This window comes from Labrus mixtus, chromosome 5 (genome assembly GCF_963584025.1).
Source record: "Labrus mixtus chromosome 5, fLabMix1.1, whole genome shotgun sequence".
Lineage (NCBI taxonomy): Eukaryota > Metazoa > Chordata > Actinopteri > Labriformes > Labridae > Labrus > Labrus mixtus.
Genome location: NC_083616.1, coordinates 10,210,084 through 10,353,777, shown reverse-complemented (window position 1 = coordinate 10,353,777; position 143,694 = coordinate 10,210,084). Strand labels below are relative to the sequence as shown.

Here is a 143,694-nt window from a genome sequence, read left to right as displayed (position 1 = left end):
ATAACAAAGGATATCTCGGTACACTTTGCCAAAAGAGCAGGTGTAGAGAATACTATTTGTTATTTAAGAGGGACCAAATATAAATCCACCACAAGTAAACATGGGCAACATTTGGTTACAGCGGCCTAGCCCGGAAGAAACCTGGTGCAGAACCAGACTCATGGTAAACAGCCTCTTGCTTCAACTGTGTAGGCCAGATAAAACATATCCATAGCTCAGTGGTAATAAATAGTAGCACTATGAGCAATATTTAGAGATTTAGGTGGTTATAAAAACTAATTGAAAATAAGACAGATTTCTCAAATGACCTCCATAAGAAAAAACAAAAAAAACAAGGATACGTTTGACTGCTGCAGATGAGGATGAGAATGAACTGTGTGGAGTTAAACAGCCTTTGTGTACATTTTCAACAGCAAAGATTCAGTGAGTTATACATTTGACTGCTCTAAGGAAGTAGGGTGACATTTCTGTGTGTGTGTATACACACTTTTCTATCATGTAAATTACGGAATCAGGAAATCGAAGAGGCTTTTAGCAATATCCCATGAGAGGGAGTGTTGTACTGCATATAAGAAGCGCTGTGATACGTTCATAGGCAGAGAGCTGAAGAAAATGCCATGCCATGTTTATCAAGTAGGAGCCACTCAGAAGGAAGGGCCATCCTAGAAGACTATTTATGCAGAGTTCCCGCCAACAGGGAGGAGGTACACTTACACAAGGAGGGCCAAATCAAACTGATATCTGAGGTCATTTGTTCTACCTGCTGATGGGGTCTTAAACAAACTGTAGGCATTCTTGCCATTACAAATATACCATGGATATTTTGGACTTAAAATGTCATACCTCACTGTATGTCTATCATGATTACATGCATGGGAATTATCTAAATGTTTTTTATAACACATGTATATATTCATGTCTTTCTGTTTTGTAATGATGTGTAATGCTTGTGTGGACTTGTGTGCAAACCAAATGACCCTTTAGGGACAACAGAGATTTAAACATGTACATATAGGCTACATTTCACTGCTCTATTGCTACTTTGTGTACAACAGTTTCATAGAGCAGCTACTTTATGTTATGCTAATGTATCCGTATGACTTAATAAGTCTCTCTTTGTTGGCCTGTGTGATATTGAGGTACACGATTGATCGGTCAAAGAGCCTCTGCTGTAATGTTTATTACAGGTAACAGAAGTCAGAACATCACATGGAGTGATACACAAAGTGAAAAGTCCCAGTAACGTTGTACTGTATATCAGAAACTCATGGAATGCCTCTTGTCCAATCAGATTACTCTGTCAGGACTAACTGTTGTATAAATGAACTTTGGACACTCGTAAGACCATAAAAGTCTCCACGAATAAATCCTTCAAACTCAACCATATGAAGACTAACAGTAATGCTCATTCTGTCTGTGCGTGATGAACAAGGTGAGGCCCTCACATACATCACACTGTACCGTCCTGTGATCTTTTTCCAGCTCCGGCGTTGTCAAATCTGCTCCATTTTGCCAGGGTGGGCAATAAGTAACACATGATCTCTCGCACACAAAGACAAGATGAATCATGTGGCTTCACATTCTTACCGTTCCCCATATGTTTCACTTTAAAATATGATGCAAAGCAAACTTGAGCATGTGCGATTTCCCTTCCCTCACCTCATCCACAGATTCTCTTATTACTGATTTTCCGGGCCAGCTCCTCTGCTCAGAGCATCTGCACTTAGACCCAGTACCCCCCCCCCCCCTCTCTCTCTTTTGGCCCCGCCCTGCACCTCAACCACCGCTCTAACTGCGATCTCTTGTCAGAAGGGACAACTATTGACTTGTTCGCTGGCCCAACTTCTGCCAGGATTAGAGACCCACCACTTCCCCCCGCCGCTGCCACCGCCACCATCTCTAAACGGCCATTATGTCCAACAGAGCTCATTACTGTCAAATCAAAGGATCCCTCAGAAGAGTCACTCAATGGTAATGACCCTATTATTCAGTGAACATCAGGGCATGGGTTGGTTTTACCTCCTGTGGATAGATGGTTCTGAATAAATGCTTACAGTCTTCTTATGATGGTAAATAACATTGTTTCCCATCGTCGTGTGTAAGTCAAGGTGCCTTCTTCTTCAATCAGTTATTTTCTATGTTTCTAAGTTATTTCAAGGTTAGACCATTCTCTTTTCCTACTATTTACACAGACCCCAACACTTCTCTAAATGAGGAAGTACTTGGCAACATTTGACCAGTGAAACCTTAAGCAGAACCAGATTTATACGTGGACAGCCATCTGCCGCAAATAGCTAGGTCAATTAAAATATACACACTGTATTTTGTAACCCACAGGACCGTTTCTTCACATATTTAAAGAACCACACCTGATGGAAATCACAACCAGGTATTGAATACACACTTTCAGGATGACGGTTGACTTTGCATAATCTGGTTACAGTCTGGATACTGACTGTGAATCAATAGAGATTAGAGATCTATTAGTCTGAAGGTGTAAACCAAATGCAACACATTCATAACAAAGCTTCAACCCCCAGGAGATACTTAACACTGAGATAACAGGACGGTGTAATGAAACTGATGTGAAACTGCCGGTTTAATGGAAAGATCTAGAGTTCAAAAGATCCTTTTATGTTAGTCTTTTCTCTCCTTTTCCCTTTAAAAAGACTTTTTCAAAGCCATTAGCCAAACTTTCACACACACTCTCAATGACGCTAAGAGATCCGGTTCATAGATCACATCTTTAATACAGTAGTTAGTTACAGTGATGTCAAAAAATAAAACATATATGCATCAAATCAGAACATTTATTTACAGTTTCTTTGTCCCCTTTAGTGCAGTGACTTCACTGCGAAACCCGCCCCGACCCTCCACCCCACCCCACCCCACCCGCCCTGTTCCTGCTCCCCAACAACATTTGTCAACTGCCATCTGCCTGTCTGCCCCCCGTCTCCTCTCCACCAACTATATAATTAAGCTGCAACACCTTTTCTCCCCTTACATCCCCCCCTCCCTCCTGCAGCCCAGACTTCTACCTTCACAAACAACAAGCTTTTAAAAAGGACACTGCATCTGATCTGTCGGATTTCCCTGCTCACATATTTTTTTTTTATTCAACAAGTGCTTCTAAAACAAAACAGCAATAAATCTGAACAAGAAAAAAAATGCTATGGTATGAAAATACTGTACAGCTTTATGTTTCTTCCAGTGTAAACAGATTTGCATGTAAATTGTGTCACAATTCCCGACATCAGTGTGTGCTATTGTGGTAGAAATGAGAAGGTTTGCAGAGCAGGACGAACAAAAATAAACTTTTTTTTCTCTGAGAATTTGAGGAATGAAGTATAGCTAAAGAGCTCAGCCGGCTGGCTCCAGCTTCAAGTCCAGAAAACACAACAGAGCGTCCATCTCTTCATGGATTTCATGACTGTGAGCAGTGACAAGTTCATCATCTCTTCTTACCAGCTTTTAAAGACGGACACTTTAAGTCTTTTTTTTTATTTTTTTACAAGTGTTCCAGTGGTTGGGGCTAAGACTGGCCTGCAGTACTGCTCCACCTTTCCCTTTGACTCTCTACACCTTTGTGGCCAGAGACTGAATCTCCGACTTCTGAGTCTGGGCGCTGAGCGTGGATGACATGGAACTCATCTGGCCGTGCATTGCCTTTTTCAGGTTGAGCAGGCACAGGCACTGGGAACGGAAGCGCAGGTCAAAGAAGGCGTACAGGAACGGGTTGAGGCAGCTGTTGACGTAGGCAAGGCAGGTGGCATAGGGGTGAGCCAGCAGCAGGAAACGCAGGAAACCGCAGGAGCTCGGGGCCAGGTTCAGGTAGGAGAGGGCGTCCATGCTCTTTAGCACGTGGAAGGGAGTCCAGCAGATTGCAAACACCACCACCAGTGTTGTGATGATCTTCAATAGGCGCTTCTTCTTCTGGTCCTCTTTGCGCAGGTTGTTGAAGTGGCGCGTGACTGTGCAGCCGATGAAGCAGTAGAAGATGGTCATGGCCAAGAAAGGCAGGAGGAAGCCCAAGGCAGAGGAGGAGAGGCTGAGCCCGGCAATCCAGAGGTACTCGTGCCTCTGGTTCATAGTGACCAGGCTGAAGTCCATGGCGCAGGTAGTGCGGTTGCTGTTTAGGTCATTCACGGTGGTGCGAAAGAGCAGCGTGGGCACCGCCAAGACGCCGGAGAGGAACCATATAGCGCCCAAGGAGGCCAGCATGGTGCCGCGTGAGCGCAGACGGGTGCTGGACAGAGAGTGCACGATTGCCAGGTACCGGTCAAAGCTGAGGCAGGTGAGGCAAAAGACGCTGGCATACATGTTGACCAGAACGACATAGCTGCTGATCTTACACAGAGCCACTCCAAAGGGCCAGTGGTAGCCCAGTGCCGTGTACACTGCCCACAGAGGTAAGGTCACGACGAAGGTGAGGTCAGCCAGGGCCAGGTTGCCTATGTAGACATCAGCAGCCCGGCGTTTCGATTTGGATCTCCAGACAGTGAAGATGACCACGCCGTTACCCGACAGGCCCAGGATGAAGATGAGCATGTAGAGGACCGGGATGAGGGAGTAAGAAGGCTCCCACTCTGAAAAGTCACAGGCAGTCTCATTGTCGTCATAGTAGTCGTAGTTATCAACATATTCCCCAGTAGTGGTCTCCATGGTGCAAAAGATCTTGAACAAATCCTTTAGATAAAGTCCTGTACAGATCCAAAGCTCCTGAGGTGGAAGTTGGAGGATCGTTGCTCTGCTTGGTTCACAGCTGTTGGGAATGTGACGAGAGGTCTGACTGTGTGAGAGAGTGACTGATTGTTGGAGCAGTCCGCCTTTTTAAACTCGCCCCTCTACAACCCCCCCCCCCCCCCCCCCTGCTTCCCTCCCAGGACGACCCCCCTCTCAGCCTCCTCCCTCTTCTCCTCTCTCTCACCTCTTCAAGAGAGCCCATCCCTCTGCCCGGAGGAAGAGGAGCCCCCTTAGACAGGTCAAAGTCTTATAACAAATCTAAAAGTTTGAACACATAAACTTTCAAAAAATTTCAGGAAAATTCATTAAAGAAGAAAAACATTAAACTGTGGAAAAGTCTTACTTAAAAATCTTACTTAGAACTTGAATCCCTTAAAAAAACAATGTAACTAATAGACTTGCATTTAAATTATATTTTGATATCCTTTAATCCATCATAATATTTTTGCCAGCATCTGTTTTTTTTTTTTTTTTTAATCTCTGGGTGTTGATGTCAGCTTGCATGAATTAAAACTCAATTTATTTAGATAGTTTTTCTTTGTTGTTGTACTGTTGCTTTATGGAAAACGTTTGTAAATTTTATCAATAGAGCAGTGCGATGCAAATCAATATTCTAGTTAATATAATTAATCTGTGAATCAATCATTTCATCAGTGAATCCGTTTTTTCAAGTTTATTGTTCTAGCTCTAATACCATTGTACAACCACTACCACGACTATGCCAACAATTCTACTTCTAGGCTACTTGTAAAACTACCAATAAAAGTTACAACACTGTATTTGAGCAGTGTATTGATTACTATGAGTCCATTAATGACGTGAATAAACGTCCTCATGTAATCAGATACAGACCCGTCTGAGCCTCACTCTCCTTTTCTCCTCTCAAATCTTCTTCTATAATCGGCATAAAAACTTCTTTTTTTAATGTCGAGTAAAACAAGTGTATTTGTGCTCGTGCTTCTGTTGAACAGGTCCGGACACATTTCACCTTCATCCATTTAAATAACAATCACATTTAAACGGCTGTTAAACCTGCAAACTGGTGAAGCTCATTTCGTCCCTTTTTTTGCGCTTTATTGTTAACAAAAATAAATGTAATGTCGCAAAGTTAACACGTCAGAAATATTAGTCTGCGTAATTAGATCGACAGTGAATTGCAAACTGTTTGAAGATTAGATTAAAAGTCAGCGTGCAGCTCGCTGCATGTGTGAACTCAATTCTCAAGTCTGCGGATTTATTTCCATCAGAAAAGGAGAAGCAAACACACCGGTTTGCTACAAAAACAAAAGGAAACCTCACATTGTTGCCAACAGTTACAGTTTCTAAATCCTTTTCATTGAACCCAAAGGTTAATAAATGTCTATTTATCTGCTGATCGTATTTAAAGGAGTTAATGCGCAGTTTACAGGGAAATACGTTTAGAAAAGTTATTATCCTTCTTAAAACTGGATAAAGTAAGTTTTTTTCTAGTAGTGTATGGCTCCTTTTTTTGTTTATTTTAATTGCAGAAAATGAAAAAAAAAAACACTTCAAGTTTCATACTAAAACTGTCCATCAGTTTAATGATCTGAAATAAAACACCTTAGAAACGGACTTTCATGGATTGTTGACACCAAATCTAATGATCATTCATTTCACTGCCACCTGCAGAATAACAGCATGGAAATATTTCATTGGGGTAATCGATTTTATTTTTAATTTTATATTTTAAACCTGAGATGAGACTTGAGCTGAACATTATTTACAGACCATTACATTAAAAAAAAGTATGTCCAATTCAACACCTCCTAGTGGTAGCAACAGGGAGTAACTGTGTGAATCAGATCAAATGCTCTGAGAAAGGAAAGGTCTGTAGTTTATGATGCTGCACTGCACATATTGTACAGCCGGTCTAAGAGGAGACTGGAATATGTTGGTGCCCATAAGTTCATCCTTTAGGAAACACAACTTCTTTACTGCCCATCAGGTGGACAGAAACAGAGCTCTGTTGACGATATTTCGTCAAACTATATCAATGTAAAAGAATGAGAGTGGTTATTGTAAAACAAAATGCACAGAGCTGATTCAGTAAAAAAGCTTAAAAAAAAAAAGCATACACAAAGACACACCAGGTGGGTCCCACCTCTACCTCATTCCCCAGGGAGAGGATTGGCCGCCTGCTGCTTCCAGACCTGGTATCCCTTATACAAATAAATTAGTAAATTTAAAAAATAAAGGCGAGCAGATAAGAAACAGATGGTCAGATTAGACCATCGTCTTGGATATCTTCAGAGGACCTCCTCACTTGTTAATCGGAGCCTTTATAGGTGCCAAGATAAAGTCCTGCTGCTGATCCCGAGGTGGGTTTATGGGGGCTGGGAGGATGATTATCATCTGCAAGTGAGGCTGTTACTTTTCTATTTATTTCTGCATTTGATGCATTTCTTTGCTTGTAATGTTATTCAATGTTAATCCAAATGGTATTGCATACTCTTGTTTTGCTACTAAAGCAACATTTCTGCATTAACTCAGAGAGTTTGAATCATGCCTGGACCACACGTGTCTCTCCAGCAGCTGCGACTGCTTTTGATCTGCTGCTGTAATGACCCCTCTGCTGTGACGTAGCCTAACTGCTTCTGTCCCACTCTGACCATGAGCTTAATTTTCACTTAAGAAAAATACTAAATCATTTGCGACAGCTGTATCTTCTTGCACAGACAGAAAGATGTGTGATTTTCATCCTCACAGATTTCACCGGTCTCTGACAGGAGACTCTTGGGGATGTGTGTGTAAGGAACGTGTATCAGCTCTAGTCTGCCTCGGAGCAGCAGATAAGTGATTGAAGGTGTAATCTGTGACCTAAGGTTTGTTTGAAGTGTAAAAATTGATGGCAGCACACAGATGCCCCCTCCTCTTTCTTTGATTTGAGGCCAATACAGCAGACCCCAGGGCCCCACAAATCATGCCTGCTGAGGCACCGCTGGGACCAGGGCACCAGGGGGGTTTAAGGTCACATTGTGGTGTCATTTCAGAGACAAGATAGATTCTTAAGTGTACACTGCCCCTATACTAAAAACACTTTATGAGGACAAAAAGATCACAATGTCATACTGCACTCTGATTTGTGTTGACACCTGGTCAAATCTTAGAGCTACCTGTGAGCCGCGGATCTTTCACGTCGGCCTGCTAAGTGCTGACTCTGCTGTGTCAGACGACGTCGCACTCCTGTGCCGTGGAGTCAGTGCCACACCCTCAGATGTGCATGGCCCTGCTCCTGCTGAGGAGTTTGTTAATTGACACAGCACCTTGTCAAAGTGAAGGTTATCTGAGGATCACTGTCTACATGTTCAGCGCAAAAGAAAAAAGTCACAACACAAAAATGAAGCACAATGTCTTAAAAAAACTGTAAGTAGCTTTCAGAGATCATTGTGTGTTACTCTTTGTGTCAAGTTAAACCATAAAGCTTGAGGTCAGCTGCACCACAAACAGCTATCTTCTCCCCTCATCTGCCTTCTCTTGACCGAAGCGCTGAACCCAACAGTGACTCCACCCGATCAAAAGAAAAGTCTGTGCTGATAAGACTGTGCTATTGTTTCATTTTGTCGCTCTCAGCACTTTCCTCTTAATGAGCAACGCACCTGTTGTCCAGAAACTTTGAAAAAAAGTTCTTCATGTATCCAAGATCGAGTTGAAGCAATGGATGAAAATACCTTTCTTTCTCTCCCTAAGATTTTGAAGAAAATGTATTCTTTTTGATGTTTGTGATTGTTTGTGTCTGTACTATCTGCAGAGTTTAAAAAAATCAAGTGCAGAAACAAACTACAATTTAAAAAAATAAGGAACAGTTACTTTGCTAGAATAAGAGTTATCATTGGTCATTGGTTGTTCCCTGATTTAGCCTAATGTTTTAGAACACAACATCCGTTTTCCCGATTTGTAAAAGACTATTGCAAAGAATCAAATAAAGAAAGTATAACAGAAATTAAACATCCAGGACAATAAAAAAACTTTAGACTCCTGCAGCTCTCCTGAAAAGGACTACACTCCCTTCAGTAAAAAAGTAAATCATCCTCCCTGTTTTCTGCAGCTCTGCCTCTACTTTCTGTCCCTAACTATTCATGTAAGAACCAACTGAAGCTAAACACCAACACTTTTCAAATAACCTGTCGGCAGCAGCCGTCTCGCCACTATATTTACATTTCTTCGCCATTATCAGCTTTCTCCATAAAGCCTGTTAGCGTAGCTTCCAAGCAATATAGCAGACGTTAAGTTTCAATTCTGGGAGTGAGTTCCCACCCACTGATCTGTGATCGGTCTGTAGCTTCAGTGGTCGAAAATATGAGGAACTAGCGTTGTAGTTTCACCCCGCTAACCGCAACAGCTTCCAGTGACGCAAAAATCGTAATTTTGCGTTACTGGAAGCTCCTTTTCAGACTTAAAAATACAAAGATTTCACATCTCAGGGGAAAATGAGAGCGGGATGCACGACCATTCAAAAATACTACCAGGTTTCTAATGATACAAAGCTTAATGCAAATGGGTGAAGTATCCCTTTAAGTCAGTATCCGTGGGGCCTGAAGAGTACGAATTTGAAAAATGAAAATATTCTGCATATTTTGAGATTCAGAGGAGCTGAGCTTACCACACCTACAGAGCCAGCTCATCATACTGTATGTGTCCACTCTCAGGCTTCATTAACAGCTTTAAGCATCCATCCATTGTCTACACCTAACATCCTGATCAGGGTCACGGGGAAGGACGGGGTCGGTTGGGGGTACCGCCTGGACAGTTCGCCAGTCAATCACAGGGCTGTCACATAAACACATATTCACAATGAGGGACAGTCCAGTCTCCAACTTACCTAACAAGCATGTTTTTGGACTGTGGGAGGAAGAACCTGCTCATGCATGGGGAGAACGTGCAAACCCCGAACAGAAATGCACCTCAGAGGTCCGACCAGGGATTTGAGTCTTCTTGCTGTGAGGCTATATCGCTAATCACACACCACCATACAACCCTGCAATAAGCATGATACATCAAAATTCTCAGCACATTGTCAGCAGTCCAGTTGTGTTGTGGGTAATGTAAGCTCAAGAGTTTAACAAAGAATATTAATGTGTGGGTAAATATATCTTGAGTTTAGAAGCGTTGATTTTAATTCTTAAAGTTTAAAGTCCCCTGCGAGTGCAACAACACCACTGGAATGCTATGCTGAATTTGTGGAGGACTTCAATGCACTTAAGAGTTTGTTGCATCAAATTGTTTCCTTTGTGATGCTGCAGTATGTTAATGTCAATCCACTGACATGTACTGCAGAATGAGTCATTTCAACATCTATTATGTGTCGTTAAATGCACGTGCATGCCTTTAAGCAAAGTTTTCCTTGGATGTGTTTAACGGAGCAGAGAGTTTGTCCCGTCTGCTGCCTGCGCACGGAGACAGTCATGTTTGTCATCCGTATCAAAACCCAAACATGGCCGAGCCCGAGCCAGACTTCAGCACCATGTGTGCAAGTCGGGTACTGTTGTTGCCACTAGAAACAAATCCTCACTGTTTATTTATGACTTATCTACCTTCCTTTTTGCACGCCTGCCAAGAGATAACACAAACACCCACACACACAAACACACACACAGTAACCCACCAACCCACACACACACACACACACACACACACACACACACACACACACACACACACACACACACAGTAACCCACTCACCAACCCACACACATACACACACACAGTTGGATAAGCCTCTACTTTGCACGTTTCTTTTTATTTATTTGAAACATTTGTCTTCATGCTTTGGGATGTGGTTACCATATTACAGACATCAGTAGGTAATCATGATGTTAAATCCAAGCTAACTCGCTAACAGCACTCATTGACCCAAATGCAGGCAGCTGTCCAGCGGTGCTCTTCTACCGTTCATCCTCGTCATCTCTACTTCTCCAGTAGCTTGGTCAGGAACCTCTGGGTCACAAGGTGTTTCCCCTCTTCCTTCTCAGGGCCCTGGACCACCCCCGCACCCATCCTCTGTGTGTGTGTGTGTGTGTCAATGGACAAAACAGTGAGCACCACAGGATGTACTATAACAGGATGGTTTGTCCTCTCCAGCTGAGATGCCTCTGTCAGACTTTTGTTTTATAGCTGCTTGGGGGTCCGATATTTATTTAAGAGATGACCTGATTGCATGATAAGATAAATATTATTTTTATCACTGTTGTTTTTATGTAAAAAAATATATATAGGTCAGATTGTTGATTGTAAGAAGGAATATGACATGATAACTCCTTGTATCTTGTCCAGTTATTTTTAAAAATAAAGTGGGCAGGTGAAAACATTTTCCTGCAGATTTATGTTCTTACTTGCGCTCCAAGGGAAGACCAGGAAGGAAGCGGAGCAGAAAAAGTGGAAAACAATAACATGAGAGAAAATAAAGAAGCGGGAGATGAGTCTAATGAGAGAGAGGAAGAAATAAGGGGACAAAGGACAGTGTTGATGAGAGGGTAGAGGCTGGCTGTGTGTGTAGTGGAGTTAATGACAGGGATTAGGGAGTCGGGGGGACTGCTGGGATCTCCTGGCTCTGCTAGACTCCAGGCCGGCCCTCTCTACATCCCCAGGAGATCTGCGGGAATCTGACTCCATTTGGCCTGAAATCTCCTGACAAAACAAAAACCCTGCAGCTCAATCAGAAAGAAATGAGTCTCTTCTTCTCCATTCACATTTTCAATAATGCTTTTTCACCTTATTTTACATCTCTAACCCAAGAGCTATGGACTCAATACACTGGAGTTTATACTTTTTAAAGACTTTGTTAGACATTGAAATAAAATATGTTTGTAAGGATGTTGTAAGTTATGTCTCTTATTAATTAACTAAGCCTATCTTTAACTTGGAACTTTTAGTGATTGGGTGCTGAAAAGTGAAGAGTGAAGTTATGAGTTACAAAAACCTTTCTACATACCTTGAACGTAAACTTTTTTATGACTTATTTTGAGGATATTTGTGCTTTAATGAAAGGTGGACTGCCTGAATAAGGACTGCTTGATTATGACAAACATCAGAATCACAATTATTTTGACTGATAGTGAGATCATGATTATTAAACATGATTACTCATTGATTTAACAATATCTGCATCATATGAATATATCAAACGTACACACTTTAATATCCTGAACACTTTGAAAAACAAGCAATAAATGAAGATACAAGAAAAAATAAATAAAATATAAATAAATGAATAAGAATAAATCATTTATATGAGGTAGTGATGTTCTCTTGTGGTCAAAATGTAACAACCAACGAGCGCTACACAGCGTGCGGGACAATAACTGTTTAATCTTGATTATCTTGTTTTCATGATCGTGGGAGGACAAAGTTGTATTTGAAATTGAAGATCCTTGAATTGCCCAGCAAGTCCAAGCATCCTTTCAGCTAAGGATTGAATATGATATTGTAAATCATGATTTGGGCTGTGTTTAAAATCACCTGGCTCATTATTTAATCTTGGATGTTGTTCCGTACATTTTGAGACAGGAAAAGTCTAGAAAATAACCTGTGACAGTATTATTCTCAGCTGTTTTGCTTTTAACAGGAGACGCAGAAGCTTGAAGCCCCCTCACTGTAATGAGAAGGCAGAGTGAAAAAAAACCCAAACAGCAGCTCCATGAGAGAACCAGGTGCTTTGCAGACTTTTCATCCATAGTTTCACAACATCTGAGCGTAATACTCTCATTTCCTTCTGGACATGAATGAAAGAGTTTTGACAGACCTGAAAAAGACCAGGAGGGGAAAAATGCTGAGTGAGCAAAACAAATCTGGGATCATAAGGAGGCAGTAATTGTTAAATTTTACCCCTAAAATTCTCTTTACAGGACTCGGAGGACTTTCAATCGGCTTGATGTTTATGGAAGCTAGACGGCAGTTGCTGAAAGTTTGACCCAAAACTGGATGCTTGCCAGGGAAAGTCAAAAGGAACTTTTGAAACGAGCCAAAATTAAGAGCCAGTTTGTGCCCCACAATATGAGCATGTCAGAATCATGGCGATTATTTATATCTCTGAAGATTTACAGCCTAAATGAAGTCTGCTAATGCGGCTTAATCCCAGACAAGCACTGTGTTACATTTCTGTTCAAATTTCAAGCCCATGTATGATAATGTTTTTCTGAGAGTTTAAAAAGGTCTTGTCAGATTTGAGCAGCTGTGTTTATTTACCATGTAGTTCGGCCTTATTGCCAACTGCTGCTACAAGCCTGTTCAGGCCCGTCAAAGTATATTTAAGAGGTTCAATGATCATCACAGGTACAAAACAGTAACGTATATGCTCTACTGTTACACTTTTATGGTAGCTGTTAACCCTCACATCAAACTTAAGGAGCAGCCCGGTGCATTCCTGCCACCGCTGAAACTCTGAAGCATCTCACAGAGGCGACAGAGTGGCGGAGGCTGCACTGTTTTCTCCATCTGTCAGCTGTTTGAAAGACAGCAACAAACTGTAAATCAGTCACCTCTGAGGCGGGGGCGGACCCTCTGCTTATTCAACAAACCATAGGGAGTGTGTGTGTGTGTGTATGTGTGTGTGGGTATTGACCCTGGCAGTACATCGTTGACTTCCCTTTAATTTTTGGGGCCTTTACAATAAGACAATGTAATAAAAAAAAATAAAGCGAATATCTTCCTTGTACATTACATTTGAATCCATATATGTGATATATGCATTCTTGGTAGATTTAACACTCTATAAGCCAGTGTCTATCTGCATACCATCAAACTGATATTACTCTTATTGACTAAAGAAACTTCACAGTGTGTTTGCACTGAGCTGGTTTCAGTGCAATTTAAAGACTCAAAAACAAGTTTGGGGGTGATATGGAGATTGTAATGTTTGAATGATTAATAAAAAACACCAACAAAAATGTTGCTTCTCTGTCACATTTTCTGAAAAAGCTTGTTGTGTTCAAAGGCTTCCTGATACACTCTTTCAGTTCTGCAAATGTTTCATTGCACCGGCAGAAGAGTAAGTGAAACCATCCTTCTTAATTCAGTACAATTCCTCGTATTTGCTTCATTTTTGTGGATAGAGTCAGAAATCGGGGAGAGAGAGAGAGTGGGGAATACATGCTGGAAAGGAGCCACAGGTCGGATTTGAACCCAGCTGCCCGCTTGGAGGACTATAACCTCTGTACATGGGGCATGCATACTAACCACTAGACTACAAGCTCACCTAGTATTTGCCTTTTGATGAAAAGAAGACTAAACTGATCATTTAGCTGACATCCTTGAATCCTGACATTTAGATTACAATCTTATAATAAGATCATCTTGGGATATTTTGGCAAATGTTTAAGGCCAATGATTGATGATTCCCGTGTTCACTTTTCAGCAAAAATTTAAAGTAAATCTGAAAGTTGTTTTTGGGACATGTAGTTAATAAATATCTCTAAAAATGAGGAAAGGGACTAACCATCATACCATACATTTTAAACTGTGTGCTCAGTAAATCTGACAATCTGACATTGTGCCTTTGCAGCGCTGTTGTGAAGCTGTCTCCACTCTCGGCTTGTCTGCAGCCAGAAGCTTTGGCTCCTTTAAAAACTGACAACTGCTTTAAGGAGTCAAACAATAAAATCTACTTTTACACTCTGTCGACAACTTTGATGTGCAATCACAAGGCGAGAGGAGGCAAGGAGAGGTGGGGGGGGGGGGGGGGGGGGGGGTAAGAGTTGGAGGAAAAACATCCTCTGACTTGCCCTAATTGTTTCAGCATCTGTTTTGTCGTTGCTATCACCCAGACAAGTCGAAAACACAACTGAAAACACAACATTCAAAGTTTCCACTTGGTCCATTTCCTTTAATCAAGCTGCCCTCTCTGTGACTGATTGCCAGAGCAGACCTAGGCCTTGTCTCGCCCTTCTCTAAATCTGTGCTTACTGTGCAGCTCATGTTTAACTCTGCAAGGTTTTCCCCCTTAATAATACCATGCTTTTCCTTTCTGGAGACAGCTGATAATTACATTAACCCATTACAACTGATGATTATAATCATAAAATGTGGCTGGAGGAAGAGAGCAGGCGTGTGTTCAGAGAAGGATTAAGGTCTGAATACGAGTCTGCAGCCAGAGAATGCTAATGAAATGACACTAACTGGTTGTGGAACGTGGCCTTCCCATTACACACGTACTTCAGGTTTCTAAAAGAGGAAGCGGGACACTGTTAAAACACAAAAGGTCCAGATGTGAGGCCCCTTGAAACACATCTCACTGTCTACCACGGGTTGAATGCTGACAAATTGGTCTTTAACGATCCCAAAACAGGCCTAAAGTCAATGTCAAAGCCATGTGTCGCTCTTCTGAGCTGCGCGTAGGAAGGCTAAGTGCCTCCAAAAAGAAGCTGGGACTCTAAGAAAATATTTGGACAGCGCCCGGCACTATTTCAGCCTCCAAAATGGGTTGATCCGCATACTCTGCACTCAGCACGTGTTGCTGCACTTCATCTCACTCAAGGATTGAAGGCTTGGAAACACAGCTGAGGGATTTAATAAGAGCTGGTGCATTGTTAATGAACAGCAGAGGCATTTCTAACCGTGTTGAGAGCACCTTTTCTGACTTTGCAGCAAAGCAAAACACATCTGAGTCAGGAAAAGATGCTGTAACTCTTTTAAAAAGTTCATCATTCATTTCAATGCGTCACTAAATGATTTGGTCTAATCCTTTGAGCTACAAGGTTCGTAACACGGTTCTTCAAAGAGGGATCCTGTCAGGGTGGCCATGTCGTCAGCATATGTGTTAGCTGACAGCACAGTCTATTATCAAGCCAAATGTTTGCTCCCCACACTCCTCAAGCTATGATTTGGCTGAGACAGACAGCTGCAGACCACATCCCCCACTCCCCAACACCCTCCACACTTTAATCTGCTGGTAACCACCATAAAAACACTCAGCATTTAGTTAACCTCAGCATTCTACATGAATCAGTTGTGCACAGACAGAGTAAGAACCAGGGCTAATATCTGTGTCTAAAGCTGACCTGGATATGAAATATGTTTTGATCTCATGCCTCCTCACAAATCTCTTCTGCTATGCTGTTCTACACACGGCAGCCATAAGGTCATAATACTGTCAAACCATCTGGAAGAACAACCTTGATATACAATCGTTTCTGACAAACTGTGACATTCAGGAACAGTCACAAAATAGTAAAACCAATGCTGTAAAGTATTGATCTCTGTCTGCAGTAGAACATTTTATTGTGTCTCAATGTGATGTTTAACAGCTAAGGCTAGGGGACACAATCAGGTTAGCAACTTTGTGAGTCTGTACTTACTCAACTCAAGGGTGCACTTGAAATGACACCTAACTTTTGGGGACTGACATGAATTTCCATTTAATGAAGAAACTAAACAGGTGTATGGAGGTTAGTCCTTTGTACAGGTCTAATACTATTTAATTTGTGAAAGTTTTTATTTTATTTTTTCATTTTTACAAGGGGCAACAATTACCCAATTTTGTCCCGATACGTAGCACCTTTTACATTGGCATGTCAATAAGTTACTGTTAGGCTTTGTAATGCCGTACCATCAATGTAAATGTAACAGAGGTGTAATTGTGGGGCAAAGTTGTTCTGGCACTGCCTCTGCATGGTAGTTACTGGAGGTATAAAAATAAACCAATCTGATAAGATCTGGATGAATCATTCTGTGGAGGCCTGGATCAGTCAAAACATACTCCAAACCCTTCAATGGCCTGATTTCAAAGTTATGAACGTTCACTGAGGGTTTTCTTTCCTATCCTGCAAACTCTGTTTATCCACTTTAATCGTGCAAGACTTTCAGTTTGAGCTTTTACCTCTCACATGAGTTGAATGAGATGGCTTTCAGTTTGCCTAAGTTATGTCTCAAGAAGATAACAATGTCAAAAATCCCCAAAGCAATTTACAGTTCTCCACCTCAGAAATCAAGTTATGTGGACTTAAAATGAAGGAAGAGAAACTTTACAGAATCTGCCCTTTGTACACTTTGCAGAAAATAAGCTTGACCACATTCACATCCTCAGTTTAGTTGGTTAGCATGCCAATGTCTGCTAATTAGCACTAAACAACATTTTTAAAGTGTGCACGCACTTTGCAAGGTCATAAAACAGAATGTTGGACAAAAAGTTTGACCTCCTCATGGCAACAGATAAAAGCCAGGGACAGTTTTTAGGATTAATCTAAAATCTGTGAGTAATTGTTCACAAATTCATGCACTAGCAGAGCTGTCAACATCAAGGTAGGGCTAGTTGAAAAGTCACCAAAAGACCAGAAAGATTCCTCCTCAGGGATTCATGATTGTCTTCACAGAATTTTACAGCAATCATTCCAAGTAACATTGTTATTATTAGATCCTTGTCGCCAGCAGGACTACCATCCTTGACTCTCTCTCATGTTCTTAACCAATGTCTTCCTTCTTTTGCAAGCAAGAACAAAGGGAATAGCCTCCACCTAAAAGGCATCCTCCCACTGGTGAGTGTTAACACCTTCACATGTTGATGTCTAAACATCCACATAAGAGCCATGATTTGAGTGTTTACATTGTGCTGCAGACCCCAAGTGAGGTCTTTTCTCTCAGAGGGCGAATCCTCTGAGACAGAAGACTTAAACAGGAAAAACAGTCTGTGCTACCCATCATATGCACTGACACTGTATGCACACCATCCACGCTGTTGTTGGGTTCAACGACTCAGCCCTTCCTGCCTTTGTTGGTCTTTGTTTAGAGTGGTACGACTTCATCCACCATGGTTGTTCTTGTGGATGACCCTTACTCCACAGGTTCTTCAAGAAAGATGACAATTTATGTTACATTTCAGGAAAGTTTGAGGCCTTTCATTTGTAAATTGAGAAGAATCTGGAAGAAATGTTTACGAGTATCATGAAAACTGAGTGTTTTTTAACAGGTGGTTAAGGTAGGTACAACCCTAAGGGCCTTTAGGATAAGGGCTGAATGGGCAAGCCTTAACCTGCTCTCGTACCTTCTATTCACAATGCTTTAGGGACTACTAAATGTACAACACATGATGCAAATTGGCTTGAACAAAATATACAAAAATACAGATGATATCGGATTGAACAAACACCAAAATGATGACTCAACAAAGTGGAAATCTTTTGATGGTGGTCACACTGAGCCTGACATAATTGAAGGGCTGGCGATCCCCCCCACACACACACATATCAGTGTGTGTGTGACTGCACGGGTCCATGGAGAGGGCAGGACGCTGCTTGACGGCAAGATCAAGGTCAGAGAGTTTGAGAGCAGGGAAGAGAGCAGGGGACACCCAGGGTCTTTTCAGGGATAATCTCTGCTTCCACAATAAGGAGTGACAAGCTCTCACGGGCCCAAAAGGCAAACAGCGCTCAGCATTCCAACATAGCACACTGATCGGTCTATTCATACGCAGAGCGAATGGCGACTCATCACCCTGCTCATCCCAACATGCAGAGGGGGATTTTGGGGGGATTTGTCTGGCAGTAGAGTAGCCTCACCTGTCAGAGGTAGAAAAGCCCTTTGGCAAGGACACAAAGTGAATAACAAAAACTGACAGATGCTTCCTATAGACACACAAAGAGGAGGGGGTTTAGAGAGAAAATACACTTCACCATTACTTCAACAAACATGCTACATATTTACCCTTTGCTCAGGTTCTACATGTACGAGATAACACGCCAACTTGGTCTGAATAAAGGTGGGAAACTTCAAAGAACTAAGAATCATGCTCTGCTTTGCGTGTGTATGCTTTGTGGAGAAACTTCCTTAAACATGCTAAAGCCTCGATGATCCTTATCCTAGCATTTACATCCTACCTGCATATTGCATTAGAACCTGTTAGCCTGCTTCTTTTGCATCAATAATGGACCTTTCTTTGGTTAAATACTTGGATTACATTATCAGATCGAAGTTAACAGATATTGGTATTTTGGGAAATACCGGTCTTTGCTTAATTGCAGAGTTAGATGTCAAAATGGAAAGCATTTTTATGTCTGTTATGTAATTCACATTACAAACATTTAGCTAGCATAGCATAAAAAATGGTGACCAAAAATAAAAGGAAAGTCTACTAGGCTAAGCTAACTGACCACAGGTTCTAGCTTTTATTCCACACACATAAAAAGGCATTTAAATTCTAAGATCATTCTGGGAAAGACTGCAAATAAGATTAAATAAGAGTTCTCTAACGTATTTTAGATTTTGTAATAACTTTAATCTGCTCATTTTACTTCCGCCCTTGGTTTTGCTGCATCTTGATAACAAGCCTCCCCACACGATGCTCATCTGTTGTGATAATGGAGTTGCAATGAAACGTATTCAAATGGGAGTTCTGTTGTGTTGCACGGAGCCTCTGAAGCTGTTTGCAAATCCGTACCCAATGTTTGCAAATCTCGTGCACCAAACTGAGTTAATGTTTTCTTAAACTGTGCGCACAGATTTGCATTTGGAAATCGTGTGCACAGTTTACAAATCTGTGCGCTCAGTGAGGTCTGGGAGTTGGCAATTTCCATGCGGCGTATCATCTCTTTCTCTCTTCAATTCTCGAGGACGCAGCGATTTTATGAATAAATAAAAACAGGTGGGAAATATACTTGGGCAGCCATATACCTGAGCGGCCCGCCAATTTTTTTCTATGTATGGGTAAAACTGAGAATATTTCTGAAAGATGTTGAACTTTATGAATTGTTGGGAGTGCTAAATGCAGTGAGGAGAAATAAACAAGTCATGTTTTCCCAAAATAAGTCCTTATCAGTTATTTCAAAGTTAATCAAGCGCTGTGCTGCTGTATTGTTCAGTGATGCCAGTTGGCAGCGGGTCTGTAAATCATATTCTTCAGTCTGCTGACTGTCTCTGCAGAAAATGAGGGAGAATCCGATTGTTTTTTGTCCTCCCCCCCTCCTCTCCCTCTGTGGCTATCAGCAGGTCTCTGGAGAAGGGGCTGGTTTCCGTAAACGTGATGGGGAGATGTTTCCTGTGGCAGGTCTGTCTGCTGCTGATTAGAGCTCATCCATCAGCCGGACCTCCTCGGAGCTGAAAGGAGGGCACTCTGAGAATCTGTCTCCAAATCCAGACCAGCCTTTAATATAGAAGAAATAAGTCTACAACGGGTCAACGCCCTGTCTTTGAAACATGGATAAAACAGCCCGAAACCCCCTCATTTAGTGCTCATTGGATCATATTTAGAAGCTAATTTAAGTTCACACAATTAACAATGAAGGAACCTCAGCCAAGGTTTATTTTTAAAGTGTCATTTGATTAATCTCCAAGTGACTTATCTCTATTTCTTTCATATGGATCTCCATTTTCATCACTTAAACACTGAAACTCTTACTTGTGAGTTCCACTAACTTTGTCGAGGCCCACAGAGGTCAGGGGGGCTATTGTTTCTCCTTAGCAGACGACATCCTTCATCAGCCTAAGTGTGTAGGCGCTGATTGCTCTGTGCAGCAGTGTGTTTGGTTTCTTCCTCTGTGGACCTCATGCCACTCTTGGGTAAGGCACCCACAATAGCAGGATGACTTGGGGTCTAAAAACAGGCTGTTGTGTGTGCCCCCTGCTGTGTGGAGGCATTTTCTCCCAGTCCCTATCACTTTCTTTGGCCTCCCGTGTAAAAAGTAAACAGGAGGTAGTGAAGTATCCTCCCAGAGCAGGCAGAGGAAACCACACAAGGTCTGGAGGTTGAACTCTCCTGTGGTCAGCTGGTCAAGTGGAAGACAGAACTGTGAACTATTGAGTCTGAAAAATTATGTTAAGGCTGCGGTCTATTGTGTTGCATGTTGTTTGTGGATAGATGTCAAAAGCAGCGTGACCTAGCATGAGAATGAAACGTTTTACTCCTGTGTTGGCATATTTGAAGTGCCTTTGATAAAAAACAAGGGAGAAACCCAATGCAGATCAGTTGGAGCATCAAAACTCAATCAGGAAACATTTAATAAAGAAAGTGAGCATAAAAGCCCTGTCTCAGCTGGTCAGGCTATCATCAGTGCTGATGAAACACCCTCCAAAAAAGAAAACCCAGAAGTGATCAAATGTGCTTGAAAGCAAAAGAAAAGGCAATTCTTCTCTTACATGTTTATTCTTTCAACACTTTCAACATCAGCAGACAGTACAGGTTACAGACAAAGATTAGCTTCATCAGTGAAGTTCTCAAAGACTGTGTAGTTAAACTTGTTTTAACACAAATTCCTATGTAGAACAGCTACAAAAAACATAATGGACCACGTCAGAAGAAGGAATTTAGTCAAATTTATGCCACACTTTGACTTAAGAGTCTGCTGCTTTTAGGGGCCCTTCCAGGCATGCATGAGTACGGATGTAACATTCCTCGGAGAGCAGTAAGTGACAGAGCACCACTGACCGTAGTCACCTCAACCTGTCAGGCCATTGAACCTGAGGCTGACGCAGACAATGCCCAGGTCAACAGGTCTGTACTGCAATCACTACAGGCAATAGATTCCATTACTCAGGTTTGACCTCTGACCTTTGAGGGAGTGTCAACATAAGATCAATAAAAAAAATTTAAAAAAGAGGAAACGGTGTCAAAACATCAATCAAAGGAAACAATTGCAAGTGGAAGATGTTCATTAAAGACAACAACATGAACCTCTCCCAAAAGGCCCCTTTTTTTAATTCATAGTTCCGCTCAGATCGACTCAACTTGACTCTTTGGCTCCCATTTGCTGAAGTTGTGGAAAAAAACCTGGTACTACTGATTGGTTGGAGAAGATAATCAGTTTTTCACATCCTGTAAAAACCCCTTGTTTCGAAATACCAAGTTGACATCAATGTTTAGAGTTATAGGTCGAAGTAAAGCGATGATTTACAGCACCTCTTTTGGCCAATGTCACTTTAGTGGCTTCATGTTAGATTGAACATGATGTCAAAGAGGTGTATGATGATAAGCTAAGAGTCGTGTATACATAGTGGGAGTACTCACTGCATTCATACCATGCATGATTTATAGAAGTGGATAAGAGATGGAGCGTTACATACAGAGGCACAGTCCTGCAGCTCTGAGCTCCGTTGTATTACAATTCTAAAAAAAAATGTATTGAGATATTTAACCTGGATCAATAGAATTCCAGAGCCTTTAGGCTAGCATGATGTTAAAATTACGACAGGTAATCTTGTCAGGCGCAAATCTCAGGCCAATTGCCATCTGAATGCTTATCAGTGCTAGAACAAGCCTCTTGATTGGAGATTACCTTCAGGGCAGGAAATAAACTCAATATGGGTCAAAGAATGACCCAGAAAGTTGGAGTAGCTTGGCTTCTTGGACTTAAAATAATTAAGCAGCAGAGGAGCGACTTAGGCCACCACCGGCATCAGCAAACATTTTGCTGCTCTGGCAGAAGAAAAAGGGAAAGAGGAACTTCCAGCTGCATTGCTAAAGGGGAAATGAGAGTCAAGCTTGGAAAGATTGATAGGGTTCATGATACATTTCGCAGGAAGGATTAAAGCATGACATTGTAAGTGTGGATATAGTAGAGGACGAGCAGGCAGCACTTGGCCCAGGCGGGAACAATTCTGTTAATAGCCAGGCCACCGCTGCTGTTATTGTTCGCGAGACGCTACGCCAGGCAGTCTCCTCTTTAGATCAGATACAGAGAGTCTCTGAGGCAGACACTGCAGATTTCCTCTCTGCCATCCAGCTGCTGCCTGTCATGACTGAGAGCCTCTGAAGTTACAGCCAGCTGCCCCTGCAGATCAACTCAATTTAATCTCACAGCAGTCCTTTGTACAGCTGGATGTGATGCATCGAATTTCACACAGAGGAAAAGTGCAAATGTGTTAATGGTTTTTTGGTTTGGGTAGAGCCTGCAGAATCAAAACGGACTACACATTTGACATCTTCAGGAAAAAAAGAACTGAGCATCAATCCTTAAATATGTTGTAAACATTTTGCACAGTAATTCCTCTCCTTCTCCAAACATCTCGATTTCTTCCCATGTATAACTCGGAGTAGAGTTTCCATTTATCTCTCTGCTGGTCACTTCGGCGTCTATCTGACCTGGATTGTTCCCCCGACAGACCCACCAAAATTCCACAGCTAACAAGACCCATGGGGCAGAAAAGGAGGGAGGAATTTTTCACAGAGGAACATCTTATCAGACAAAATACCACCAGCGTGCAATTAGCTTCCAAGCTAGGTCATTTAAAACTAATTTTATGTGATGAAACAACAGATGAACATTCCATGCTCCGTGGGACGTTTGCAGAAACTCCCTTTGCTTAATGCAGACTATTAAAGGTTAAATATCTCTGAATAACAAAACAAATTCTAGTGTTAAAAAAAATGATTCAGATTCTAATCCAAGTCCAACAGCACTGTACTGGCAGAGAACGCCCTCAGCTTCAACCTCCCTCTACTTTTGTTCGAGGCTTGGGTTGTCAGATCGCATGTACGCTTGCTCTCGTACTCTCTGTTAGAGGAAGGCAGGCTCAGTAAGAGTTTCAGAAGCCAGCGGTGTGACCTGACGCTGGCCCCTGACCTCCACCCAATGGGAGTGGAGCTCAGCGGCAGGGCGCCACGGCTGACATGACAGCTCCTGCTGGGAGGGGAACGGGGCGAGGCGAGGCATGGCTCACCTCTAATCCCCATCAGGTCTGGCTTGACCAGGCTGGTGCTGTGTCTGAAATGCTGTACTCCCATTCCTGCACATCCTAACAGTGCAGAAGCCCCTGTTAGACCAGAGGAAGACCACCTGCTGTGCCTGATAGAGAGAGAATGAGAGTAAAGTTTGGTGAATGATGTCTTACAAGAGAAACAGGCCCATGTTTGAATGCTGATAGTTTCTCATATTTTGCATGTGCGTCTGTAATGTGGTTGGTGTGTTAGGGCCCACATGCAGCAACCTGTTTTATAAAGCATGTCACATAGTAAAGGCTTAACACTTTGCCTCTGGGGCCTTTGGGGCACAATGCCCAAAGCAAACACTGCAGATCTCTGAAGACTTGAAGAAACAAGGGTAAGGCATTCAGGGGCTCCCTGAAAGCAATTATCCTGGCATGCATACACACACACATACAAAGACTTCGGTCAGTCAGAGGAGAACGGCTTGACTCCTCAGGCTCTGGTTCTCCAAACACACCCTCTTCCTGTTTTACTAGGGAGAAAATGGGAGCAGCAACGGAGAGGAAGAGAGCAGAGACACAGCAGGGTGAAGGTCTCATTACTCAACAGGCATGACAGAAACCTGAGTGGTGCATTAAGTCTCCTTAAAATAAAGAAGGTATAAATAAATAAATAAATAATAACAGGTCACTGAGATTCATATGTCTGTGACAACTATTGTTGTGTTTCTATCTACTCTAGTCAGAATATTTGTGTCTTTTCTTTGTCATATAGTAAACAGATTTTTATGGTTTGGCTGGACTGAGTCAAACATACTGTATTTAGACGCTTTAGATGATGGGTAGTCTTGATGCTTTTCTAACACTTTACTTAAACCAGATCAAAATCAACTAAAGGTTAATAAAAAAAGATTGATTAAAAGAGAAAACAACATTTGTGATCCTAGTTTTCCCTAAGTGAGTCAGTGTTGGACATACAGGTGCTAAATGATTTATTGAGTTTATAATGTTTTATTTTTTAAATTAAAAGCACAAGATACCAAAACCCACAATATTGCTTTAACTACACAGTTAAGGGTCCTTTGGGTAGGCTACAATAGGACACATACTTAAACAGTTCCTAACTGAAAACATTTAAATTTTTTCTATGTAAACTTACTGATATTTGACTGGAATTGGGCATGGTGTTGGTTTATATTGATTAATCTTTGCTCGCACTAGCTAACTCTGCAGAGACACTAATTTGCAATGCAAAGCAGGGATTCTGCTTTCTCCTCTGATTATAACTCAGACAACTCGTTAACTACACTACCCTGATGTGCCTTTGCAGGGAGGAAGCCGATAAAATTTCATTTAAAACTTGCTTGGCACACAAGAAAATAGTCCAACCAGCAGAATAAGCTCGATTTTTCAAGAGCCATTAAATGTATATTTTTATCCAGATGTTTGTTGATGAGACTCCCAACTATGACTTCATGGGTTTTTACCATCTCAGGCCTGATTTGTAGAGGCTCTAAGAATATTCGGCTAATAAACTATGACATCCTGAACATTACTAACTACAGTTTCATTGATGATAAAAGAGATTTGGATGGTAATGTTTTTTTAGATTATGCAGAAATAACTCAAGGATAAAAGAAAGCAGGAAACCACAAGTGCATGAGTGTGCATTGATGGGGTCAAACAATTCATGAGCTCAACACACTACGTAAAGCCTGAGTAATGGTCCCAGTACACCCAAGCTGAAGGTCGAACTAATAAGCAAATGGTTTTCCCACATAAAAGCAGAAAACAAGAAGGAACCACTGGCTTTGATCCACAGCCACACAGCGTGCAAACAGAGAGCATCAACTAAACCATCAAAAAATGTACAAAGCAAGGGAATTACCCAGGGATAATTGCGCCAATGTGGAAAGCACTTCAAGCTGAAATACATGACCAGAAGGGGAAGGTTTTTAATGTCCAGAAGTTAGGAGGGCAAAGGGAAGGACACTTTCAAAGCCTTTCATGTGAGACTCTGCATCTCTGTATTGTCTGTAACTCAGGAAAAACTACTAAAAAAAACAACAGATTAGTCATGAAGTGAATCTCAAGAGCCATATAGTCTCATCCTAGACCTTGAGAAAAGTCACTACAGTAGGATGCAGCTAGGTTACAGCAGAGGAGTAGAGAGCAGTGTGAGCGTCTACTCGCCTGTTGTCACACCAAGTGGATTTTTGGACTTCCGGAGTGGCCCCTGGGTCTCTTAGATAGGGCTTTATACAACCTTTATACTGTAAGCCATTCACTACATTCACAGCAAAGACATTTTCCCCTGACACCACGCCCCGGTTAGAAAGCTCAAATGCTGTCATAATGTCTCGGTGTGTTTATAAGGGTTATAATATGAAGGGAATCAGACAAAAAGTCATCATTGTACCATTATCTGGTTGATGAACAATCAAAGACACAGCAGACAGCAACAAATAAGAAAGAAATCAGACAACAATTCAACTAAACACATTCGATTATATGTTAGGATCAGACAACAGCTCATGTTAGCATTCATCCAATTCAACCAATTAGACTCTAATAAGTGACTGAAGGCCAACAAAACTTTTCGATAGTTTGATACAGTCACATGTTCTTAAACTTAAAATATTGCCTAGTCTTTCTCTGGACTTTCACTGTTCAGTGGCTTTTCAGTTGCTAATCAACCTAAAAGTCCTTAATTGATAATCATTTAGATGTCAGATGTCTTAGATTAATACAACCCTAAAAGAGGAACGCAGAAATATAATGTCTGGTGGCTGTAGCTCAGTTGGTAGAGTTGTTGTTTCTTAACCGGGAGGACAAGGGTTTGATCCCCAGCTGAACAACATGAAAAGAAATAAACACATTTTTGAAGCCTGCATTTTTTAGTTACCTTCATACGTATACATTTTGAAGCAGGGCGGAGAGAAAAGAGCTGTGGCGCAATTTTCCCTACCACTAAACTATCTGCAACCTGTGACATTTTCACCTCCCCTTAGAGGTGAGGATAGCTCTCCCATGACATCAGAGTGATATCTGAAGCATGCAGGCCAAATGAGGAATGAGGTGGAGCCCAGCTGGATCAATTCCACCCCTCCAGAGTCTGGGGCCTTTTTACAGAATTGAAAACACACGTATGCTGCTGTCCCCCCTCGGATCTACCCACCCAAAACAGTATTATTCATACTTGAATGAGCTACTGTATTGTACACACTGGCCAGTGTACGACGGAGGAATAAGAAGTAACTGATGCGATTTTGCTCAACAGGTCAAAGTTCATGTTGCTATAACTCTAAGTGGGATTTATAATTGTTAAAGGACACTTAACTGTGGAAAATTTAGTAAATCCCTTCAAGTATCAGATAACATAGAGCTAAATATTATTGCTATTTCCTCCCTGCAGTTAATATTTTGCAAGAAAATAGCTTTATTAATAGAAACCACAGCTTATTCCTCTCTGAAAAGTGATATTACTAAACAAGGGTTTTTCTAATGGTAGCTTAGCAACTGTAACAAGTACAATGTTTAGAACTCTCTACAAACTCTGTGTGCATGAGGCTGTAGTGAAATATGAAGAAGGGTGCTGCCTTCTATGAGCACTTCCAAAAATAAATGGATCAAAAGAATGATTATCAACTCTAACATGAGCTTCAGATGTCAGTATGTGCAGTAGCAACCTAACCAACTTTAAATTTCAAGGCCCAAAACAATGCAAACTAGGGGTGCAGAAATGCAAAATTTTCTCTAATTGATTACGCTTCCCATTGTTAAAGCGAGTACTTGAATAATCGTTTTGTAGTTCTTTTTTTTCTGTGATTCTTTTCCCCCACGGGATTATAATTAGAGCAGTAAGTGTGGCGAGCGGACGTGCAGACATCAATGCGCACTCATCGCACGTTGAAGCTGTTTTGACAGAAACATTCTGTTAACAAAGACTCCAGTCTGCAGTGTAGAGCACACTTTACTCTGGTAAATGAAGTTACAATAGAACAGGTGAACAATTTAAGTGTCTGTCTGTTTCATCTTTCTCCTCTGTGCGTAATGACACACGCTCAATCTCGCTCATCCGTCCGCAACATTTCGTTTGTTTGGGACTTTATGTTCGTTGTGAATTCATAAAGGGGTAAATTAAAGGGATATTTTTGTTAGGGTAGCAGCGTACGGATCAACAACGGACGCGTTTCAGCACAGAGCCTTTATCAACGCTTTGTTTGTCATCTATTTTCTTTTTGCACTCGTGCACCTGAAGTTTTATTTCTGTTTGCTCCTTTTTTTCTGTTTTGAATTAGGCCTATCCTAGAACCCACAATGCAACAAGAAACATTTACAAAAATGTGGACTACAAAACGATTATCGATTACATTTTTTTTGTAACCGATTATTATTTAATGAACTCGTTTGCACCCCTAATGCAAACACGGTAAAACTACTTGTATGTCCAAGTACCAGTATGTGTGCTAAGCAGCTGTTAAATGAAAGGAGATTGGGCCTAGTTACTTTCCGTACTAAAGGCTTGCTAGCTAGATGCTATACCAGAATCAATCAGTTTATTTTCATATTTTTCACACTGACACTTAAATCAGGGTGCTGAGTCTTTAACCACAGCTAAAGCCAGCTCTCATTTTAAGTCATTTAGGTTAAAACAAAAACACTATACACCTTGCAATACATTACATTCTATGTTAACTTACGGAAGTCAGATGAATGAGTTAGCTGCAGTAGCTACAGCAATGAATAACACAAATGTTTTTACAACATATTTAAATATTTGAATTTGGCATCTACCACTGTTTCTTTGTATAGTGTAATCTGTTATATAGAGGCAGACAGGCACCAAATCGGGATTTTGCCAACAGTTGTTTGAAGGTATACTATGTGTGGTATGAACTAGCTCACGGTAGAGTTAGTTCTGGACCACAATATATAATTAACCACAGCAGTCCACAGCTAGATTTCAGCCTGTAGGATGTCTGTCACCTGTTGTTCAAACAGCCAAACATCTATACCAGGCCTGTCCCCCCTCTGTTCTCTTCCTGTTCTTATGTCTTTGATCAATAACTCTGCGGCCATCAATATGTGCACCAGAGAGGGGCTCATTGTCATCTAATTACAGGCCTACTACTCTCTGTGACTGAGCCTGTGCCTGGGTGAGTGTGATTAAAAAGTCAGCTGGGGCATGTATGCTTCCTTGCAGCTCTTTCAACTGGAACCAACAGCTTGGAAACACAGCCGAGCCAAACAAAGCTTTCTTCAACACAGATCTCGAAACACTGTTGGAGTTGGTGTTTCCTTTCTGATGGGGCTTCACAGACGCTGGAAGTAGCATCGTGATTGAGCGTCTAATTTTGGGATGAATTTGAGAGCACCTGTGACATCTGGAGAGGCTAAAGTTGAATCACACATGAGTTCATCTTCAGAGCCGGAGGAGCGGAACAACAGGACAATAGCCGATAGCATCAAGAAGGGGACACTAACCATCTGAGTCAGTGAGGACACCAATACGAGCCAAATCCATTGTTTGTCTTGACTGAGGTGGAGGAGAGCAAACACAATAGGCTCTTAAGAGCTGAAATGTGTGTGCATGTGTATATGCCTCTATGTATAGTATGTACTTTACATGGACTTTTACCCCCTCGCTTATGTTGACAGCGAGGTCATTAAAGTTTTATTTGATTTACAAGCCTGCAGAAAATCAGTTCAAGATGGCGACAGAGCCTTTAGCCTGCATCTTGTCCACTAGAAACCAATAGAAATGGATGGAGGAGAACTTTTCCTGAGGGAACACTCACAGGAAACACCTTCCCCTTTATTATCTTTCCTGCTGTTATCGCTGGCAGCGCCTGCTCGTTCTCTCCTCTTCTTAATCTCCATGGCCGGCCAGGCCTGCACGCCATCCTGACCCTCTTTCTCAGGGCCCCATCCCTCATGAGTCAAACCTCTTCTTCCAAGGCCGGTCTCCTCATGTAACCTTGCATATTATTCAAAAGCGAAGACGAGATAGCAGCAATGAAAGACTCTTATCTTCTCGAGGTGCAATCAAATTTGACCTCATTCACCCTCACTTAATCTACTTGTTGATGCTCTTTATAACTGCAGTTAAATGAAAAGGGAAAACCCCCAATAAAGCATCTCTGACTCGCTCATGTGTTTCACTGTGATTAAGAATTAGTGCTCTCCTCTGCTCTCATCTGCAGCAATCATGTTCTTACATCTATCATGATCTGTGGCCCGGAGCAGATGTAGGTCCAGGGTTGAGTTTAGGTGACAACAGCACACATATGCAATCATGGCCACAGCAAGATTTATGATATGGCATAATGACTTCATTTTAATGCATGAACAGAACCTAAGCACAAGCTCAAAGTCCAGATGTGCTCTTGTGGCTTCGCTTACTTCAGTAACAGTTAAGATATTTTGTGCTGTGAAGTGGCTGTTTATTTTCCTTCAGAGAAGTTCAAAAGTCACTGATGAGGTGCGTTAAATATACATTAAAACTTTTGTAAACTATGAAATTACTCTTTCAAAAAGGAACCAAACACTGTGACTTTAAAAATCTTCACTGATTAGAAAAATATGTTGTAATCTAACTTAAAAGAGAGAACTACCTAGTGAATTAAAGCTTGGGTTAAAACGTTTACTTTGACTAAAAGCCTGTAATTATTGCTTTTCAGCCTCATCCATCTCTGAACCACCATATTTAGAGACCCTTTTTGTGCTTCCTAAAGACACGTGTTGCATTGGCGTGCATCTATAAGACGTTTGCATGTATTCAGGATTAGAGTTGGAAATTGTCCTGCAACTGAACCCTATCTTAATATCTTTATGTATGTGAGCGAGCTGGCATAACAGAATTAATCAACAATCAATCCCTGTGAGTCCTAATCCAGAATAAACCAATAATATTTTGGGTCCAGATCCAGCCTGTCGGCTACGAGTGAAACCTGCAGCCGGCGAGCTATAACAGCACTGTTAACAAGTCCCACCGCTGTGCCCTGATCCTCCTCGATCAGACCCCGGGCTGGAGATGAAGGGGCTTTGTCTGTACAGCTCTGAAGACACAACACCCTCTGTGCTGATACATGAGCGGCTTTTTCATCCCCACAGATCATTGTAAATAACAGCCAAAGCCAAACTCAAGCTCTGTCCATGGGAAACAAACCTGCCTTGTGTTCCTCAGTGTGTATATCTACCCAGATCAAGCATTGTCTTCCTCACTTTGCTAGACTCCAGGGCCAGATCCTTGAGAGGGGCCCCATCTACATTTGTAAACATCAGAATTATTGGCGTTAGGTTTATGGTTCCTGCTCTGTAACAATTAAGTTTCTCCCCAGCTAGTGTCCACAACACACATTTTTTACTTCTTTTTTTTTTCGTGGTTTATTTGGCAGGGACAGATGCAGTAGAACTGAACAACAATTTTACAATGCACTGCACCGCAGCATTTATAGCCAATGCTAATTTACAATGGCTGCCCCTGAAAAGGCCTTCAATATAAAATACATAACATATATGATAAAAATATATGGAGAACACGCTTATAGAAAAAGCTGATCTACACACTCACAGCTTAAGGAATCTGTTCTGTCTGATTTAAGAGATTCTAAAGAATGGCTCAAATACTTGTGTAGGAGCCTTATTGCTCATGTTAAATGTATGGATGCATGAAATCATTTTTGTTCATTGGATCTGGGAGGGGGAGGGGCTCAACTTAATTGGGCCTAGTTCAGACAAGTAGAGATTGGAGCCACACAGTCTTTTGACTTCTCTCCTCATCTCTTCCTTTTGGTATAGTTTTGAACTAACCTGTATCTGTTTTTTGTTTATTTTTGTTTAAGTAAACTTTGATCATGTGGTCCTGTGGATTTTTTGGATGAAAATTACGTAAGAGGAGTTTTAGGAGCGTCAATCTACGGCTTCATTTCAGTGGATACCTACAACCTGTGTACATATTTACCTGCTCATTGCTGTTATTTCTCATTAGAAATTCCACCAGCATTTTAGCATCTATTGACTTAAATACCTTATTGCCCCCCTCTGCCATTTTACGTGATGTGTGAAAATGGCAGCGATGGCAGGTTGGAACACCGTTATGTGTGAGTCATAGACTGTAAATATTAATGGACGTAGCCTAAGGGAAGTAACCCCTCTGTTATTGCAGAGAGCTTTGGAATCCCATTGATTGCGGTCGCCACGCTGGAAATCCTGTCTCACCCTAACTTTCAGTCAACCCAACAACGGGTTATGAGCTGGACATGAGTCGGGTTTTAAGCCTCTTGACAAACCGTTACACCGTGCCTGCCTGTCAATCAGGTCAGCTACTTGCCTTATTGGGAATAACCCTTATCCTTCATCAAATCAAAACGGATGAGTTATCAAAAAAATGTATCCCCGTACAGTGTGGGCCGATCAAGACAAAGCCAATTTCGTTTTCTGAACCAGGCTGCAGTGCACACATGTAAGTTTCTCCTGGAAAAAACAGGGTTTTTGTAATGGGTGTGTATGTGACTTCCAGTGCTTCTGCAGTCAGCTTGAAGCGGACACTATGTGAAGCTCTTGCTGCTTGTAAACACGTCGTGCCGCTCCTGCTTCTGCAACGCTATAACACAACATAAACTCACACCCCGGGACACAAATATTAAGTTGTTGCATAATCAATTAACAGTAACTGAGAGAGTAGCTGACCTGTCTGACTCCTGACTTGCATCAGTTTAAGCATTTACATCAAGTTTTGGGTTAAAACGTGCCGTAAGCAAGACTAGAGGAGGAGTTGAAACAGTTAGAAATGTATTTGACAAACTGTTGACATGTTAGAGTCTCTGTTAAAGTTCAAGTATCTTAAAGCTCCTATGAGGAGTTTTTAGGTGGTTATGAAACAGACTTAAATGAACAATGGGCTTTGGGCTGCAAACATGAACAATAACGTCAGCAAAAAGATCTACATTTCTAATGTAATCGTCAGTCCTTCACTGCTTCCAGGTTAGTGTCAGATGAAGTGTTTAAGTCTTTGCTACAGAAACCGCCTTTTTTATATTCCGAGTAATACATTTGACAATTTAAAGAAAGCTGGATGACATGCTGTTAACAAACTCTGCTTACAAAATCAGCAAAAACATAAGAGGTTTGTTTTTGTCCACAGGGTCATTAAAACTATTGTTACTGAAATATGAACAGTAACAATTTCCACTTTCATAATAATACATCCATACAGTTTAAAGTGTATATATAGTAAAATATTTAGAATATTAGTCTGCCATTACAGTGGATTACCTACACGTGCACACTTTTGGTTCCCTGCAGCAGGCTTGTCAGCAGCACTGCCGAGTAATGGCACAGTTAAATAGTTAATCTGACTGACGGCAGCACTGTTGGGAGCATTTCTCAGCAGCCAGCCAAGAAAACATTTCTCAGCTTGAAGGTTGATAAACCATGTTAATGGGGTGCTGAATTTAGCATTTCCATGTGTTGCTTTTATTTGTATTTGAACTGGAAGTCCTCTGTGAGTCGATGCGTACACAAATCAAGTGTGACAAGATTTCTGGGATCTGCCATCCGAAAACACATGTATTCATAGTACAGTAAGGTACTTCGGATGAGAGCGTTTAAGCCGTCAAACAGGAGTCTGTCTGTGTGAATCCTTCAGTGACGATAGAAACCCGTCAGTCCAGCAGAGCGATGACAGTTGGAGTCATCAAAGAGACTTTACTGCTACTGGATCTCAAAACCCTCAAACAATGGCAGGAAGAGGCTGTGAGTCTTCAGGAGATGAGCCACACAAAAAAAAAAACATCTTCAAGCAGGATTCATTAGGCTGGCGCTAAGGTTGGGGGGGGGGGTCCATCCATTTCCTGTTTTTTGCCTCCCAGCAAAAGCGTTGATGAGTGCCTGCGTGTGCCAACACCACTAATGACTCAAAACTTAGCCGCTACTAATAGATCATTCACTACTCCATTATGCCCTGCCTGGAAGCGGTGCAGACTTCGCATCCTTGGTCCACACGTGTGTATTGGCAACAACATCATGCCATTATTAGTGATTAACAGATATGATGCCAGTGACTGTGTGTCTCTAACCGTGAACACAATGGTTTGTTGAGAGCCTCCTAACGCAGAGGACATCCTCCCCATATGGCGACGGCAGCCTGGCTCCAATACTAATCTGCTCCCACTGTTTATAAAACAAACAGGCCCCTGAACACTCACCTACAAGCTGCCCAGTTTTCCCCCTCTTGCGCCCTCAACATTGCATCTGGCTGACCTTTGACCTGGACTGTTTTAGCTGTGCTTCCTGTCCAGTGCAACATGCATATGGCATCATGGTAAAATCTGCACTGTAGGCATTTTTCATGTGACCGAAGGGATTACCAACACGGAGGTGGCACATGTTGCAGCTGGCATCCTACATGTAAGCACATTGAGGGTTACAGTCTGCTGCTTTGAGGATGAATCATAAAAGGTCACTAAAGCTTGGTAGTTAATTAAGAAAATAAAGGAGGGTTAACACCCTGACACAATGCTTTAAAAGTGCAAACGAGTATAGATAAGGCTTCATTTAGCTGTGTTAAATTACTTCTAATTACAAAATCTGTGCCACAAAGGCAACAGCATAACCTTTTCAAAACAAGTCTGTTTTCACACAGAAATCCCCACCAGACAACCCCCCACACACGCACCCGCCCCCTTTCTCTGGGAGCCCCAAGCCTGCTAGGCCTGCTGATGGTGGAATGAGACGAGATAAGCCCATGGTCGGCCTCCATCAACACATGAGGCTTGCCAAAGCGAATAGAGTTACAGACAGGCACTCCTCTGGGGCTCGGTGGTAGTGGGAGTGGGCCGGGACGGGGCTGCTCAGACATTGGAGGCTGCTAATCTGCCCCCAGCCGGCCTGCTGATGCCCACCATCTGTGTCTGTAACTCATCACCCACTGGCCAGGAGCCTCGGCAGGCGCACACACAAGTAAACAAACACCCAGAGAGAGCTATTTAACTGCTAAGTCTCTACCTGGCTCCGTTAATTACTGATTATCAGTGCCACCCAAAAAGGAGAGCACAGGAGCCAGTGGAGGAGGTGAGAAGGGATAATGAGGAGCCAGCTGTGAACAGGGGCCCAATCACCTCAGGTTGGTTTATTCACCATAGTAATACAGCCATTTTACTCTGACCTTAAGATTAGGGTGGGAAACTCAAATCCTGTAATAATGTTTTCCCATGTATTTAATTTAGTGGTGCAGATGTAGGGAAACCATTTGTCATTTTAAACCAGTTACTGATTGATCAGTGACTCAAACAACAATAGACGGGAAATCTGAAGGAACATCTGGTCATATTTTACATTTTTTAACCCATTAGCGAATACTACTGTGCAATACACACATATTACCTGATGTAAATACTTTCTACACATACATTGCACATCTCACCTGAATGCTGTGTGTGTGTGCACTTTAAGGTGAGTTTTACTAATTTCATTCGTACAATTGTATAATGAATAAAAGGCATTCTATTCTAATGTCACACAATTGCTTATGTTAGCATTCAGCCACTTACTACTTACTTAAATATTCCAATCGCTAGGAAGTGACTTCAAGCTAATAATGGGATAGGACTAAGCTGAGCTGTGATTAGTGTTGGCTACCTCAGGTTTTACTTTGTGTCCTCTGCAAAAAAAGTAAGATTCCCCAAAAAACTAGATAATAAAACAGGACTGATTTCCTCAGTCAGATTAGCAGTGACGTCAAATGTACAACATGCCTCATGTAGCAGCCTAAAGGAAATGTGAACCAGCAAGTTGCATGAATGCTAATGTGAGCTGTTGCCTAACTGGGTTATTATTAAATAGTCTATGTTGTTTAAACTTCAAATATGCTCTACATTGGTTTCATACAGAGACTAAAGGGAGGACTGACATTAACTTAATGATCAGGCTAAATATGGTTTTAAGCCTGGAAAACTACAAATTAATTAAATAAATAAACTTGCCTTGCCATACTGCATTTAGACCTCACACTGTTAGCGTGGGTTAGATTAAATATTAAATATGTTCAATTGTCCCTATTGTGGAGGAAATATTCGATGGACAAAACAAAAATTGCTCACTCAGAATGTAAGGATAAGAAAAAAACCCCAACTGTGACAGGTTTAATTACAACCAACAGAGAATGAAGACTGAGTCACGTCAAAAGACTTCATGAGTGTCAGGTAAAATGTAGCGGCTCTTTATGCTTCATTTACCTGACAAGACTTCACAGCCGTAATTGTGCATGCCTCCAGCACTACTGAGCCAGGGGATGTAGAGAGGTCAGGAGGTTGGGGGGGGGGGGGGGGGGCAACTGATGGAGATTAAATGAAATGCCTAAAACTCCTCAAGGAGTATGACGGCCATGCAGGTGTGCAGCACTTACCCCCACATAACCCCCACACACCCATCGTTTTGAGCTAAAATATCCTGTAGGCGAAGCAGCAGGCAGGTGATTAAAAGACACAATTACTACGCCTCACTTAGCTTTTCACCGTTCACCAGCATGTTTGAATCTGACTGACAGACACAGCCCTGCTGCTTTGAGAGATTGGGATCGTCTGAAACCACTAAATAGCTGTGTGTTTTAGCTTTCTTGGAAAAAAAATCTGCTAAGGGACTGTATGAAAATTATAGTGGGAACTTAGAATAGAGGGGTTTTAATAATAATTGCCACAGTTTCTTTTCTTTGTTGTATATATTTTTTGTGAAATAAAGTTTTAAAATGCCAGATGATAACAATATTGTCCTTATTTCAGGATGACATTTCTGACATAGGACAATGTTTCAGTTTTACTGACTCAACACAACTTTCTAGAAAAAGCACCTTTCAGACAAACATTCAGCCTTTGATGCAAAGTAGGACTAAAAATGAACTACAATAGATACACTTTGAAAGACTATAGAAATCCAATAAAATCATTGAAATATTAGAAATTATTAAACAAAAATCAGTTCAAACTAAATTAAGATGAAACAAACAGCAGGAAAGATATTTGGTCAAAAACAATGACAAAATTATTCCAATTCAAAAGCCACGTAAAAATGTAGGTCTTTAATCTGTTACGTACAGAATGTGTCGCTTTCAAATTCATGAATTATTGGATGTGGATCTTTATAGTAAGTAGGAACCCTGGTTTATCTCAAGAGCATGTCTTTTTTATTTATTCCTACTGTATTTATCATATCAAATATTGTAAAATGTTGTCATAAACGGTATAGCTATAATAAAATGTAAGATGAACACAAACTAACTTAAAGTTCGACCCCCAACTCCCTAATAATTTTCCTACAGTCCCTAACGTTGGGCACTGTGTGTGTCCACTGGGAGAGGCTGGAATAAGAACAGTGTTGACATTTGAAGTACCTTTCTAAATGCACCCACGAGAATTTTGGGTTGTTTTTTCTATATTGAATTTACCAGCGTAGACTGAACCGTTTATATAACCATTTGTAGACCATAAATGGAAGAAGAATTATACAGTGGAAACAGCAAAGGTGCCAAAACTGCATTTCCAAGGTACACAGAGGCTTTTATAGCACATGTTGGAGTAGTTGAGCCTGCAGGCACTGTTCCAGATTTAAAACACTGGTGGGCATTTATAACATTATTAACCAGTAGTCTTTGTTTTTGGGTGGGCAGAAATAGCTGAAAGGAGCCAGAGGATGGAGAATATTTATAAAACTATGTGTGGAAAGAGAAATGTAATTCTTCCATCCACCTGCTGGAACAGAGACAAGAAGTATTCATGAGATATATATTATGCTACAGAAATAAAGGATTGTTGGATACAATTTACTGAAAGGTTTGATGCAAAGAAGATAAACCACAGACCTCCATAATAGAGAACAATTTATAGGCGAGGGCCCTTCCATTGGCAGAAGAACTTAAGAGGTCCTTGCTGCAAAAATAACACAAGGATGATTCAATTATCCACCCTGGCCTGCACAGGGATCCCCCCTCTTACTAATGTTCTCCCTCGGCACAATAAATAACTTTTTATTCTCACTGCCATTGAAAGTTCACCTGCACAGAGGATCACAATGTCTGCCCTCATATTTGTTACTGCGGCCTTTTAATTTGACCTGAGCCAACCTGTCATGCTTCATCAAACGTGGGAATCGGATACCTCAGGAACACAGGCGCCTTTGCTTTACGTTATGCCATCCCCCCACTCTTCGAACTCCTATGTTTTAACACGCTGAGCCTGGGAGCAGAGAGAAAGTCACCCGCATCACATGAATCAAGCGCTGTGACATGGGTCCGTTGGGACTGGATCACACGGAGGATCACAAGTCTCTCTTTTTACTGCTCTCTCTCCAAGCTCTATTAGCTGGGGATGAGAGTGGCGGGATGGCCCTCTAAAGGCAGATATTTCCGTTGATGAAGAGATAAATCAGATCATTTCTGGAGTAAGGAAGGGAGCACAGAGAGAGCCTTCTTGGTCGTCCCCCTTTGAGATGTAAATGGCACGGTGGCACTGAAAGAGAGCCAGGTGTCCGATGCAAAGAGGGAAAGCGTGACGGTGCATGCATTCCTCAGGGACTTAGACCATTAACTGTTGCTGTGCCTCATGTGGGCAAACATCAACAGATCCCATAATGGTCCATAATGGCCTCCGTGGAGTGACACAATGCCTAAGTATGATTAATAACTATTTACAGGTACTTTCTCTTAAGTAACAAATCATACACACCTTGCCTAATTCTGCAGCTAGACTGATAATACAAGGTGTATCAAAAAGCAATTGAACAGACAATGACAGCTCCTAAATATTTTAAGCACTTCTTTGAGCCCTAAAGACCAGAGGTCAACAGCTGCAGCTAATGCCTTGCTGGACGATTAGAAATAAGTTAGCCAGGCTAACTCAGGTCATCAAGGTAGTGATTACTAATGAACTCTTACAAGCCCAAGGCAAGTCTTCCACTATCCCACACCTTAGGGTGAGAAACGAGGCATTTGGCAGTTCAAACAGTGATTAAGAGAAGAATAAAACCTGTTATTAGTCTAAACTGGTATGACACCATAGATGACCTTTTCAGGGGGAAGCTGTTCAAACTGAAGAAAAGCCTTAAGGCCCTGACACACCAAGCAGACGGCAAAGAACTAGTGGCGACGAAGGCCGCCTGTGGCGTCACTAGAACACACGGCAAAGACTACAGCCGACGGCCAACCACCACGTACGTTCTGCGCATGCGTTACAGGAAATAACGATCCTTGCCAGCAGATAGCGGTAGTCTGTTGTTAAGATACGAGAAGACCATTTTCACACCGCCGTTATTATCACACTACATTGTGTTCAAGTGCTCATTTTTCTGTCAAGTTTCTTTTAAATAAGTTATTTGAGGCAGAAAAAAATGGATTTTACGCCATATGTGACGAAGGTCGTTAGCTAGCTAGCTAACACTAAAGTAGGCTAACATAGCTAACGTTATGGTGTTAATAATATGTTACTGATAGCTGGCAGTGATGGACATTATTTATCTTTTTATTTCAGTTTCGTGGGATCATATGAAAGAACGATATGATCCGTAGTAAAATTCAGCTGTTAGTCACGCATCACCAAAAAATAACTTTACGTCAAATGATTTTAATCCAGCTAAAATAAAAATGTCTGTTAAGGCCTCTTAAAGTAAAAAAAAAATAGAATATTGCCTGATGGTCTGCATTAACAATAATGTCCAAGCACTGGTGAAAAAAGGGAGGAGGTTCCTTCAAACTATGCGACCCCACTGTACACGGTCATGCAGACGAAGGTTGAACTTAATGGTTTCCTTTTTAGGTTCTGTCGATTGTAAAAATGGAAAAGAAAACATCACCTTTTTATTAAACCTTTTGCTGGTGTGTGATTCAGTGTGATTTTTATTTTATTTTACAAGCCTGTATTGTTAACAATAGCTTGTTTTTACAATCCTCAAAACTTATACAGAAATCACAGGATATGTAATTTTTAACAGATGACTTTAACTTACGCTTGGTCTCTGTGGAAGATGTCATCCCTGCTGCTTTTATAGTCTTCTTTGCCTAAAACGAAGATACAAAAAACAATTGATTTACTGTTCACTTAAATATTTTGACTTTAAGTCACCAGAGAAAAGCAGACATGATTTGCATTGCAAACTACCAGTTTCTAACAAAATACAACATATCTTACCCCTTGTAGCCTACGGTCTGTGGTGTTAACCTAGCTTAAATATAGAACAATTTTGGCAAAAACAGAGGACCCAGCAGCCCACGTACTTTCAATAATGCTAAAAATAGCAGGCTTTATTTAAACACAGTGTGTTTGATTTAGACTTTGAATCCGGTGGTTGGTTGTGCTTACAAGTTTCTTCATAAGAGTCGTAGACCCTTATGAAGAAGAGTGCTTTTGGCAGGATGTGCGGGGCGTGTTACCAGGGCGTGTTACCAGGGCTTCTCCCGCCGAACCCTACTGCGCAGACTCGCTCCAAATGACGTCAAAAACACAAGATGACTGCGCCTGTAAGGGGGGTATTTTGGCCTCGAGAACATCGAGTGAGAAGAGCTGACGTGCGCGCCCGACGATCTCCTTTGGAGGAAAAAGGCCAAAAGTATGTCACAAATGGATCTACGTCTACAGGGGCTTCACAATCAAATTTTTATTTGCACAACAATCAGACAGATACACACCAGGCATGGACTCCCACTGGCTAAGATTTTGTGCCATGTAGTCCCCACCTGAGGTGAACGATTCAACAATGTAGAATTACACAAATGAAAATAGATTGATCACTGTAGACATCACGGTAGTTGAAAAAGTTAACATTATGGAATACATTATGTTAAGCATGAAATTAAAGGAGAAGATTGATATAACTCTCACACCTGTAGGTTTAATGTGTTGCTGCATGTCACTAGCCAGTATGTGGGGGAAACGGATAGGTTGACTCGGGGCGGGCTAAAGCATGGACTGTAAAATGATTGGGCCTAGACATCGTAACATCAGCCTTTGACTAGGGACCCTGGGACCATCTCTTTTACTTGTTCGGCCCTTGGAAACAACCTCCAGTGGACACTTGAGGGACTGTATGTCATTGCATTTCTGCGATGGCTTCCTTTAACTACACTGCTTGTGTTAAAACAACAAAAAAATACCACAGTACCATTTTTCCAGCAGTGCTGATATTCAGTAGAACATTACTCCCTCCCCAGGGATATTGGTTTAATATGTGGCATGAATACTACAGCTGTCCACTTCACAAAAAAGGTCTGCATTTATGCTAATTTTTTTCATTCTCAGAATTCATACCAATTTAATTAAGCGTCAAGTAAATCATTGTTGTTTCATATGTAACTGGGTTTGAAAAAACAAAAAACATTTTGAATATAATTCATGTAACTGTGGACTCACTTGTTGTGATGTGAAAAATGTGAATGAAAAAATCTTTGGACATATTTGGCCCTTCCATGAGGCGCCCCAATGTGCTTTAAGAAAGTACCCACTTTTGACTCTATGACTCCATCTAGTGTTGAAAAAAAATACCATGCATAAAACAAAGCACATGCAAAAAAGTAAAGTAAAAAAAAGTCTCAAGACAGCTTTACACAAAAATTTATTTGCAGAATTTAAATGTTCATGTTGATGAATACTGCCCCATGCTTGTCAAATATATTTTTCTATTAATCCGGATCTGAACGGTAAAATTATATCCATCTGTATTTCTAGAAAGAAAACTTTCAACCAAAACTCACAATTTTCAGATTAACTTTTTTCTAGTGATACAAATGTACATCTCTGACCTATACTGTCTGACAATTGAAAGATTTAGGGATCAGCTTCTGTAACTTCTCAATGAAATATAGCATTACGGCTTGAAAAATAGATTTCATTACAAAACCAATTGTTATTTTACACGTCATATCTACACAATGAGCATTAAATTAAAAAATAGGATGAAAGAAATGTGAGGTGTGTAATATAAGAAGTTTGAAAAACTATTGCATACAGAATAGTGTTTGCTTAAAGATGAATTATCTTTTTAACCCTCGTTTTTTTACACATGCTTTTTTTTTGACCAGGGACATTTTTGTATTAGTTACACAGACACATTTAACACCTGCGTACTTATGCTTGTTGAACTCCTTTTACCTTTAGTCATTGTGATGAAAGTTAGAAAACAGACTTAGCTGTTACAAAAGAGATTGTCCAATAAGTTTTGAAAGGAAGAGTCCCAACCCTGCATGTCTCCGTAACTCCCAAAGAAATTAGTCAGCTTTAAAAAAGGAAATGCTACAAATATCCCAAAATGCCTTGAAATCACATGATCCCTCTCGGCTGTACTAATTGAATCACACTGGTCACAGGTAGCGGTCATGGGTGATCACAAAACAACACGGTCTTGATCTGCTTTGGAAATTCTAGCAAATGATTTAAGAAAAATAGCCCAGCGCTTTAAAGGATCTTCTTGGCTCCATCTGGATATTTGAGCAATTCTAACACAAAGATCAGCACCAGTAGGTGATTTTCTAACGGTCCAAGGTGTCACAGTAAACAAAAGCAAAATCACATATATGACACAGATTAGCATTTGGCAAGAGACAGCTCTTCCACTGATAAGCTCTAAACAAGGCAAGAATGTGTCGTATGGGAAGAATGTCCAGTTTTCTCTTCTCTGCTGCCAAACCTACATCATGAGATAATGCTGCTCTAAAGTGGCTGGAAGTGCTTGGCACAATGAATTTCTAGAGTTTACAGAGTTAAGCCACATCAATTCAATGGATGAAGAAGATATATGACCGTACGTGCACTAGCAGGACATGCACAAAAATATATATATTTATGTATTAACTATTATTAAATAAATAGTGCTTGTAGAAAAGACAATGCTGTGTGACTCAATTTCATCAACTCAGGAAGATGATCAAGAATACAAAAATGAAATGCACAAGTTTCCCAATAACACCCCAAAACTTAAGGAATCCTTCAAAGAATGTCCTCCCATCTGTTATCAGCTTTCCTTACAGGTAATGTAACTTTGCAAGGCTGCCCTCTAGTGGACTAAAAATGTAGGTCTCAGAAAATCATAGAGTTTACACCACCTGCTGCACAGTTTAAGTTCAAAAGATCTCAATAGTGTTGAAAATGGGTGGGAATGTAAGGAAGAAACAGCCTCAGCTGTGGCACCTCCCATTTAAGACCTGAAAACACACTGCCCAGAAGAAATGACTCAGTAACGTGTCTCCCGTGCAAACACAAAATAAGACTGAAGTTCTGAATAAGAGCATCAAGCACCAAAAGGTGAAAAGCATTAACCTATTTCAACACTTAGCAATGATGCCTTCGTGTAGATCGATAATATCATAGGCAAAATGGTGTCTAAACTGAATACATGAATACAAAACAGTCCAACGCTTGAATTAAGGTTATGCCGGCCAATCAGAGACCTTGGCAAGGCTGGCTGGTAGTTGGCTAAAGAGTGCTGGTGCTTTGCCCACACACACACACACACACACACACACACACACACAAACATTTACAAACTGCTACAGAGCTACAGGTATGTGTCCTGCTCTGTGCTGCTGAGGCTTTGTGTGGAGCGCTGAAGAGGAGATTCTTTGGCAGGAGGAGGGTCTGTAGGAGGCTGCTGGTGAAGTACTTCTGTTTCAGTCTCTGGCACAGTCTCTAGGGTCCCTCTTCTGATGGGAGGAGGGGCTGGTGGAGTCGAGGGTGGGGGTGGAGGGTCATTGGGCAGAGAGTAAGGATTAGGGATCTCATCAATAGGGGGCGCTTTCTTAATGCTTCTCTTTTTCTTGCTTTTCCTCTCCTCTTTGCCCTTCTTCAGCTTGGGGGTGGGCTGCGGCACCTCGAGCACGATGGTGGGGTTCTGCTGCAGGTCCTGGCGCCTCGGCGGCTCGGCCAACATTATGAGCCGAGCGCCGTGCATCCTTGGGGGTGGTTTGAAGTTCAGCTCTCCGCGGTTCTTCCTCCAGCGCTTCAGCTGGGTGTGATGCTCTCTTTCCACATCTCGTGCCGTCACTGGTACTTCAATTATCTGTAAGAGGAAGAGACGCGTCAACATAAAGATCAGTTTTTAAGGGAATGTGTTGGGTGGGGAAAAAAGACTATCCCTTGTTGGAATATACAGTATGTTCCTTCCATGCCTGACCATTGTGTAAAAATGTGATCTTTGTCAGTAAATGCCAAAGAGCCTGAGGGCTGGTGTCAGGACAACCCCTCATATAAGAGGAGGTATTGTTAGTGCGGACAGAGACTCACACAAGGCTTGGCACAGGAAGCAGACACTGACCAGCCAGCCCTCTGCTCAATTGGTCTCTATTTCACTTTCATTCTCAGTTTCCTCAGCTGCATTCTCAATGCCCACTGTTCCTGAGTGACACAACACTCCACTACATCTTGATAGGATAAGCACAGTCGTAGTTTGTTATTTTACAGTTTATGTCTTTATGTCTTAAAGAAACCTTTGTGTATCATGCTCAATCAAACGTAATGTAAGTCATATTGAAGAACTGTAAAAAGAAACATACAAATACACATTTCTTTTTTAAAGGATGATTTAATGAACTCCCCCAAAAAACTGGAGCACACAAATCACTTTAGGCAATTTAATAAGGTGCAAAGGACTAACGTTTCGAAGCACACTTCACCTCCCTCAGAGTCAAAGTACTGTCAGAGTCCTCTGACAGACATGACATGAAATAAAAAGAAAGATGTGGAGGTGGCAGAAGAAACAATAAAGTCCACTACATGACACTATTATGAGAATATCTGCCTTTATATCAATGCTAAGTGTAGTTTCTCCCATTCGCTTCTGCTGAATTCTCTCCTGATTATATCCGGCTGCGTTCACACACTTGGCCTTCTCACAGATATCCTTCTGGGGGACTGGCAGAATAAACTACGGATAAAGTCCGCGTGAAATATTTACCTATCTGCGTTCACACATGCAGCTTTCCCCTGAAAAGAGTTTTTCTAAAGTCTGAAAGCGACTATAAAGAGTGTATGCCTTTCAACGAGTAACTGAGATTCTTCGAGCCTGGTCTAATGTCTGCCTGCTGAGCCACAACACCACATTGCTCTTACCTCTCGGACAAGGAAGCCCTCCTGCATGTATCGAGGCTCCACGGCCCTGAGGAGCTCCATGGTTTCATACTGGCCCTGGCAGGCCTTCAGCTTCTCTCGGGTACCCAGCATGCACTTCAGCAGCACCAAACCCACACGCAAGATTATCTTCACCCCTGGAAGAGAGAGCAGTGTATCAATAGTGTGATAAACAACCGGATGTGTTGCTTATCTTCAATATCTGATGGTGATTGTTACCATCACAGAGGAACATGTCCCAGACTCGCAGCACAGAGGCCCAGGGCAGCGTCCTGGAGAAGGCACACATGAACCATTCAGTCATGTAGAGGATGGGGTCGATCTTGTGTTTCTCCAGATGGCGGTAGGCTAGTGGGGAGACACGTCGCAGCAGAGCAAACAGGATCTCTCCATCCAACTGTATTGCTTCCTAAAAGTCACACAGATAGGAACGATTAAGAGAGAAAACAAAGGCCACTGTGCACTGTAGTGTAGGAGCTGAAACTTGACACACATGTTGATCTTCATCCATTAAAAATAAACCAGTGCAAATGAATCATGTTGTAATCCCATGAAAGTAAACAATCCTAAATTTAATTGTGGTTTTGAGAAGAGAGACAACGCCCTGTTGGTTTCATCACCAAGTTTGCCACACTGTGAACTCGGCAGAAACAATGATGTATTCCTGTTTCACTGTAAACCCAGCCAAAGTCCTGTTTAGTCATCTGGATTGTAGTTCAGCAGACGTCAGATGAAGTTATTTTCTCAGTGCACCACCAACACCTGGTGACTTCATCGTGCATGTGTGCATGTGTTGCAGTCTCACCAGGCCGGGACTGTAGTAGCCAGGAAGATACTTCTCACAAATTTGGACCAGCCCCCAGAAGGCATCCTGTGGAAACACACACAGAGATGATGATGTCAGGAGAGCGCTCATTTCTCAGGCCGTTTCTGTGTGTTCACAGTGACGGCAGGTTAATAAGGAAAACGCTGACTTTAAGAATAACAGAAAAGCTGAACCCTAGCTGCTCATTTGATTGACATAACTACGTTCATCAACGTTTCACAAAATCCAAAACATGGCAGCTTAGACGGATTCTTTATCCACTGCATTCTGTTATAGGCATTAAATACTAGTTTGTTGTTTTATCCAAATCACGTTATTATTCAACAGTGATGTTTGTTTGCTTGTAAAAAAAAAAAAAGAAAAACTTCAGTGGACCCTGCCATTGACATTTTAGATTATTTTGGAGTTATAAGCCATTTTCACATGTGTACTCCTACACATGTGAAAATGAACATCTAGATAATTTCCGGAGGACTGCTCCAGATATTGTCTTGACCTGGCTGTTCACATATGCTCCTCACAGTAGGAGACTATCACTGTCAGAGGAGAGGGGGGGGCAGGGGGTCTCCCGAGGTAAGACGTGTATATAAAAAGACGATGCGGAAGTAGCGGCCGAAGCAACGGAGTCCGCTATACGATGCTATGATGAGAATATTTGCCTTTATATCAATGCTGCGTGTAGTTCAATAGAATCACAATATTAACAAAAGAAGAAGAAGAAGAACAAACTGACAAACAGAAAACGTTATGTAGCCGTTTGCATGCAGACACTCTATGCACCCATTCCAGTCACATTATAGAAATGTCACTCCCCCTCCCATTGGCTCAAGGTGAATTCTCCTGATTACTTCCTGCTGCGTTCTCACATCTGCTCACTCTGACTTTCTGCGGTAAAAAATGCTAGGGGCCAACAGGAGAAACTCTGGGTGATACAGCTCCTGCTGGAAATATATGCAGCTTTCTGCAAGTTTGAAAGCCGTTATATAAACTCACCTCTTTGAAAACCTACAAATGTAAACTATAATTACTGAAGGAAAGTTCAGTATGTTGTGTGCAAACCCAAACCAGGAAACAAAAATGATATACTGAATGAGTTTGAATTAAAAAAGCATCAGAAGACACTTTTTGGAAATGATCCATTGACAAGTTTTAAAACAGAAACCAACTACACTGTAAAACAGTCACTGTAGCTGCTGTTATAATGTTCCTAAAGTTGATCTATTATTCATTTTCTGGAGAAACTCATGATTTATCTCTAGATGACATCATCTGTACAGTCTGGCTCAGTGCAGCTTCAAAATAGACTTCTTCAAGGTCACAAATGGAAACAGAGCTAGAAAGTATAATAAAAAAGGCCATTTGTGATTCCTGTTTTTGGGTGGATTTCACTCTTAAAGACGGTCATACAAAGACTTCTGAGCTTTTTGATAAAGCACTCACCCAGAGAGACACAATAACCACAGAGTCAACAGAGTATTACAAACATATGGTGACAGTACTTTCACACCAAACATGGCAGTTTATTTGGCGTTTGTGGAAACAGCCAAATAAGGGGAAGGGGAAGGCGTACCTCGGCAGGCATGTGCATAAGCAAAACAGCAGCGATGGGAGCCTGAGCCTGGCAGTACCCCTCCTCCGGTCTGTACAGAGTGTAGGCCTTAAGGACACGGAACAGGTCCTGCTGCCTGTGGACAGTCAAAACAGCAACAACCACTGAGGTCAAACAGAAAAGTTATATTTGTTATCAGTTTCAGTGTTTAATGTCACATCATGTCTGACAACTTACCCGTGTCCCCCCCGTGACACAAACATCTCATGGAAGGGAAACTGTCGATGGAGGTCTTTCTCAATGACATCCACCCATTTGGGGTCTCCAGGCTGGCTGTCAAGCTCCTGGATTAAGACAGAGAGACATATTTAAAGCAGACTGACAAAAGACAAAGAGTGGACATTCTCTAAAATGTGTGTTGGTCAACTAAGAAATACTTGTTGCTTTAAAAGATTTGTTTTATTTTACTATTTTAAATAAAAAGGTAGTGGTATTCTTAGCTCTAAAAGGAAGCTTTACATTTTCCTTTTATGACAACCTTAACTAAATGTGGACTGGCTCCAGCCCTGTGTCAAACACATCTGGGCCCTCAACCACAAACGTAACACTGCTTGCTTGACCACAGTTTAAGGAACATTTTCAGTTGAAATCTAAAAATGAAATGAGACCAAAATACAGCAAAAACGTTTTCCTGATAGGGAAGTGAAAGAGCGAGGCTCTCTGACCTGAAACTTTCCGTTGTTCTGCTCTTTCTTCATCTTACCCCCTGACAGGTAAAGCCACGCACGGCCTCGGAGGGCAGGAGGGATTCCCTTCTGGCACCTCAGCCTCACCTGAGCCACAGAGGATCAAAAGAATTCACAGAATAAAGTAAGACACAGAGGGAAAACAAAGGGGACTAAGGTTTGCCACAGGCAGAGCAGTGCATTTCCCAATCCAGTTCAGTATAGAAAGTCAACGTACAAGCAATCCACCTTTCACTTGGTATTTGTTCCTTTTTCTTGAGAACATGTGAAAGTTAATTTTGTTTTCAAACAACATACTGTCACAGGGTAAAGCAGGTAGAAATGAATACAAGGTTCTTACAAATTGCCTGGTAAACAACTCTATTAAATAATGAATACAACATAACATAATAAAATAACAACAACATAATATGTTTTGTTGAAAAAAGGCATATACAGTACTAAACATCATGCAGGGTATTTGGTTCAAGAGAAGTCGCAATAGGATCAGCACAGGTGTAAAAGAATAAATAAGTCAATGTTTTTATTTGTATAGTGCCAATTTATAACATTCATTTTCTCGAGACACTTTACATAAAAGAGCAGGTCCACACAGAGACACTTGAATCATTCATGTTAGAAGTAAGACCTGGGCTTTTGGTAGTATGACAAGATGAAACATCTGTAGTTAAGAACCTCAGTTAATGATAGATAATTACTCATACACTGTGTGTGCGCTTGTGTTGGCCCATTGCATCTGTGGCAAGCTAGGACGACGTGAATGTTTTTCTTCTCAACTGATCATATCACAACAAAGAAGTGATGTGCTGTATACTGTGGTGCAGTATATATATTTTTGCATTAGTCCCAGGTCACTTTAAAACATTGGCCAAAACATTTAGATCAGCACATCCTACCTCAGATTATAACCTGTATAGTTAAAGGGATACTTCACCCATTTGCATTAAGCTTTGTATCATTAGAAACCTGGTAGTATTTTTGAATGGTCGTGCACCCCGCCCACATTTGATTTTACATTTCTACTACATATATGACCCAATGTCAGTACAGATTCATGTTTCAACGGGTGAAGTATCCCTTTAATGTGTCCTCAATAAGAACTTAACCCTGCATCTGGGGTGGCCAATCAGATTTCAAGGGGGACCCAGGCAACCCATTGGGTCACGCCCCTTCCTGGACCACCCAAACCCCTCCTGTCATGTCACTGCGCCCCGCAATTTGAGAGGCACAGGTTCAAGCCAAAGATACTTGGACACTGAATGCATCACTTAATGTGTGTATTGGTGTGATTCATTTATAAAACCCTACTGAGATGGTTTTTACTGTATGTGGATACTGTTTTCAGTGGTGCACAACTTTACATCACTTAGTAATACTCTAAACATTGATAGGACATGGTGATTAAGTAATAGTAGAGTGTGTGTCTGATGTGAATATTATCTTTCAAATTGAGTAACAAACCACTGTGGAGAATATAGCTTCAGCAAATGAAATACAAATCACATCTAAGCGTTTCAGTACACCACTAATAGTGATCTTGGTTTATTTTGCACTCGCATTTCTGAATTCCTTTTTCGAAGAAAGAGCTTACAAACTCCCCAACAGAGATTACTCTGTCTGCTGTGTTGCTGTTGTGAACTAAAGGAGGACAACAAGGGATCAGAAACCTTTGAGCCTACTAATTTAGCAGGAAAATTAAAACTGCTTAGAGCTCAAATACACAGTTCCTTCTTTCCATGAGGTGTTTTTTTTTCCAACTGAAAGCCAGTCCTGCATTTGAGAGCAGCTGTAGTTTATATCCACAGCACCTTTATTACATGGTTTTCTCAGAGGAAGTAAATACAGCCCCACCCTAAATCTGAGACTGTCAATTTGTCACATGGTGCATGAACCGATAAAGGGATGGGTCGTGTCCTGCCCTGCTGCTGACTCATGGAAATGAGGTGAAGTTGCGGCTGTGTGTCGAATTGTTGAGCGTGTTTCACAGAGAACCGGTCAGGCAAGTGAAGCTGCAAACAATGTGTCCACAAAAGTCTTTTCCTTGCGCAATCAAATACTTGGGAAATGCCATTTGCCCTGTCTGATCATGTGTACAAAATTATTAGGAAGGGGAAAAACTGTCGCCTGCATGGAGACAACTTTGGTAAAGCTGCTAACAAGCTTAAGAGAAAAACTTCTCACATCAGGCACCACACAGAAAAGGCCATTTACATTTTGTGTTCCTGACATAATAATGATGCTGACCTTATTGAATCTCTTGATCATCCACTTGTCCCATTGGCCAAGCATATCCAGCCACTTCACCTCCCTCTGTCTGAGCACCTCTGGAGGAACTTCCCGAGTTCTGGAGAAAAGAATTTAACAGAGATGGTAAAGATACAGAATACAATTTTTTATTTTTTTTTAAATACCATTATTTGGCTTTTGCCGTCATTTGGATAGAAAAGCTGTAGAATGACAGGAAATGCAGGGACAGAGTGTGGGGGTTGAAATGCACCAAAAAAGTGTCAGAATTGGGAGTCAAATCGCGACCAGTGCGATGATGACCCGCTGCACATGGGGCTCCCAGTCCACCAACCAACCAAACCAAACCAATAGCCAAACCACCGCCCCCAGATTACAATTTTTTATATTCAATCAATAAAAAAACAATTAAGGACTGAATAGTATATAGATGTGTTCTCTCATTATCAGAGAGGCAGCATGGGCCAGCCATTTATTTATTTTCAAATGGGGTCAGGGTCTGTCATCACATTAGAGTTACATAAAAAGTCAACAAATTTTATAGCCATTCTACAATCCTACAAGCTGCATTTCAACAAACATCCACCTTTCTTTGCTCTAGTGCTAGCAAAGGCTGAAGCTTCAGATCTTGGATTGCTGCTGCAGCAGCCAAAGCAGGAGGTGAAACCGGTAGTTTCTTTTGGGCTAGGAGTGGGGGAAAAAACAATGTATGTTCATGTTGGTAACACGTAACTTGAGTTTTCAGTTTAGATAAATAATAATTAAAATATATGATCTTTATTTGAATGAAAATGATGATAGGTCAGAGGTAATGAAGCCTGTGTTAATCTGTATTAAATTGCCTTTTCTATCAGGTTTGAACAAATGTTTTATTGGGCCCCAAAAATGTGTTTTGGCCAGCGAATTAAGAGGCTTACTGGACTCAGGGTCCAGTGTGGGGAAAAAATGCCACAGTCTTTCTTGATGGTCAGTCTAAAACAAAACTCTGGATCGTAGGAAAGGCTGTTATTGAAAGCAGACTCTTGTCTGTTAAAAGTGAGAACACGTCCTCAGAAAGGCTGTTCATCATTCTGCACGTGCCATCAGATTTGTGTGTGTGGCCGTCACATACGCAGACAGTAAGCTGTGCAAAGAGGTAGAAAATAACAACTGCTAACAGTGTTTGAAGGAGACTATTAAAAGACACCAGTTCAGATCTTGCCCTTTGATGGTAAAGCCTGTTTAACCTCAAAAGAGCTGCAGTGAAGAATTGACGGACTTGTGATGTAATTCAATTTCAAAAGGTTTACAGACAGGAGACATTAGGGTCTGCACATAATATTCCCCAGACGAAAAAGAAAACCTACATTACGAATGTGGTATGGTGCTATACACAGCTATGTAATTTTCTCATCAGCAATAGCCTGTAATTGTAGGGCTTAGACTTCTTCAAAGGTTTTTTTTTTCTTTTAACATGGGACTGCCCTCTTTACATTATAAAAAGCAGTATGTGCTACAGATCGGTACAATGTTTTACTGCAGCTTCAGTATCAGAAGATGCATTACTTTCAATCACTGCCAAACAGTGTAAGTTCAATCCTACGTGTGTGTGACCACCTATAAAACTGAGAGCCAAAAGAGGCCCTCTAGAACCGGGGCACCAGATCTTTGGCTCCAAGTCTGCCAAAGCTCCCAAAAACAGGAAACTCCCAGCCAGCCTGCGCTTGGCACAACTTTCTTTCACTCCTTCCACATTTTTTAAGAGCCGTGATTAAGGCTTTAGGCCTCCAGTTTACAAAAGAGAGGACAGAAAAGCCTCCTTAGGGGGGGGGGGGGGGGGGGGGGGGACACTGTCTCCTATCTGAAAGACTATGAATAAATCAATTCACAAAAAACATACAAATGAAATAACAGTCTGGATTTGTCGTTCAGGCTTTACCAGAAACATCTAAATCGTTTTATTTAAAGAAAAATAGGATAAAATGTGCCACATGTTTAAAAAAAAAAAAATCTATCTTTATCCGATTTCCTCTGTAGATTTTTATTTTCCATATTTTGGGAGGTAAACCACATTGTGCCACGCAGCTGGTTGTCAGCTTTGTTGTGCAGGAGCACCAAGACAACAACACTAACAACACTAACATGTCACCTTTAGTAACTTATCTCAACGTGTTACAACTTTTATCTTCCAACTTTATAGTCAAAACACACGGATCATAATTAAGTAAGTTACAGAGCTGTGAACAGATTGAAGTAAATGAATCAGTGTTGAGTAGAAAGTAACTTACTGTCCCTCCGTGCACTGCTGCGCCCCTCCAATAAATCCATATTTATCTGTTTGTCTGTCGCTGGTGAACCCATTGATCTCCGAGTCGGATCCCAGAGAGCTTTCATCGTCCATGTGAGAGCTACTTATTGTCCGGATACTCCTGGTATCCGCGGATTGCCGACGTCCATTCTCTATGTTGGCCATGTTAGCAGGAGAGCTAGCTCGCTAACCAGGACAGCTAACGTCAGCGAGCTTGTTGACAGAAGTCAGAAGAGCTCCTCTTCATATGTTGTCCAGTCAAACACCATCGACGACATGGTTTCTCCACTTGATTAAAACTTCAACACTACGGTTCTCTCTCTTTTAAAATGTAATTATACGATACACTGCAGCTCTCAGGCCACGTCAAATCAGGTTACGCTGGCTGAGTTAACTACTTTAAAATCAGCAAGCTAATGTTGCTAACATAAAGTTAGCCTGAGGTGCCCGTGCCGACAGTAGGAAAAACTAAATGTATACTGACCCTACCCCAAACAAACCAACGCTACATTATCAGCTGTTTTTCATAGTTACTCGTTTGCTAACTATGCTGCCTTGTTAACTAATTTATCATGTTTTTAGCTGACCGATCCTGGTTTGCTGTCCTGTCATCCCGACTCTGCTGAGATTTCGCCTCGACCAGCAGTCTGTCGTCCTGGGCTGGATTTACAGTTTTAATGTTTCCCCTAGTGGCTGAGTTAGGAAGTACATCTCATGTCTGGAATGTGTGCACCAGTTACGGTCTCTCTGCTATGCTGCAATTAATCTAAATCGTATAATACAGGGCATATATCCAAGTAAACCACCACTCAGACGAGACAAACTATTCACTGTTGTGTTTAGTCTGAATCCTTAATCCTGGGATTTCCACCACTTGCTACTCGGTGCATCTGAACTTGAAGTCTGTGTTTATCTTGAGGGGGTTCATACATAATAGTTCCTGTTTCTTTCATACAGTCCCCCACGTTTTGTTTCCTGATGGTTTTATTGATATTAAAAGAAAAGTAAACAGTATGTTCTTCCACAGGATATAAAAAAGACATTTAAACTATTTGTTTTAAGAAATTCTTCCTGAAAGATGCAGGGTTTTTTTGTAAATTCCTCTCCACTTTTTTTTTTGGAAGGAAATGTATCTAGGAGTCATTATGTTCTACTTCATTGTAATTTTCATTGCAATTTTCTGCTTTTCAAAATACTTTTACCACACTGCAATTAGATGACTGAATGCTCCTGAAGTTTTCCCTTGCTTCATACTCATCATTGTTTTGTCAAGAAAGCCTCTTGTATCATGCCATCCACTTAACTAACACTGTTCTTGTTAATCTGGATTAATGTACTTTGTCTTTACTTGTAGTCTGTGTTTATATATGCTCCTTGTTTGTGCTTATACTGTATATGGTGCTTTTGTCTGTATTTAAATGTGCTATATGTTACACATTTTATGTGTATTTATTTTATGTCTGTGTGCTGCTTTATCAATTGCTTCCATGCGTACCTGTTATTTAATTTGTTATGCTTATGTGTTCTTGTGTCTATGTTTTTGTGCTGCATTTTCCTGTATGCTTTGTAATGTTTTCTTAAATGTCATCAACCTGCCAGGGACTGCAGATGAAAATTAGCCTGCATGGCTAAATCTGGCATTTACATGTGTGACTTTGTTGCTCTTGTTAATTAATGTGCGTTGTCCCTTTTAAATAAAAATTAATTGATAGATTAATTGATAGTAACCTTAAGCATCACCTTGAAGCAACAGAGGCCGATTGTTTTTATTCCTTTATTTAAACGACTGAACATTATGGGGGTTTACATATTCGTACATGTTTCTAAATAACTATATCAGCCTGAACAAATCTAAAGCTGATGAGACAGTATGAAGCTATGCCCAACAGCTAGTGTACAGTTTAATTCATTAGACTCTTGGAAAAGCATTACAGTTTGTAGGAAATGCCAAAGATATAGGACTGGAAAAAGTAATTTTAGTAAAATAACATGACAGCAGAGACAAATCTTTGATGAGTCAAATCTTGTTCTTCTTGCTGCATGGCTCACTTCTTTCTTCCACCTCTCTCCTTCAGTGCCAAGTGAATGATGGATCCATTACTCATGTTGTAATAAGCCAGGGAGTTGGAATCCTTAATGAAAATGCCCTGTAACAAACGGAGGTGACACATGATTAGTTAATAAGTCAGACTAAAAGATTCAAGGAATGTTTAGTTTAAAAAAAAAAGTTTACCTCATACTGCAGCTTCTGTTTTCCTGCTGGCATGCCTGTGGCTTCATGGATCTTGACTTTAATAACAGACACCTAAAGAGACATTTGCACATCCATAAGAATTTATAGATGCATTGTTACTAATAAGAGAAGGAAACAACAATCCAAAGAATGCAAACCTGATCTGTGAGTGGAACAGTGAAATTCAACACTTGGCCATTCAGCTTCCATTCAGTCTTGTCCTGCATGTTGGGAACCTGTACTTTAACAGCCACAGGACCCTGAAAAGAGAGGAAACAGTTTGCTTAACGTTCAAAAAGAATATTAATGTATAAAGCCCCATTTTACTCTGTTCAAAAACATTACTTCATGTAAGCACACTAGAAACATAACATAACTTTGAAGTGGGTGCAGTCTTATCTTGGTTTGTATATTTAAAAGACAATTCATTTGACTGTAATACAAAGTCTGTATCCTGTATTTTGAATGTTGTTTGCATGTAGATCTTTCATGATGCCAATAATTTATGGACATAACCATAAACATTTTCCTGCTCAGGCAAACCTTATTTCTACGAAGAAACTCCTCTTCTGGCATAAGGTTGTCTTCCGTCTTCATCTTCTTGCTGACCGGCTCGTCCTCATGAGGTGGGGGTGGGTGGATTGGTGGTGCAGGAGCAGCGCTTGGGGGTTGTGGCACAGGAGGAGCAGGGACAAATGCTAGAGGAAAAGGCAGTTAGTTTAACTTTCACTTATATCAAAGGAGGCTTATGTTTAAAAATAAAAACACTACCTGGCAGTGATAGTTGTTAAGAAACCTATATCTTACTTGTTGGAACCACCATAGGAGGCGGTCTGGGGGCCATAAGGTGAGGTGCTGATGGTGGCATGGGGACCACATTGATGCGGGGAGCAGGAATCATGGGGGGCATCTGTGTTAAAACTTGTCCTGGGCCAAGGCGCACCACAGGAGACACAGGAGGCCTCTGCATTACAGGTACAGCAGACAGGAGAGTGGTGCGGACTTGAGGAGCCAACTGTTCACAAAGGACATATGAGTGGGTTAATTGTTAAAATCGCACACGTTTCTTTTTTCTGTATCACAGAAGAGATTTTAAACAACTCACAGAGGACGGTGGGCGTGACATCGCTGTGAGTGGAGGACCGGGTTTGGGCAACATGCCTTGAGAGGAGGCCATGGGAGGTGGGTGATGAATTTCACTGGGCTTACTTGGACCAATTTTCTCTTTAGTATCGTCTTCTCCCACCAATCCTTTGGCCTTGTGAATGGCTTCGATCTGCTCTTGCAGGGTGATGTTGGCCTGTGCAGCCTGCTGGGTACGAGCCATGCTTCCTGAGTGGCCATCCCAAGTAACCTGGAAACATGAACGTTTTTTTTTTAAGATCAAAACTGAACGGTGCCAACACATTCAGATCGGGAATTCTTCCAGTGAAATAACTGTTCCTACCTTCTCCTCCGGCTTCTGGATCTCTTCTTCACCAATCTTCTTACCAATGGCCGTCTCTTCCACACCAAAGATATCAGTACGCCTCTCCGCCAGCTGTTTCAAGCTGCTCTCGATATCCAAACCAGGAGCGTAGACTTCATCCTCCGTTTGCCGCTCTCTGATGCTGCGGTCCCTTTGCTCCAGCCAGCGTGGATCCAGCAGACCGATACGCATGTGCTCCTGCATCTTACTGGCCTGGATCTTCTCACCAGTAATTGGAGAGATGAGGTACTCATCTGGAGTTGAGATTGAGGGCTGAGGCTTGGAGGCTGTGAGGAGATTAAAGAGATAATGATAGATTATAATGAACTGTACATAGAGATGACTAAATATGCACTTAGCAATCATGACATAAAGCATGTGTTACCTTTGGGGTCGTAGTCTTTGCGAATGATAACCTGGTCTGGAGTCGGGGGCAGTGGTGGTGGCATCGGGCTGTCTGGCGGCAGAGGAGCCTTCATGCCATCATCATCATCATCAGAACCCTGAAGGAGGAGGGGGACAACGACATGTACTAAGTACTTGGTTTTTTTTAACAACAAGTTCACAAAGGGCTTGAGGATTGAAATAGGAAGTTAAGGATAAAGAACAACTAATAACCATGTCAGTTAAAATATACCGATGAAGCAGCCTCTAGTTGGGCCGGACAATTCAAGGACAATATATATTTCCTTTACTCTTACCTCATCCATGTCCTGCACTTGTGTGTCTTGATCTGGTTGTGAGGGCTGGCCTGCGTTACGAACCTCCCGTTCATCATCGTCATCCTCACTCTCAACCTCCATCTCCACCTCCTCACTCTCGCCATACTTCTCATAGCGCTCCTGGATCAGGATGCGAGCACCGAGCTCCTCAGGTGTGGTGGGTGGGGGGAAGTGGCCTAAGAAAGCAAAAACACAAAAAAGATAAATACGTTTTTCCACGGCTTAAGCCTAATATACTTCTGCACTGAATCTACGGCAGGTTCGCTCAGCCCTGTACCCATGCAGAAGCCCATGTACGTAACCTGACATGTACTTCTACAAAAATGTAACTACACATCTAAACAACACCGATCGCAAGCCCTGTGATTGGTTTGCATGGAAGCATCGTATGTCCAGAATTTACAACATTTCTGGTGTCTCTGCCATATTCAGAATTCTGCAGAAGAAAACTGCTAAAACATTATTCAGCAGCTCCAAAAACAACATTTAACGCCCAGTTTCATTTGCCGTGGTTTCTTGTACACAATAATATAGAGAATGTGGCAGATCCACAAAATGGCAATATAACTGTTCACGGTGCCAACTAGCGTTTACTAGGGAGAATAGTGCAGAGCTATGTGGACAAACCAGTGACACATATGTAGAGCTAAAGATGGCATTGACCACTGTGGCGTAGATTCAATGCAGATGTACAAACCAGGCTTTACATATTAATCAACAGGACCGTTTTGGTTTTATTACCTTGTTCGTTGGGTTGGAAATCCACCGTCTCAACCACTACAAAGTCATGCCAGTCGATTTGAGCGTAAGCTACTCTTTCTTTCTCTCTTTCCTCCTCCTCCTTCTTCCGCTCACGCTCCTGGAACTTTGCCCACTCAACACGGTACCTCACCTGGTGGAACAGTAGATTCACTGATTAACCCGAGTCACATACAATTTAATGCTTACTCTGAGAAGCAGTCACACTTTAGGAGCGTTACCTGGTCCATGACCTCTCTTGGATTCTCTGATTCTCTCTTCAGCTTGTTCAGTAGGCCTTTGGGAGGGATCAGAATCTGTAGGTTGAGGAGAAAGAAACAAGATACAGTTTAGCATTGCGCCTCCACAAGGAACAACAAAAATATCAGTATGACATCATTTGACAAGTCACCTTGGTGTACTGTTCAACCAGTTTGGTGAAGTAGTTAAAAAGGCTGTGCTGTGGCCGCAGAAAGTCAAACTGGTAGTTTCTCTGTTCCTTCTGCATGAGCTGAGTGAGAAACTGGCGGCCATTGCGAGCCACAAACTGGGCCGTGAGCTTCACAACATCCAGATCAAACGCTGAGATCGATGGAGGATCTGCAATGAACTCAAACTCAGGAGGGGGTTCTTTGGGGACCACGGTTTCTTGAATCACCTGCACCTATTGGCAAACAGAAAAAGTAAAGTTTTTATGAACACATACTTATTACATAAATTACAAGTATTCGAAAAAAAAACTAAACCAAGAGCAGACTCAAATGCAACGACTTACTTTTTGAGGAAGCTGCTGGGACTGCTGCATGGCCTGCTGCATAACCTTAGGCACAGCTGCAGATGGTTCTTGTCCTTTGCCCTCCTTAAATTCATTGACTTTGTGTCGGTAGTAGGCATGGTAGGGGTCATTTGGGTTGAGGAAATTAAATTTTGGATTGTTGATCTCATTCTGACGGATTCTTGCTTCAAACTCAGGCCCATTTCTGTGAAAACAGCAACATTTTCTCAAATCATAGTCTTAAAATCAAGTTAAGATGACGACTGTATGGAATAAAAAACAAAGGCCCCTTTTGGCCAGTCATATGCTGAGCTCTGAATCGACACATGCAAAAGCAACCAACCTGGCAACAAAGCTAGCCGTCTTGTCGACAATGTTTCGGACCTCAGGAGGTGGATATATAATACCAACGATGGGTTTAGTGGCCGGGGTTTCTTCAACTGCAGCGTCATTCTGTTGGAAATATGTAAGTTTGTAAGGCTGTATGCAAAATATACAAACATTTTCAAAAAAAAAAAGTTCATTCTAAGCTTGTACTGCAAACATAAAAACATTTTTTGGGTTCACCTAAATGGAAAATACACGTCTTGAACCATGCAGTATCAAGGCATTTTTTATGAGTTTAGTTAGAGTAATGTGATGATCATGTTACTCCATTCATCCCAAAATAACAGATGTTCAAGCCACCAATAACTTAAAAAAACGACAACTATAAGTCTCTCTGGGAATAAATATTTGTCTGTAACAGAACCTTGTAGGGAGCCATCGTCCCTTTATGGTAAAACTTTGCAACTGCTTACACTTCAAGCTTTTAGGAATAGTTTTTAAACACACGTTTCTATGCTCATAAAACGAATACACGAATGTAAATGTTTGATACTTCAATACTATACTAAACATCTCCAAATCCTGCTGCCCCAACCATTTATGGTAGTAACAGGTCTCAGCAGATATCTCAACACTCACTGTAGATGTAGAGGCTAACAACGAGCTAACCAGATGTAGATCATCTAAAATGACCCTGTATTGAAAAAGTCACGGTGACTTCAACTGTATGTTAAACTGCTCAGGTTAACCCCACAAAGCGGTGTGTTAGCTAACATTACACTGGTGATGTTAAATGAGATCTCTTGTAGCTGTATCGTCACCTTGATGTTCGGCTCCGGCTGAACTATTTGAACAGGCCCAGGCGGCATGGTGGCGTCTTCTTTGTGACAATGAAAGGTGCCTGCAAACACCCAGAAAACAAAAAAAGACTCAGTGTATTTAAAAGGAAAGCAGAATACTACAGTATACGGGAAGAATTCAATACAACAGCTAAACGCATATATTGATTATAGTTGAACACTTACTGCGTCGCGCTTTCGTTGACCCAATGGAGGCTTATTACTTCCGGAAACAAGACGCAAGGCATCATGGGACTTAGAGTACATTTGGAGGTTGTCCGGGAGATTCTAAGTCAACACGCTTCATCTCGTCCCACACTTTCACAGGCAAAAGAACTGTAAGCTTTTCAGACATGAGTCAGTTCTTGGGTCGTCAGGACTGCATCGAAAGCCTCCGGAGAGACCTCGTAGACCTTCAAGGTGCCACCGTGGACGTGTTTTCAAGAACCGGACCTGTCAGGTTCTCCTCCTGGAAGTTCCCTGATAAACTGTCCTGTAACCTGGACATGGTAGCTCTTCTGGAGCAATATGACTTCATGGCTGGAGATGAAGCATTCAGCCAACATTCCCACATTGTGTTATTGGAGCTGGTTATTGACAGGTAATACAAAACCAAAAGTTATATTTAAAAAAAAAAAAACTTCTTTAAGACTAACAGGTTTTTCTTTATTTCTCCTCTTCCCGAACAAGACTACTTCTTCTTCTGCAAAGCTTCAATGCTTATATTGAGTTTATGAGGTGTGGCCACAGGAGAGAACAAACCAATGGATGCCTGTCAGTCGGGCTTGTTGTGCGAAACTATTGGAGTAATTTAATTGAATTTTCCAAACGGGGGGTAGGAGAAAATACTTGAAATACTTACTATGCTAATTGAAATTAAATAAAACATTTTAAAATAATAACAACTACAGTTTATTGCATTTTATGCTTTTTTCTCCCATATAGGGCCCCTCTAAAGACATCACACAACAGACAAAAGCAAAAAGTACATTTGAGACAGAGGCAACATCTTCCGTTTCTCACCAATTGAGCTCAAAGAGGGATGTTTGCAGATGTTTATCCGCTGGGTCTTCCCCAAACACCATTCACAATGTACCATCTGGTCCTGCTCACAACAGCCCCCTCTACCCTAAAGCTGACAGGCACACTGTAAGCTGCCAGACAGTTGAATCGTCCCTTGTTCCCTGCGACGCATGTCATCAAGTGCAGTCTCTTTTGAGAAAAACAGGACATGCTTTTGTAGATCTGTTTCAGAGCGAGGGTCTGCCCTCCTCTCTGCAGCTCCTCCTGGGAGCTGTGGAGGACACCCTGGAGCCAGGACAGATGACAGCAACAGACGTCGTCCAGTGGGCCAATGAGCAGCTCAGAGACATGCGCCGGCTGGCAAAACATCTCCGGGATGTGCGGGGTACAGTGCAGCCTCTTACAGAGATGCTATCTGCAGCAGAAAAAGAGCTGGACGGTTTCAGGACTCAGCTGGAAAGATCACAGAAAGAGTTCAAGCAAGAGATTCAAAAACACCAAGCAAATACTGTCCAGCTGGAGTTTTCACTGCGAAAAGCACAGAGGGCAATGAATGAAACTGAGCAACGACTACATGAGGAGCAACAACAACTAAAAAGAGGTACGAAATGTCACAAATAGATATGATTGGAAATCATTGGCAATTCAATCACCATTTTCTTTTATATTTTTGCAACAGATGCTCTCTGCTTGAAGGAGAGTGTTTCCAGACTGAACGAGAAAGTAGCAGAACAGCAAGACACAATACAAGCACTTGGTAAGGACATGCCAATCTCGTGATGTTTACATTTTGCAAAATCATAAAATAAACTAATACGCCTCATTATGGCTCGTTATTTGTGGTAGAATGTGAAAATATTGTGCTGCAGGAGAAGGTGAGGAGCTTAAACATAGAGGTAGAGGCCTGTTGTAAACTACAGCAAAGGACTCAGCAGTTAGAGGGTCAAATAAAGGAAACTCAACTGCAACTTGACAAAGAGAAAGCAAAGTACCACAGCGCCTGTCGTCAGCAAGAGGTCAGTGTAAAGACACACACCAGAAAAAAAAACAGACAAACGTTATTCTGGTGGATTTTTTCACATGTTTTTTGTTGTTTTTGTTGTTCGGTAGTCAATGCAGGCAAAGCAGACATCTTTGTTAAAGAGAGTTGATGCTCTGGACGAAGAGTGTGAGGAGCTTCAGAGTCAGTTGGGAGAAAATGAGGAGAGGCAGATCGGCCTTCACAATCAGCTGCAACAGATGTCAGAGGAGAAGGAGCAAGTGCAGGCTCAGCTCACTCAGCAGCAGGTATACTGATGTTTTTTAGTACCCGATATGGCTCTATTATCTTAGTATTTGGCCTTTAATGATAATTGCTTGTGAACTCAGTAGCTGATGCTGTAATTCTTCTTCTCCACCAGGACCTGTGTTCAGAGCTGCAAAAGGAGAAGCAGACTCTAGAAACACACATAAGCGAGCTGAAGAAGAGTGTGACCGAGCTGGAAGAAGGCACACAAGCTTTAAGAGAGAGGGAGAGACTGTTGGTGGCCTTCCCCGAGCTCAGCCCTCTGGCTCAGAACCAACCACAGAGTAAGAGATGATTTAATGTTTGTCTATAGGATCATACCATCATCACTGACCGACATTTCCTGAATGTATGTTTGAAAACTTGCTCTGTTTGCACTCCCCCTGTAGAGCATCAGTGTAGTGTTTATTGTATTGTGTAATTATAAATTGTGTATTGTGTTATTGTGTAAATTGTTTTTTTTAGTGAATGCTTTACGTATCTTTTAATTTTTAACATCTCGTTCATCGCATGTCTTCAAGGTACAGGAAATGTACTTATGGATATGGAGCGACAGCTGCATGCAAATAACATTCGTATCAAAGTTCTGGAGCAGGAAAACGCCACGCTGCACACCAGCCTCTTAAAACTGAGGGAAAGAGTACAAAATAACAACACAAGGGTAGGACATATGGATATTTGTAAGCCTGAAAAATGTGAAAAATGTACTTGTGGTTTTGAGGATGTTTATTTGGATCATAGAAAACTGTGTTAAAGCTATTACTTTTTACCCAAAGGAAGCCTCACCTCAGCATACATGGAGCTTCCCTCTGCCAAACACTCACACAGAAGAAAAACAACAAACTCACCTGACACAAATGCAGACGACGTCATTGTAAGTGAAATGTGTTCAAATGTTTATTAATTATTAATCATCACGCTGGGTTTCCAGTATTGACTTTATTCCTTCTTTGTGCCACAGGCAGAGCTACAGCGCAGCATGGATGGGATGCAGTAACAGAGGGAAGGAGGCCAAACGAGGAGGAAGTGGTCCGGAGTCAGCTGCGGCAGGGGATCAGGTGTCTACTGCTTCTGCCGCCCCCTCGTCACTGCAACTCCACCTTCAGACCCTCCACCTCAACACGGACTCCACTGCTGCAGCTAAAAGCAACACAAAGACACGCAGTAGCTTTCTCCTTGCTCACTCCAGGAGCTCAAATCAGAGGAGAAAATGAAACTGAATGCAAACAAAGAAAAGACTGAATTTCAATCACAGGAAGACAGTTTTGTATTAGGAATCTTTGAAAAACATTAGCCAACCCTACATGAATATGTCTTTTTGTACAACATAACACAATGACTCTGATATAATTGTAATCTGGCATTGTCATAATGTACACTTTCAACAGTGTGCAAACAGTTATCACTTCTTTTTTCATCAAGTAAAGTTGCAATAACCTCACTGTGTATATACAGACTTTAATTTTACTGCTGTTGAAACAGGGCGTTGATGGTTTTGTCATATTAGGTTTCCTGATATATGATCTGCTTCTCAAACTGGCCTGCCGGTATCTGAATAGGAAGCCCAGACAGCAGATGAGTCACATGATTCAGAGTAAATTGGGCATTTTGTAACATCTTAAATGTCACACAAATACTGACACGGAGACAGACGTTTTGTAGCCCTAAGTGCTTACTGACGAGGAAGGGGAGAGGGAGTTTCCATGGAGACGCGAGAGCTCACAGGATCCGTGCTCTGCTGAATCACTAGAGACCTTTTAGTTCATGCCCTTGAGGATAATCTGTCAGTGAATCCATAATACTGCACTAAAGACACCGGATGTAGATCAGTGGGACGGTTGGGACTTTTTATTTGTCATTTTTGTGTGTCACTACACATTATGAGGTTTGTTTTTGAGGCTGTAATTTGAGATGTCACAAGCTCATTTGTGTAATATGAGTCCAATTTGGAGCCTCAAGAGACTTTGCTTGTGTCAATGTTGTTTCAGTGAAACACATTTTCTATTTGTTCTTCTATCGCTCTGTCTTCATAGAAGAGTTGTGCTCTGCAAACACCTGACTATAATATCTAATTTTACACTCTTATCCCTCACCTATACTAACTGAATGAACTCCTGAGGTATTGTTCATTCACTTTAATGACAGCCCCTGACCTGAGGGTTGATCCCTAAATTGGGTTAACGATACAGCTGTGTCACCAAGCATGAAATTAAAGCCAGTGAAAGATTTGGCAGTAAGAAGAATCAGAAGAACATTGGCATTTAGTCTCAATAATCAAGAGCAGAAAATGTGAGCTCTAAACTATGTTGAGTATTAGACGATGATGCCTTTTCTATTGAAGAGATGTTTTAGAGAAGATAAAGAGATTTAGAGAAGATAAAGAGATTTTTTTTTGTTCTGTGCAGCAAAAAAAGTAGCACACTCAACTGTAATACAATATTTCAGGTGCATGACAGCAACAAGACTAAACAGAGACAAAAAAAAGTCAGCACACTAAATGTCCAGTGTACAGATCAACAAAGGACGCTTTTCAGCACAAGGCCTTCTTCAGCATTTAGAAGGACGTTTAGTGAGCTGACTTTTTTGTCTCTCTTTTTATTCTTCTGTGCCTTAAAAAAACCCCGAATTCAATTAAATGACCAACTTGGCTTAATGAAAGGTTTAAAGAGGAAAATACTCTTAATGGCTGCAAGAATATTTCATGTATGCATTGTATAAGAAAATGGACTAACACATTTAATGAGTTACATACTGTACAACATCAATGTCTACATGGCCAGACATCTGACCATTTACAGACGCTTGAGTATACTGTAGACTAGCTTATCTAATGAAACAATTATTAAAGTGATTCACACAGATTTAAAAACTGTGACTTTAATAAAACGAGAAATAATAGAACTGCGTGAGTGTGAGTTCTTTGCCGTCTGCTTGGTGTGTCAGGGCCTTAATATGATAGTTGTTAGGCCTATAAGTTTGTCATACGTGGGTAAAGAATACCAGAACTAAACCATAATCAAACCTACCAAGGCTGGTTTAATGTAGTAACTGTGCTACTCATGACACAGAAACTAGTATTTTAAACTCTGCAAATCAAAGCTACATTTAAAAGAAAAAACAAAACAACCTCTCTTTAGCAATTTCCATACTATTTTCATAACTGATAGGATGTAATTGGAGTGAGGTAAAACAGATAGACTAATGTCACAATTCAGATTTTTGTAAATGCTGCTTCAAAACATTTATTTCAATAGTAACACGTCTTTTGAATCTTATGCAGACATACAATATAACAGAAAGATTTGATAACTTAATGTGCAAGTATAGAGTACAATAATATCCAGAAGTACGAAAAGAGATCATTTATACCTGTGCTCCACGTAGCACAAAAAGAGACAAGGGAAAGAGGTGGGCGCACGATCAGCTTTAAAAAAAAGCACCGCAGAATCAAGATATGTCACTTATCCTGACTTCAAAAGCAAAACTGTGACACAAAATAATCAGACAGAAGTTCTCAGTGTGCAAAGTTGTACAAAAATCCTCTCAAACAGACTTCTTTTTTTTTTTTAAATGATGCCTTACATCCTCCTGTACTTTCTGGACCATGTTAGTGTTTTGGTTCATCAATTACAAAGCGTGAGTTTGTAAAAAATCAAATGAAACAGACAAATGATAAATAAAATAACTAAATTACTAGGATTGTGTGCTTAAACTTTGGATTTCAGTCTACATCTATAACAACACGTTTAAGGCCATTGGTTTCTTATGCAACACATGCAAACAAAAGCTCAAATGAATACAAACAAAAATCATTGGGATCATTTCTATATGTTATAAAAGAAAAGCGTTGCGTCTGCTCAGTGAAGCTGTTGTTTATTTGTGTAGACTGTGGGAATGTTATCTGTTCTCACTCTTGTGATGTTGTCTAATCTAGGTCAGGCTGCCGGCTGGCGACACGGACTGCAGCAAATCTGCAGGGATTACGGAGGCCTCGGAGAGACGAAGCCCATCCCAGTTTACCATGACAACCAATATCTGTTAGCCCGCCAATATATTGTACCCTGTTAGTGAAGGTTTTTAATGGGATAGATTTGTGCTTACCTTTTATATCAAATAATCTAAAAACTTCTCAAGTAATCTCTGGAAATTGGTCATTTGACAGTTAAATAGAATTAAAATGATTCATGTGCTTTTATTTGTAATCTTATTTCAAGCATGAAAGAGTGCTGGTCTCTAGATGAGCGTGAGAAACAACTGCAAAAATTAGTGACACAAAAAAAACGAAAGGGGTCATGGGATGAGATTAAGGAGATTAAGAGAAGCACTGCAGTGATGTTCAGACACTTAAAAAGGTGAACGGTAATTACTGATGATGACTTATAGAGGTTAATGCATGAAATAAATAACACAGACACAAAAAAACATCAGCGGCAGCCACAGAAAAAAGAAACATTTAAGCTAATGAGATCTGTACAAAAGAACAATAGTGTTGGTAGAAAAATAAATACACATTTTAGAATATGGGATTAATTCATCTTTTAGAAATCGTTGTAATACGAGAGAAAAGAATCTGAGAAGGCAAAAATGTAACTCAAAAGAATGTGTGCTCTGCTTAAATGACAACACATGCTTACTATGCTCAAAACGGTGCAGTGGGGTTTTCATGATTTGCAGCTCCAGATATGTGTCTATAATCCTACACTGAGTTTAATTAAGTCAAATATTGTTGTTACAAAGAAGACACTGACCACATGGGTTCTGAAAAATCAGTCAACGTCGCAGAAAAGAGAGCTGGTCTTAAAGGTTCTAACACAACTTCGATGCTCAGAGTTTACAGGACAGTAATATAGCTCTCTACTGTACATTCGAGTATTACAAGATATACAAATATGCTTCACAAAGAGACAGAGAGCGTGCATCCCATCCTGTGGTGTGCTAACACCTGCAGAGAAACGAGAACAAAGTGTGGCAGGCTAAGGGGAGTGAGATACAGAGAGTACAGTAATAATGGTACAGCCTATGAGTGTGACACAACAGATGATACCAGGCAGCAGTAAGAACTTTGTTTGGTCACACATCATCTCTTTCCTGTGTAGTCCTCAGCTGGCGGGGCAGCCGGGGAGCTGGTGAGGAGGGTCGAGGGGTCCACCTGTCCATCGGGCTGGACGGACTGCACTGTCTCTACTAGACTGCCGCTGGGTAGTACCACATATCGTGCAGCCATGTCTTTGGGCTGCAGCTCCCGCATGCCCTCCTTACTGTGCCAGATCCCGTAGCCAAAATACACAAAGAGACCTGGGAAAGGAACAGAAAGGAACACCTGAAACTGGCATGACTCAAAGCTTAAGTGTGGGCATGCAGTGCCAAGCTAGGCAGTGAGAAAAGTGTTTCCATTAGGGATGCAAAGTTTGTTTGCAATGTTACGGTTATTTAAAATGTATCCTGTACAGGAGAAAGCAATGTATCTGTGTATAAAAAACACATACAATGAAAATAGGTTGGATGTTTAAATTATATTTGGATCGTTTTATTGTATTGACAAACATGAGAAGAATGAGTTGCTGGCATGCTGTCTCTACTCAGAAATGATGGTGTTTACCATCAATAGCATGGTCAGTTTTAGTTTAAAATCTCAAAGGTTTACGGTGCTAGCATGCTGGCATTTGATAGTAAACAACAAAAAATACAGTTTGTAATCATTCTCGCTAATGTTAGTCATTAACTAAATTATTGTATAAAATGTTATTTTGGAGTGATGACCGCCTTTAGATAAACAGTCAGAGATACCAGGGTTCATCAAGAGGGGAGGGTGAATCTACCAAATGTCATGGCAATCTATCAAATTGATGATGTCACTGTACATTATTTGTTGCATATTTATGTCTGCCCAAAAGTTGTGGACTGGCAGACAAACATATCCTTGTTGGAAGTTGGTTAGATGTATTATAGTGAGTGAAATCCAGTGCTTTTAAAAAAAAAATCTATTTGGTCCTTTCTTACTCTAAAATTGGATCATATGAAGAAATCCCCCCCTTTTTTTTTCTTTAAAGGTAAGTGGTCCTTCACATCAAGGGAAAGGCTTACTATAGGCTCTGCCAAGTCTAATACTCAGTGTGCGTGCATCTTGTTAACTTGTTGCAGTCTGACAGCCGGGTTTAAATGGTTTACTGGTCCAGATGAGCCTTAGGTTAATGAAGCTAATCATGTCCCCCCCCCCCCCCCATCCTTTTACTGGCAGGGCAACTCTGTCTGACCAGAACCTCACAGGGTTGCTGACTAAAGGGAAAGCTTTCTCTTTTCCCAGTGAGAACAGAAAATGTTTAATGTGATGATGTAACACTCAAGTACATTAGGTTTCCTAGCAACAGACGTCAGATGTTTATGTCAGCTGTTGTATTCCAGTGTATTCCAGCTACTTTCTCAGTAACACATTAAAACCAAGGGTTGAGTAGTCTGCTTGAAATAAACATTACGACTTAACGAAACAACATGCAAGAAAGAATGTTTATGTAGAGGGGAAGACAGAAACATTTTATCTGGTCACCATTTTAAATGTGTCTGTACTGTAGGAAAAGTTGTGAAAAACTATAAACTACTACAGAAGTTCTTTTGTTGTGATCTTACCTATAGCGATCCACACTGCGAATCGAACCCAGGTCAGAGGGCTGAGCTTCATCATGAGAAACACATTTATGAGGATACTTGCACCTGGAGTCAACGGAACCAAAGGAACCTAAAACACACAAATCACAGTCATATACCAACCATGGACTGTTTGCATGAGAAATCCACTTACATTAAAAGACAGCAGAATTCAATCATTAAATGACATGGGCCACCCCCCTGGACATAACATATGTGCACTAGTTGTAAAAAAACAATAAAGGTGCTCACCTGGAATGTTTTGCTGTTGGTTTGTGGCTCGTGGAGCCATATGAGCACCAAACTTACAACAAAAGCTAAACTGAAAATCACCAGCAACATTGTGAAACTCCACACTGGCAGCTGCAGCTGCTTCTGTCCAAATTCCAGGACAGCACAGAAAGACACTGAGCTAACAATCAGAGTCAGCACGCAGAAGGCCACCACCTCGCCCGGCTCACAATCCCCCATCAGCCTTCCCAGGTATGGTTCCCAATACGCCTTTAGCTGCCCCACTCCTCTCCGCTCTGTGGTTTTCTGCCTCTCCACCAGCTGGAGTTTGTCAGAGAAGGACTCATACTGCTTCAGCTCCCCACTGTCCTCAGTTATGGTCTGAGACTCCGACAGTGCAGGAGACGGCCCAGCGATGGGGTTGGGAGATGTCGAAGCGGTTCCCTTGCTGCTGGGTTTCTCAGGCTGGAAGCGCAGCACGATGACGCTTGCTGCCACAAAGGTGTAGGCCAGGAGGGTGCCAATGGACAAAAACTGAACCAATGCTTCCAGGTCAAAGATGAGAGCCATGGTGGACATGAGGAAGCCAAACACCAATATAGCAATGACGGGGACTTTAGTGGTGGGGTTGACTCGAGCAAAAATACTGAAAAAGAGCCCATCTTCAGCCATGGCGTACACGATCCGAGGGAGGGAGAAGAGATTACAGAGCAGCACAGTGTTCATGGCTAGAAAAGGGAACAGAGATTCATTATCAGACATGTACTGCAATGACAAACAAGAGCAATTTAACCTCAATCAATAAATGAGTACATTATATAAAGATGGGTCCAAAATTATAACATAATTAATCTTATGACTCTTAACAGAAGAGCAGATCCAAAAGACTATGTTCTTTTAGTTAGAGTGACCCAGCACTTGGTAACATTGAGATGTAAACAGGCAGAAACCTCGAGCAGAACCCGACATGTAGGTGGACAGCCATCTGCCTTAAACTGTATTTTTCAATAAGTCGACACTCACCGCAGATGGAACCAACTGCCACAACAATCCCAGCCCAGCTGTAGCCTCGACGGAAGAAAGCGTCTGCCAGAGCCGAGTTTGGGTCCAGCGTGTGCCAGGGTACCATCAGAGTGAGCACCGTCGAGACAAGGATGTAAGCCGTTGCTGCTAGTCCGAGTGAGATCGCTGTTGCAATGGGAACAGCTTTCTGTGGGTTCTTTGCCTCCTCGCTTGAGGACGCGATCACGTCGAAGCCCACAAATGCGTAGAAGCACGTGGCTGAGCCTGCGAGTATTCCAGATAAACCAAATGGTGCAAAACCTCCTTCTTTCTGGCTCCAGTTGACTGGTTCTGCCAGGATAAAGCCAAAGATGAGGATGAAAACAATGACTGCCATACTGATAACGGAGAAGATGTGGTTGAGGTAAGAGGACACTTGAACTCCGAAGGAAATGAAGAACGAGGCAACTATTAGGATCCCTGCTGCAAGGACGTCGGGGTAATGGGCAAGAAAGGGAACGTTCCACTGCATTATGTGGGTCTCTGTGAAGTTCTGGATAGCGTGGTTAAAAATGGAGTCCAGGTAGCCGCTCCAGGCCCGTGCCACAGCAGCTCCACCAATCATGTTCTCCAGTATCACATTCCAGCCAATGAGAAAGGCCCAAATCTCTCCCACCGAGACGTAGGTAAACATGTAGGCAGATCCTGTTTTTGGGATACGAGCTCCAAACTCTGCATAACAAAAGGCTGCCAGAAGAGAAGCGAACCCTGCGAAAAGGAAGGAAATGATGACAGCAGGCCCGACCATGTCTTTAGCCACCGTTCCTGTCAGGACATACAGGCCAGAGCCCACCATGCCCCCAACTCCCAGCAAAGTCAGGTCCAGGGTGGAGAGGCAGCGTTTCAGCGACGTGGCCATCATGTCGTCATCCAGCGTCTTCAGCCGGTTCAGTTTCTGACAAAGTCGCACTGCTGGGGTGCAGCCACTTGGACAGGTTGCCATAGTGACAGAGTATGACAGTCCAGCTAGGCAGGATGGTGTAGTAACAGTCACACTGGATCCATTAGCTGTCTAGGAAGCTGACCTGCAGGACAAAAGTGTACTTCAGTTCTTGGTGTTGTTGTTATACCAACCTGATAGACAATACAATCAATACTAAGCCAATCATCTTCCAGTATTGGCCACCATATATAAAGGAAAGTTTCCTAATTTTGTAAAAAAAAAAAAAAAAAAACCCCCACGAAAACCTAACAAGGCATATTGTTAAATTTAATCAAATAAATCAATTTATTTTGTTTGATAAATAGCATTTATTTTTAAATTTGAATCCAAACAGAACCAATTGTTGCTTTCTGACTGCAATAGCCTAAGCTGTGACTCTTTTCCTTTTTAGTAAACAAAATAAAAGCTTGGTTACTGGCAGGAATCCATGTAAAATAAATAAAAACATTGATAGAAAGTATTGATATACATGTTTAGCCTGTGTCTTTAAATGATGAGATTTTGCTAAGAGGTGTGTGACACTGGAAACTCATCACTCACTACAGCTCAGGCAGTCCACGTCATCTTAAAGGTCTGCGGTGCGCTCGTATATGAAATAAAACCTTTAAAATCGGTACCCGCTTAAGAAATGGAAGGTGTGGGCCTACAATTCATTTATTTTACTGCCAAGAGTAGGCTACCTTCAGACATCCCATCCGTTGTTTCCTGGTACAGGCGGTGCAACATCCCGATTCGTGCGCTGTCGGCATATGGCGACCACAGGATGCCTCCTTTGTAATTACGTAACATTTTATCCCTCTAGCAATAATAAAATTACTGTCGTAAACTGCACGACTCTTTTACACTACATTCGCATTCAGTGACATTTGACACAATACAGACCGTGCAGGTAAGAGGCGAGGAAACCAATCGTCGTTTGAATGCCAAATTAATAATTTATGACAAAATGGAAACGGGCTCAAATAGAGGATTGTTAGTGGGCTATTATAGTTCTCCTTCCTGGATGTGTTGGATATGGAGAGCGATATCGCAGTCTTAATGTAGGAGGGTAAGTTCACTGGGTTTCCTTTGTCAAATATAAAATCAAATATAAATTCTAACAGAAAAAGACAACAAATGATATTATCTCATACCGTTGTTTTCCAGGGTGTATCATCTGTGCCGCAGTTTCGGTGCTGTTAGAAGTTGTCGGGCTGCATCGTCTGATGATGGAGCAGAAGGTGCACCGAGGAATAAAACCTGCACAGCCTGGACTGTTTCTTAAAGAGACAGTCACCTCTATAGTCCTGATGATTGGGGCTTTCCCGCTGCGCCCCACCCATTACACAGCAGAACAGATCCTGTTCATAAATAGGCTGATCGGATCTCAATATGGATCAAACACTTTAGAATGAGAGAGAAAAAAATCTTAATCTGATTAGAGTTGATCACGTTATACATCTTTACGTATGATCACGATATATGTGATGTGCTGCTCAAAACTCTTTTGTATGATTGGATTACCATAGTACAGTGGGATTATTCTAAACCCAGCACAATAATTCATTTCAGGAATCAAATGTAATAAGACTTTAAACTAGTCAAACAATAGTTCACAACTTTTGTATTAAAAATTTGTGTTAAAAATGTATTTAAAATAATCTAACAATCACCTGTCAATATCAAATATTTTCTTTTTATTTCTTCAATGACTCCCCTATTTTCAGAGGCGGCTTACATGTTATTAGTAATATATTCCCAAATCCAGGCACGTTTTAGCACAACTCTGAACTGAGTGGTGTAATCAGCATCATCAAAGCAGCATTGCGGGTAAGATCATCATATGTTCTGGTTGTACTTTACAAACCTCCCATGACCCCATGGTACATCACTGACGACGCCTTCAGGTTGTCCCACCAAGTGTATTATACAAAAATATATATATTTATCATCTAGGAGGGAAGGACAAACAAAGTTGATCATGTCGCACACAGCAGGCCTGGATTTGACAGTATTTCTTTGAAGGGGGAAACAGCAACACATTGGTTCTGTAGTTTTATTATCGACCTAGCTGCAGCTGGAAGCTTTATTTACAAGGAACCCTAACCCTAAAATATAAACTTCAATCTTCTACAGAACTAATATCTCTTTAATTTGTCACAAAGACAAAGATATTTTAAGTCACTTTTAAAAAACTACCAATGGAACCAACCATACCCTGGTTGTGTTTTTACTGTATGCCATATTGGTTCAAGTGTGTTTTGTTGTCTATTTATGTGGGAAATAAGGCATTAACCAACACAAAAACATGTCAAATGTGAAGGGATATAGGTTCGATAGTTTTCACCCTTTTTATCAAAACAACCAAACAAACTTAGCAATAGAGTATAATAGATTACAAAAATAATCCTTTATTAAAAAATGAGTAATTAATCAAAACAAATTTAAATAAATAAAAAATAGTTTGTTCAAAATACAGCTGGAAAACTGGACTTAACAGATTTACACCTTTTCCTTTTTACAAATTTGAAATTAGCTCTTCCAAAAACTGTGTTGATTTCTTAAAAGGCATCAGGAGGGATTTTTATGGAGACCAGCTCACTGCAGAAGAGTCATCCATGCTTCAGCCCTCTGTGTCTTTACGCAACACAATGACCTACTTCTGTTGAATTAGAGGAGGAGCCTGCTCTCTCAATACTCTTAATAAATATTGATATAATGCATCTTAACAGGAACACATTGTGTGATATAGCATTTAAAACTTCATTGACAAACTGGCCTCTTCCCTCTTACTCCAACACTAAATAAGAATACCTTTCCTGCAGGTCTATATGGTGAAAATAACACTCTTATACAAGCAATCAAACATTTCCTGAACAAAGACGATCACCACATGTTGAATCTCATAGTTACAGGAATGTCTGCGTACTCCGTCTGTGGGCTTTGCAGGATTTTTTTCATCTCTTCTGGTGAAATAAGGCATGTTTCTCACATGACCCCAGTCTGCGACTCCTTCTGTTGTAGTTTGAGTATCAATTCAAGGAGGTTCATCTGCATTGTCAGTTCCTGAATTAAAACACAACATTCAAAACCAATCAGTAAGAACAAACATCGCCATCTACTGGATATTTGCCTGAATCACAAAGTGAATCGTGTGCATTTTAATTAGAGTGAGTTGATATGTGTAGACATTAACCTGAGGATTAGTGGTGATGTAAAATCCAGGGACTCCCGCCTTTTCCAGGGTGTTCTGCTGATCTATCACTTTCTGATCCATTTCTGCTACAATCTTCTTATCCATCATTTTTTGTTCCTCTCGCACGCGGATTTCCAGAGCCTGATCACAAAACATACAACTATTAGAAGAATCAGAATCAGATTTATTGGCCAGGTATGCTTACACACAAGGAATTTAACTTTGGTGAACTGTGCTCTCGTATGTACAGGTACAACATTAAATATCAACAATAAACATAATAAGAAAAGACTAATATTTACATGACTAAACATGAAACAGTGCAGTGGTGAATAGTGCAAACTACTTAGAAAACCATACATGAAGAGGAAATATCTTACCTCCAGCTCTGCTTGTTGGTTTGATTTGAGAAGTGCAAGGTTGTGAGACTTGCATGACTGCAGAGCTTCTTTATGTTTCCTTAAAAGATCTTGTTTGAGTGCTAAACACAAGAGCAATCATCAGTCAGGCATCACACTGACATTTACATTTACAACCCTGCAGAGTGCCAATTCAAACAGACACGTTAGGTTACTCGTACAACTTTTTAATTCAAATTAAAAACATTAATTGAATTATCTCAATTCAAAAGCTTTTTCATTTTATTTGATTAAAAAAAAAACAATACTGGCAACAGTTCTAGGCTTGCTTTTTCGGGTCAAATGAAATGTTCTCCACTGTTTCACTTGTGTTTACAAAAAGCAGTGCACCAACCTTGGTGTTCACAGTGCAGCTTCTGCCTCTGGTTATAAAGGTTTTTCTCTGTCAGATGCTGAATATCGAGGAGCCCCTGCACAATCTCATAAACCGTGCCATCAATGAGTGCCAGAGCCAAGTCACTCAGCGTGTTGTAGGACAGGCGCTGCTGGAAGGAGCTACAAATGAAACAATCACAAGGATGAAGTAACATGTCGATTTAACTACAGCAGCAGGTACAACGAAGTCTTCCCTGGAGTTAAGACAACTTTACCTTGGTAAATCTTTGACTAAAGTTTGCAGTTCTGATAATAAGTAGTAATGTCTTTCTTGTTGTTTGGTGGGATCACCGACGATGACTCCGGGGTAACCATCCATCTCCTCAGTGAACAAATTTACCCAATTTTATAATTAAAATTATCCAGAAAAAAAACAATACAGCTATTTATTGGGGACTAGCTGGAACTAAACATTTCAATGAGTTATCAAAATGCAGTCAACCGTTTCCATAATACGCGTACTTTTAGAACAGGCTTGTTCCCTTGTTTATAAGCTGTGAGGACCCCAGGCTGGTGGCTGCCGGAATGCCTGACTGTAATAAAACATGCAATGCCTAGAATACACACTGGGTGGCGCATTTTTATCAAAGAAGAGATGCTCCTGAGGTCCAGATACTTACCAGGTGTGACCATTAATTTGCGTGTATCACGAATTAACATGGCAGCTTTCCAAGGCAACGACGTCGATTAAAAAATATTATAAACGAGGCTGTCGTAAAGACATGTCGCATCCTGTTGTGAATGCAGCTTAATGTAGGGAAAACCACTCTTATTTCAGAAAAGACACAATCTGATGATTCATACATTTCTACCGTTTAAAAGGACAGCCTGTATAGCCTAGTGACGACACCAAAACACCACTGTGCTGCCCACACATTGTGTAACCCACAGTGGTTAACCCACAGTGTTTAACCCACAGTGTTTAACCTGCTGACTGACTGGGATGAATGCGCGTCTGTGTCGCGCGCTACTGGTGGGCTGTGCGCCGTCACGCGCTGAAGGTGCCACGAAATGAAGAAAACTCACTTGCGGAGGGGAAGAGCACTATTTGTAAGAACGCGTATGGGAACATAGGAGAAATTGGACTCGACTAAAAATGGCCAGAAACACATCTCTTTATTTCAGAATTGTCGAGGGTAGGAACCTTCCAGCCAAAGACGTGTAAGTACCTGAATGGCATGTGCTGCTGTGCTCTCAGAATATATCGCCTAGAGCCAAAACGTTTTTGAGTAGCTAAATAAAAAGCCAATACGAAGACATTTTAGCCAACATTTTCAATGCAAATTTCTGGTAATTGCTTTCTGTAAAATAGAGGTGAGTCAGTCTGGTCCAGGTACTCCAATTTACTTAATTATAAGAAAAGGAAAATACGTTAAATTCATCTTACCACCATGCAAATTATCTATGCTACTTTGTTTCATGCTGTTATTTGCCTTTCTTGTCATTTTCAGCTCCGGAACCAGTGACCCATACTGCATTGTAAAAGTTGACAATGAAGTTGTGGCCAGGTGAGTTCTCTCTTGATCATTGAAGATCTGTTATGTGCTTAAAAAAGCGTCGCCTTTGATGTAGCGCATCAGTTTTATATTGTGCTAATTGCACATATTTAAATATCTTTCATCATCCAAGTGGAAATATTTACATTGTGCTAGTTTCTGGCTGTGCTCCACCACGATACACATACTGTATGTAACCATTGTGGAGTGTGTATGATATCTGTGGAGGTGCCCACAGCGTGGCCCCTCCAACACAGAGAACCTGATACTGGTCTGGCCTTTAAAACAGCCTCAGGTAACCATGGAGAGACTGCATCAATTATTGCAGGGATCTCCTGTTTTAAACAAGGAGCACAGAGCACAGGTTCAGAGGTGTTGGAGCGCACAATTTCAAAAGATTGTTTCCCATAAAGCACACTTAAAATATGTTTATTTTCAATAGCTGTTATATAATATATAATGCATTGTTTCCAAGTTGTACCACTTCAAACCAAGCCAATCAAAAACTTCTGATGCTGGCTTTAACAGAAACGAGGGCTTGAATTCAGAGGTTATTGTTCCATCTGGCGTCATGTGGGAAAAAGGCACAATGATTCACTGCAAACGCTCACGCTAATTATCTTGTAGTGTTTCTGGCCAACTGACTCCTCAAGTGTGATGCTCATGGATGATGGGACTGCTAGATTGTGGTGGCAAATAAAGGGCAAGATACACTCTTAGAAACAACTAAGGGTTCAGAAATGATGCTAAGTGTTGGGTATTCTGTTAAGTCTTTCAATTTTATTATTAAAATGATAAATGACTGGTATTGATAGCAATAGTTTACATTTTACTTTATCTTTCTGAACCCTTAATCAGAATCAGAAATAATACCTTATTAATCACTTGTGGGAATTTCAGTTGTTTCAGCTGCTTACACAAATAGCAGTAGCAAATATGGGAATATACATAGAATATGAACAAAATAAGAAATAGAAATAAAACAATAAGTAAAAAAGCCAGAGTATTTGAAAAAACGTCTGTAGCAATGAATGTTTTGGATTTGAACTTGTTTTATTGAACCCATTATGTGTTATTGCTTATCACAAGTGTAAACTTATTCTTCATTGATGTAAGCACTTATACTGCAGCCAGATTCAAAATGATTTCTAACATATTATTTTATTATACTGGGTTAGGGTTGAGATATATTTCTGTAAAAAGTGTGCTTAAACATCTCTCCTCAGGACCGCCACAGTATGGAAGAACCTTAATCCTTTCTGGGGTGAAGAGTACACACTGCACCTCCCGATGGGTTTCCACTCACTCTCCTTTCAAGTCATGGACGAGGACACGATCGGGTAACAAATCTGTCTCAAAAGATCCCATATTAAACCACAACTGACAGATCTTGGCAGTTGATTTAAAGTTGTCTATGCCATGAATGTTTGCTTTAGTTGTCTCTTGAACTGATATATTTGGGTTAAAACCTTGTGTACAGTTTCAATGTTTTTGGAATCAAAACTCCAAGCTTTGAATAAACAAACATCCTCAAGCAGATGGTCGCCCACATTGAGTGATTAAAGTTTGTTTTTCTCTCCTCATTCTCATCACAGGCCACTCTCTAATCAGTCTGCCGACTCTTTAACCTCATTTAAAACTCTAACGATCCAGGATCTTCTATCTGATCATCTTTTGTTTCTTTCTACAGCCACGATGATGTTATTGGAAAGATAACTCTGAGTAAAGATGCCATTGGATCTCAAGCTAAAGGTAGGACTGAACAAACTGCGCCACTGTGTAACAGGACAGGTTAAAGATCAGAGGTTAAACACACGCAGCCTATCACGAGCGAGTCAAAGGTCTGAGTGAGGAGACATGCTTTTTTTAGACGCAGACTTTGGGAATGTTTTTTAGTCTACCAGCTGAACATTCAAACCTTTCATGCATAAATTATTAAACGTTTTATCATCTTTACTTTGAAATGAGTGATATATGATAATTAGTTACATAAAAGTCCACTGTAGTGTACCCCATACATCAACAAACTGGTAATCAAATATAGAAATATATTTATATATATACATGTTTAATGAAATCTGAAGACTGTTTTAAATGTCCCTCCCTTGTTCAATGATTTAAGTGAAATTTGACTATTAAAATTGAAGTGGTATTTTAATTTATTTTAATAAAATGTACAAATGAAGGGCAATATTTATTATGGAACAATAGCAAAATATAGCCATCGGCCCATCATGCTTATTGAATACATGTTTCATGTATTCAGTCAAAAAAGTTTTTACCTCTCTCTTTGGTACTGCAGTCCTGCATGGCTGATTTGCATGCAGGTTGCCACTTCACAGACAATGAAGCTTCAGTGTTTAGCCAGCTCTGCATCTATCTGTCTTGAAACATTTCTGCGTTCCAACCACTTTCTTGGCTTATTACAGAAATGCAGAGGCTTTTTAGGTTGGGTAGAATCAGTTATATCTGAACCAGTTCGCTTGCCCACATCCTTTTTCAGAGAAGACAGCACATCAACATAGCATGTTTCCTTAATGTCTGATGATATAATAAGGTCATTTTATGATTTCATTCAGTAGATATCTTACATATAGCTCCTTTAGAAGTCTCTTTCTGAGGAACATCGGGAAAATCCTGTTCTAGCCCCAATCATCTACCATTTTAAACCAGGATGTAATTTCTCAAAACCACAGAGAGATAATAACTGCTATGCAAATGGTTTAAAATAACTTTCAAGTATCAGTCCACTGTATGAAAAAAGTGAATTTGCTTTGGTTACATTGAAGGCAGTTAAATGACCATGTATGTTGATGTGTGGCTCCCTCAGTGCTTGTTTGAGTGAAGAGTTGATGTATTTTTCATTGAACCAGGTTTTCAGATGAAGACCACAATGCTGTGAAATGTGGACAACAACATGTTAACCGTTAAATGTCAGACAGGCTGAAGCTTTCACTTTAAAGAATTTAGTCACGATTGTCTCCGCATGAACTCACACTCTCTCTTCACAGTCTTGGCCAGACATACTGCGTTTAAAATATGGTGTGTCGTGATGATCTTGCCGTTTTTTTCAATAACTCAAAGTGTTTACAAGGTGTGTTGGCTGCATACTGATGCTTCTCTCCTGAGAGCCGCCAGGCATCTCTGCCTTCCCTTGACTGATTCATGGGTCAGTTTCTCCCCACAGGAAGCGTCCTGCTTTTTTCTGATATTAAGAAACATAAAAAACAATTAATTATATCTTAAGAAACTTGTTGTCAAGACTCTCGAGGACTGTGTTGTAGTTTTACATTCTATTTTATTTTTGAGTGTTCATGCCTTAACCCTGTATTGCACTGGCTAACACGATGGACATGTTTAAACAGATATAGAACCAGATATAGAAATAGTCCTATGCCAATACTCAAAAATGTAAAATAATCAACTCATCTATAATCAGATTATTCAGTGTTAGAAAGTAGTTCATTGATATTGATATTTGGCAACTGTGGGAAATATGGGGGAATATTGTCCTTGTTTGCTTGAAAACTAACTGGAGAAGGACTTGCCTCTAAAAATAGTTTCAGTTTTTTTCCTGCAGTTCAACTTCATGTTTTTATTGACTAAAACGTTCAGCCTAAATATTTACAACAGACCTCATCTCTATTTTTTTATTTAACTTTTCAAACTTGGGAGCAAACAATTTGTCGATAGACAGATTATTTAGATTTTTAGAATACAATTTGTATTCATAGATTATTTTCGTTTTTAGATCGTTGATGCAGACAGGAGGATTCTTTTAAACAAATACGTCTATTAATAGTAAGTCTCTCTGTGTTTTGGTCAGGACTTGATAGCTGGGTGAACTTGACGAGGGTCGACCCTGATGAAGAAGTCCAGGGAGAGATCCACCTGAGTCTGCTGCTGCTCAAAGATGCAGAGAAGATTAGCCTGAGATGTCAAGTCATTGAAGCCAGGTAACAAAACTGTGAGCTTTAAAGTGTGACGAGAATGAGATTATTCTGAGGTAATGATAGACAGACTAAACTTCAGATTAGCACACTTTTTGTGTTGAGTCTTAACATTTGTGTAAATGAACGTGGAAAGAAGTTAAACTATCAAATAACTTTAATGTAGTTTTGATTATACTGGTCATCATGAGGCAGAAGATACATCTCTGTAGCTGTGACCTGGCAGTACTGTCCCTGTTCCTGTGCTGAAATGTTTTCACCATCACCCCACAAGCCTCCACACTCCCCTCCTGACTCACTCTGCCTCCATCACACCACTCACTGCCCCATCTGTGTGTCCCAGGCTGCTGCCTCTCCCTCTCAGACACTAATGAGCATGTCAGCCAGGTCCTGACACTTCTGTAGTTAGACAAGCTTGAATAGAAGTGATTAAAGCCTGAAAGAATAGTGATCAGTAGTTGTTGTTGTTTTTTCCTGTCTCTCCTTGCTGGCCCTTCATATCTAACTTAATTTGAAACAAAGTTAACAAGAGCTTGTTGAGCACTTGAGTGTATTAATCAGCTTTTTTTTCCTTTTCGTCTGGTGAAACCTGCAGAGATTTGGCTCCAAGAGACATTTCTGGAACCTCTGATCCATTTGCAAGAGTTATTTTCAACAACCACAGTGCAGAGACCTCGGTGAGCTTCATTGTGCATGCATGTACAGTGTGAACTGGTGGCAGTGAAGCCACACATTTCCATTGTTTTACATATATGTTATACACATATAATAGAGCAGAAAAGTCCAAGATGTTTAATGAAGAAAGATCTGGTTTTAGGAATTTCTAACATTAAAACATGTGGCGCTTTTAGATTATAAAAAAGACCCGTTTCCCTCACTGGGGAGAGACCCTGGAGCTGGAGCTGGATCCAGAGGAGCTGAGTGAGGAGGGAAGCATCACTGTGGAGGTGTGGGACTGGGACATGGTGGGAAAGAATGACTTTTTGGGAAAGGTGAGGAAGCCAAAGTTATAATATTATACCATGTTTAACAGATTTCAACTTCTAATTACAACAAAATTTGCCTCACCTTGAAGTACATTACAATATTTCCCCCCATTATCCTTCTTAATAAGTTATTATGCCTGACCTATAGTGTGTCCTTGTTTGTTCTTTCTTTCCCCAGGTGGAAATCCCTTTTGCTTGTTTGCACAAGACACCTCTTTTAGAGGGCTGGTTTCGTTTGCTGCCCTTGGGAAACAATGAGGTCGATGCTGGGTGAGGATTATGGGTGTGCTTGTTTGTACAATGTGGTGAGTTTGTGTGTTTGTAACACGAGGTCAATCATTTAGCTTTCAACTATTTTTCGGGATATAATTAAAACATCATCCAGTGTTTCAAATGCACTCAAAGAAGAAAATGTGTCTAATGTGCTTTAAAGGAACACATGCAGGTGTAGAGCTTAGTTTCACAGCATTATAGAGACAAAGAGAGGATGGTGTCAAAGTAAGGAGATTATCAGAGGTTTATCAGGACATTAGTCACAGTTCAAGAGGTTTTATAAAATTGAAAAATGATAAATAGAAGCTGGTTAAAGACCTACGTTTATGTTTCTACCAAAGATCACGCAATTGGGAAAACCTGTCTCAGCTCTCTGTGAAAACAGTGTGAGCATCTTTGACAGATTTCTTGAACGTAAAGATCCTTTAATATTGTTTCTAGAAATGTTGTTCCTGCTCTGGCAAGTTATTAGTTTGTTTTAACAGGATCCCGTTGTAAAAAATGTACACAATTTCTAAAATAGGTGTAAAAATGAATGATATGCAAAAATTCTAAACAGTGTGATCAGTTTCTTCTTTTTACGCTTCTGTAAACAAAGTCCTTCATCATACCAGTACCAATTATACTGCAAGTCTAAAACGACCACAGAAAGTCAATTGTCTTTAATTGCCCTAACCTTCATAAAAATAAAGTAATCCTGGAACTCTTGTTTGAATTTTAATTAATTTAATTTAATAGGGACAATGCAATTTAACAAAGTTCAAAACAGGGCATTAAAGCGATGTCAGAGAGTGTATAGCTTTTGCTAATTTTCAACGCTTTTGCCTAGCTGGGCCTTTGAACATGCCTTAATTTAACAATGCATTCTAAATACGATAATAGCTAGACATGTTACATTACAAACATGCTGCAAATGAGTACAGCTCTACATGTGCTTTTAATCAGCACTTGACCTTTTGTGTGAAACATTTTATATTTAGGATTAATTTCAGTTGGTAGTGTGTCACAGAGTTGACAGCACTTTATGGTTTGTTGGAAATATTTATAAATGTTCTTGTTACAATCATAGACTATTTTTTCCATCCTCTCCAGGATAATGTAACACGGACTTACTTCACTCTAACACGGTGTGCAGCAAATCTCCTCTTCTTTAGATTCTTGTGTTTTTCCCCCGTTGTCAGAGGGAAGCTGGGAGCACTGAGGCTAAAGGTGCGTTTGGTGGAGGATCGAATCCTGCCCTCTGTGTACTATCAGCCCCTCATTCACCTTCTGGTGGAGTCGGTCATTTCACCCACAGAGGTCAGCATCACCTTTTTATCTTTCTTTCTATATTTACATATTCATCTGTACGTCAAACGTTATTATGACATATCAATTAAAGACTGCTCATCCACTTCTAACTTAACTTGACCACTTGATTCATTAAGCGTTAGCTTTAAATTGAACAAGTATTTGTAACTATCAGAGCGCTGTTTTCAAATGTTTTTTTTCTCTCCAGGTAGAGGACAGCAGTGCCCTGACCATGCTGGAGGACGTGACCACAGTGGAGAGCCGGCAGGATGTGGCGATGACTCTGGTGAAGATCTACCTGGGTCAGGGCCTGGTGGTGCCATTTCTGGATTACCTAAACACCCGGGAGGTCAACAACACCAGTAAGACATACACCACTTTATTGTCAACAGATTTGCAAACATGCAGTGTGTTATGATGCATGAATAAAATGGCGGGCAGCAGCAAGTTTATCGTGCAAATATCACATCTCAAGCAGATTATTTTCCAATGTAAAGTTCATATAAAGTGCATAGCTTCCAGTCAGTTTTCAGCAGCTGTTGGAGGGAGTGTGTGAGAGGGGGTGTTGGGCAAACCATAGAATCTGTTAAACATGGAAGTGTCAGTGACATCACCAATTGGTTTCTAGAGAGGCATTATGAAGCCCAACGGTGGTGGTTGCCCATATTGGAAAAGCTTACTCCAACTAACTTCTGGCTGATCTGGAAGCAGATAAACAGTATAGTTATGGCGCCCAAATGAATATCTTGGTTGCTTGAACCTTTATTTTTTATTTTGCACCATTGTATAATTTTGCACCATTATAATGTAATTTAATGTAACAGCTATGAATATGTAATAAACAGCGTGCGTATTCACTAACCTAAGTTTATCTCTGAGTCAGTATTTGGGACTCGGCGGTCTATTTATTTCCCCTTCTCCAGAGACCTTCTGACTGATGCTTCTATTTAATACTAAAATGGCGTCAAGGTCTCTGAACAGCCATCCATGGTCTGTGTGTAGGCAGTTCAAGTCTTCCCACACTATATTTACGAACCTGACGCCAATTATTTACTCACCCAGCAGTCTTTTTTTGGCCTCTCTGTGCTCTATGTTAGTCATGTTCAAACACGTCCAAATTGCTAATTCTCACACACAGTTGTGTTTTGGTCTTTGGCTTCCGTCTGTGTAGCTTGAAATAATAAGCATACGTTACCATAGCAACTCCACATGATCAAAATGTTAACCGTCAGATCAAGACAATATGGTTTCAACAGCCAGATGTTAGAGTTAGACAAAATTCAATGAACACCCCCAGTAAAAAAAAACAAAAAACAAAACACAATTTCCCCCAAAACCCTCATCTTAAAAAATAAAAGACTTTACCTGGTGACCCAGATCTGTCACCATGGATACTTTAGAATCACCACCTTGAAGGATTTAAAAGATGCTGCTGCAACGACAGCCTGTCTTTATTTGTGACTCTGAGCTTGGTGTCTACAGCAGATCAATGCCTGGCAGATAAACATAGATCAAACAGAATCAAAAGCATGCACAGCCAAATAACCTGGAGCCAGACCAAAAGGCAGAAATGGACAAAAGATGTAGGCCTACACACTGAATTAACAGCTACTAATTAATTTCATAAAGGTATTTAGTTATCTCACAGGTTCTAATGAAGCATGATTATGTGCCTAATCAGGGAGTCAGTGAGAATCCAATGATGCTTCATTACAATTGTTGGGAGAAAGTAAGAAAAGCTCGATTTATAAAGCACTATGAAACAATGAGCTTACCATATGGCATTTAAACATTTAAAAGTAGAGAAATTATGGCAATTGAGGGACAAGAAAGATTGGGATCGACTAAATACAACAAAGTTCTCTTGCAATATGTTCATTATTTACATATATCAGGCATTTAAAGATGTAGCAAGAAATCAGAAATCAGCAGACCCTTCTCTTTCTTTAAATTGAATTAATCATATTTATTGCCCCGTGTCCACCCAGCGTTTTCATTAGCGCCATCATCTTTTTTCAATTGTTTTCAATGAGTACAAAGCGTTCGCAGCAGCAGGTGGCTGCTGTCCTTTTCCAAGTGCTAAACTCTTTTTGTTCCGAGCACTCAAGTTGAAAATCTTTCAACTTTTCAGAAAGATGCTGTTGATGACACTGGCGTTCTTTCCCAAATGTTGGATATTCCCTGTAGTTTTGCCGCCTACGGATCATGTCTTGTACCCACATCCTCTTTGCTCCATGTCTGATACGGAAATAAACGAGTAAACGAGCAGTAAAAGCAACGGAGCCGTGTCGGTCTACAGACTGTTGTCATAGGGACAGGATGGACGTGCGGCACTTTTCTTCTCATCGCACGAATGCTTAATGCAAGCGTCCTGAGCGCACAGCTAGCGCTCTTCTTCCCGGAAAGAACGCTAGGTGGACACGGGACCTACGTTTCTTTGAAACTAATTTGCTATCTCTGTTATGGTTGAATGTTTTGTATTATATGATTTATTTTATGTTTAGTTCTGTTATGTTCTGCAAACTTATCTTTCTCTTTTCTGTTTTACTTTCATAGCTGATCCAAACACTTTATTTCGCTCCAACTCACTTTCCTCCAAGGCCATGGAACAGTTCATGAAGGTGGGATGATGCATATTTAATTTTTCTTCATCAGAAATTGTCAGTCTTTGTTTTTTTCTGTTTCTACTGTATATTAAGGTGAGTTTACTGATTATTATTTCTAACCCTTTTGTGTCTCTGCCCTTTGTCATTCACTATCTCTTTGAAATGTGCACTGTGTAAGTTACATGTCATATGATTTCCTGCTGCATTATACTGTACCTTCTTTTCTTTTTGCACATTTATGAAATAAACATATGCATAGATGTAATTGAGATGTGGGTGTGTTCTCTGCAGGCTGTTGGTATGTTGTATCTGCATGAGGTGCTGAAGCCGATCATCAACCGCATCTTTGATGAGAAGAAATACATCGAGCTCGACCCGTGTAAGATTGACCTGAACCGCACCAGGTAAAACAAAACCATGATTATTTTCAGACCTAAAAATAACCCTGATCTGCCTCACTGATCTGTTTTGTTTGTTCACAAATCTATGTGGTTAAGTGGTCAAATGGCAAAACTGCCACTGGAGACTTCCTCTACATTTCACCCCAGAGAGGAAGACATGAGCGTGAGAGTATGAAAAAAAAAGAAGCTGTAAAAATCGGGGGAAGGCTGTTGCCTGGCAACTGCTGTGACCTCCCTGAGATGTCTATCTGTGACATGGGGAAGTTCCAGGATCTAACACGCTCTGTGTCTGCTGTAGATCTGCATAGCATCACCTAGTTTTTTCTTCTATACTCCCTGTCTAATAATCTGTATTGGCGAGTTTAAATCAGAGCTCAATATCTGTGACAATCTGTACGACCTCTAAGAATACATGCTGACACATGAAGGGACATCATTAGAAACAGGGAGGTCGTTCAGTGCTTTTTTAAGAGGCATTTTCATCTGACTATAACAACAAAATTAATAAACAAAACAGCTGTTGTTTGATAAGATTTCATGCAAATACTCATTTGATCAGACACAGGCATTCACTCATTTGTGTTGTCTTTCTTTCTCTCTTAAGACGAATTTCGTTTAAGGGTGCAGTATCGGAGGCGGAGGTGCGGGACAGCAGTGTGGAGATGCTGCACAGCTACTTAGCTAGCATCATTGAATCAATTGTGGGCTCAGTCGATCAGTGTCCTCCTGTTATGAGAGTGACCTTCAAACAGCTACACAAGAGAGTGGAGGAGCAATTTGCTGAACCTGAGAATGAGGTCAGGCTGGTGAAACACATTTTTAGTACCTTTGTATATGCAAAGTGTCTTTATTTCTTTGTGCATTATCATAACTTGGAATATATTCATCCATAAGAAAACTCTGTGCTTTCTGTCGGATTATCTTCATTTTGGCAGGATGTGAAGTATCTTGCCATCAGTGGATTCTTTTTCCTGCGTTTTTTCGCCCCTGCAATCCTCACACCTAAACTGTTTCAGTTGAGGGATCAGCACGCTGATACTCGTACAAGCAGAACACTACTGCTATTAGCCAAGGTACGCTACACAACACGGACACACACACACACACACACACAGACAACACTATGAATAATTTATTCATGTCCAGACATCACACTTAAAGGACTAACAAACAAACTGTTAAGAAGTGGTATGACTGGATGCAAGGCCACATGCTGTCTGAAAACAGTGAGGAATGTGAATTTGCAAGTGTAATATAAATGAATATAAAGCAGGAATACAAAATACAATATGTTTGATCATACTAAGAGCTTTCAAAATGGGTTTCTTTATGATGTTTGATTTATTTAAGTTTGCAGTTGTTTTCCATTAAACTTTAAACAATACAATCCCGCATAATTCCCCTCAAAATCTTCCTGTTACAAGAGAGAGTACATACGGTTACAAAAGAAAGACACCATCGACATCCTTGATTTTTTTAAGTGGAAAGAAAAGCATCTAGTAGGTGACACAGCAGAGCTTATGATGATGTTTTTGGTCAGTAGAGTTAGATTTTTTTTTTATATGTACACCCTTTGTATTTGGTAAAGATTGGTTGTTTTGATTGAAGTTTGGCTTTCTTATGAATTGTAATTACAACCCCGTTCTGCACTGTGTGTAGAAACACTGTGTGTGAAAAAGTGTGTGCTAGAGCGCACACATGCACAAACCAGGGCAACGGGATGCATTTGTCTTTCAAGAGAAGTTCTGTCCCCTCCAAGTAAATTCAGATCAACATGAACTCATGTCCCCTTGCCAAACAACATCAGCAACATCACGCTACACAGTAGTTAGTACAGGTACAGCACGTACCAGGTGGAGCACAACAATTTTACAAGGGGGAGAGTGGCACGTCCATATTTTGCTCATAGGAGGAAATTAATTGACTTTTCTTTTCAAATCTGCATTGCACCTAAAAAACAAAATGCAGCAAAATCAATCTTGTGAGTTATCATTGACCCATGTCAGACTGGGATAAGACAAGTAGATTAATTTCATTACCTGTTAGTATGTTGAAAATGTTTCAATATATATGTATGTATGTATATATATATATATATATATATAATTATTTTTTTTTTTACAAATGCATTGTTGGTAGGCCTATATGATACAAACTATGGAAAGGGGTCATTTTTAAATTCAAAATCAAAAGGTCATAAAGAGTTATTAGCATGATTTCTGTTAAGAGTGCACAAGGGTTAAGCAAGTGCTCTGTATATGATTGTAACAGGGGCGTCATGGTCACATATCTGAAAAAAAGTGAGACCTTTTTTCTCTCCCACGTATGGCTTCTGTAGTTGCTGTCCATGGTGCTGAAGTGCTGTTGCCATGGGTCCTCTACAGAGAAAGGGAACAGGCTATTTTTACCTGTACGTGTGTATGTGTGTGTGTGTGTGTGTGACTGCGGTTCAAAACCGAGCTTCAGAGAGAAGCGGGACTTCCTCCGCACCCTCTGCCAGGTGTGGGCTGGACAAAAGGCCTCACAGCATGCTTGGCCTCAGGGACCTGTTTGATCTTCGACTTTGAGATGTACAGTCACTCACACTGAGTTCTGTCAGTTTGTGGAGATTTGATGTGCCTGAGATGGGAGCTGATGTTGTGTTTTCACCGTCGCCAGGCCTTACAAAGCGTTGGGAACCTGGGCCTTCAGCTTGGTCATGGAAAGGAGCAGTGGATGGCGCCTCTTCATCCCATCATCCTTCGCAGTGTAGCCTCCGTCAAAGACTTCTTGGACAAGCTGATCGACATAGATCACCATGTTGGTAAGGCTGACATGAATGAACACACCACTAAACATGTAATCAAGGAAAAGAAAAGGAGGTCATGCTGCTGAGCTAATAACTCACAGGCCAGCTGCTAGTGTAGCAGCCCCCGCCTCATATCAGGATTAAATGAAATAATACAGAAGCTAAGCAGTTAAAAAATTAATAGCTTGCTGGAGGCGTAGAGAAGATATGACAGGGTTAATGAGCTGGCGGGGAGCTGGAGTGAAAAACCACACGCCGCAGTGGTTACCCAACATGGCTTGGCGGCTTTCTTGCCGTCATGAGTGAGTGAGGCTGTTGTTGTGAAACATCTTCCCCCTCTGAAGTCTCATGTTTCCTTCTTCACATAACACCCACTCTTTTCTCTTAAAGGCCAGTTTGACATCTAATGCTCTCAGGGTGAATTTGTTGGACAGACATAGATGCTTGTTAGGCCTCTACGAAGCCTGATGAAGACTTTAAATGTAGTTTATCAGTAAAACTGTTTGTTCATTGTCACAGCACCACCTTGTGACTGTATGCATGAACATGCTGTTATGTGTGCATTTCTAAGTCCTTTTTATTTATTTGATGTTTATTTGTATAGGGACTAGTAAGAAGCAACTAAATACTGCCACACATTTCCACTTTCTCAGTTTAGAACTCTGTCCTCTTCCTTCTGCAGTGTCTGAGGTCCCCCAGAGGGCCGTGTTCATGCCCTCAGTCACAGTTAAAGAGGGATACCTACACAAACACAAAGCAGAGGGACCCCAACTACTGTCCCGCTTCGCCTTTAAGAAAAGATACTTCTGGTTGACCAGTGAGACGCTGTCCTATGCCAAGTCCGCTGACTGGCAGGTTGGTACTGAACAGGTGGGGCGATTTAAATTTCCCCGTTACATTTTGAAATGTATTAAATATCTGCTTAAGGAGAAATGTTAGCATTTGGAATGTAAATTACTCCTTGTGTTGGTATTGTTCCTACTCATCCTCAGATGCTCACCAAGTTGTGTATTGTTCTCATTAGACTTTTGTGAAGTCACCACATTTTTTTTCTGCAATGTGGAAACAACAGGAACACATAAAAATATGTTATATTTGATTCTTCAGAACTAAATTAAAAGGTTACATCCTGACACCACATACAAAAACTAATATGAAGTACTTGTAAAAAAACAAAAACTAAAAAAGATTTCAAAGATTAAAATAGTTCAGAATTTGGTCAGAATTTCCTGTTCCCTGTTGGGGGTTCGGGTTACTTTCAATTACTGTTCCAACCTAATTTTTCTGATTATTCAGACACCAAATAAAATGGTGGGAAACATCTGTGTTCTGTTGTGACATCTAGATAAAAAAAATGTTTTTTTTTGTCAAGATGAATGTGTATTTATTCTCTTACAAGCCTAAAATAGATGAGTACACTTTGAATCAAAGTCATGAGAAAGTGACTTATCCATTGACAGAAGCTGAGACGGTGATGATGAATTAGCCGCTGTGTCTGCCCTTAGAAGGGCGTTCATCAGCTCGACTCATAAAAAGAGGAAACCTTCTAGTCATCCCCAATCCTCCCTATATTGTACTTGTGTTGATCTCCATTAGTGATATTAACATGCAGGGCCTAACCTCGTGATAATGATCTCCTCTAATTCACCAGCCGGAGACTGTGAGAGGGAGAGCACGAGAGCAGAGCCGGCTCTCTCCAGTCCAGTAAAAAGCTCCCTCTTTGAGCCCGTCTGGGCTTTGTGTGACTGGAATAAAGGAGAGGGGTAATTGAGGGCTGTGGAGATTCATGCTAACATTGCAAATCAGATTGCAGACAATGTCCTTTCCTCCATGTTGGAGCACTCCACTCTGGGTAAAGCGAGGTCCCGTTGGAAGTGGCTGATTTACACTTTAAAGTGGCCTTTGCTGATCTCATCTTCATTTCCTCCTTGCCTCAAACTCTCCCTCCTAATTTAATGTGTGCAAAATATTTCAGAATAAGATGCTGCTCCATTAATTTGCTGTGTGATCTAATGTCACTTTTATTTTTTCTTAAACCCCAGTAGAGCCTGCCTGAGGCTACAACATGATCCATCATTAGCAGCCTCTGCATACTAGTGTTAATTAGAAATGTGGTTTGTGGCTCAACTGTTGCAGGTGCGCTCCTCCATCCCCATTCAGTGTGTGTGTGCTGTGGAGAGAGTGGATGAAAATGCCTTCCAGCAGCAGAACGTAATGCAGGTCATCACCCAGGACAACGACGGGCAGCTGCTCACCATGTACATCCAGTGCAAGGTGCATTGGTACTGACAAATGCCAGTCAGCCACAGAGTTCATGACCTTTTAAGTTTGACACAAAAATGCCTTTTTTCCTTAGCTTTGGCACAAATAACATATCTCCTTAAACCACTATTGTTTTGACATTTAGATATTAGGTTAAAATAAAGAGACTGATTTTATTTGTTTTTGCCCAGAAAAAAAAGAAATGCTTTTATTTTCACAATTATACATTTCCCTACTTTAAAAACCAATATGCTTAAGAAGAAGTGTTCACTTCAAGGATAGTAATTATAATAGGGAAACTCATCAGATAACCTACCTCGATATATTATGTAAGAGTAAAGGCTTGTCAGTTTTTTGCTGAGAAATAATACAAAAGTTGTGTTACGTTAAATCAGTAATAGCTTACACACATTTGAATCTGCCTTAATCTTTTTCTGAATTGAGAATCACTCATTTCATAAACTTTCTTTACTCTATATTCTAACACTAAGTTTAATTACTAATAACTAATGTGATTGCATTCTTTTGCTTAGAAATATTTTACTAAGGAACCTCTTAACTCGTATTTTACTGCATTATTTGTCTTAATAGAACGTGAATGAGCTGAATCAGTGGCTGTCTGCGATCAGGAAAGTCAGCATCTACAACGAGCGCATGCTGCCCTCTTTCCACCCAGGAGCTCATCGCAGCGGCAAGTGGACCTGCTGCCTGCAGGTCGACCGAGCTGGTATTCCTGATTTTGTCAATCTGTAGCATTCCTTCTGCTGCTGGACACAATTTGAAATCCTTATCTAATGACTCAGGATAGTGTTTCTAACTTGTTCTATGTGCTATTTGCTAGCATATAAAACAAATGTAGCTCCTGTTTTACTCTTACAAAAATGTAAAAAATTACACACAACACCCCCAGAAGGAACACCAATAATGAACAGTATCCCTGAGCAATGAGTAGTTCTGTCCATCAGCATCTGTTCTTCTTATATCAGCTTCATATTATCCTTAGTCGAGTAACTTGCAGCAGGGATTCAAAGAGCGAGTGAGCTCCTGGTGATCCATTTTTAATGTGTAAACCCCTCAATTTGTAGCTGCCATGTTTTTGCTGCTCCAGTGGATAACAAGCTCTGACAATCATAATATGATTTTCTCTGACCAATTACATTTAGTCTCCATCTGAAAGCTTGCACGGTCCTTAACAAACAGAATCATTTTATTAGACATTGCTTGTATGATATGAGTTAGATTTCTATTTGGCTATCTGCACTACAAACTGTACACACTTATATTTTCAGTTTGAAGTTCATATGTAGAGCAGCACTGTAAAACACACGTCTGTTTCTCAGTTACAGGCTGCAGTAGGACTCACTCAGCTGTGACTCTGGGTGACTGGAGTGATCCGCTGGATCCCGACGTAGAGACACAGACCATTTACAAGCAGCTTCTCCAGGGCAGAGACAAACTCAGGTCAGTGGAGGATATTCTGTCAATGCCTTAGCCCTGGGTGCAATTCATTTCATGGGCACTAGAGGTCTCTGTTGCAACACAGGAATGCACTGCTCTGTTCCTGCTGCCTCCTCAAATGACAGTTATTTTACTGTCACTCTATAGAAAGACCACACAGCTTTAAGAGGATAGTTAATGATTGTGTAACACATTTGTGTGACTGATACTGCAGGAAAAAATACCTGGAGTTGCCAGGCGCTGATCAGACGTCCAGCAATAAAGCAAAGATGAGCTCTAGCAAACACCCAGGTGAGGCTGCACCTATTGCATCTAATCAATAATCATTCTGTGTTTTGCTTTTTTTAAACAGAAGTGTAAAGTGATGCTTTCTTTTAATTCTTTTTAGTATGTAGCAAAGCTATGTTTTGGAGTCCAGCCTCCCCAGAGACAACAACTGATAGGGAGTTGACGCTATCTCTCATTCTTTTTCATTCATATGACAGAATACAATTTAGATGACTGTGTAATCATTCTCACACTTCATATATTATGTTTTCAGAGTGGAGTCTTGTATAGATATAGATTCTTACATAAATAGATTAATAAAAACCTGAAAGGTTACCTTTTTCCAGGACTAGATAAATTCACTAACGATCCTTAAGGGATAAAATGCTGTTTATCCCTATTAAAGATTCCTTTAACTCTCTGTCCATTGTTCATGTATTGCTTTATGTTAGAAAATTAACACAAACGTTCTCCATATTCAAACCATTTTTTGATGGTATTTAATGCACTTCTGAATCTCAGGTGGTGCAGAATGTAAAGTTCAGCTGATGAAGTCAGGTAACAGTGTTGCTGCGCGACTGTTGGCGGTGATCGAGGATCTGGAGCAGACTCATGCTACCTTCCACCGCAGAGAAAAAGAGGACAGCACCAGTGTCATCCTGAATCCTTAGACTCCACAGAGAGACAAAGACTGGGATCAATAACACCCAGCATCCTGTACAGACATGAGTGAGCATCAGATGTTCACTCTGTTGATTGTCAGGGACTAAAGAGTGGCCACAGGGTGAAAGCTCCTGCAGCCTCTTAATACATTTCCCAGCTGTAAAGGGCAGAGGGAGTTCTGCCACTTTGAATCTTTTTTGTATTTGCTGAGTGCCACCGACTTCAGCAGCTCCAGCCAGGGAGAGGTTATGATACTTGACTTGAAAGGGGGCTGGGGGACGTTAAAGCATGATCTGACTTGATATTTTTTTATCTAGATAACAAGCAATCCCTTGCATGGCCTGCACCCACTTGTTGTGAAATGTGAAAAGAAGCTTTTATATTTTGAAATTCTGAACAGGACATCGGTGGCACATTTTTATGCAAGCTTGTTGTATTGAATTCTACAGTACCTGAATGTAAGGTGTTTTGATATCGCTTTTATCAACGTTTTGTATTCTATTGAGCCAATTTATCACCATGGTAACAATGTAGCAGTGTCATTAGTATTATAAGTCATACCACCATGACTATGAAAAAGCTGGTGCACATGCTACAGTGAAACACTGCCTATTCAGTGAACAAATTGTGTATTATTTTTTAATGTTGCTTTAGTCCCTTTATACAAACAATGTGCTTTGTTTGGTGCTATGGCCAGTCAACTTAAATGTTAAGATCTAATGTATATTTCATTTTTCAAATGTTCTTACTCTTGAAGTAGCCATTCCTGAATTCACACAGGTGATATTAACCTTAATAAAATGTATTATACAAATAATGAATACATATTTAATATAAATGAGATGATACTAGTAATAATTACGTTTTTATAAGTTTACATTTTCTTATAAATGTGGGGGCCGCTACATTTTGCCCTTTATTGTCAGGCCACGTTTGAGGTGCCAAATTAGTTCTTTAGAATGCCTCAAAATCAATCATCTTACACAGTCATTTTCTCTGGGCATGTCTGAGACACAAAAACTGTACATGGTCATGCTGTAAAGCCATTTCCTCTAAGGCAAATAGTGTGTTTCCCTCAAACAGAGAAGGTCATCATGTGTAATAGAGATTAGAACTGTGATTTCTCAGAACGGGTCTGTGCGCCCCTGGAGCTGTTAAGATGGTCATCAGGTACAGTGACTGTCACTGAAGACCTGTGGGTTATTTATAAGTGGAGGAAGCATTTCTCCCTCCTTAGATTGAACACTGATGTACACATGCCAGACATGACAATCAATAGGCTACATTAATAAAGCTTTATTCCTGTTAATCTTGTTTTTGTTGGATGTTGCTTGTCATCTTGATATTCCCTGAATGAGGGCTTTTTTTTTTTTTTTACAGAAAGAAAGAAAAACACAACTGTGTGTATTTTATTTTGCAAATACACTATGATGCTTTGTTCTCGGTATATTGTTATTGTGAACTGTATTACTCAGTAAACTTTTATTTACACATACATCTTGGTTCAACTTTGCACTCTTGTGTGTACTTGCATGCAGGAAATATTAGAGTTGAGTACCTCAAGTCCTCTGCTGGTAAATGTTAATGTTAATTAGGGGCAGGAATCACAGGGTAACTCACAATACAATACAATACACAAAGCCATGACAACTACATCAGGATACAGCAATTCTGAGATAATTAAGCTATTGCAAGAAAGTCAGTTTCATCATCCTCTTCTTTTTTCCAGCTGTCAACTTCTTTGGCCAACCAACTTCCGCTCACATTACCCTCATTCATGTCGTAACTGCCATTGTTGGAATCATAAAATAGAGACGCAGTGAGAAAGGTTGACAGGTAAATCTGACTAGAGTGCCATACTTTTTAAATTCCAGTGTTTGATGATTTTATCACAGGAGTCAGGAGGACGATTTGATGTTGTATTGCTAATTTGTCCCACCCCTAATGTTTAAGGACGACTCAGCACATGCAATAATACTCATACATTACCTTCAGAGTATGGTAATAATTTAATCACACCTCCATGTTAAATCATTCTAGAAGAAAACAATATTTCCCACCATTTCCTCCTCCGGCCTTATTTAAATGTTAATGAGAGCAGTGACGCAGAAGATTCTCCCTGTAGGTCTCTCATTAGGCATGAGAGGAGGCAGGGTCGTAGGTTTGGGTACCAGACCCAGGTGGAGATTGACCCCTGAGCTGATGGGTCAAAGCTGGAAGGAAGAAGAGTGTGTGTTGAAGGGGAAGTGTGTCTCCCGCAGGCCTGGTACAGCCTCCTTTTGTATTCACCAACCACATCTCTTTAACACAGCACCAACATACCGAAGCCTGTGACAGAAAATGATCATAAAGTAAATTTACTGCCAGTGAGGACTGTTTCAGCTGCATACCACAGCTCAAGCAAAGCCATTTATATCCACATAACAGGGGTGTAGAGCAGAGAGCTGCTTAGGAAGAGGGAAAATATGGAGCTAAATGACCGAGGACATTTTACAAAGTGGTGGAAAGAAATGAGAAAGAGCCAAGGTGACAAAAAGGTCAAACAAACTACCCTTGTCCAGGGCACATTTATTTTTCCACAAGAAACACACAAACATGCAACAAGGTCATCACAATTCAATAAAGACTGATAGATTAAGAAGCCCTTTATAGTTTAATCAATGTCTCTATACCTTGCTTTTAGTTTATCTCAGTTACTCTTTGTGGACAATTTTCAATAGCAATATGTAGACACAGCTTAAAATCAAACCACAAATCTCATGATTTGAAAATGCCAATTAAAATGGGCACTTAAAATGCAAAACATTCAGATGTTTTACAAGTAGAAACAGTGAGGAGAGCAGCCAAACGCTGTCTCATTCCCCATCTGTATAAATCAAACCTGAAAGAGGAAAAACCTTTCCAACTATCTGGAGAAAGATGCAAAACCACAGTGCTAAATCCCAAGGAGACTTGGGTGATATTTCTAAATAAGCTATGATGTTTTCAGACGCAAAAAGCTATGCATTATCAATTAACCTGCTCACAGTTTGGTTAACATGCACCTCTAGGAGAACATTACTGTATCTTTAAAGGACATGAACCTAAGATTTGTTTGCTGGACACACACTCAGCACACATTCACACACACACACACTCACACAGACGAACAGATACAAACATACAGTATACCAACAGAAATAGTTATGGTATCATTTCAAGAGAGTACAACTGTGAGAGTACAACTGTTAATACCTCATATGTTAAGAAAAAGTGAATCATTCTTATCCCACTTCTCATCAAATGGAAAATGGTATGGAATGGGTCATAATAAGAGTAATACAGCAATGTTATATATCTTCTAGAGACAATCATTATTAAAAAAAAGACATAAAAAATATATGTTTTCTAATACATAGCATGTGGACATCCTCGGGTTGCAACCCCTTTGTTTAAAAACCTGTAGGTGTCACCCCATAAAGAAAACATCCATTGTCATATAAACAAACAAAAAACAGCCTTGTTGCTACACATACACCATGTAGGCCTATATTATCTTAAAAATAGTAAATTGCATAAACACCATCTCTCTCTCTTTCTTAATCAGACAAATACCAAACCATGTTTTATGAATCATTCCTATATAAGTCTGTACACACCTGAAAAGTCTGAGCGGCCTTAATCCTTCATACAACAAGGCCGACACATTGAAAAGAAAGTCAAAGAAGCAAATAATTGGATTCCTCTATTTAATGTAACTTTACTTAACGTGGAAAAAATTCCCTGATAGATTGGAAGCATCATCTTTTGCTGTCCTGTAATATAAAGGGAGTCAAAAAGGTTGTGAAGGAGATGGAACAAGCCAAACAAAGATAACACCTGGGTCTATATCAAGCATACAAATATTTGTTTGTCGTTTTCTGTAGCCTGCAGATGTGCCTAAAAGTTTAAGTGACATAGAAAAATGGTTCAAATCCCCTTTCTGTAGTAGGCCTATATATTGCTCATGATTAGGAAACGATCAAAGTGGTTGATTGCTTCTTCGAGTGTAATTTACAGACAACTTCTGACCAACAAGAATAGCCTACATTGCGAGCACCCTTGAAATGTAAATTAATTTTAATGAAGAATTTAACCCATAAAAATATTTTACAGCAAATGTCTAGGCCAACTGGCATGCATTGCTGGCAAGTTTATATGTTTGTTAATTTTAATGAAGAATTGAACTCTTATTAGCTTTATCGCTTACATCTAACCAACAAGCGTATTCTGTAGCTAGCTAAAAAAAAAAAACGAATTCTCTAAGATTTTAACCTTTTAATAAGTTGTTTACAGCTAATCCAAACTAGCTATTGCAGATAGCTTACAAGTTTGTTTTTTCAAGAACTCAAATAGTTTAGCGACAGCTCAAGTCTTAAATAACTAGCATGAATTGCTAGCTAGCTTGAGTGTTAAACGTTTTTCATAAAGAATTGAACCCTTTATGTAGCTTATTTACAGCAACCGTCAAAGCAAACTAGCATGCATTGCTAACTAGCCTCAACATTGGTTGATTTTTTATAGGAGTTTCACTATCAAAGAGCTAGTTCACTATGTTCTTAACTCAGTAGTAAAGAATACTAGCTAGTTTAGATGTTAGACAAATAATGGAACGCACAAACACAATGTACAATATCTAAAATAGTTCCAGCTTCGGACAAATTGTATAGGGTTCATTTTAGAGTTAGCAGTAAAAAGATTATTTAAATTTAGGTTAAAGGGCTTAAAGAAATTAATTCAGAAGATTGACATTTGGATGATAACACAAGCGTGTTGCTATGCAAAAAAATTAAGAATCATTGAGTATCATTTGTAGCTTCTTATTAACCCAGGCATTCTTTGTTTTCACCTTTGGACTGCACAAAGATTGCTGACTGCATCCATTCCCATGTTCTGGTCAAGTAGAAAAGGGGAGGGGGAGGGGGGCGGCCGTCCATCTTCATGCTGCTAAAGCTCCCCCACCGATAATAAAGACACATTTACTGTATTTATTGGAGTCCCACTGAGGTCAACTACACCGATTCTACATTAAGGTAACAACAGCAGCATATGCTAAGACTACTTGTAATATAAGACGTTCATAACATGTCGTACATATTTCAACAGTCCCTGACATACTGACAAATCCGGCTTTGCCAGATTTTATGTATTCATGTCAACATGTGCCTGTGTATAGATAGGCCTCTGTCGGCCAGTCAGTATGTTTTTGTATTTTCTTTACAGAAGAGTATAAAAATAATTAAACTTACACCGTCGACTCAAATTCAGCTTGAATTTAAAGATCTGCAAATGTAAATTATTTATATTTTTGAAGCATTGCAAGCCAGCTTATAAACATTGACTAAAAAAAGACAGATTTAGCTGCAGTTTAAGATATGTTTCTTAAAATAAAACGACTGATTGAAACTGTTGCACTCAATGTGCACTGGAAGACTATGATTTACTCCAAATTAAGCTCACAGCTGGGTGCCTTTAGGAAACACTACATCCACACCCGTCCTCGTCAAAATGAATCAGAGAATTATGCAGCACTGGGTCCATCTTTTATCTCAGAGTCTACACCAAGGACATTAAATCCAAAGGGGGAAAGACAGAGCTTTGGAAAAAATTGCACCCAGCTAACAACATATTAGACCAACAATTGCCTGGTTCTTAAAATGAAGTGCTCTGCTGCTGAGGAGGAGAAGAGCAGGGTCAAGTCCATACATCAGGACTGGCCTTTACATCTCTGTGTGAGATCGCACTGGGAATAAGACGTTTCACTGCTGGCTATACATGCAGTGGAGCTCGGCGCTCTGCCTACAGCAAACAAGCTCACTAGAGACTTGTAGATTGCAGGCAAGCAGAAGTGCTGCCCGAGCTGCGTCTCCAGGGACAAACTGTTGGTGTTTGAAAGAGGGACATCCATCTGTGAGGAGCGTGTTCAGCTTTTCTCCTGAAAGCCAGCAAATGAATGCCTCAGAGCACGCAACAACATACTGGCCCCTCATGTACGGCCAGCATGATGGATCATGTCATTGCTGGGTTACGCTTCAACGAGGAGAAAATTAATGAAGGCTTTATATTCACAGAGGTCAGCGTCATCAGTGTGTCAACAAAACAAATGAGTGTAACCTTGGAGCGTGGCAAACCTCTGCTTCACAACCTCAACCCTTCAAGAAACAACACCTCGTAACAAGCCTCAAACTGGCTGGTAAGATGCTTGTTTCATCTATTTCACGCCTCCTCTCTGAGACAGTCTTCAAAGTCAACCTCACAACATACGTTTATTACCAAACACTAAATATTTCATAGCCTTTACCGCTCTGGATTCTACTTCATGCACTACGGTAAACACTCCCATTTGACAGAACAACTGACCGTAAGTTTCAGGAGTGGGAAATGTTATCGATGCACTTTTATAGTTAAATTTATAATTTCAAGTATCACCATTTGTTACAGGACAATAATTCATTATTAGAGAAAGACGATTAAAATAAATAATTGATGCATTTGGAATTTCAGCATTCTTGATAATTTTGGATTTATTAAAAATGCTGAAATTCTCAAATCTCTTCACAATAACAAGCAATAACTGATTTATCGACAGCTTGTCTCTTGCAGAGGTCCCCCCAACATTGAAAACATTGCAGCATTAGTCTGGGCCATGCATTCTGGAGTTTAGCATTTATAAATATGCTTCTTTTTTTTTTTTTAAGTTTTGGCCCCTTGTTATTTACTCCAAGTTCAGAGGAACAGCTTCGGTTTGAATCGATAACCTGCAACAAATGACATCAGGATAGAAATCTCACCTTTTCTAAACACCGTTTTCCCTGTGAGAAAATTTGGCATGAACACAGCATGCTCTAGGCATGGATCAGTAGACAGCAGGGGGGAGATTTATAGTTATCAAAAATGGATTAGAGCCATGTCCTTTATTTTGCTTCCATTGCTCTTACTCCACCACTTCTGCGGGGTGTTTTTGTTTGTGGATAATACAGAGATCTTGGCTGCATTTTGACCTATCATGCAGTGTCACTGTCTTCTTGCAGACAGCAATGCATGGTTGGTTGTGGTTCCTTTGTATAAGGACAAGATCAGTCCTTCAGGTTGTCCTCGCCGACTCCCTGCGCAGACAGCTCTGTCAGGACATTGTCCAGGTAGTTGGGGTCAGGGTAGCCGTGGCCGGTCAGGTTGGAGCCGAATTCTGTCTTGTGGTGGATCTCGTTCCACACCACTGTGTCCGACTCCCCCGTGGTGCTGGACGTGCCGATGGTGAAGATGAGGCGTCGGTCCCAGGCCATTATCAGCAGCTTCAAGACCTAGAGGGACAGAAGAGGATGGAGAACATAGTTATGATTCATTTATTGCAACAAGAAAGAGCAACCAACCACATTCAGGGCAACTGGTTTTGAAAATTCTAAAAGTACAAGCGAAGAAAGAGCAGAGAAGATGACCTCTGAAGAAACAAAATCTGTGCAGCAAGATGGACTTGAATGCAGCATGGTTTTAATGCTTGTTGAGCTTTAGTGTTGGGCAATTGTGATTTCTGAAAGCTGTCGCAGATTACCTTCCTTCCTCTGTCGTTGTCAGGCAGGTAGCAGTGTCGAGGAAACCCTCTGGCACTAAACTTCTTTCCCGGGTTGGGGTGTTCGTTGGTCTGGATAAAATGTCAAGAACAAAAGCAAACATTACAACTCCTTCTGTTCCGATTACGACTTAATCGTCCAGCAAATGTCAACAGCACCCACAGGACGAGCTTTAGTGTTATTGCTGCTTACGACGGCCCTTTGTGTGAATAATGTGACGGATATACTACCGAAAATATCCAATTATCTCTTGAAAAATCTTTGTTTCTTTAGGATGATTGATATAATCCTAATCCATCAATTTGCAACCATCCTTGCAAACATCCCTGCACCCTCATTACATTTAACCCAACGCTTATTAATGAAGGAAACGTGTAGTAACAGCTGCCTTGTCACGACAAACTATGAACATGATTTACTTTTTCCATAAATTCTAGTGAATCTTAAATTGTTTTGTCTCCTATCCTAAGCCTAACCCTTTTGAGCTTCTTCTGCCTCTATTAAATTGAGGAGATTCAAATGACACAATTTGACTCTCTTTTTCTTCACCTGAAAGCAGAAAAATTTAGTATTTATATTTTATTCTGTAAGTTAGGCTTTCAGGCTTATCCCAAAGAAACTTTCGGAGTTAATTCTCATTCATTTGGTCACAGTTTATTCATATACGACCAAATGTTATATTCCTGTTGTCCAGTAATTCCATTACAGAGAGAGAGAGAGAGAGAGAGAGAGAGAGAGAGAGAGAGAGAGAGAGCGAGAGAGAGCGAGAGAGAGCAGGGGACAAACAGAAATGTTTCTTGGATATACTGCAGCTGTGCAGACCCGAGTGCTCAGGAGACCCCTGCTGCACTCTGTCCCCTGGGACACTAAGCCCTTTCCTTTGGTTGGAAAAGGTCAGTTTATTGACTCTATTAAAGTTCTCCTCAGCAGTCACGATGCGACCTTCTCATCTCACCAACACTAACCAAGGCTAAAAAAACAAGCTCTCCTCTCCACTGCTTTGTGATACAAAATTAAAATAGCCTTCATTGTATTCTGTCTCTTGTTTTTGGATTTTTGGAAACCTATTGTTCGATATAGTATATTCTAAATCATGGGTTTATTACTTAAAAAACTGAAAAATAACCTATGAAGATAATATAACTACAGTGCCAAGATTCTAAGGAGTCTATTACTTCACACAATGACGGTGTGATCGTTCCCCAGGGCTACAACACTTTACCTTCCTGCACGAACAACCAACCGTCAAACCTAAGCGGATAAGTAGCAGGTGCAGAAAGGGCACGGATTTACAGCGGCTCAGGGCACAAAAGCAGCATGGTAGATTTATTGAAGGGACTTGGTTCTGACCTGGATCCCAGCAGGAATGTCGTAGACGATGCGGATGGTTTTGGAGTCAGGGTAGCCGGGCAGGCAGTGGGGGATGACGTGGTACTCCATCTTCCCAGGAGGCTGTGTGCCTGTTTTCTCCCCGTAGATGGTTTTACATGTTGGACACTGAAGACTGCCATCCTAGTTTAAAGAAAAGGTGAATAAAATAGTTTCAAAGTCATGAAGCAATACGATGACACTTACATTTTACTGCTTAGTGTCCTGTTGATTTAAACGGTCAGTTTTTCCACTTTCTCTTACATCTCTGATATCTAGACATGCGGACAAGTCTTGGATGGATTTCATTTTAAGATACCTGTCTCTTTGTCATAATTAAAAGGGGAATCCTTGGGGCGCTGGTAGTCCAGGTTCAAATCCGACCTGTGGCTTCCTTTCCTGCATGTCATTCCCCACTCCTCTCTCCCCCATTTATGACTCTTTCCACTGTCCTATCTCTCAAATAAAGGCACAAAAACCCCAAAAATAGATCTTTAAAAAAAAAAACAAAGATAGGGGAATCCTCGCTTCAGCTGAGGAACATTGCATTTTTGTATCTGAAAATATATCTGTCTCTATGTATTTGTAAACAACAATTCTGCAGCTACCCTCAGATCCACACGACATTTTCCCACTTTTAACTTTTGTTTGTTGGTTTGTTTTTAAATGTTTTGGTTCAATCTCACTTGTTTCATCAAGCTTAAATGCAACTGAATTAAGATAGGAAATTCACTGCACAGCACATACAAAACTAGGTTGCAAAAAAAAATACTATAAGGAAACAAAAAGAAAGATATACTGTATACCTCAGAAGTCTGTGATGATCTAACTGGAGTTGAAAAGTTACAGGGTTGCAAGAAACACGAACGACTGCTCTGCAACTGCTAGTTGTGATCACAAACAACTTTAAGCTAACAAGCTAACGAGCTAACCTTTTTTTAATGTCAAAAAAATGTCTTTTACTTCTTAAAAACACCAACTTATCTTTCATTCACTATTTTCCCCTTTTCATTCATTTATTTAACCAGTGCCTCATTCCCTTTCTAAGGGAGAATCTTCCAAAAACAAAACAAACAAAAAAAGTCAGAAAGAAAAGTTGTCATGAGTGGAGTGGATCAAGTCTGGAGTAAATATTGTTCCTGAGCATGTGCTGATAACACTTTTATACGCAGTTCTAAATGCTTCTAATACACAAATTTAACCACAACTACCTGCTTAGTGAGAAAAAACCAGAGTGAAGTAAGACAAAATCATTTCTGCTGTTCATGTTATCTGCTAGTTCCTGGCAATGAGGTGAGCAGAATCTATAATAGGTATTGTGCTTGAGACAGATCTGATGAAACTATATGTGATCCCATCTGTGCCTAACAAAATTGAAGCCTGATCCTCTGCCAGTTACCTGCAATACAGCCAAGCTGTGTAAAATTGAGTGTTTATAATTTGAGCTTGAGTGACATAATAACAGCGTCTGGCTCACAAGCTTTTACCCACCTTATTGCCATTGTTGTACATGGCCACCAGGCACAGCAGATGGTACATGTGCCCACACTTGCCAAGTTTGCCGACCAGCTCTGGCTTGATGCCTTTGTGCTGCAGGATGCCTTCGTAGCCGGATGACATGACAAGCCTCTCCATGCAGATGGTACAGTCCTGGAATAGCCGACCAAAATAGTTTAGCTGCTATTCTTCATGACTGCACATTTATGAGACATTCACACTTTTTAAGGTGACTGAGTGCATCTCTTTGTGGGCACAAATCCCTTTTTTGTTTCTTCTTCTTACCTCATCTGGAGCCACTTTAATCTTATCTGTGTATCTCCGCACTACATCCTCTGGATTTTTCCCTAGTTGTGGGGAAAAAAAGGCACAAGATAAACATCAAAACAAGTTGTAAATTAATTACTAAGGCTACTTGCTTTCCATTACTGATATTAGTATCAGAAATGCCTCAGAACTTAGGAGGGCCAGTGGCCTAGTGGTAAGTTGCGCGCCCCATGTACAGAGGCATAGGCTTCGAAACGGATGGTAGGGGCTCAAATCCTACCTACTGACAGTCTGTCCTTCCCCACTCTCTCTCTGGCCCCAATTCACAACTCTACCCACTGTCCTGTCTCTCAAATAAAGGCTAAAAAAAAGGCCAAAATAGAATAAGAAATGCCTCAGAAGATGAGATGTGATACCACATAACTGCAGGTCAATTTGCTAATTTGATACCATGATTTGTTTCCCTCTGTGGCTGGAGGGGCTGTGAGCCAAGCTGCGGCTAACATTAGCTTTGCTTGTTGATATAGCTTGTTTTTAAGTTAAGAATCCGTTTACGTACAAAGAAAAGTTATACAACAGTTGTCAGTCTTTTTCATCACACTGGTTTTGGAGCGGTACTATATGCCTACATTGGAAAAACTGGCATTCAAACTCTCTAGGCATGATGAACCTCAGATGGCAATTGTCTTTTGAACACTAAAGATATAACATGGCATGTCATGTTTCAGCAAACTCTCAGGCCTCGGATTGACATAAAACCTTTTTCCCCCCCCGCATTTAAAGAGTTTGGGCGTGCATGTGAATAAGTATACATGAGTATATATGTCGGTGATTTTGAAGAGGCGGTCACCTTCAAACTGACACATAACAACCAGCCGTCCCTGCATTCCCTCATAATCCTGTGTGCAACCCGGCTAGCATGGCTGAGAGCACACCCACAGCTTACACCCCTAATACGCTTAGAGGCAACCACTTTTCCCATGGAGCCTTTGTTTGTTCATTTGAGGGACAGCCAGTGAACAGAGGGAGGGAGAGCAGTTACAAGAGACAGACTGAGTCAAAAAAAAAGAAAAAGAGTTAAGGTACAAAGGCTTGGGGGAAGACAGAAGAGGCAGGGGAGTTATGAGGAGAGGGAGGAGGAAACCAGGAAAAAGTAGGAAAATACAGAAGAGACTCAATAGTGTGTTTAACACTTTTTGCTATATGATTGTTCATTTGGATCAAAAGCCTCTCTGCATGAGCATGAGAAAAACACATTCACGCTGTTTGCACAGACATACAGACTGTTTGCACACTTGGCTGCTGCCTCATTGCTCAATCTATATTCTACAATCAATATCTTTTATCTACCCCTCTCCAAGATGGCAGACACAGAGACAAGCACCTCACAAGCACAGAAACAGCATCTATGTGAATATATCTATGGCTCCAGCCTCCAACACGTGTTTTACAAGCTCTTTGTCTTGTTTGAGTTTAGTGGGATGTGTTCAAAAGAAACATCCATCAAAGAATTACTGCGTTAACTCCAACCAACAATAAATCTCTAATCATACATGTATAATTGAAAATGGTATTCTTCCTAAACAGTGGGTTGAATGTTCATGTAGACGGGCTCTAATTTACAAGAAGACAGATTGAACACCTTCTCCATTTTCTCTAATTACACAATATCATTCTACTATGTTAACCTTTCCTTAACTTAACAGTCACACATCAATATGTTTTACTGTGAGTTATTGGCTGACTAGAAACAAAAAGTGCTCTGACAGACTGGAATGGACAATCCCTGTGATGAAATGGAAACCAAACAGCCTCTCTCATCAATTACAACAAAGACTCCCCCGGGAGGTCGAAAGTTTCTGCGGCATCCAATCGAACCAACACTTATTCAAACCCAAAGCCTTCGTACTAAAACACCAGATCCTCTTTCAAACCTGCTCAATACAGCAGTCCCTTATTATGTACTTTCCCTTTCACGGCCTCAGTCGGTCTGCATGTATAGAGTTTCATTCGTGAAATTGTTGCAGCTGCTGCATTTGCTTGTAAATCTGAACCATCAACCATTTAATTTAGCGTAGGAACAGGAGCACTTTCCTAAACACCAGCTACCCTGGGTGGTGTTAGATTTATTGTAATACCTTTGGAGCTTTAATGGGAGGTATTTAAAAAACAATTACAGCCCTTTGATCACAACAACAGAAAATCACAGCTTTGGGTTTTGTTTGCCTGCTAAACAACAGCTTTGCAGACAGCTGATATGGAAACATCCTGGAGAGCTTGTCAGGACAGAGACAGTCTGCTGACTGTCAGTGGCTGGACTATTCCTCTCCTCCATGCATTTTGAAAATAGTCACTAACAGGGTAAAAAAAATTCAGTTTGAGCGTTCACTTTTTTTTCATATAATTTCTTCCCATCCTCTTTTCTTCCATCTTACCTCTCCTCAGGTGCTTTTTCTTGGTTTTGCGGCGCATGCCGTTGATCCCTGGCACAGGCTTCATGTCACTTTTGTTGATGGGCGGCGGGTGCAGTATGGGTTTGGGCGCCCTGGTCAGGCATACCGGCAGACCTGCAGCGCACATCAGGATACCTGTCATACCTGAAGCAGGTGTACAGAACACACAGACATACAAACAAACAAACAAACAAACAAACAAACAGAAGAGTGGAAAAAAGGAACTGATTGTGATTGTCTTTAAAGATTAATAGGACACCATAAAACACACCCTTGTTAGTGGTTTTCTGAGGAAATTGTGCACAGTGAATGTGATCTAACCTGCTAATGCTGGGTGCACTGGTCCAGATCCTGTCAGGTTCTTTACTGGGAGTGCAGGAACCCTGGAAGACGAAAAAACAAAGAAAACTTCCTTAATTGATGTTTTAAAGTTTCTCACAGCCACAGAAAGTGACCTGCTTACATCATTCTTTAATTTAAGGTCAAACTTCTACACTAAGTAGTCATGTGGAGACACAGATGTCAGCAGAGTTGCACGAGTCAATTGTTTGTTTGTTTTTTTTAAATAAAATCCATGTTTTTCACTGTCTTTAAACAAACCTATGACCTCTAAAATAAACAGCAGATCCTTCCAACTGTGCACCGCTGCCTATTAGGTGACAAAACAGCAACCCATTCTGCTCTGTACGCCTTTAAAAACACTCAAGTTAAATGTCACATGCGCTCTAGCACAGATACAGAGTCAACTGCGATGGGATGAGACAGCTTGACTCATGTACAAAGCACTGCAGCAGAGCCTGATTCAGGATGACATTTGGAGAGGCATGAGTTCGTGGCAAACACAGACGACAGAGACAGTTGACTTGCGCACTCTTCAAGATCTGTTGAGCGGAGCGGAAAAAAGCTCTCAGGGCTTTAATATGAGCATACAAGTCTGTCTTTCAGGGGTCCAGAGAAAAATTCAACTAGCTTCCCACAGCGAGAGGCCACAGAAGGGAAGAGCTCGTGAGCAAGTTTCCACTTCTCAGGTTAAAAGAAACAACAATCAACGTAACCTAAGTCATGTTTTAAAAAATGTTTTTATGAACATCACATCAGATTTGATTTGATGTGAAAGTAAAAAATTAAATAAAAACAGAATTAGTTGGTGGAGACCAAAACTGAGCAAAAACAGAGAGTAGCAGAGAGAACTCCCATGATTCCTCGCTAGCCTCAACGTCATCTTTTGTTATTGTTTTGATTGAGCGCCCCCTGATGGAAGATTTGACATACTGTGTGCTTAAAGGTCACATAATAAGTTATGCAAATTATACTTTAACATGTTTTTGGAACACTAATATGCTCGTCTGTCTACAAACCCCCAAATTATGAGAAAAGTCCATCCTCTCCGTATTTTGCCTGTTCCACTTTTCAGAAAATGTGAGCTCAAAAAGGCTGGTCTGGAGATTTTTCCTTTGTGACATCACAATGGGCAGTAACCCCTTCACCAGGTAGGCATGATGAAATACAGGATTAGAGTGGATTTTTAACAAGAAACATCACAGACATGTTTTGGGGAGCTCTAAGGCTTATTTCAACTTGTTGAAAAATTGTATAATATGTGACCTTTGAAAAAATAGCAGCATGACTGGATGACTACAGGCCTGATCTATTCAGAAGATCCAGGTTATTCCTTTTGTAAATCTTTATAGTCGATTATGTCTCCAAATTTGTCCCACCACACATTTGCATTACTATCCTTTGATGTTGGCATCAGTTTGTATGGGATCAGATTAGAATATGTACATGCTTGTTTATGTGTAAGAAAATAAAGAACTCATCCTATATAATTGTTCCACTGTGTCACTGCAGAACTTAACTACTCAGGGAGAGGGTAACACAATCTGACCAGATTTCATTAGATTTATTAATCTCTTTAAGCTTCAAACATTACCAGAACGTAGTTAGTTCACATAGCAGAGACCTTTAAAGTATGGAGGACTGCTGCATTACTTATACTGGGAAATACTCCCATCAGCTTTGCCTAACCTGTTAGTTATTTCAGTTTAATAACCGCACATGGGCTGACGCTACTTCACATATTCCCCTGGATCTCTCTACTCCTTAAAGCTGCAGCGTGTGAGATCTTTAGCCCTGCAGCTCCAAGGCGTTTCATAGATCTGCATCAAGAGACTGCTTTGATATAAGCCAAAGACTCTGATCCTGTGCCAGGGGAAGCCCTGCAATACGGTGAGTGCAGTAACGAAAAGGGACACAAGGCCCGGCTGAGGTTCTATCTCATCTCTGGTGAGGACTCAAGATTCACACCAGAGGACCATGTGACCTCTCCTGTATGCAAGACTGATTAGAGTAAACATATATGTGCAGTGATCTAATGATATACGATAACAAACCTTATGTCAGGATGTTAACAGAAACTGTGACAGGTTCGATTTGAGCAGCATGTTTTCCAGTTTCCAGATAAGACCTCTGCAAGTGATTTCACTTCCCTACCACAGCAAGCAGGGGAATAATGGGTGAACTCTCCTGCTGCTGTCAAGACTAACCAGTCAATCTTTCCCGCTAATCACTCAGAGAAAATAGTTTGAGTAAGAACACAGCGGAAGGGAAGCAACTCTGTCTGATTGTTTTCATGGCTGAGGATAATGTGGAAGGCAGAGGAAGGGACACATGGGTGGAAATCAGGAGCAAAAAAAATGATGAGCTTAAACAGAGTCTGACATTCAGTTGAAAGTAACATGTCGCTGCTAAGCGGAAGAGTTCCGACTTCATTTAAACATGCACTTAGCCATAAATCAAATCAAAGTCGCTGTGTAAAAGAGATTCTTTAATCAGTTTAGTTTAGGTTGTTCACATGGACTGGGTGATCCAACAAATGATTTTCACTAAGAGAAGAAATAACACAAGAGCCCTTAAAAACCATCTCATTGTGTGTTTCCTGCACACTCTGCAAGAACTACACACTCCTATAAGCACACAGAGCAGAGGATCAGTCAAGGATCCATAACGTAACATTAATTAGGAACGCCTTTCATCTTTATGGCTTATGAATTCTAGCAAAGATATCACTATTAGCCAGAGAGCATATTGCATACTTACTATACAACTAAAAAGCTGCGTGCTGCTGCAAAAAGAAACAGCAACCGCAGCTACTGATGATAATTATCTGCTACACTGAAAGACACAAGATAACACACTTTCTCTGCTAAACTTGCTTACATAGAGAGATCCACACCTTGCCACACCATTGCACTTCACCTCATTATTTTAGCAAAACTTAGTAATTCCTATCTATGCAATGCTAAATTGTTCCTTCACTAAACTGCAAACTTAAACAGCCAGTCAACCTGGAGCCCGCCTGCATGCTGTTAAGACTCCTTTTCCCTCTCCTTTCTATTTTAGAAACCGGCACCTCTGCAGGCTCTGACCCGGTCTAGTCCTGGCTGAGCCTCAAGCACCATGGGTTTTAGACACGTCACCTCCTCACAGCTCGCTGACAATCCTTAATGCTACATGACTTTAAGGGTTTAACTCTGGCATAAACTCTTCACTTTTGCTCCTCGCTTTCCCCCAACACTCAGATTACGGTAGTCCAAAAGCACCCTTCATCTCCATTGAAAAATTCTACCATAAAACTAAATCAATTGTCATTATTTCAACATATTCTAAAAAAATAATAATTGCAGTGTCCAATGATCCCAACAAAACATTGCTGCTCAAGCTTTGACAAGAAACGTTCAGCGAAACAGACTGACCCTTGTCACCTCCACTTTTCTTTCGCCCAGGCAGCTCTTGTTTTTCTCCTCTACTTCACCAATGTTTACCCCTTTTTCTTCTCTTCTGTCCAAATTCTCTGTACGAAAAGCACACCTTCGGCAGAGGACTGTATAGTGTGTCTTGTAATATACCGCTGCTCAGAATGCTCCCAGTGATGGCATGTTTCACACCTAAAGCTGTCATGTGTGACCTCAAACCAAAGCAATTAAGTGATGAATCAGGCCCCCTACATACCTGACCCGTTAATACCACATTAATTACGGCCTCTGTCAGATCAGGGCATGGGGATCACTCTCCCCACTCTGTCTCCAGCTAACTCATCTTTCCTTCCTTTCCTGAGGGGATCTCCAGCCTGCCCTGAGGACTTCATCAGGCCCGGAACGATGTGATTCCCCAAATAGAGAGCGCACATTAGGCCTGGTTAGGAAAATGCTGACAGAGGACTTATCCCTCCTCATCTGTTTATTATGCACAATAAAGACAGTGGGAGGGGGGGGGGGGGTACAGGGAGGGATCTCTAGGAGAGCTTAATTGCATATTAATGTGTGTAGTGGGAGGCAGAGGCAAAATCCTACCTCTTGATACACTTATCTGGGGGGTTACAAGTTGTTTAAAGATGCACCTGAAATACCCCGTAGAGAAGTAATAATGACACCAAGAATTTCTAAGTTGCATCACTTCGGTCCAGATGAGCTGTCATGATTTATTCATTGATTTCAATATTAATTTTTATCTTGCAGTGAGTGCCAGAGCGGAGCGGAGCAGCAGCCTGCTGAGGGATCATGATCTCTGTTCTCAACGCACGCACACACACACACACACGCACACGCAGCCTTAAACACTAGGTGCTCGTAAACACAGATAATGGAAGCGTGCAAATGCACACTTCTTACTTTTATATGAAGGGGAGTGGACTTACTTTGCTTTTAATATTTGAACTGCAAACACAGCAATCCTGTCTGAATACAAACAGAGCCGATCTTTACTCAGTTATATACTTATATATATGCATGACAATAGAGCACAAGAACAGATTAAAACATATGAAAAATATAAATTATTTCTCTGCTATTATAAAAAAAAACTTTAATTTATGTTTTTAAAACAGGTGAATAATTAAATACTTGCATTTCTTATTTCTCAGTGTGATTGAAACGTTCTCATATCCTGAGATTTTGGTTTGCATTTGAAATGCTGTGAAGACTGTAATAGGATTTTGTGCTTATGAATGCTAATCAGAAGGCAATGTAAGAATAACGTTTGCAAATGTTATATCAGTCATTTTTCAACATTATTGCTCTTTTTATCATTCTTTTTAACACAAATGATGAAACAATCTAATCAAGAAAATGATCAGCAAAGAACAAGATAATGAAAGTTGCCTTTAGCTGCACTTTATATATTTTAAAAGTAAAATAAAGAATAAGAAACAAACAGCAACTTCCCGTTTTAGACTTGCAACAGGGTGACTGCTGTGTGAGCTCAATAATTCAAAGAATCTATAGAAGCCTGCATGACCTCGTTTAGCTTATATCTGGTCACGTGTTGAGCCTGATAGCAGGTGGAGATATAGTGGGCTGTGTCATCCTGGTAATAAGATAAACTGATGTGTTTACACAATCCAGCAGATGGTGCCACTTCTAATATTTGTGCGTGTGAGATAGACGCATGAAGCAACACAACCTCCCCCCACTTATAGCCAGGGTCAGTATTTAAACCACAGACTTCATATTCAATTACATATGGGTCATAAAAACACAGAATAGTGTTCTAGCATATGATCAAATCTAAGTATTTTTAACATTTACATAATATAGCAGCTACAAATTTGCAATCAAGTGTGTGTCGTTAACAGCAGCATGAACTCATGTTAACAAGCCTTACTGTGCCCAATACCTTTCATGCACCCAGCTGCAGTTATATTAGGGTGTGTGAAAAACAGATCTGATGTTTTACGCTCTATGTGGGTTTCTCTGTTATCTGTCTGCAGCACGCTAGAGGAACATTTACAAAGGGGAGTTCACATTTCAGTATGGGGTGCTGCATGTGTGTGCGTGAGCTCTCATGACCGTGCTGTGTCTATGTTAACCACACTCATCCTGTATGTGGAGCCACTCGCCTGGGAACCGACGCACTCCACCTCACCCCCCCTGTCTCTTCCTTCCGTTTTATATAAAACCTTATATGCTTCGAGGTAAGAGTCCCATTTAATCCACAACTCTGCACACAGCTGAGCTTTCATTGACTTCTTAAAATACAAAAGAAAACCGAGCCGTTCATCCTACGCTGCTTTTCTCCACCTTTGCACGGAGACACATCATCGTCACACCTGAGACAATGTTTCATGATGAGAAAAAGTCCTACATGTTTCCTTTCAGTGACACAGAATTAGGCCAGAGAGAGTGGAAGCATGTGTGCCGGGGTGAAGGACGGTAATAATCAAAAATGCAGTAAGTGTGTCTCTCCCCATGAGCAGAGAGAATAAAATGGAATCAAATTAGATCAGGAGATGGTTTATTTTAGTAAAAGAAAGCAGGATAGAAGGGGGACTGAAGTATCAGTTACAACGCTAGACACACTTCTTTTTTCCTCGGCTCCTTTCGCTGAATTGCTCTGAGGTCACAGCGCTCTGCTGAAGCTCCAATTTTTTCCTTGATCCATTATTCATTTTTCCCCAGTGGAGCTCTGCGTCCGTGGCAAATAGGTTTCCACAGCTACACATGCCTTACGATACACATAAAATAAAGAAACACTTACACAAAGATCCCGGCGGTCCGCGCACGACGTCAGACTTTAAGCGTCTCATGACATCCGTTACGACCATATCATAGTGTGGTCGTAACAAATGAGTTCAAAGCAGAAGCAACAGAATGATCAGAGGAGCTGCAGAATGTTCACGCCTATTGGGGCCAGTATAAGCTCATTATGGAGAAGTAACCATGGCAAACACACATATAAAAAGGATGGGATTCAGGCAGTGAAGTGTCATAGGGACCCGAGGCTTTTCCTGCACATCCATTGATCAGCACATTAACAAGAGGAGTCATAAATCAGCAAAGAGAAAGAGGGAAGGAGAGAAAATGACAGCACAATACTCAAGACACATGCGGGCTGAAGCTTTGTGAAGCAGACACTGCTTTCCAATATCCTGCCTCAGCTAAACTGTAAAATCAACCAAATCAAAGCATTTTAAAGCAAGAAACAGACTGCTGCAGACTCCAGGGAATTCAATCTACAAGATAAGGAGAGTGCGTGTAGGCAAACATATTTACCCTGGCGGGATGGCTCCTCTGGCTGTCCCCATGGAAATGCGCTGTGTGCCCGGCCGGTTCAGGTTGTTCTGTCCGTTGACGGTGAGAGCGTGGTGGCCATGGGCGGATGAGAGAGACGGCATCACGGGGGAGCAGGGGAAGTTGGCAGAGGAGAGAGGTGACTGCACCTGTTCAGCTTTGGCGTGCCCGCCTCCCACACTTATGTTATTGTTGTTTGTTCCGGAGGAGGCGGATGTTGGCGACCAGAGGGAGGTTCCAGCGAAGGTGTTGCTCTGCCGCACCCCAGTGAGGGTTACTGACGCGCCAGAGTTTCCCCCTGTCCCTCCGTAGACTTTTCTCCGCTGAGACGCCAGGATAGCATTAGAGGCCGCTCTTGTACTGTTGACCAGGATGCATTGCTGACAGGAGCACGGCTGTCCCGAGCTGGCGCCCACAGGCCAGGATTGTGACTTGGGGATGGAGCCCATGATGAGTGGGTAGGCCAGGTCCATCCGTCTCCGCAGGCGTCTCTTGCGCTGGCTCTGCCGGTTGGTCTGACACATGCTGTTGAAGTCGATGAGGTAGCAGAAGCCCAGAGAGGTCAGGTCCAGCCAGGGGTGCTGCTTCTCATAGGCATTCTGGATGGTCACGCAGATCTCCATGTCGTACGGCGTCCACGAGCCGTTGTCATTCTCCCACTCCCAGACCACGCCTTTCCCCGGGGCTGACGACGGCTCGTAGAAGTTCCTCTGCACGGGTCTCATGGTTCCTAAAAGCAAAGGACAGAGAGGAGAGAATAAACAGGAGGATGAATGCTCGGGCTCTAACCTTGTGACATTAATCTTCATTTTCAATATTCTGTAGATGCAAAAGTGTTTGTCATGGTTAAAAGGGTGAAAAGAAAGGTGAAGAAAGACCAGTGATAAAAAGTGTCACTTAATGGGCAGAAAAAAAGACAAAAAAGAATATCGCCTGCATTGTTTTTTGAAGGTCAGACTGTTCATGATCGGCATCTTACACATCTCTGTAGATTAAGTTCTTTAACTAAACAGTGCACAAAAGTCATTTAAAAACCTATTGAAATGTTTCCGTGACTGAGAGTGCAGCAAAGCAATTCACTATTACAGCCATGATACAGAGGGACTCGCAAGGGACAGATTTAAGAAGAGCATGAACCATTATTCTCAAGTATGGTTCCAGCTCTAAAACTCTGCTACCTACATTTCCCATAATGCAGGTTGTTAGCGCATGTCAATGACCTCTCTTAATGCTGCTTAAATATCAAAATCTTTCAGACTACATACCTAACCCAGATTACCCAGATGACATCATCAGGTTTTTTTTAATACAAACTTTGAAAAGCTCCTCCAGAAGAGAGAATATAGAACAGTCTCAAAAGGCTGCATAGTACTCCTTATGACTAGTAAATTATCTGTATGCAAAAGATCACTGCAGTGTTCTCTATATTTTAATTCATGTGCTTCTTACAAAAAATATGAACTCTAAATGAGAATTAGTGATAGAAATTGACAATTTGTTAAGCATATAAAATGTTGTGTCCATGAAACATTGGCAAAACCCTTGACAGATCATAATAACACTTGCTAACACTCGTAATAGTGCACTGTGACACTAGCCTGAGGCAAGATGCAGTTTTAATGCTGCTTTACTTTCATCAAGTCAGCTGACTTGTGTTGAGACAGCATCCTGACCGGCTGTTGTGGATGAGGTGTAACAGTTCACTTCCTGCCTCAGGGAGCATGGTTGCAAACTGTGGAGTCAGTGGGTAAAGAGTGATACAAACATAAATTGTGGGAAGCTGTAGTGCAAACGCTGTTAAAATCACTCGACTGAACTGTATACATGTCGGCAAGAGCACAAACGTCAAACCCACAATCTCCAGCTGTATTAAGCAGCGGTCTATGTTTCACTGTGACAACAGGAAGGAGGGGGAGGTGAACCTGCTAGTTTTCTACCTCTGTCCCTCTGCTCATGGCTACACAGTTCCCACCTCCATTATAACACAATTACTGTAGTCACGTGGGAAATCAGGACACCTTAGCCTATCCATTTCCCTGCCGCACATCGGCGAGGGTGTCCAGGCACTCCGTCCAGCAGAGACCGCCAACCCCTCCATCCCCCACCTAATTTAATGGGTAAATGCACCACCCCGCTACCAGAGAGGACTAGGGTGATAATGGAGGGATGCAAGTGTGTGTAGAGGATGAATGACTTTGGAAATGAGCATAGGGGATAGTGGGCAGCAGTCTCCTCCTATACAGCAGCCTGCTGCTGGCTCCTGAGAATCAAATGCATCAGCAGAAACAGCAAGTATGACCTTGACTTTCTGCTGCAGACTGCTGCTAAAGGACTCGGCTTGATGGCTAATTTCATTTGGAGCTGCTGTGAACCATACAGGCACACTCGAACACACACACACACACACACACACACTCATACACACACATGCAAAGATGACTGCTCAGTGAGCCAGCTGCCTGTGTCTCTCACGTCTTCAGTCAGTCAGCCGTGCACAACTTTCTCATGCAATTGCATCTGTCCCTTCTCACATCAAACCTTGTTTCCTGATTCCTTAAATTTAAGATGTAAAGATAAAACAGTTACGTTTAGCGCAGAAGATGAAAGCTCAATGATGGTGAGCCACACGTCTGGACCCTTTACCACTGCAGCTCCTCTGGGATCCATTAGATCCGGCACTCAGTGCAGCTGCATGTTTCGGGCCACCACGATCAATAGTGACACAGCTCTTGCCACTAAGCCTTGCCCAGTGGTTGGTTTAACACAACTTTCATAAATAATTGAGCATGTGGAGATGTTTTAATCCCCGGCATCAATTTAAACATCTCAACTTTGTTTTAGCAGGCATAAACAGCGTCTGTCTTTGAAAGCCTGTTTGTACGGGCAGTTGTTCGAGATGAGAGCTCTGATGGAGTCTGTTGCATGTAATGTGCTTCTCTTAAATATTTTGCCCAAGTTTTGGACTTCCACGTGTAATCACTAAAAAACTCCAAGGCTCACGTTTTCACACTAAAAAGCCTGGACTAACATTTCTTCTTCTAAAGGTTTATGTGGTTATAAGGATAGTTACAACAAAATAAAGAGATTCCTTACTGGATTTCACACACAGAAAAAAAAAATTATAAAGAAAAAAAAAAATCCAATAATACAACTTCAGCTTTGTATTTTTGAACTGTCTGTAGCCTTCGTGATTGACTGACTGCTTGATTTTTCTTAGCTTGCACTCCCACATCTCTGCAGCTAAACCCTAGAGTGACGGCAAGACCAAAAAGCGGCATGTGTCAGCCACGTCATGAGCAGCGGCATGGCACTGTTATTCATGGTACCCCAGTTTGACAGCAACTTGTGCGATTAGATTACCAACATTACCAACCACCATCACAGCATGCCGGTCAGAGTGGCACATGTGGCGCTTCTGGTGCTCGCGTCATGTCGGTCATACTGGCTCATGACGCTGAAGTGGAAGATCAAACTGGCATCCAGCACTGGACCAGTGAAAACTGGCATAATGAGCCCTTGAGGAAACATAATTCAGAAAAAGTTTTCCAGCCATTTCTTGAATAAAACCATCCAGACTGAGAAAAAGTTTATATCTCTTCATTACATGGCTGTTAGGAGTTGTGAACGACAATACGTTATAAAATGTAATTATAGTAAACCTCAAAGTGGAGGTTGATATAATGCACATGAATAGGTTCATGCTATCGATTATTCTGACTGGCTATACGGTGGCTCGGCTAACCTTGTTGCTGGTATTAATTTAAATATGAATCATGGTTATGGAAGATGGGCAATTCTAGAGTGAGAGACGAGTGGTAGCCTACATGGCGCTGGCCCCCTGCGGCATGCCACCAGCAACGGCACAAATGCAGCTGAATTTATGGTGCCATGTTGGTAATCCAAGCGCACATGTCGCTGTCAAATTGACGTGCCAAGAATTAACAGCGGCAGCTCACAAAGTGGCATGCCGCCTTTCGATCTCAGCGCTACTGCTGACTCTCTAAGTGAAATACTATTAATGCTTTTCAAAGCGTTTAAATTACAAGTCTTCAAAATGTCTACCTCAAGGTGCTAGTTAGAAACCTTAAGAGAACCAGTAGAGGCCAAGCCTGACTTTGTGCTTGCTGCCTTTTCTGTTGTAATTTCCTGTTAAACATAAACCTGCCTCTGATACAAATCCATGGCTGAGTCATTGATGCTCTCTCAGCAACCCTTCATGTGCTTCCTCACAGGAAACAAGGCAAAAGTAGTTTCTTTCTGTTTGACCCTGTGTGCCTCCGGCAGCCATCTTTCCTGCTGTTCCCTCACATCCTTGTCCTCCCTCCCACCACGTCCTCCAGCCGTCCTTCCCCAACACCAGCGAGGTTCCCCTGGGTGAGCTGAAGCTGTGTGATGTATTAACACGCCAGCCCTCGCAGTGGGATTCTGACCTCACTGTCACGCAGGGCCAGGTGGGTTCAGGGTGAGCCTGGCAGCCCGCTCAAATTTTTTTAGCTGGGGGATGAAACTTCCAACTGTTCGTTCACCACATGAGGCCATGCCAGTCTCCATCCTTCATATCTTTGTTTTCTTTCCACTGGAAGTGAAGTAAGGCCTGTCTGAATAAGTCTTTTAAAAGGAAGGACATGAAACATTAAATTGTGACATCCTCTGATGTCCTCAGAGGCTCCTGCCAAAAAAATCAGCAGATTGGCTTACTAATGTGCCGTAGCTCACATTGGTGGATCCCCCCCCCCCCCCCCAATTGCGTCATCCAGGGTCGGGAGTTTCCTAATGCTGTCCAGTTTAAAACTCAGGTTTCATCACACATAGAAGAGGAAACTTCACAGATATTCTCTTACGATCAAACATGCACATGGGGAACATTTTGATATTACTAAGATTACAGTGAACACCAGAGGGAGAAGAAACATACCACCTCACTTTGTTATTTACGATCTCATGTGATCTCACAGTGAAGCAGATCCCAACAGTCCAGAGACTCACTACTACAACCTGCCCTGACAATCCATTGCGGGGAGAACATTCAAAAGCAGATGGCCCAAAAAGTCCAAAAGAGAAAAACTTTTCATCCTATCACCCTAACCAGTTAGCTTTCTGTCAACAGTAGCATGCTAGCTAAAGCCTTGGGGCTTTATGTGTACCATAGCTTAGAAACCCTGTCAGCCTTTCTGTCTCTTGGTAGACTCCACTCTCATTGGCCATCGTAGTAATGCCTTGTAACTTCTTATGTAAATTGATTGAATCTGTAAAATCTTCTTATTACCAAAAAATCTGGGCTGAACATGGGTACAGCATTTATACATAATGATGTATTTTTATAAAGATATACTGTACAGTATGCTGATGTAATTTAACCTCAAATCAGACCTCAAGGCAAAAATACATTTTAGAAAACAAAACCTTTATCTACCTCTGTAAGCTGCATTTCATTAATTAAATAACTGACAAGAGATGGACAGAAGCTGTCACTTTGAGATTCAGGGTTAGGGACACACATTTTCTGTAGTTGGAGATTATCTAGGGAGTAAATCTGCTTCAGTCCACACAGGGAGTGGTTCATTTTGAATCTGTCACTGAGGTTATTGATGTGTGTGTTCACTCACTTTAACACCTCTGTGGTCACACTGGGAGAGTGAGGGTGATGAAAACACCCCGAGTGGAAAATACAGTCAGTGAAGTGCACCTGCTGTGTTACCACAGGTAATACCTGAGCAGCTGTTACAAAATGCATGAGCTTCAGGCGTTGTTGTCACAGAAACACTTGGGGAAAGGTTTTGCTGTCACGAAAACTGTCCCCCAGGGCTGTGAATAGTGCAGGGGGATGGTGGAGGAGGGGTACGCCCATATGTGATCATTTCTACTACTCCTTTCCCTGAGCACAGCTCCTCCTCCACTCGCTCTTCTCTTCTGCTGCTGACATGAGCTTCCCCCCCCCCCCCCCCTCGCTCTCCTCCGTCTCTCCTGGCTCCTCACCAACGCTCACTGAGCCGTTCTTCACATTTTCCACTCTGTCACTCACTGGACCCCGTCCTGCTCTCACACCGCGCTCACCACTCGGACAGAGAGTGGAAATCTGTGTCATTGAATCACATCGCCTTGCAGCTCTTCCTCTTGCGCTGCCAACGTGGGAGGACAGGTGTATGAGAAGCGCTAGGATCAAGCTCTGTAATTTAGCTTTTCTAATTGACAAGCCTCATCAATTTCCCAGAGGCTGCCGTTGAGCTTATTAAAACATAGCTGTGCAGTTCTTTCTTTTAACTACAGGAGGAGAGAGGCCAGTAACAGGTCCGTCATCAGACGACTCAATGTGTCTGAAGGGTACTTAAAGATAGCGCCTCTTCATGAAAACCTGATGATCTCTGACAGAGCAGAGACGCTGCAGACACAGCAGAGAAAACATTTACATCTCATGAATATGATATTATCTTATGGTTGTGTTGCTATTAAAACAGATAACACTGTTTTACAACAATAAATGTTTGAGGGAAAAATCACCTTAAACTAGGGGTGCAACCATAGACTGTTAATAAAGTGATGTTACTGCAGGGGGCTATGGAGACCCATCCATGGCAGCACCATGCTGGAAACGCTGTCTCACCCTAACCTTCAGTCAACCTAAAGATAGGCAAAGAGCTGGAGATGAGGCGGGATTTAAGCCTCTTGACAAAGCGTTGTATCACGCCCCCCCTGTCAATCACAGGCCATACTGTGAATAACACTTATCCTTCATGAAATCAAAACGGATGAGCAATCAAAAAATTCACCCCCTGTACAGTGTGTGCCGATCAAACATGACCTAATCAGAACAAATCATTATTTGAACCAGGCTGTAACCATGTTAATTTCTTCTGTGGAAACAGGCTTTTTTGAACGGGGTGTGTATGTGACTTCTGCTGCTTCATCAACCGGCCTCAAGCGGACGCTCAACAAACTGCAGGATTTTGCACTTCTGCATTTCCAATACCCGAGGTTGTTGCAACTTTCTACTAGGGCTGCCCCACAAGGCAACATTTTAAAACATTAGTCAAGCACAACCTGAGTTTGCATTTTGTTAGTTGAATACTGATTTTGTTAGTTAGCTAAATCGTTGTTCAAGGACCAACGCAGGAGCAACAGCATGCACGACTTCTGAAATGACCTTGTGAAGATGATTCAACTGTCATTGCTCACAAGTTTCTAACAGGGGAAAAAGTTATCTGCAGAGGTCTCCTTCTTTCTTAAACAAACAGAACCTGAGGTAAAAACACCAATGAAGCAGTTTTACATTTAACATCAGTCTTATTCTAGTATTATTTTAAATGACTCAAATGATAACTGAATAATTAATGACACGTACTTTCTCATCACTTTCCCGTTAAATAGCTGATGAAAGTGGTACACCATCCAAATGGCAACTTAAGTTCAGTTTACTCATCATCACAGATGGTAATAAAAACAAAGTTTTAATGTTACTCAATAAATGACGTTATCAGGGTTATTTTGTTACGGTTTGACCAAACAGAAAAAGTTTGGGCAAGACCTCAAATTTATGTCTTACGAACTTTGGGAAACTCTGGTTGTTGAGTTTATAAGACACTGTCATTTATAAAAAAAGAGAATTTGCATTAAGGGAAATGCAGTACTATCCATGACTACTAAAGGTGACCAGATTTGGGTAAATTTAAGTTAACTTTGGTTAATTAATGAGCTGAAAAACACAAAAAAGTAAAGGCTCCTGTCAAGGTTCATTCACAGTTCTCAGCAGTCACAGCAGTTGTTTACAGTATGAAACACAAAACACCTCCCCTTTCTGTGGCTTTTTTTTTCACAACATAGCACAGTACACCACATAATTGTTCTCACCCTTCTTTCACTTTTAATCTACCAGTGAACCTTTTTATAATGTTGCCACAGCACTCAAAGCCGAGAGGGTATACCGTGCAAAAGTCCTGTTAAAGTTGTTTCTCTAAAATATAGAAAATTGCAACTTTACAAAAATATGGCTGGACTTGGGTCAGGTTGAAATTAGTGAGGTTCATGAAGGAGTACTTTCTGTGACTGAAACTGTTCAGCAGCTTTCTTCTCTTCTTTTTGCAATTGAAAGACTTCTACAAAAAACATTTTTTTGTTACTTATCTGAGCTTCCTGCATTTGGTTTTCTTATTTGAAACAACACACCCACATTGAGGAATCCCTCAGTGCTTTTTGAATGTTTACAATCTGAATACAAGTTAAGTCTCTTTCAAACGTTTCTCATGATCATAAAGCTAACTAGGCCGCAACTCCGTCCAACCTTAATTATACACATAAAGACTGCCCTCCTCTATAAACACTTGATTTGATAGTTTCTTATTTTCAGTCGATGGAAGTTGTTTTTTTATTTTATCAAACAGCTGATCAGTGTTTACTCAAACACAAACACCTACAGAGCTGTAAGCAGCACAGCATCTGTCCATGCACAGACCATGTATTACCATCATACAGCTCTCATTATATCTCACATATGAATAATCACATGATGAATATGCTAATATGGTGTACTGTACGAGAGAACGAAAATAATTGATGCATGTTTGATGTTTCCACATAAACCCCAGAGCTAGAAAAAAAAAAAAGACTTTCATCTCCCAAAAAGGGCTGCACAAACAATAAACCCGAGCTGGCTATTAGATGATGAAGAGACAGAATGCTGCAGAGTGGTTTAAAAAATGCATCACACACTGATAGAAAACATCTGGCTCTAAAAGATCTGAAACTACTGTCGTATGAACACGATAAGAAGTGACCTCTTCTTTAACTCAGGCACCTCTGAGGCTTAAGATTTGATAATCTGCCCAGAGGACCTTGTCCTACCTGTATATCAAAGTGTGAGCGATCTGTAAGAGTATTATCTGCTCATTAGCAAATACCCAGAGATCACAGAGCAGAATAATGAGGATGACAGTCTGAGATTAAGCTGCTTTAACAGCATTATATTATACAATATCGTAGCTCCCCTGATTTGCTCTTACAAAATCACACATTAAAAGCTCATCTTCTACACTGATATGACACTTTTCCCAGAATGCAGTTCTTCATAATGAGTTACAGTAGTGGATAGAGGAAAGGATTCCCTTAAGCCTGCGCGACCTCTTTGTCTGCAAAATGTGATGGATACATTTTTTTGGGGGGGAGACAGGAAGAAGGGAGGCACTGATGGGAAAAATGATAAAGGAGGAAAATAGAGGAGGGTATAAAGGGGAGGAGAAAAAAAACAAGTAAAGGTAGTTGTCCTTTGAGGAAAAGACAGAAAGGGAAAAGAGGTGGAGATGGAAGACAGTGAAGGGGTTAGAATGAGTGATAGAGGAAGGTCAGACAAAGTGAAGGAGAAATGAAAAGAAGAAATGTAAGGAGGGAGGGAGTATTCTGAAGGACGCATGTGATGAGAGGAGGTTTTCTGCCAAAAAAACAGAAAAAAAAAAAAGAGGATGTCTCACTTTTGCCACAGCTTCAAAAGTGAGCATTGCAGTAAAACAGGCCCCTATAATACACTTTCTGCTGCCAGCAAGACAAAGCGGTGAGGAAAAGTGTCCTCACTCCCACTGCAGCCCTTCTCATCCCTTAGCCCCTTCCACCTCGCCAAACTCTCCCACACCTTGGCCCAGGGAGCCAGCCACTTACTGCGTACTTGTGCAGAGTTTGCACTTAAAGGTAACAAACAAAACAAAACAAAAAAAGAACAGGGTGGCTAAAAAAGATATTGAGAAAATGAAGTTACAGTCCTGTACACCTGCCAGCTCCTGCACTGCAGTGAGGTAACAGACCCTGAAACAACCTTCTGACTGGCTGGATGTCGTGACCATCGTCAGCTGAGCAGCTTCAGCTCTGCCAAGAAGCCTCTGTGACTCAATTTGCGTGTGTACAACTAGCAGCATGCACGTGTGGCTGTGTGTGTGTGTGTGTGTGTGTGTGTGTGTGTGTGTGTGTGTGTGTGTGTGTGAAGTGTTGCAGGGTAAAGAGATGAGCGTTCCTGGATATGTGTGTTTCCACTTCACACAACTTGAGCCACATCACGTCCAGCAGGAACCTTGTTAGTGTGTCAGCGAAGGGCCAGCGAGTCACCAAGGCGAGGGAGATGGAGGGACAGCTCCAGGCACAGGTATAACACACACACACACACACACACACACACACACAGTTACACACATGCGCGTGCACAAACCTGCAGTCTTGGCTCGATGTCCAGGCCAGCAGGGTTACACTGAACAGGTTTCTCGTTAGCAGAGAGGAGTCACTTTCACACGGAAAAAACAAAATCCTGCTCACAGAAGCTTCTCCAGTAAAGACAGCACCAAACAACACAGGCTCATTCGGTTGATCCAGCTCTTTGCAACATTTAATTCTGAAGTATGACATTTTCTAATTATCCGGGATTTCTTGCCTGCTTGTCCTCCGTGCACTTCAGAGGATTTTATTATATCACAACATTTCTTCCCATCTCTGACAGCTGCCAAATGAGGACCTCTCATGCCTGCATGCTTCAGAGCTCTCTTATCCTGGCGTCGGTCCAATTTGAACAGAGTGCTGCCAAGAAATACTGCACGACATATTAAAGAACTGAATGGATAAAGAAGTATTTCTCAAATATGAAACATTTACTATTCAGATCCATTTATCACATCAATCAAAGTGCAAATCAAACTTTCAAAACTTTTTTTTTCTAGAGCAGGATATATACAGTTTTTGAGGGTTAACAAAATACATAGATTTTTTTTGCCCATTGTACTATGAGTCTAATCTGACATAAATCATACACAAGTGATAAAGACTTTGTGTGAGCTGAATAGGATTTTAAATAAAAACTGGTATTCAGAAAACCTCATGATACAGGTCATCAGCTGGCTTCCCTAGAAGAGCATGACTTGTAACTGGAGCTGCCGTTCCTCTGACTTTGTTAATGTTTTAAAATGTACATAGGTGTTAAGTATTGGATAGTTTTCATTATAACTTCCTTTTTCAACACTGTATATTTAAGGTGGTTTTCCGGTAGTAAGCAGGACATGAAGTTATAAGGAAGCTGCAGAAGTCACAGTGAAATGTTTACAACAAACTGTGTCAAAGATGCAAAGACACAGCATCAGATGATATGTAGTTGTGATGGACTGTTTTTAACTTTTTATCAATGCAGCGTGTGATTAGACGTATTCACAGACAAAAGAGAGGTGACAAACTATCAGAAAGGGTTTTGAAGCCGGAAGATGTATACATTTTCTGATCGAGTCACTTATGGTGAATTTTCCACAACACTGCCTACACATTGACTCAGCCCAAGTTCTTACAGAAAACGTACTTGCAGAAAAAATTCTGTTTTACGTCAGAATGAAGACGTTCTATTTGCGTTCACCATGTAGCCCACCCAGGCACATTTGAAACATTTTCAGGAGTGCTGTGGATGTGTGATAGGGCCTCTGGAGACATTTTACTGTAGGAATGCTGCAACTAGTGGCAAACTCATTGATAACAAAATGTAAGTAATATTTAAGCAAAAGAAAAAAACTTAAGTGTTTGCATTAATAATGATTTGAAGACGTGGTTCGGCAGAAGAAAACTTTCCGTGAGGTGGATGTTTGACTTGTTACATGACTCCCAGAGATGTTACTGAAGGTTTAGGAAAAAAACTATTAGAGAAAGCTATTATGTTAAACCGTTTAATGGAGCAAAGATCACTATTATCAGCTACATAATTTTCCATGTGCCATGGTGATACAATTATCACCATCAGAAATATGTATAAATATATCAGTCATATTGTGAAGATAATCTGATATCAATACTAATATTGTGATCTTTGCGTCATGTAGCCCTACAGCTGACCTTGCAACAAAGACCACATAACTCCTCCCTCCAATTAATACAAGAGAAAATGACAAACACACACACACACACACACACACACACACACACACACACACACACACACACACACACACACACACACACACAGAAAAACACAAATGTACAACGTGATGCAGCATTTATCAGTGAACACACGATATTTCATGTCAGCCGCCACAGCAGCAAGACAGACTGTACATCAGGGCCGACATTCTGCCCGCTCAGCAGAGAGCTGATTGATGGCCGCACTTTAAGGTGCAGACTTAAGGTGTAGCTCAAGCAGCTCTCTCCGTCAGATGACCTCTGCCACACTGTACATGCAACACTAACTGCTACATGACAGCATCAAGAATCGATCACACTTCATGAGCTGTATGCATACTGCACCGTCACTGAGCAACCGCAGAAATGAGCAAACAGCAGAAGGTCGGATAGTTTAAAGAGGAAGTTTTCCACATGATCACATCACTTATTGTGTGGTGAGTGTTTCAGACGGCAAACATTTATGACTCACTTCCATGAAACCTGTGGGTGGTTCTGTAGCTATTATATGGTCCTAATATGCATCATGCTCAAAATATGACTGATTGTGTTTATAGCATATTAAAGGTGCGCTATGGAGTTTTGGTAGAGAAATGTGGAAGTTGGAGAAATGTACAGATTCTGTGGTAAATGTTCATAACTCTATACACAAACTGTCCTCAGAGGAACATTTGGTCCCTGGAACTGCTTGAAGATAAAATAACACGCGAGAAGTTATGGTGGAGGGCCCGCAACAGTGAAAGCGTAACTCTTCTGGTAGCTTTTAAGCTCCAAACAGTGTTCCAGGGAGCCATTTTTTCCTTTGTGTATTTAATTTAAAAAATCTAGCATAGAATTGTTTCACCTCTCCAACTTTGAAATTTCACTACCAAATCTACTAGAACCTTGTTGGTCTTATTGGCTGTGATATTTATCTGTAAATGATGCAGATTGATATAACAAGGAAGCTTTTAGTCTGTCCTCAAGAGGAGAACAATAACTTTTAGAATGCTTCTTGGTTGAACGGTGTAGGATCCATCATTTCTAATGCATTCCAGGACGTTGGGAAATCTAAACCCTGATTGTCTTTCATGACTAAGCGTGAAGCAGATTTTTTTAAACAAGTTGAAATCTTTGATCTAGAACGGATTGTTAGCTGCATTCGCAAATAAATTGACAATGGGAGTCGAGATGTCATTACCACGGACTGCGCTCAAAATATTGCTTACTCTGAAGCCTGCTGCTATGTGATTGCTCAATAGTACATACGTAAGTACTAAAAATCAGTAACTGTAACACTTCCCCTTACTAAGAAAACAGACCCCCAAGTACAGATTATATACACTTTCATATTAGATACAGTTAACTCTTGTGTTGCAAACATCAGTTGAGGTGGAGAACATATCAAGTAGATGTGCTTTAGTTAAAGTAATAAGTGATGTTACTACACTCTGTCAAATAAGGATACCAGTTTCAAACAAATTACATCATAACATCAAGGCTGTTCATGGGAAACACCAGGAGGGGGGAAAGACGCTCCGCATATTACATTTGACAAATAAAGGGTGTCTGACTCATTGAGCTGAACAGCATGTACTAAATGAGTTTGCTGAGACAAGCTTTTATAACCGCTGTCAGACACAGTCAGGTCTTATCAGAGGAAACGTCTGGCTACATAACAGCACACTGTTACCTCAACAGGCTACAGCGATCAGCACTGATCAGCAATAAAGTGGTGTGAGAGAGGACAGAAGTCATCAGACCCCCCGAGTGCAAGGCTGGATAATAGATTTACAAACACAACTTCTCTTTTTAAATATGTTCTGCTTTCCCAAGGAGTTTTTTTTGTGATCAGGCCCAGACCCTTTCCCTGGTGAATCACAAGTCTAATCACATCTCCTCTGTGTTCCAAAATTAATGGAGACATCCATGTATTTGAGTATTAATAGCTCATCTTCATAGCTCAATTATTTTTACGGCTGCATTTTGAGCTGTACACTTTTTCTAAATTTGACTGTCGAGTCTGTTGAGTGGAACCGAGAGTATTCAGGTCGCTCACTCCAGCTTGTCGAGGCTAAATGTCAGAGGCTGGAAGAAAATCAGGTTCATGTCCTGGTTAAAATGTAGCTAAAAGCTTCTTTTTTAAAAAAAATTGTTATTAAGCTTTCGGCCTCAACACGAGTCTGACGGACCATAGCGAGGCCTACAGAGGTGTGACGGTGTAACTTTCACTCTGAGGGTTTAAAGCCTGTGGAGAAATGTGTTTCTAAATCCTTTCTTTTAGAAGTGGACAGTTTAATTGCAGAAGCAGGAACAAAAGCTGCTGAAATATGAATGACAATGCATTGAAGGGCCATTTATTTTTGACACCGTGATAATCATGAAATAATGAAAGGTAGCTTAAAGGTGTCAGCTCAAGCAGCTGAATTCAAACTCTCTATGCACTGATAGCTGCAAGAAACCTCCTCAATGTATAACAACTGTGATGAATAAATGAATGATGACTTTAAGGGAGGGCTTAATTACTCGAGAGCAGGCGAGGGTCAACTTTGCAATTACATTTATGTTGATCTCAAAGGAGGAGGGATTGTTGGGCTTAAAGGGTTGAAACACCCGAAACAAAGTTTGAGGTCCCAATCGAAGAGATACCTAAAGGATCTGAAGCTGTACTTAGCCTTACTCTACCTTTGGGGAAATACTGATCAAAGACCTGCAAAGAAGAGGAGTGGATTACACTGCAGTGGTGTTTTATTTGATTTTAAGTATTGTAACTTCATGTCTGTCGCCGTACATTTAGTGGAACTCACTGGCATGAATTAAAGCTGACCACAGGACAAATTACAAACCTAACACCGACCTTTAAAGCTGTAAAGAGGTGAGTGTTTGAATCTTGAAAGCTTGTGAATCACTCTAAAGTCCCCGTTAGCTCAGATGTTTGACCTTCAGTGCACAGAGTGATGTATTGGCCTGCTCGGATTTAAGAGGATTGAGTTCACATTGTGTTGCTGAAGGGGAAGAGTCTGTCTGAGCTCACATTTAAAGCTTTTACACCCACAGATATTCAAGTATTATTTGTGACATAAAACCAGTCTGAAGGCAAATCATGGTTCAATGTGTTGCTTGTTTGATGTACACATTTTAGTCATTAGAATGTACAGCGCTGGTAAAAAATCAGACCACTGCAAAAAATAATTTTTTTTCTTTGGTTCTATGTATTTTGTTTGCAGAAAGTCAAGTGGCAAAGAAAACTAAAGGATAAAGTATAAGTGAAATTAAAATTTGGTGGAATAATTTTTTCTACTCCAAGTTTTCCTTGACTCAACATCTCTGTATTCATGCTATTCCAGAGCCAGTTTAACTTCAGCACTTGCACAAGTCATTCCACTTAATAAGGTACTGATTCGGTGATCACTTGACAAGCCTTCAAATAAAGCTGAGCTGCTTGAATGTTTGCACAAAGAGTGGCCTACAACAAACAACAGCATTGGGGAATACTGAAGTATGCCGAGAAGCATTAAAGCTGTAATTCAAGCACGAGATTATTTGCATTGCATTTCAAGGTCTGAAAAACACTCCATATTTTACTTATCTTCACTCGTTGTCATTTTCCTCAAATGTTTACCTTGTTTGGAAGTTTAGAGGTTGGGCGAAATGTTGTGAACAATAATACAAGAAATGTTCATTTCATTCAAACACAAACCTGTAAGAACCAGAGAAATACATATTTTTGCAGTGGTCTCTAAATTTGTCCTGGAGCTGTACAGTGGGAGTGGAGATCTTGTCCGCTACTTCCTGAAAAAATACAATACTTTTTGGTTTTCAGATTATTACTATAATATGAGTTATTTCAAGCAGACTTTTTTTCAATGCGTAGTTATGTCTGGAGATCCTTTTTAAACACACACCACAAACCCCCTAAAGCTTTTAAATCCTTTTTTTCTTAATCTCTTACTGTATGTGAAAAAGCTGTTAGTTCTGAAATACTGGGTGTGATTCTCACTCAATGGAGTCCTATTATTTGCATTCAGGCAAAAGTCCAATTTCTCATCTTTTGAAAGACGGTAGCAGAGTTATTGTTTCTGTGAATATTTTTAGACACTGACTGTTCACCTGCTGCGTCCCGTCTGCTGCACTGTCTCTGACAGCAGCTGAGATATTAGACGAAGCAAAGAGACAAGAAATCATGACGACCATAGTGAAGACAATCCATCCTTCTCACCTTATTAACTTCCTTCTTCTACCTATCGATCAGCTTTTACGGTTTTAGCATGGTGCAATGTGATTGGGTGAATTTTGAAATGTTTTGCCATATTGTATTCCTGTGATGTTTCTACCTTTACCTTCCTTAAACAAAAAATTAAAACGGAGATGAACTTCTGTTAAGTGAGCAACCATCTACTGAGGACTGCAAAAGCAGCAGAGCCAACAAAGGTCTTTTTTTTTATTTGGTGATGTGCAGGTAACTATTTCATGATGATGTAGTTTGATCAATGGTGTGCTTTTACCCCCCAAGTAATTTAAATTTTCTCTCTGCCCTCAGACTAACTTATTTCATCTAAATTTTACAACTTTTTTTTTGTTACATTTCATCAAGCTCCCAGAATATGACTTGTAATGTTTGAAGCTCTTTGGGCTCTTTTCCCATTTTATTATTTGGTTCAGACTTTCATCTCAAAATGTAAATAATCAGCCATAAACAATATACATCAACCTAACAGATATTGTAGCAGTGACTTTCATTCCCTTTCCTATTGACAAATGTCTCTCTGACTGAGTGCATCCATATAAAAGGACAGAGCAGAGCAGAAGCAATTACCATTCAAGTCTAATAAAAATTCACCTTGAGGCACCGGTGTTATAAATCCTTGGAGAGTTTGTGAGAGCTCATTAATAATGAAGTGTCAGAAAAAGTGACTCCTTCGAAGAGCAACAGTCGGGGTTGTAGGGTCCCCGGCAGGAGCACCTGGCAAATATTATTCACCTCACAGGCTCAGCAGGATGTTCCTCATACTGACCAGTCACAGGACCTGGACTCTCTCCAGGAAACATGATTTAGAGGCACTTACAGGTGACACAGAGAGCGCAAGAGAGGAGGGGTAGGAGGGTGAGAAAGAGTCAGACGCTCACATTGTTATTCTGCTGAGCACCCGGGCTGCAAACCATCAAAATAAGGGATTGTGACAAGAAAGTTGTATGAGGGAAAGTAAACCATTATGTGCATGTGTGTGTTCGTCTGCATTGTCGCAGTAATTTCTCCCCTTGTTTCTGTTGGACCAACCGGTATTCAGAATACAAGCAGCTTCATACACACCTCGATTACAAACTAACATGCGCTGGATACTGCTTTAACACTATAGGCACTAAAGCTGGGGTTGTTGTTGAAAATATACTTAATAACAGTACACCTGACATCAGTCTACAACAGATGAGTTTCTTGTTCAGCATCATGCAGTATCGTCCTCAAATCACAATTATTCAAATTTCATAAACTTAACAGGAAATGTGGCAATAAGATTTTCTGTCAGTCAACTAATCCTTTCCACGATAACTGAAATCTTATTTGAGTCTACAAAAAGAGTCCACCGCAATGCTAGCATGCTACTCTTCGGCTGTGCTTTTAGCTAAGGGCTAAAGCTAACAAGCTAACATGCTTATAAGAAAAATGCTAACATGCTTCTGTGCTTTAAAACCAATTCCCCATTCCCCCATAGTCCCAGGGTGACCAGACCTGATCTTTGAGGAGAGTGTTCGTTTTTTGTAGCCTGTCTGGAGCTTTCGATGTCACTTGAAATGGCCCTATTTCTTACTGTGCATTAAAAAAATCCTTTAGAGACACTGGACAAAAAGAGCAGCAGCTACCTTCAGCAGCTTTGCCCCCTTTTTTAAAACTACTAGTTAACAACTGCTGTGGAAAACTCATCAAGCCAGAAGCTAGCATATAGGCTATCAAAAGAATCCAAAACATCAAAATGATGACTTTTAATGACACAAATTGAGAGGAGAATGCAGGTAGAGAGATAGAGGAGGAAATGTGAAAATATAGTTGCAGAGCCTTTCAATTAATTCCTAACATCTTGTGTACGATAAAATACAAAAAACTTTTTTGTATTTTATCAAGAAATTGGAATCTGTAAATCAAAGTATTTGATGCAGTAGTGTAGTGTTCACTATCAATATTTTTTTAGCAAGTAACTAAAAAAACTAAAAACAGTCAAATGCTCAACTTTTTTAGACTGAATGCATAGTTTGTGACAGTACGATAGATTACATTTCAATAACACATAAGTACCAGACTAGTCTCCTTTTTTCACTTCAGTTTAATATTTAATAATATTTATTTAAACAAATGTGGTGACCTTAATGTTTAATATCTTCGTGTAAGCATGCCTATGTTTGTGAGTAAGCAATCAATAAATACCACATATTCATTAAAAAAAACAAGTTTGACAGATAATCACTTCCCCTAAGCTATACTACCAACTAACTTAAAAACAACTAAGAATTAGAGATGTGTGTGTTAGTCCACTGAACAGTTAAAAGTCATCACCAGAACTACTAGTCTGTTATATTAATTATAAAATAATGTTATGTGTTGGCCCAAAGCCGGTCAAATTCTATGTTCAAACTTCAGCACAGCCACCTGCCACTAGCTGGAGCTGGAGCTGCGGTTAATGGGCCTGCTCTAATACCTGGATGTAAACAAACATGGTGAAAGTATGGCAACTCAAAGCAGCAGCGTGGTTTGACGGTATATTATGGAGCTAGAAGTAGAGATACAGTTGTATATAGGCTGTGTCAGGTTAAACTGGCATATAGACCGAAGTAATGCGTAACCATATTTAACAAAGGCATGTGGATGTTCACCTGCAGGGAGGACTGAAGACTGGCCGTGATAGTATTAGCCACACTCGATGAACCAAAACACACTGTTACCCTTAGAGTTGCACTCAATATTGACTGTTCTCTAACATTTAGACTAAACAGTTATGGCTTTAATTTAACTGTTTAAACCAATTAGAAATTAGTCACCTGGGAACATCTCTAGTAAGAATTTGTGTAACCTGACAATTTTTTCAACTCACCCTTACCTAAAAATAACAATATTCCATCTCATGTGTTTTGTGCCAAGATGTTCATTTGAACAGCCCCATGTAAAAATGAATAAAGCTGCAAGTAAACTAAGAATAAAGTCTTAATGTTGGTGGTGGGAACATGTAACTAAAGGATATTTTGCATAAAATTGCACCAAGTGATGATTTGGTTGTAAGCAGCATTTTTTGTAAAGTGCTCACAGCAGAGATGGGACTCCTGCCTGTGTGTTCAGGCTTTTTAGGATATTACAGCAGCTCAGACTGGAACAATGACGACTGTCTTACCACTAAGATGCTTTCAGAGAGCCATCCCAGTTTTCGGATTTAGCGATTTGTCATGCTGCAACTGCGCCAAACTGGGCTAAGGGTGCTTTTTTTTGTAAAGTGAGTGAAAATGCTGACACGACAAACAAAAAGTCTTGCACTGTTTCTGTGTTTTCACCGACACTGATCAAGGCGGCTTTGAGTTTGCGGCTCAGTGCGATCGCTGGCAGCCGAAGATGCTTCAGTGCAGCAGCCTCTGTTCTCCATTAAACGAGGCTTTCAGTAAATGTTAGACCACACACTCCTGCAGATCAAAGACACGGCATTTGTTACTGCAAGAACACTCTGTCTCTTTTCAGTGCGGCAGCTACCTAACGTCTGCTACTGAAGAACCCTTGTGCTTTCAAAGTATATAAAGTCATTATTTAAAACTAAAACTAAAGGCTATTGATCACAGTTTCTAACAGATCTACTGATCCATGGTCACAGGAAATGTTATCTTTTTCCATCACATATTCTTGAGAGCTTGATCCAAATTTCAAGCAGAGATGTGTCACTAAACGTAACCAAGAGATGGAGGAAAATGTACCCAGACAGATCAAAGCGGATTTCTCATCCTTATTCCAGCAGCAACAAGCTGATGGGCCGAGGCAGACGACAATCCGAGTGACCTCTGAGACCGGCCTGATAAGCAAGATGCACAGGGAGCAGCTTTGAAGCCGTATCACTGATGAAAGAGTTTGATATCCACTTTAGAAGTTAAAAGTGTTGACTGACTGGATTAGAAGTTAAAGGGAGATGTGGAGAGCCAGAGGCTGCACAGACTGCTCATCACTGTAACGCAATAAAGATGAAGACAGCAGACCAAAGCACTACAACGCTGAGAACAAGCCTGCTATTAAGTGGTAGTAGAAGCCTGACCGATGCTTTACACAGACAAAACAAAGTGTTTGATAGGCATTCAATTGGTCAATGCACAGAAAATGGAAGAAGAATACATGTTGATGAAAGGCCAAGCAATAACTTTTTTAAGCTTTTTTAATGATGAACTACTTTCTGTTTTTTGTTTTTTGTCAAACATAATGGTGGGTCTGCTCAATGACTAACAACTCATGCTATAGATGTATGAGCATCTGCAGAAAACACAGCGCAAAGGTCTGAATTTATTGCAGTAAATAAGAACATTATTTTACATAAACAAGCTATGTTTTCTCACTTAGTTCACACCATTGAGATGCATTCATTCGAAGCTCTCGTCTACCCTCAGAATAATTGGACCTGAGAAACACGATGGCATGAACACAGGCATGGTGTAAAACATGAAGAACATTAGATAGATAGAATATGGGAGTTATAGTTAATATGCACTCTATATATTTTGTCTGTTTTTCACAATATTGAACAATGTAATAACGCATTGCATTTTCTCATATCCTGCAGGCCTACAGAAAAACTTTCTTTTTTTGTGATATGATACTGAGTAAATGTGAAAAATAATCCACATATCAAAAAAATATATTTTGAAAAATAATGCTTCCCTAGCAACTGTTTGATTCCTAGAAATATAGTTTGCTTCACTGCTTTAGAGATGTGCTTGGTTTCCTTTATTTGCAGTACAATGGAGGATTTTGTGTGTTATTTCCTGTGTTTGCTGCTGGTCACAACGTATTAATGACTCTTAAAGCTTATGAAAGCATTGTATCCAGTTTGTTCCGTTATGTAAACAACATATTTAGTCGGATAATTAACAAAATGTGCCTTAATTAATTCTTAATTAAAATAAGCACAACTTGAGGCGCTGCTGGCAAGCTTCTCAGCAGAAGGACAAAAGCTGTGAAGTGTTTGTGTGAGAGTGAAAGAGCGGGGGGAAATGTGCACAGTAAAGGGTCTTTTTGAGTGTTATTATCCCCCCCTCCACCCTGACTGCCACTTTCCATCAGGAAAACACTCCACCTCTCCCTCTGTTCCTCTTCTCTTCACCTCTGTCAGCTCGCCCCCTCCCTCTCTCCCTCTCCACAGCGCCATGCCAGCCCCCCTTTCCTGTCCACATCCACATGGATTCCAGCCAGCTGTTGGGGGGCTTTAATGGACCCCTGTGTACAGTGACACCATCACTTTGGTTAAGCACCATTTTGTTTCTGCTAAACACCGTCAATGACTAATTACACTGATTACAAAGAGCTTCAAGAGGGAGGCTACTTGCTGGGTATCTGAAGAGCATTGTGCACCTTTGATTTATCTGTGTAGCTTCATTTTGTAAAATCACAGTGTCTCTATGCCATAAAAAGACATATGAAGGGTTTCAGCTACTGATGAGTAGACAATGTAAAATTATGATTTTACCTGTTTGACTCCTCAATTTTGAATCCTGCAGTTCTACTATTTAGCAGTCATCAACTTTTTTTTCCTCCTATCTGAACAGGCCACAATGGAAGCAACTTGTCAATCACAGCCATACCTAAATCAAACCCTGTTTGACCTTTATTTACCCACTTTAACACGCCTTATCTGAGAGCCTGTCCTGACTTTACCTGAATTTCACATTCTTCATATTTTTTTAACAATATTTTTGTATTTCCTAATTTGAGCCTAAACTGTTTTGATATACATTTTCACTATTGTATTACTTTCCTGTTTTATTTTGCTGCTTTTGTGAAACACTTTGTAACTTTGATTTTTTGAAATGTCAAGTTTCATACACACTGGTTAAATCCACTTGTAGACTCATATATAAAACCACACTCACTTTTATAACACCTGATTGTTCTTTCTTGATTCTAGTCCTACTCATTTCTTGTCGTTTTTGTTCTAAATGTATAGTTCAGAGGCTTTATGCTCTACTCGCTGCTCATTTTACTTTCTTCTGACACACAGTGGGACTTCACAGTCAGAGCTGATGCATACAGTACTTGACCTTTAGTACAAACATAGCAGACTCATTTTTACAGTTTCCTCCCACAGACCACCAAAACAGTTCCCACACACATTTACTACATACTAAACAACATAAAAGAACAGAAACCTATTGCTCCATCCTCTTCAACAATCTGCAGCATACATGCGCTGCAGAGTTATAGGCAGGTATCCAGACCACAACCACAGTGTGTGTTGTTTGTCAGCTTCACACACAACATACATGAGAACACGACACTCTCTTCTTTCTCTTCTGCCGTTTTTCCACAGTAATTAGTCAGGGTTAGCCGAGGGAAACTGGCCAGTGGAGAGGAGGTTCTCACGCCTGTGGAACCAAAACAAACAAAGCCCTGCTCCGACAACACAGCAGCCAACAGCTGCTGATAGGGGTTATCTCTGCAGTCACACATGAGCCATTTCACAACAGCAAGCACAGAACAACTGTAAAGGCACAAACAACAGCAGACACACAAAGAGAGATAGAGCGTTGATTGCAAACTGTATTCTGTCTATTTGATTTTACATTTAAAATAAATGTAGTTTTTATGTATGAAAATTTAAACTTTACTCATTTAATTCATTGATAAAATATATTTCATTTTCCAGATGATAATTCAATAGTTTTTACATGATCATGTTGTCATGTTTGAATTCTCTAAATTAGACGATGGCAAGTTATTTCAAATTGATGCTATTTAGCCTAGCTTGTTACATTTTTTGGGGGGGCTGCTGATGATCTGCCATTTCTTTTACCTTGGTCATGTTGTTGACAGGGGGAAAAAAACACTACAGTTCTGTAAACTCCAAAGAAACACACTGACTCTGGGCTTAAGAGGAGCGGGACTATAAGCAACAGCTAATACCATCTCCCCCCCCCCCCCCCCCCCCCGGTTGGTTAACTGCATGGGCATCTGTTGGTACTGAAGTAATGTTGTGTTCACATGTCCACACGGATACCATTTAGATTTGAGGTCCAACACAATTGGTCAGTAAAAAAAGGCAAAATGTAAAACCAGAAGCAAAATAACATCAATGAAAATACTGTCAATTTTGTCAATTTAGTAAGTGGTATAGACTTTTAATTTTAGTTGATGTATTTTTTCGTGTGCTTTTGTTGTGTCATCTGACCGTTTGTCTGTACTAAAGAAACTACTTGCTAACAATGACATTTCTCTTGCAGTAATATGACAACAAATCTTAACAGAAACCAACAAAATAAAAGTTTTCAATAAGGAATTATATTCAAGTCGTGACTCTTCTGAGGTTACATCTATCCTATCCATCATCAGAAAAGTATAGAGTTAAATGCTTAAAAAGCCAGGCAGCAAAAGCAATAGCTGCAGTGTGAAATCCATCAGACAGGCCAAAAGTGTTGGTAAGTGATGGAGATGGCAGATAAGCCCGTGTGTTTTGCTATGGGAGTGGGTGTAGTGAAAGGGGATCAGTCCACAGCAGTGTTTAGAGGTTCAAAAGCCCCTCTGGGGAGGGGAATGGATCAATCCACCTTGGCTGGGAGCCAATCCTCTCCCTGCCTTCCGCCAGATATTCATCCAAACACTATATATATAAGCCTCTAAGCCTTCAGTCATAGTATATATATATATATATATATATATATATATATATACACAGCACAGGGGTTCAGGATTTCAACATGGATGGGGGTTCTTCAGTAGTAGTTGTATATTAAAGTCTATGCCTTGTGTTTTGATTTGCCAACCAAATACAGATGTGTTTATGCTGCTCCCTACAGAGATGGGCCGTGCTGCATAGTCTGTGGTGCATGTGTTGTCGTCATGATGCAGTGATTAAAGGGAGGCACAGAGATTAACTATGGCTGCTGTCTCATTAGTTGGAGTTATTCGGCCTGTTTCCCACCCACAGGAGCCCCTCCCAAACCCAGAGGAGAGCATGGCCCCCCGACACAGTCCGCAAGGACAGGACACCAAGCCACAAGTAAAACAGCTGTCAGCAAAGTCACGCACAAACGTTTTTATATATCAAACATCAAACTCTGCATTTAAACAAGCTAACCAAGGCCCTTTACATATATATATTTAACGCAATAGCTTATACTACAGCTTTAGTAGAAAAGATCACTGGCTTCTTGACAAAATGGGGTTTCCCCACAGGGGCACTCCATGAGCCTGCAGAGCAAGTGAGTGTGGGTGACCTCATGAGCAACAAATAAAACAAACATCCGATGTGAAAGAGATGCATCAGACGCTGCAATTAAAGAAGCTAAACAAGGCCGATTGGACAAACAGAAGTGCAACATCACTACAGACTGTAAACTAAGCATCATGGGAGCTCAGATCCATTGCTGTGGTGTGGCAGAGGTTAGTCTTGTTTGGGGACAGGAGCAGAGAGTGCAGAGAAAGAGGAAAAAGGGAGGGAGAAAGGGCAGTGGGCGACCAGGCTGCTGTCCGTCAGGCCCTGCAGTGACAGGTTTATCCCAGTCAAGGGGGAAGGTAACACAGCGAACGGCACAATGAGGACCGATAAACGTCAGACCTGGCCCCTGTGCCGCGGTAATGGCTGACAAACGGCTCAGTGGCTCATCTCGTAGCCAGTCAACCCCAGACACATGTCCTGCTCTGTGTTATGTTCTATCAAAAGGGATAACAGCAGACGGATCAAAATACTACAAGACCTCCTGACTGTGATGCAGAAACACTGCCACAGTGGACAATCCACAAGAGACTATATTAAATTCAATACGAAACTAATACATTGAGTAATATATATTAATGGTTGCAGCCGTTACATTGAAGGCTTAGGAAAAAATATATTCATCTCCTGCTGTTTTCATGCCTTCACGTCTGCTTTTGGTTTCTCTGTAACACAGAAGCAACTGGGGGGAAAGACCTGTTTCGTCTACATTCGGTTTTTTCGGATAATCTCGTAACTTGAATTTAGGGGAACATTCCTCAAAAGGAGCCAATTTCTGTATTTGAAGAAGCCGCTATTGTAACATCCATACATGACATAGACGGAGGCTATTTTCCTCATCTGCATCCCTCCTCAAATGGCAACTCAAAAAGACAATAAATGATGAAAATCTGGAGGGACATCAGTACATTGTTCTAAGTAGAACAACACATCTGATAACCCTATTGTTAGTCAACAACAGGTAGCCTAACAAGCATTTGACCACTTGCTATAGCTAAGCGTAGCCATAATTATAATTGTAATCCAAAGCATACACTACATTTGCTATGAATTTATGCCTTCCATATTGTATCATGTCACACTATCAACAAGTACTGTTAGCTATTAGCCACTTGCTAGCTAAGGTGGTTATCTAGTCGGTAACTAAATGCTAACGTTAGCTGTTACAGCTGCTAACAGATAATTTTTCCCAGTTTATCGTCTTTTAAAATGCTAAATCAATCTGGAAGTCAATTCAATTAACAAGTTTAATTTTGCCTGTGTATGCACAGAATTCAACCTGGAACACTGATGACATTTAGCTACTTCTGAGCTTTCCAGGATAGCCTATTGAACATGAACACTGAAATATGATTTCTTCAAAAAACAACTGTGTCTTTCCATTGCTTTATTTTCGGTTAATGCTTAGGCTATATTTATTCACAAAGTACATAGCTTTGCCCAGAGCCACATACCGCATAGTTTATAGTTTGAGCTAGTTTGCTACGCCCAGTGCAACAAGAAAGCACATACACAACTAGGAGTGTATTACCGCTACGGGTATATTTATAGTTTGAGTAAAATGTCATTACAGATGGACAGTTTTGTCCATTTGTCATTTACTTTACAGACAGTGACTGACCTAGCCTTTGCATTTTGTTCTGTAATATAAAGAACAATGTTGACTCGATCCATAAATATGTTTTCAAATGTTTATTAACCATTTAAAAGAAATGCATCATGCTGAGGTCACCTTCTGTGTATCCCATGTCTCACGATCAGATGTTACATAACGCATTCAAAGATTCTGTAAATAGTTTTTAATAGTAAACACGACCTGTCTCAACAATCACAATGCAAAAAAAGCACAATCAGAAGTTTTTTTCTGTGTGACTCTATAGCAGTGATATGTCGCTGAATCAGGTGTGAATAATAAATCAAGCAGCCGAGATTTGTCCAAGGCTGCCTCAAACAGATGTCTGAAACCTCCCCCACATCTCTGCTTCAAACACTGGAACAGAAGGAAGGTGAATCCACAGACAGAGACAAACACACAGTTTGTTCAGAGGTTTGCTGGAGTACAGCAAAAACATCTGGTCAGATCCAAAAACTCAGCCATCATAAGGGAGAATTACAATCGAACCAAACAAAGACTGCTGGGTGGATTCTACTCTATATCAATATGTACTACTTGTATTAATATTATTTCAATACTACTGTTTGCATGTTCTTGTCATAGGTAATCGATCCCTGCTGTTTTACAGAACCCTTACAATACATTAAACTGATGAAAATTGATGAAACTGATGAATTTCCAAACAAAAATTTTTTCCCATACTGTGGAGTTAATATTAGGCAAGACCTAGTAGAACTGTTTCTTCTTCCCCATAATGTACAAAAGCAACCTCTATTGTGATTCCCATTCTCTTAAAGGAATGACGCCACGTTTCATCAAAACAATACGCTGTAAAGCATGTACAGCATCACACTGAACTTCAGCAGTCACCTGCCCGATGAATGCGTGGCGCCTCGACCACGGTGACCTTTGGCAAGGTCATGGCATTCCAGCAGCCGCATTAAAGACACTCCTGACTCCTGAGTTTTCTTATCTTTGTGCTTTGTGACCTGTTTGTCGAAACACCTCTAAGCTCAACCTGTAGCTCTTTTGCCTGAGTCCCAAAGCAGACGGGACATCCAGGTACTCTCATTTATTCCTCTGAAAATTACATAAGATTTTTGTTGCAACCGCATCGAGGCTACTCATTTTGTAACGTAGGTCCAAAAGTGACATCATTTGAGGTGATGTCAGCAAAAAATAACTCATTAATGTATGCATTTCATATGCTTGAAATACTGGGTAATCAACTTCATGTACAGATACCTGTTGTGTTTGAATCTACAGTGACACCAGCTGTGACACCATAAACAGGAAACAATCACGTCTCTTACCTGTGTCCTGTCGAAACTGGTGCATGGACTGCAGGTCGATGACGTAGGGGGAGAGCTGTCCATCCACCTGCCCCAGAACAACACTCCCCCGGGCATCCCCTTTCAATACGTTCTCAATATGGTGGCAAACCGCTGCACTGTAGGGCCTCCATCGCCCGTGTTCGTTCAGCCACTCCCAGACCACCACCCTGGCCAGGTTCTGAGGCGGGTACCCCAGCCCATTGACGGGCGCCAGCAGCCCTGATCCTGGTCGAGCCATCTCCTGTGTGGTGACTGTACTTGTCTCTGGCTCGAACAGCACTGCAGCCCTGTCAGTCAGCTGACACACTGGAACATGTTCATTAGCTTCAAACTGAGAAAAGCTTGAATCAGCAATTAGCAAGTTAGTCTTCAGTTATCTCATGCTGCTTTCAAGTGAGCAGCTCAGCCAGAGCCATGGTCTACAGGTACTCCGTGACTGCTGGCACTATGATCAGCCAAAAGCAGCCACTGTCGCTCTTTAGTCTGGTCCTGTTTGAAGTGGCAGACGCTGATCATAAAAGTGATGATAAAATGTGCAGCTGTAGCAGTCTCAGTCCTCCACAGCCGACCACAGCGGATCAGCAGCAGGTAGACAGGATCTCTGTATAAAAAGACAAGAGAGAAGCAGAAACACAGTGGTAAACAAATGCTGTGATTTCTCCCATGAGTTTTTTTTCCTCATCCCTCAGACACTGTCTCAGAGGAGGTGATAACCAATCCAGCTCTGTGCCAGAGTCCCATTAGTCGCCTTTACCTTTCGGCAATTCTGTTTGCTTAAAGTGCAGTGAGAAAATAGTATGAGCCACCTCTGAGCATCAAAATAAATGTTATTGCCATCGGATATGGGGAGAGGGGAGACCGTGTGCATTAACAGCCAGATTATAACCCCAGCAGAAAGAATATCAGACATATTGCACATAGAAAGCTTTTCAGATTCAGTGAATGAAACGCAAGGGACTCTGTCGCTGTCGCTTTAATGACATCGCAATGACATTAAAATGATCTAGTATAGTAGCCTAATTATCATTTCATTTCGTGATACGCACAACCCACACGAGTAGCCTACATTGTGTCGATACAAACCTGTAGGTTGCAGTTGTGGTGCCACACATCTGTCAGGTAGAGGCTGCATCTCACAAGCGCCGACAGAAAATCTGAAGAAAAAAAACGAGTTGCAAATCTGAAAACAAACCTGTCGTTTCACGTCTGTGATCATATGTTTCCCTTCATCCGTAAAGCCCAAATCTGTCTTCAGAGCCTCCTCTTGCAGCTCCAGTAATCCAGTGTTATTGCAGGAAGAAAAAAACAGTACGTCGTTTTATTCCCGAGAATCTGCCACTGACTACAGCAGCTTGTTGGTCCGCTGTGTTAAAGTGAATGCATGCCCCAGTTGCACGTTTTCAGACGCAAATGTCTTCCTAAAACGCCAAACAGCATGCATTCACACAGTAAACACGCTATTGTTGCCCATAGAAAATTACGCACAATTGTCCAGGCGCACCTGTACAGTTAACCGATGAAAATCACCCAAAATATTCAAGTGTCACAAAATAAACAATGCACAACTTCCGGTAGCACATCTGATTTCATAATAAAATCCATATTAATACAAGATTGGGCTGAGTTTGGGCAGATTAAAAACTGGATTCAGTAGCAATGCATCGCTTCTTCGCATGAAACTTGAATACCAATGTTTGCTGTCTAAAATTGTTTACCGTCTTTGTTTTTATGCAGTTTTTTCTTAAAAATTAATTTTTCATCCGATATTTGTCTACATACATAACATGTTAAAAGTTCAAAACGAACACTGATTTAAAATATCTGAATCAAGTTTTTATAGATGATTGCATGAACGATTGATAGGAATACTGATGATACAAAAGGAGAACATTTCACAAGCATTTCACTGACAGGACTGTGTATTTAAGCCAACTGTGACTAATGTAGCATCCTGCTATATGGGACAACAGCACTATCTGCTGGCAAAATGTTGTACCTGCAACAGGTAGTGTTTCTTTGCAATCATTTTGATGCAAAGGGGCTCCTTAGAAGATATATGTTTCTCGGCCTATCTACCAATTACTTTGAAGCCATTTGTCAATCAGGAAAAAAATGAATGAAAATTCTTGAATGTGATCATCTGTCCCAGTCCAAATTTATTGGTAGGGGTTAAGATTCAAAGATGAATTGTTTAATTTTGATAAGAGTGTAATGTTGATAACTTGACCTGGAGGAGTGAATAATATAAGAGAAATGCAATGCAATCAAAAATATGAGCAGTCTTTAATTTGTTTTTATAAGACAGGCTACTCATAAGCTTTACTGTATTATCATTTACAAGCAAAATCTAAGAGAAAAAAATACTTTACTTTACATATGACATTGATTAAGAATATTCTACTTCAAACCCAACCAATGGCATTAATTATCTGGAGAACAGCACCATCACGTGGCCTTCTGCAGCTCTTCAAGGACACTCTCTTAGTTCAAACTAGCTTGTGTGTATGGCAAGCCATTTGAACGTTTCTCCTAGTCAGAGCTGTAGTCAAACTAGTAAAACTTGTAGTCAAAGATATTCTGGATATTCACATTACATTTTGGATATCTGGGGATTTATTTTTTATTTTTTTGGATATCAGAGAATTAAAGAATTAACTCAACAAATGTATTCAGGAAAATCAGAAGTCAAAAATCTGGAGCTGTTCGACTTTTATCGAAATCTATAATCGAGCCTCTGAGATATTCTAAACAACACACAATGAGTGCAAACTATTTCCAGTGCTTAACCTAAAATAGCACTTAAATAATTACAAACAGAAAGATTACATTTACAATGGTAAATAAACAAGCAGATAATCTTGTATTAATGAGTATTACACTGCTGTAAACACGGTCTTTTCTTACACTGGTGTTTGTTTGCTGGAGAGGGAGGAAGTGTGTTTGTAGCTGAGGAAAAAAGATATCTAAGGCTGTGAGGGCAGCTGCGACAACAGCGCCATCTAGTGGGATTTCAGTAAACTTCAACAGAGGTATAAGATTTTTTATCAGCAAGTTCATGAAAACAGTGTTATTGTGGATTTTTTGTAATGTTCTTTTCCAAATTCACAAAAACATGATTTTATTATTTTTGTATCGCTTAAAGAAAACTGATTAAAGTGAAAACAAATCTATAATATACAAAAGTAAAGGTCTAAGTTATAAAAGAAGTGGAGATAGAATCAAACCTTACATATATACTTGGGGAAAGGAAATTAGTAAACAATATGTTGATGTTGGCAAAAAAAAGTGTAATCAGCATCTTCACAAAACGACTCATGTTGGTGATGTAACCAATTAATATTTGATCTTTTATTTCATCTTCCTGAATTGTATTGCTTTGTAGCTTTAACTGCCGTTAGAGACCTGCCTGCT

The 143,694-nt window shown here is 40.8% G+C and overlaps 8 protein-coding genes across 11 annotated transcripts; 2 read left to right on the top strand and 6 right to left on the bottom strand.

Moving 5' to 3' along the window:
• Positions 1-3,083: 3,083 nt before the first annotated feature.
• aplnra (apelin receptor a) lies at positions 3,084-4,814 on the bottom strand. The gene has a single exon (XM_061037712.1). It carries the CDS (start codon positions 4,660-4,662, stop codon positions 3,577-3,579), a length of 1,086 nt encoding a protein of 361 aa, XP_060893695.1. The 5' UTR covers positions 4,663-4,814; the 3' UTR covers positions 3,084-3,576.
• A 36,092-nt stretch (positions 4,815-40,906) lies between these two features.
• Positions 40,907-52,754, bottom strand: LOC132973971 (TBC1 domain family member 10A-like). The gene is made up of 9 exons (XM_061037710.1): positions 52,063-52,754; positions 49,796-49,895; positions 47,531-47,638; positions 47,043-47,149; positions 46,827-46,941; positions 45,236-45,301; positions 44,650-44,839; positions 44,413-44,567; positions 40,907-43,363 (listed from the first exon to the last, which is right to left on the bottom strand). Exons 1-9 carry the CDS (start codon positions 52,245-52,247, stop codon positions 42,863-42,865), a joined length of 1,527 nt encoding a protein of 508 aa, XP_060893693.1. The 5' UTR covers positions 52,248-52,754; the 3' UTR covers positions 40,907-42,862.
• Positions 52,755-53,842: 1,088 nt separating this feature from the next.
• sf3a1 (splicing factor 3a, subunit 1) lies at positions 53,843-59,415 on the bottom strand. The gene is made up of 16 exons (XM_061037709.1): positions 59,371-59,415; positions 59,167-59,246; positions 58,362-58,471; positions 58,019-58,223; positions 57,656-57,907; positions 57,486-57,560; positions 57,247-57,397; positions 56,485-56,681; positions 56,169-56,286; positions 55,763-56,070; positions 55,421-55,669; positions 55,123-55,330; positions 54,859-55,013; positions 54,474-54,575; positions 54,316-54,387; positions 53,843-54,229 (listed from the first exon to the last, which is right to left on the bottom strand). Exons 2-16 carry the CDS (start codon positions 59,212-59,214, stop codon positions 54,128-54,130), a joined length of 2,352 nt encoding a protein of 783 aa, XP_060893692.1. The 5' UTR covers positions 59,215-59,246; positions 59,371-59,415; the 3' UTR covers positions 53,843-54,127.
• Positions 59,416-59,418: 3 nt separating this feature from the next.
• On the top strand, positions 59,419-62,933 carry ccdc157 (coiled-coil domain containing 157). Its single transcript, XM_061037711.1, has 10 exons — positions 59,419-59,785; positions 59,875-60,019; positions 60,130-60,808; positions 60,887-60,964; positions 61,054-61,223; positions 61,318-61,494; positions 61,608-61,776; positions 62,014-62,153; positions 62,269-62,366; positions 62,454-62,933. The coding sequence occupies exons 1-10, from the start codon at positions 59,538-59,540 to the stop codon at positions 62,704-62,706; spliced, it is 2,157 nt and encodes a 718-aa protein (XP_060893694.1). The 5' UTR covers positions 59,419-59,537; the 3' UTR covers positions 62,707-62,933.
• Positions 62,934-64,718: 1,785 nt separating this feature from the next.
• slc7a4 (solute carrier family 7 member 4) lies at positions 64,719-71,655 on the bottom strand. The gene is made up of 5 exons (XM_061037708.1): positions 71,504-71,655; positions 69,389-70,452; positions 68,387-69,093; positions 68,117-68,225; positions 64,719-66,787 (listed from the first exon to the last, which is right to left on the bottom strand). Exons 2-5 carry the CDS (start codon positions 70,368-70,370, stop codon positions 66,570-66,572), a joined length of 2,016 nt encoding a protein of 671 aa, XP_060893691.1. The 5' UTR covers positions 70,371-70,452; positions 71,504-71,655; the 3' UTR covers positions 64,719-66,569.
• Positions 71,656-72,549: 894 nt separating this feature from the next.
• dgcr6 (DiGeorge syndrome critical region gene 6) lies at positions 72,550-74,856 on the bottom strand. Its single transcript, XM_061037722.1, has 5 exons — positions 74,555-74,856; positions 74,299-74,459; positions 73,926-74,026; positions 73,546-73,686; positions 72,550-73,415 (listed from the first exon to the last, which is right to left on the bottom strand). The coding sequence occupies exons 1-5, from the start codon at positions 74,656-74,658 to the stop codon at positions 73,338-73,340; spliced, it is 585 nt and encodes a 194-aa protein (XP_060893705.1). The 5' UTR covers positions 74,659-74,856; the 3' UTR covers positions 72,550-73,337.
• A 136-nt stretch (positions 74,857-74,992) lies between these two features.
• On the top strand, positions 74,993-94,154 carry LOC132973977 (rasGAP-activating-like protein 1). 2 transcript variants are annotated; one of them, XM_061037715.1, is made up of 21 exons: positions 75,193-75,500; positions 75,791-75,847; positions 77,062-77,175; positions 77,526-77,587; positions 79,662-79,791; positions 80,381-80,462; positions 80,637-80,777; positions 80,950-81,041; positions 82,226-82,343; positions 82,543-82,696; positions 84,891-84,955; positions 85,232-85,344; positions 85,946-86,138; positions 86,277-86,414; positions 88,000-88,144; positions 88,812-88,999; positions 90,266-90,403; positions 90,983-91,118; positions 91,732-91,852; positions 92,064-92,140; positions 92,639-94,154. In XM_061037715.1, the coding sequence occupies exons 1-21, from the start codon at positions 75,436-75,438 to the stop codon at positions 92,785-92,787; spliced, it is 2,478 nt and encodes an 825-aa protein (XP_060893698.1). In that variant the 5' UTR covers positions 75,193-75,435; the 3' UTR covers positions 92,788-94,154. The 2 variants fall into 2 exon arrangements, with proteins under 2 accessions (XP_060893699.1, XP_060893698.1); XM_061037716.1 differs by lacking the exons at positions 91,732-91,852; positions 92,064-92,140; positions 92,639-94,154 and having other exon boundaries at positions 74,993-75,500; positions 90,266-90,411; positions 90,983-91,107.
• A 1,163-nt stretch (positions 94,155-95,317) lies between these two features.
• dtx1 (deltex 1, E3 ubiquitin ligase) lies at positions 95,318-141,956 on the bottom strand. 3 transcript variants are annotated; one of them, XM_061037720.1, is made up of 10 exons: positions 141,476-141,956; positions 140,263-140,884; positions 113,000-113,747; positions 106,272-106,333; positions 105,933-106,085; positions 103,516-103,577; positions 103,225-103,383; positions 101,716-101,877; positions 100,347-100,436; positions 95,318-100,098 (listed from the first exon to the last, which is right to left on the bottom strand). In XM_061037720.1, exons 2-10 carry the CDS (start codon positions 140,519-140,521, stop codon positions 99,874-99,876), a joined length of 1,920 nt encoding a protein of 639 aa, XP_060893703.1. In that variant the 5' UTR covers positions 140,522-140,884; positions 141,476-141,956; the 3' UTR covers positions 95,318-99,873. The 3 variants fall into 3 exon arrangements, with proteins under 3 accessions (XP_060893703.1, XP_060893702.1, XP_060893700.1); XM_061037719.1 differs by having other exon boundaries at positions 105,933-106,094; positions 141,367-141,955; XM_061037717.1 differs by having other exon boundaries at positions 105,933-106,094; positions 141,476-141,955.
• Between the last annotated feature and the right edge of the window lie 1,738 nt (positions 141,957-143,694).

Coding starts and splice junctions, on each gene's coding strand:
- aplnra (XM_061037712.1), bottom strand. CDS start 4,662: ATGGAGACCACTACTGGGGAATATGTTGATAACTACGACTACTATGAC.
- LOC132973971 (XM_061037710.1), bottom strand. CDS start 52,247: ATGGCCAACATAGAGAATGGACGTCGGCAATCCGCGGATACCAGGAGT. Junction 49,896..52,062: donor CAGCAGTGCACGGAGGGACA/GTAAGTTACTTT, acceptor TCTTTTCTCCAG/AACTCGGGAAGTTCCTCCAG. Junction 47,150..47,530: donor AGAACAACGGAAAGTTTCAG/GTCAGAGAGCCT, acceptor GTCTTAATCCAG/GAGCTTGACAGCCAGCCTGG.
- sf3a1 (XM_061037709.1), bottom strand. CDS start 59,214: ATGCCGCCTGGGCCTGTTCAAATAGTTCAGCCGGAGCCGAACATCAAG. Junction 56,682..57,246: donor TTTCCAACCCAACGAACAAG/GTAATAAAACCA, acceptor TTGCTTTCTTAG/GCCACTTCCCCCCACCCACC. Junction 54,388..54,473: donor CTGTTCCACTCACAGATCAG/GTTTGCATTCTT, acceptor ATGTCTCTTTAG/GTGTCTGTTATTAAAGTCAA.
- ccdc157 (XM_061037711.1), top strand. CDS start 59,538: ATGAGTCAGTTCTTGGGTCGTCAGGACTGCATCGAAAGCCTCCGGAGA. Junction 62,154..62,268: donor TACAAAATAACAACACAAGG/GTAGGACATATG, acceptor TTTTACCCAAAG/GAAGCCTCACCTCAGCATAC. Junction 62,367..62,453: donor CAAATGCAGACGACGTCATT/GTAAGTGAAATG, acceptor TTTGTGCCACAG/GCAGAGCTACAGCGCAGCAT.
- slc7a4 (XM_061037708.1), bottom strand. CDS start 70,370: ATGGCAACCTGTCCAAGTGGCTGCACCCCAGCAGTGCGACTTTGTCAG. Junction 69,094..69,388: donor GGCAGTTGGTTCCATCTGCG/GTGAGTGTCGAC, acceptor TCCCTTTTCTAG/CCATGAACACTGTGCTGCTC. Junction 68,226..68,386: donor CCAACAGCAAAACATTCCAG/GTGAGCACCTTT, acceptor TGTGTGTTTTAG/GTTCCTTTGGTTCCGTTGAC.
- dgcr6 (XM_061037722.1), bottom strand. CDS start 74,658: ATGGATGGTTACCCCGGAGTCATCGTCGGTGATCCCACCAAACAACAA. Junction 74,027..74,298: donor GCTGCACTGTGAACACCAAG/GTTGGTGCACTG, acceptor TCTTGTGTTTAG/CACTCAAACAAGATCTTTTA. Junction 73,416..73,545: donor ACATCACCACTAATCCTCAG/GTTAATGTCTAC, acceptor GTTTTAATTCAG/GAACTGACAATGCAGATGAA.
- LOC132973977 (XM_061037715.1), top strand. CDS start 75,436: ATGGCCAGAAACACATCTCTTTATTTCAGAATTGTCGAGGGTAGGAAC. Junction 77,588..79,661: donor CATTGGATCTCAAGCTAAAG/GTAGGACTGAAC, acceptor TGTTTTGGTCAG/GACTTGATAGCTGGGTGAAC. Junction 86,139..86,276: donor TTGCTGAACCTGAGAATGAG/GTCAGGCTGGTG, acceptor TCATTTTGGCAG/GATGTGAAGTATCTTGCCAT.
- dtx1 (XM_061037719.1), bottom strand. CDS start 140,521: ATGGCTCGACCAGGATCAGGGCTGCTGGCGCCCGTCAATGGGCTGGGG. Junction 106,334..112,999: donor AGAGGAGCCATCCCGCCAGG/GTAAATATGTTT, acceptor TTCGTCTTCCAG/GGTTCCTGCACTCCCAGTAA. Junction 103,384..103,515: donor TTAAAGTGGCTCCAGATGAG/GTAAGAAGAAGA, acceptor CGGCTATTCCAG/GACTGTACCATCTGCATGGA.